Genomic DNA, 137328 nt, shown 5'->3' with positions numbered 1-137328 from the left:
CTGCCCCCCACTCCTAATCCTCTTGTAGGCTTCTTCCCAAGAGCCCAGGCACTTGGACACATTTCCAAAATTCTCAGGCCACTGCTGTTTCCTCCTCAAATTCCTGGCACCCCCCCCCCCCAAATCCCAGCCATGGGAAAAGGCCACTGCTGCCTTCGCATAGACAGCCTCTCCAGGCGAGGCTGCATCCAGCATAGGGTGGGCAGAGGAGCAGCTGGCTGTGCCTGGACAGCTGTGAGGTGCCAGAGAGAAAAGCCCCCATTACAGGAGTGTCGTGGGAAAGCCACAAAGAAGGCTACCCAGAGGCCTCTCCTTCTGGTGGCCCCATTCCACTGTGCCTGGGTGTCTGCTCTCCAAGTGCCCTGGAGAGAGGCAGATGGGAGGCCCAGCTGGGGCCACATGTGTTCTGTTGGCCACAGGCTATGCCAGTAATGCCCATCTTTTTGTTGGTATTAGCTGGCTCCAAGAGTGGGTACCAGGTCTAAGCTCACACATCACAAAGAATAGGGCCAGGCCACCCCTAGAGCTTCAGGCAGCCCAGATACCTTGCATGTACCCAGTCAAGGAAGGGCTCTTGACTGGGATAGGGTCTTCCCTGTTGGGTGGAAGGTTGGCTACCACCTGGCCATGAACTCTGAGGCATGAGTTGGCTCACAAGAAAGCTCAGTGTGCAACGTGGCCAAGCGGGCATGAGGGTTTGTGGGGTTGTGTGACTCCTAACCCAATACTCATGTGTCTGGGAATACCTAGAGATGGTTAAGCCCCGGGTTCAGTGAGAAGTGACCAAGGGGCCACGTGGTGACCGCCTGCAGGGCCAAGGCAGGTTTACTGAAGATAACAGGGGAGGGACCTCCCCACCCTGTGGGGAGGGGTAGGCAGAATCAGACCCTGGACCCCAGCCTCTCCTCGGCTCTCCCGAGCGGGCTGGCGTCTCTGGGGTCAGTCCCAGTTAGTCTGTAACTGTGTAACCAGTGTCTTATCACTGGATGGGGAAATGCTAGCAGTCTGGTGGGCTGCAGGGCTGGGCGTCCTCCCTCCCGCCCCACGTGTGATTATCGGCAAGTATTCAGGCGGTCTCGGCCTTTGTTCTTCCCACCATGGGCAGCCTGCTGGCCTTGATCCCTGGCCACCAGCCCCCCCCCCCCGCCCCACCACGCCTGCTTCCCGCCCTTTGCACCCAGTGCCCTGCAGCCCGATTGAACCGCCACTCTGCCCTTCCTCTCTCCGCCCTGCTGCAGCATCCAGCTTTGCTTTCTCCTCTCACAGCCCTTTCTTGCTTGCTGCAATGGGACCTTAAGCCATGTGGTCAAAATATCCTCTTGCTCTGAGACTACCATGAAATGGCTCGTTCGGCCACCCTCTCCCCTCAGTTGGCCCTTTTCATGTCGTTTTGAACTTGCTATCTCTAGACAAGGCCCTGTGAGGTCAACTGCCCTGCCCAGGCATTCCTATAGGAGGACTTGGTGCGTGCCTATGGTAGAGCCCACTGGATCTCTCAGAAGCGTTAGTCCCATGTGCTCAAGGGGTGCACGTGTGAATGGCTCTGGCACGCGGCATGGTCTCACGTCCTCCTGCGGTGGCCACTGTCGGCTTAGGCCAGGCTGGATGGCTTCCTTTGCTCAGGAAGCTGGAAGACTGGAGCTAGGGCACTGAGGGACACAGGGACTCTTAAAAGTTTGATTCTTTCCAGAGCCGAGTAGAGGGCCAAGAGCCGAACTCTGGGCCTCTGTGGACTCTGTCCTTTCTGTGGCGCTGCGAGCATTTTTATTTCATTCTGGTAAGCTGTAGCACAGACTCAGCCATCCAAAGGTGTGCCAGCACACAGCTCAGCGGCAGTAGACACACACACAAGGTGCTGAGCAGCCTCAGCACCCCCGCTTTCCGCTCTAAGGCAGATCAGATGCACCGGTGACTCTGTGTGGCAAAGAAACTGAAGCCTCATCTCTTTTCCCTAAGCACGCACACACTGAGGGCCCGGCCGGGTAGGGCACAGGCCTGCGTCCCACAGAACTGATCAAGCACCTAAAAGGCCTGTGCGCTCTCGGAGTGGAGCAGCAGCGTGGATCCTGCGGTCTGACCGGGCCCTGCCCTGTATCCCACCTGCCGGCAAGGGTTCCTCACAGCCCTGACAGCTGAGGAGTCACACCTTCCTGACTCTGGTTGTCATTAGCTGCTCCTAGCGGGAAGTGGAGAGGCGGAGGCTTGGCCCTGCAGCCAGCAAGGATCGAGACTCACGTGGGGCCACCTGGGCCTCATTATTCTTAAGTGGTCCAGTCTGAGTTCAGGAGAGAGAAGAGGAAGAACCGCCCTGCCCCCCATCCTCCCACCACTCCAGCCGCATGTTAGGGGCTTCAGCATGATGGAGAACTGATCCCAGAGGGGCTTCTGTGGTGGGCCCCAATAACACTGGACTGAAACATAGAGGGAGGGGTGAGGCCAAAGGAATTTGGAGCTCAGGAGGAGTCGGAGGTAAAACTTTGGTCTTTCTCTGTCACCTGGGGTTTACTCGTTCTTCCTGAAAGCAACCTGGAATATTTACAGATAAAGTACCATTGACATCCTGTTCCTAACAGATAGGAGGGGGTCCAAGTGTCTTTCCCACAGCCCCATGTAGGAAAGAACCCCCCCACCCCCAGCACCACCTCTCTCCAGCCCAGTGGCCTCCAGGAGACCTCCAGCCAATGATGGGAGTCAGGACAAGTGCTGAGGGGACCAGCAAAGAAGTGACATGTCACAGAAGCCAAGATCTTAGCTCTTCTGGTCATGCCCTGACTCAGTAATCTCCTCTAGGCACCCCGTTAGTATCCCTGAATATCCTTGGCCTACAAGGGGACATCCTGGGTCCCATGTGGGAAAAGTAAGCTTGGCTGCTGAAATGGGCCCAGATTGCAGCCACCTCCTTGACTGAGGAGAGGTTGGTACAAGGGAGTGGAGGGGCTGCCATTTTTCAGAACCCTTGGGTCTTAACCCAAGCTTGCTGTTCCCTCAAGACTAGCTTGGGCACCCATACAAAGGGGTCTCTATCTCCCTCCACGGATTCAGGAACCTGGACAAGTTCTCTGTCCTTTCCTAAGCAGCCGCATGAGTCTGCAAGATGGCTGCCACCCGGGGAGAGGCAGGCAAGGGTGCAGTGGGCAAGGACAGAGCGGGGCGGAGCTGGGCATCTGTGAGCCGCTGACCTGAGCAAGGGCAAGTTGGTAGACCTTTGGCATCCTCACCTCTGTGTTTTGACCCACTGGGTGAATATAACCTCAATGAGGCACAAATTAGCACAGCCAAGGGAGAGTCAATTGTGTTCTTTCTTCTTAATCCCTTTGGCTTAGGGTTTCCTGGGCCTGGACAGCCTGTCCTAGGGGAAGGCTGCCCAAGGGCAAACGGGCATCCGTCCGGGGACATTCAGGCAGTGACCAATCCCCGGCCGCCCTGCTATGTGCCCTGTACCTTGGGTCTTTTCCCAGATGACTGGTGGGGGAGCAGCCACTGTGGGTCCCTGAGTCTTAAAGAGATGATCAAGGATGGGTCTGGGATGGAGACTGGCATGCGCCAACGTTCATGGATGGAGGAGCATGAAGGCCGAGAAGAAGGACGTCTCTCAAAAACAGCCCTCTCCACCGAAACCCCGGGATCAAGCCAGACACCATTACGAGCCACAGGCTAGCATGAGCACCATCGCATCTTGGCCGACCAGCTCGGGACAGGTCAGTTCCAAGACGTTCAGGCTGGAGCCCTGGAGGCTGAAGACAGCAAGTCCTCGACAAGTCTTGGGGCTTGGTTCCAATGCTGGAGGACCAGGTGAGGGCACATTGAAATCCCTGAGCACTCTCTCAGGAGCCACCAAGGCTGAGCACCTCATGGAAGGCAATGGCACATAAGAGGCAGCTCCCAATGCCCAGTTCTGTGGACCTCAGGTACCAGCCACCTCGCCTTGGAGAGGGGCGCTCTCCCCACCAGCTCCCAGTGGGACCTGGCACTGGAGGGTCCTACCACACCCCAGGGCATAGGGCTCTACTCCTACTCATATCAGGACGTATTCCCAGTCCCATCTAATTCCATTCCTTTCCTCCTCTCCTGCCTTCCCAGGCAATGCAGAGCAGAAGGGCCTCTCCCAGCCCCTGAGTCTCAGCAAGGTGCCCCTCTGAGCAGATAAGCCTGCTTGTGCCTGGGGACAAGTGAGTCACCCCCACAGCTCAGCTCTGAAGACCATTTAGCCTTGGGATAAGCAGATTTCATCAGGAAAGAGCCCTGTGCCCCTTACTCTAATCCCCGGCCCCGGAGCCCAGCGGGCTGGGAGCTTTGACCTAAGCAAATAATTAGTCCAGGGAATGGAAGGCTAAAGGGGCTTGAAGTCAGGAATCTGATCTTTGTTCCCCTGCCTTCCTCCTGCCCTCACCACTTTGATCTTGAGATAACCGCAAGGTTTCACATTTTTCTGATGTTTTCTCCATATGTCCTCTAGCCAAAGTCGACAGAGATAGGTGATGGGTCAGCATCCCAACCCACAACAAGAACAACTCCCAGAAAACAGAGGGAGTTGTGGGCCCAGACGGTTGAGGCCAGTATGGGGGTCTTACCACCCAAGGGGGTGCTGGGACCACCCTGTGCATGTGGGGGAGCATGCAGGAACATGACAGGGATGCGGGATCTGTCCGGGTTCTTCTTGCTTGGACCCCATGACAGGAAGCCCACTTCATGTAACTAAGACTTCCAGCAGTTCCATCTAGCCATACCCAAACCATGATCCCCAGAACCCCTCTCTCGGCCAGTTCTGGAGACAACCCTCCTCAGGTCCAGGATTCCTCTCCCTCAATTCTTTAAGCTTCCTTGGTGGGACTGCCAGGAGAAGAGAGACGAACCCCAGGAACCCCAACTCATCTCCATTCTTCCCATCCACCCCCTCATCAGCACACGGCTCACCCTCTACCATCCCCAAGATGTAGAAATGTCTTTTCTCTCTGAAACTGTTTCTCTTATGAGTGCTGCAAGGCACCCGGGCTGCCCATGGCTCAGCAGTCCTGATCCCAGGGTGACTGAGGGTCCCCTGTCGCCCCCAGCCCTGGCTGGGAAAGGACTCTCTCCTTTGGCCAACAATGGCCTCTTTTCTCTCCAGCCTGCTGATTGATTTGCTATCTTTCCTTCTGCTAGAATGTCCCCCTCACCCACATCTGTCCCTTCTCCCCACCTGAATACCCTTCTTGGGCCCACTACTCCAGGTTCCCAGCCACGGCAGGAATGGCTCCACAGCCGCGAGCCTCCCTCTTCCTCTCATAATCTGGCCCTGTGTTTGCTCTCTCTCAAGTCCTTCTTGAAGTATCTCTGTTATTCCATGAAGCCTCTCTAGCCTCCCCAATTACTATTACCTGCTGGGTCAGCCCTGGCCCTATGTATCCCACAGCCCCTCTCTTCTGACCTCGACCTTCTACTTTTTTCTCCCTCGTCTCTCCTCACACAGAGGCAGAAGGATCAGGAGAGACTGTGGCCTCAGCGACTCTGGGCCAGAGTATCATGGCTTAGGAATCTCCCTGAGGAGATGAACATAGGGATAGGAACACAGGGTGTGTTGCAGTAGGAAAATCGGTATCTGGGGTGCTGGAACCCAAAGGCACTTGGGGAGGCCTTGCCTTGGAGCTGAGTAGGGTCCAAGTGCAGTTTCCCTAGGGGCTGAGCTCACTTGTGCCAAGAGGGAGAACCGTGTGTTCACCCTGATACCTGTTACCAGGAGCAGATGAGGTGTCTCCTCACCCTGGAGGCCACTATGTTGCAGTGGTGGGCAAACAATATCACTGCTCTCATCACAGTGTAGCCATGGGCTCCCCACTGTACCCTGAGGACCCCCCCAATAGACCTGAACTTTGGTGCAGCAGAAGAGGAGGATCTGGGGTCCACAACCAACCCATACCCCATATCAGGACTGCCAAGGTCTTACTTGTACAAGAGATTCTTATCCCAAAAGGTCCTGTGGCCAGGCTCCAGACCATGCCCTCTGAGGCTAGGGCCACCCCAGGAACTCCAGGTAGGTCTGGGGTGCCCTCCTCCCTGGGCTCGCCTGCTCCTGCTGGAACCTGCTAGAACCTGCTGAAAGAGGAAACGAACTGGTCCCGGACAGACAGTGCTCCAGTCATCTTGCCCTTACTGGCCTTCAGGGGGAAGAAGGGCAGGAGAGACAGGGGAGGTGGCAGGAGGTGTAGGAGTCTCAAAGAGGGGACAGAGAGCTGGTGACAAAATGGCAATGATCAGGCAGTGGGGAACATGGCTGTGCCTGGCACGGGAGGCCCGCTGGCCTTGGATGATTCTGCCTCCTGCCTGATGCGTGGGTTTGAAGAAAGTGCTGACTGGGCAAGCCCCATGGGTCAAACCAGGCTTCCAGGGACAGAAAGGAGCACAGAGCCCCTGTGTGCTGCCCAGCCTCGGGCACTGCTAACCCATCTCCCATTTCCAGGGCACCCGGGGACGGGCAAGGGCTGGATGAGCATCCGGGCTGCAGGCCCTCACCCAAGGAGGAGGTTAAATGTCCACTGTGCTCTTGGATGCCCCCACCCTGAGTGCTTACTCACCCATCGGAGCCTCCAAGGCCCCGGACGAGACATCTCTCTTGAGAACAGATGAAGCAAGCAAGCAGACGGAGCCACCAATCACGCCCAGCCCCTGCCTGACCCCAGGCTATCCCCAGTTCTTTCTTACGGAAGAAGGCTTGATTTTAGGAGCCATTATCTCCCGCTGATCCCCACTTCTTCTAGGAAAATGAGGGGTTGGGGGTTCATACTGGATTGCCCACCAGCTCTGGCAGGGGATGGGTGCTCTGAGGAAGCTGGGGCTCAGGAGACAGGCAGGTGACTGGGAAAGCCATGCTTGTGCCCTTGGTCGCCTGGAGGCTCACAGGTGGAGGTCACAGGTGTGACTAGGAGCCACAGGCAGAGAATAGTTTGGCTGAGCAGAGAGAGCTCTTAGAGACCCCTGTGGGGCAAAGGAGACACTGGGAAAGGAGAGGGGCCAGGGGCAGCCACGGTTCTGCTAGTTTGGGGCAGCGAAAAGCTGAGCCCAGGTGCCTTTCCCCAAGCCTGCACATCTACCCTAGTGGAGAGTACTGGTGGAGGGGGGGTGGCATGAGTCCAATAATCCCCCCCAAGGAAAGTGTGGTATGGAGAAAAGAGAGCGAGCCCCCTGACTACCCATTAAGATGCTGAAGGACGCCGGGAAACTGAACAGGAGACTGGATAACACGTCACCAGCAGCGTGGGTGGGGGCTGCAGGGAGGGTCCTCGGGGGCTTCACGAGGCCAGTGGGTACAGAGGTGCTGGTGAGGGGGGCTCTGAGAGAAAGCATCTTCGTCCCTCGCTCCACAAAGGTGGGGAGAATGGTAGAAGGGCAGAACCTCGGGAGGGGCTGGGGGAGGGCTGAGGTTCAAGAAAGGGCCTGGGAATTGGCCGTCCTAGCAGATGTCCAGAAGCCACATTGACAGGGCTAGTATGGTGGGCTATTCTCGGGGTGCTGAGATCAAGATCAGAGTACTCTGGGGTGTACTTTTTGGGTAGCATGGAGGCTGGGGAAGCCATTTTACCCCAGGGCACTTTGAACTGGTGTGAGCTGGGTCTGGTGTGCAGCCCCAGCCTGCGCCCCGCCCCCACATCCCAGCCTCCTGCCCGCCAGCCCGCACACCCGCCTGCTCGGGCCTTCTGGATTCCATCAGGTACCACAGCAATCTGGCTGTGACATAATGAGGCAGGCTAGGGTCGGTGGGGTGACCTCTCGTGGCCCCAATGTTTGGAAATCCCCAAATCAAAATGACCCAACAGACAAACTCGAGACTTGATTTTCCAAGTGGCCCCTTCAATTACCAAGAGAGGAAAACGGCAGGCCCCTTCCATGACCATTTTCCACACATGGGGCCACCTCAGGTCCAGAGGCGTCCCCAGCAGACGGCTCACTTCTCCTGAGGAAGGGGATGTAAGCCAGCTGGCCATACCCTGCTTCAGCTAAGGTGAGTCAGGCTGCCTAGAGCTGAGCTCTACACACCAAACAAAGAGCCAAAGGAAAAGAGTCTATGATCCAGGCATATAGGGCCCAAGCCAAGGCGCCGTGAGCCCCAGCACCCACCCCTAGGTCACAGCAGAGATGGACCTAGGTGCATGTAGGGGTCGTGAAAGCCCCGTGGCCAGAAGGGACAATTCACCATGGCACAGGGCAGGAGCCCTTGACGGCTGAGTGGGGAGGCCCTGTGGGACAGACACACCAGCCCGGAGTTTTGTGGTGAGCCAACATTCTTCCTTTGTGAACTCCTCTCCAGGTGTTATTTTAAAAAAAAGAAAGAAAGAAAGGAAGGAAGGAAAGAAAAAACCCCTCTTCAAACTAACTTCATGCAGAAAAATAATGTAGAAACCCTGTAATCTCTTTCCCAGAGATAAGACACGGCCAGGAAGGGGGAACATGATCCTGTAGTACAGAGAGCAGACAGAGAGGCTGTGCTCTGTAGCCAAAGCTACGGGGCTGAGTGAGGGGCCAGCAAGAGGACTGTTTTGGCAATCTTGGCAGGACAGCCACCTCAGGGGACATTTGCACCTTCTGGAAGGCCCATCTACCCTTCTCAGGACATAGACTCCTCTTCTTCAGTCTGGGCCCCTCTGCCCCAGGAGGCTTGGGTTTCCACAGTGACGCCATGGCCTCCTGACCAGCCACCTCAGAACCTAATTTAGGCTGCTGGAGGGTTCAGGTTAGGAACAGCTAAGCCACAAAAGACAGCAAGGCCAACACCACACATGACCTCTCGGTCCAGCATCCTGTTGCCTCCTGGTCAGCAGCGCCACCCTTGGATGAGACTTGGAGACGCCATGGTCACACGGTCCCCTGCCCCAACAAGGCTGCGGGTGTACACTGCCTTCACCCCCCAAAGGCTTAGGTTTGGGCGTGTGGGCTTACGAGCTGACCTGACCCTAGGCATAGGGCCTTCTCAGAAAGTGAACAAAGGACCTCAAACTCATGGCTCTTATCTCAGTCACCCAACTCCTGTGAAGCTAACAAAACTCATCTAGGTTGCCCTGAGCAGTCTTCACCCAGAAAATACTAGGAAACAAGTTAGAAGACTATTGGGCTTTAGACCTCCCTGCTGGGAAGGTGTGGAGTAGGTGTTATGTAGAACCAACTGGCCTGGCTTGGGGACAGGAGTCCACCCCCCACCCCCGCAGCAATGAGCCCAGCTAGGAATGAATGTTCTTCTACTGCCCCCTTCAGGTGGCCCAAAGCACAGGGCTAACTACCCTGGAGACCCTGCCTAGCACTCCCGAGGGAGCTGAAACCTAGCCAACCCAACAGGTGGGGTCCTGCATCTAACTGCAAGATAGGGAGATCTCCTTGAGGGGTCGGAGGTGCTGTCTCATGTACTAACGGCCCCCAAGTCCCCAGAACTCAGTAGGGTGGAAGCTTGAAGTTATCAGCAAAACTCCAAGGTCTCAGGAACCCCTGGCCTCCACCCTGGGGATGTGGCCACCCTCCCCCAAGCCCCCTCTCACTGTTCCCCACTGTAGCCCCACATGGCGTCCTGGCTTGGGTGGGTGGGACAGGGAAGGGCAGAGGGGCACACACAGCTAGTCGGAGTCGGCACAAGGCCAGTTTCTCCCAAACTTGGCCGTGTCTTTCTCACTATAGTAACTCCTTCAAGGAGACATCAGAAGGCATGGAACCACTGTTATCCTCTATTTGCCTGCCCCTCCCAGTGTTGCCAGGACGATGACACAGGGGCCCAGGAGGGAGTCATACATCAGAGTTGACCAAGTGGGGCTGGGGGCACTGTGCCAACCATTTGGCGCCCAGTGCCCACTCAGGACTCTCATACCCTGGCCCCAGCCCTCCTGGCCCCACTAAGAATATTCCATGAGCCCCATGTGCAAGCATGTGGCCCAGTGTCCCAGGCCAAGTGCGCCAGGCTGGCGCCTGCTCTCAAATCCCCTATCCCCCACCTGGTCACCTTGTCTCTCTTCGGGGCCCCTGTCCACATGATTCTCGGGTTCAAAATTCCCAGCTTCGGGAGTCCCTTCCTGTTTATCGTGCCTCTGCAATTTCCTGGGAGCTCTTTGGTACTGGCGCCCACTGTCTACATTGCCCTCTCCACAACCTAGGGTTCTCCCAGTCTTTGGTTCCCTAGTTCTCCATTGCAGATAGTAAGTGGGGATCCCAAGGTGTGGGGAGAAAAGCCTGTGACGAGGGAGCCACAAAAAGGAGGGGTGTACTCAATGGAAGCCCTACCGTGTGCCCTTCAGGGGTCATGGGTGAGGCAGCGGACCTGGAGAACTGGGGGTGGCCTTTCCCAAACCTTTTCCTGAGGGTCTTTGTAGCTTCCCTGGCCTGGGAACCTGGCGGGGGGGGGGGGGAGGTCTCCCAGTAACAGCCCCTGGAACTGCCCAAAGTCAGACAGTGAGAAACTGCTCTTCTGGCTGGGGCCATCTTGACAGACAGAGGCAACTGTGACCACTCCAGAGCCACTTCTGTTTGGGAGAGAATGGCCAGGGCAAGCTTCCCAGCATCTCGAGGGCCATCCGATATTTTCGGATAAAGGACATTCCTGGCATCCTTCATCACTCTCCTTGGGCAGCTGTTGGCTGCCTTTATCCTAGCACAAGTGGTCATGTCCTCCCCAAGCCCCAAAGGAGGCTTAGAACACATACTTTTCCAGTTATGTACCGGCCGAGGGGCCAGGGTGGATTTAGTCAGGGTGAGGCCCGGGGGCCTCGCGAGCAGGAGATGTTCCAGGAGGTGAGGACAGGCTTGGAGGGGAAGAACAGCTGCTCCTGACCCCAGAGGGTCCTTTGAGCCTTGAGCCTGGGATTTATTTTTAGGAATCCCTTTCCAGAGATTAGGTTGTTTCATCCCAAGGACACAGTGACAAGCTCAGAGCAGTCACGCACCAGGGTGTCCCCACATCTGGGGGTGTCCAATGGGCTCCCCAGTTCTCTGGTCTCTGGGGCGAGTGGCCCAAGTCCCTGAGTGCTGCCATCTGTGCATGGTTGCTCACAGCACATTCAGCCACAGCTGCATCCCAGCAGGAGCCCCAGTGTCCCCCAGACCCATAGCCCCTGACCTGGGCCAAACCTCTTGCCAGCGGCCCCTTCTCCCAGTGAAATATACATAACCCATTCACTCAGAGCTTCCCCAGCTGAGGGGTGGGGTGGGGTATCGTTCTTCTGAAGTCAAGGTCTTCATGTCTGCAGCAGTGGGACCTCTGGAAACTGAGGAGGGCATGTCAGCTAGGAACAAGCCAGGTCGTAGTAGAGTTTGTTTTCTTTTTTTTTTTAATTTTTTTTATTAACAACTTCCATGATTATAAAAAAAATACCCCATGGTAAAACCCTCCCTCCCCCCGAGTTTGTTTTCTTATGTGGAGAGAAAGACAGCGGCAGGGTGAGGCACTATGGTGAGTGGACCTCCTGGCAGGGGACCCTATAACCACAGAAGGGTCACCTCCATCCCCAGAGCAATGTCAAGTTATAAGAACATGGAGACCTCCAGGTTCCTCCTTACCAGGGACCAAGTGCCCCTGGGTCAAGTCCTGGGCCACGTCCTTAGAACTTGGGACCCTCCTTCAGGGCATTGGATTCCCAAGGGGTCTTAGTAGGTCCTACCCGAAGATTCCTCCAAAGATGTGGCCATCCTGGGAGTTCAGAGTCATTCCAACTGGCATGTCGGTTGGTGACTGGGCGGGTTGGCCGCGCCACCTCGTGGCCGGGGTCTGGGCAGGCACGAAGGGAGGTTCTGTTCCTGGGCCAGCAGAAGCGCCACCTCTAGGAACAGCAGGTCCACCAGGACTGGGCTTCTGGGCTCCTATGCCTGGCCACATTCTGCCACACCGTGGCTGTTGAGAGGAAGGGACAGGGACCAGGCTGGGCAGGGAAATGCCAAAGACTTGCCTAATGCTAGGACTGTACAGGGGCTGGGCATCAGGAAGACAGAGATCCTGAAAGCAAACCTGCCAATGCCAGTCCTCTGCCAACCTGGGCCTCACATGCCTGGCATTATCATGCCGCTTTTTTGCTTTGTTTTGGTGGTACTGGGGATTGGACCCACCACCCAATGTGGGCCTTGCACACACCGGGCAAGTGCTCTACCAGTCCACACCGCTTTTTGTTATTTTTTTTTTTTTATAATGAGAAATATTTACTGGACCTGGGGAGATGGCTCGGCAGTTAAAGACACTTGCTTGCAAAGCCTGCCTGCCTAGGTTCAATTCCCCAGCACCCATGTAAAGGGGCACAAAGTGGCACATGCGTCTGGAGTTCATTTGCAGCAGCAAGAGGTTCTGGCATTCATTCTCACTCTCTCTCCTCGCAAATAAATAAAAATAAAATAGTTATTTATTTGTGTGAGAGAGTGTGTCTTGCTACTGCAAACAAATACCATATGCATGTACCATGTTGCATTCAGCTTCATGTAGGTGCTGGAGAACTGAACCCTGGCTGCCATGTTTTGCAAACCTTTAACCACTGATGCATCTTTTTTTCTTCCTCCTCCTCCTTCTTTTGAGATAGTCTCATGTAGTCCACTCTGGTTTCCAATTCACTATGTAGCTGTAGCTAGCTGGCCTTGAACTCCTGATCTTCCTGTCTTCATTTCCCAAGTGCCAAGATTACAAGTGTGTACCACCACGCTCAGCTTTTTTTCTTCTGTTTTGTTTTCTTTATTTCTCTCTGTCTGTCTGCGAGAAAAAAAAGAGAGTGAGAATAAACACGAGGTCCTCTAGTCACTGCATACAAACTCCAGATACATGCACCATTTGGGGCTTTATGTGAGTACTGGGGAATCAAACCCAGGCCATTGGGCTTTGTAAGAAAGTGCCTTTAACTGCTGGGCCATCTCCCTAACCCCTTGGCTTTTTTGCTTTCTTTGCTGCTATCATTATTATCATTTGGGTGGGGGGCAGGGTCTCATGTAGTCCAGGCTGGCTTCAAACTTGCTAATGTGGCCAAGACTGGGCTTGAACTCCTGACCCTCCCACCTCCGCCTTGTTAGGATTATAGTTACAGGCACCACTCCTGGCCTTCATGCCACATTTTAAAATATTCAAAAAAAATTATTTGTCTATTTTTTATTTATTTATTTATGAGAGAGAGAAAATGGGCATGTCAGGGCTTGTAGCCACTGCAAACTCCAGACGCATGTACCACCATGCATATCTGGCTTACATGGGTTCTGGGGAATCAAACCTGGATCCTTAGACTTTGAAGACAGGCTCCTTAACTGCTAAGCCATCTCTCCAGCCTCTTGCCACATTTTAGACAAAGTTGCAACTAACGACTCCATGGTTATAAGGCCAGAGGCTCAGAGAGATCAGGCCCTTTCAGCCCAAGTGATACCCCACAACCAAAAGCTTCCACCCCACCCATTTCAGACTCCCAGTAGATCAGATGTGCCAGAGCAACGAGGGTTTCCTATCTTGGTTGTTGTCTGTTTTGTGGCCATTATTTTTTTAAGTATTTTAAAAAATTTCTATTTATTTGAGAAAGAGAGAAAGAAAGAGGCAGATAGACAAAGAGAATGGGCGTGCCAGAATCTCTAGCCACTGCAAATGAACTTCAGACACAGGCACCACCATGTGTATCTGGTTTACATGGGTACTGGGGAATCATACCTGGGTCCTTTGGCTTCACAGGCAAGCACCTTAACCCCTAGGCAATCTCTCTAACCCCCACCTTTCTGGGTTTTGTTTTGTTTTCCTTTTTGAGAATCTTACTATATAGCTCAGCCTGGCCCTGAACACACAATCCTCCTAAGTGCTGAGATTATAGGCTGTTGTCTGTCACCCATTAGGAGCGAGGGGGCAAGTGATGTGCCCCCCCATCCCTGCAAGCCCTCACACAAACACTTAGAGCCAGGGCCCCATGGACCTGTAGCCTCTCAGGAACTGCGAGATGACCCCTGAAGGCAGGGACGGTGGAAACAAGGAGGCTGACTTGAGCCTGCCCAGACCCCAGGCTGATCTGTAGCCCCAGGGAGCAGACCCAGCGGGGGCTGGGCTTTCTCATCCAGCAAAGGCAAAGTATATGAACTGCAGACCTGTCTGCCTGCGCCCGCCCAGACCGGGCGGCTCTGGCCAGCTTTCCTAATGAGCTGTTTCCAGGGCTCTTTGATCTATGGCTTTAATGACCACGACCACCCCCTGCCCAGGAGCCTCTCCTCCCTGCCTGCAGCCTGCAGGGCTTGTTATCCAGACCTACTGCCCAGCAGCCTGTGCTGGGCATTAAGGGCTCTAGTTCCCTCTTGGGGGAGGCATTTTCCTCTGGTCCCAGGAAATGTCCAGCTAAGCCAGGCTGTCCCCAGGGTCACTTGAGCGTCTCCATGACTGATGTTGAATCCCCTAATTAGTGCCTCTCTCTCTATCTCTTGTCACTTGGGGATTGCACAGAAAGAAACACATGACCCAGATCTGAGGGTGCTTCACCCATTCTTGCCAGGATGCTCCCATGGAGCCAGGAGGTGGGCGACACCACCTCCTCAACATCTTCTCAGACCAGCCCCTTGGGTTCCTGGGGACCATTTGGGATAACTGTCCACTTGGGAGGGGCTCATCCTCCACGTGTCCCCTTCCCAGGCAGCAGTCCCTTCGGTGGCTACTCTGACGTCCAAGGACATCTCAGCCTCTTCTAACCATGGCTGTGATTTGTGAAGCAGTAAGCTTCTCCAGGCTGGGTGAGACTCTAAGACTTAGGGGGAGGGGGATGCACAGCCGCCCTTGCTTGTGGGGAGGACGGGGCATGGGGCAAGGTTGGAGCTGCAGGGTCCTATTCTTTGGGGTAACCTCTCCCACCAGGGCATCCCCCAGTCACTCATGTATACACATACCGGCGGGAAACAAGGCCTCTGTGAGTGGGTCTCAGCCCTCCCCCCTCTCTGGCAGCAGGCATGGCGTTTTATGAGTGCTACAAATCAGATATCACACAGTTTGTGGCTGACATGGTTTTTATAAGAATTATTTAAGGTTCTAGCAGCCGCTAAAGTCCCAGGGAGAGCTGAGGTAGAGAGCAGCCAGCTGTTTAGGCCGTGGAATTCCAAACACTTCATAAACTGCAGGTAGAAAGCGGGGGGGGGGGGGGGGGGCAGCACCTTGCTTTGCTGAGCGGCAGTTCACCCCTGCCCCGGCCCAGAGGCTGCTGGGAAATCCCAGCCGTGGTGGGGTGGGGGAGGGTGGGAGAGGTTAGTGGGGTGCCTTGCAGCTGCGAGGGCCAAGCCAGTTCTGGTTCACTCCTTGAGGTTTGCCTTGGAGGCCATGGCCCTGGGCTTCTGCGAGAAGGTGAGAGGGAGTGGCTGTGACTTTCACCCCAATGATCTGCAACTCCCCCTGGAAGCACGGCCTGGAGCTCTTGAGCTCTGTGCCACAGAGGCCAATCTCATTCTGAAGCTCTTCCTGGTCTTTCAGTTTCCCCTGCCTAGTCCGTGCCTCCCGGGACCAGTGGGCAAATAAACCCCTGCAGGGCTGGTCGTGCTAGGGACTCAGGGGTGCATATCAGTTCCTATGGGATTGACCTGGCATCTACCAGGTCTCATGCCATGTCTGTGAGTGAACTAGCCAAGAACAGCCATGACGGGCCAGTCAAAGGTCCAGTGGCTGGTAGAGGGATGGAGAGATGGATGGCCCAGGGCACCAAAGCACATGTGCTCTGGGAGCTTAGGAAGTAGGCACACATCACTCCAGCAGCCATTCATGCCTAGAGTCATGCCCATGGTTCCTGGCATCTGAGCACGCTCCCCATGTATGTAAACCAAGATGACGCAGTGGTATTGGATGTACCGTTCCTTTCATGTCTAGCTCCAAAACCCAGTGGCCAAACATGGGCTCCCTATTCATTGGGACCAGGACCTTAGGAACATCTCCCTTGGCAGGCAGGGGGAGAAAGGTCTAGCTCAAGAATGAAAGCTGACGGAGCTTGAGGGCATCATGAGTGTAGGGACCTATGTTTCTCACTTGAATATACAGGCTACCCTTTGCCTGGACCGTGTCTAGGAAAAAGGAGAGGCCCTGCTCTGCCTCAAACCAAGACCCTGGCACAAACCAGACCCTGTCTCAAGGGAACTCTCAGGTGAGCTGGAGCAATGGTGAGCCCTGACTCCCTGGCCTCTTAGCAACACTGCATGGTACACGGGTCTAGCCAGGAAGAACTGGTCTAGATGAGAAGCAGGACTGAGCGTGCCCACCACCTTCCCAGCCTTTAGCTCCACAGAAAGGAGAAGTGGGCTCTACACCAGTCCCCAGCAAGGACCCTGGTTGTTGCAGAAGTGCCCGCTACAGGGGCTGGGAGCACGCACCGCTGGGACTCGGGCAAGGGGCCCCGCCTCACCATACTTCATGAACCGTGGGTAACGACGTTGAGGCAGCTGTGGACACTTTCGCCTTGTTTCTCAGGGAAGGGGAAGTGCTGGCTTGGTTCTGGGGATGGGGGCACCTCTGAAGGTCAGCACAAGTCTGTAGACATGACAGAGTGAGGATGGGGTGCAATTAGATCTGGGTGAAGTCCCTGGTACCCCACTCTGCAAAGGCAGACTCAAGGGCCTGCTTGCATAGTCAAGACAGGAAGGCAGAAGGTGTGTGTGGATGCTGGCCCAGAGCAGGGCGGGGGGTAGGGTCAGGGGCAGCTTTCCCTTATGGGTCATAACGTCAGGACTCCAGCGTCCACAGAGGACAGGGCCAATCAAAGCCAGATGGAGCAGCAGCAGCAGCAACAAAAAGATGCTTGAGTATTTTGACTAGAAAAGCTCTATTTACAAAGAAATAATGAAGTGATTTGAGGAGACTGGTGCTGGGCGATGAGCTCGGACAGGGGTGATAGATGCTGATGCTAAGCAGGTTTCCCGTGAGTGTGTGTGTGTGTGTGTGTGTGTATGTGTGTGTGCACGTGCGTGTGTGCACATGCGCGCGTTGTGTGGAGGGGAGGTGCTTCTGCAGGTTCCCAATGGCCTACCCTGCATGTGTGTGTTTATGCACGTTTGTGTGTGCACTGGGGTGCATGTGTGTATGGGTACATATGCACACACATATATAAACATGTGGAGACCAGCAGACAACCTCAGGTGCCACCCTCAGAAATGCTGAACACCTTTTTTAAATTTGTGTGTGTGCCGGGTGTGGTGGCACACACCTTTAATGCCAGCACTCGGGAGGCAGAGGTAGGAGGATTGCCATAAGTTCGAGGCTACCCAGAGGCTGAATACATAGTGAATTCCAGGTTGGCCTGGGGTAGAGTGAGACCTTACCTCACAAAAACAACCACAACAAAAACAAATAAGGGCTGGAGAAATGGCTTAGTGATTAAGGTGCTTGCCTGCAAGGCCAAAGGACCCAGGTTCAATTCCCCAGGACCCACGTTAGCCAGATGCACAAGGTGGTACGTGCATGTGGAGTTCATTTTCAGTGGCTGGAGGTCCTGGCACACCCATTCTCTCTCTATCTGCCTCTCTCTCCTTTCTCTCTCAAATAAATAAAATATTTTTTAAAAATTGTGTGTGTGGCGTTCCCGGGTCTCTTGCTGCTGCAAACACCAGATGCATATACCACTTTTGGATCTTGCTTTATATGGGTACTGGGGAATCGAACCCAGGGTGGGCAGGCTTTGTAAGCAAGTGCTTTTAATCACTGAGGTTATCTCTTCAGCACATCCACCTTTTTAGAGACAAGGTCTTTTACCTGCTCAGAGCTCACCAATTGCCGAGGCTGACTGGCCAGCAAGTACTAGGAATCTACCTGCCTCTGCCTCCATTGGGCCTGGTTATTTTGAATGTAGGCTTTGGGGATTGAACTCAGGTCCTCCTGCTTGCATGGCAAGCTCTTTACAAACTGAGCTGCCTCCCAAGCCTTCAGCAGCATAAATCTTTACAGTTGTCTGCAGGGAGCGGACAAGGACCCACATGCCCATCAGCTGCTCTGTGGGCTGCAGTCTTAGGTAGGAAGCAGAGCAGCCTCCAAGGCCTAGACGTGGAGTTTGGGAAAGGCTGTGGGCAAGCGGACAGACACTGAGAGGGGGGATGAGCCTGCTCACAGGATGTACGGCAGTCTTGAAAAGGAAGGAAACTCCATTGTCTACCACAGCGCAGCTGGACCTTGAGGACACTTCAGTGATACAAGCCAGGCATGGAAAGGACAGGTCCTGAGCAACATAGTTCATGGGATGTGCCTAGACCTGCCACATTCCACAGGCCAGGAGGGGAAGGTGGAATAGGTATACGAGGGCTGGGGAGGGCAAAGGGGAGCCACAGCAAAGGTTGTGTGAGGATGGAAGAAATATCCTAAAATCAGTGGCAGATACACACTGCACTGATGACAAGATGTGTAAACTGCATCTCCATAAAGCTGTTTAAAAATCAGCAATGAGCCCAGCGCTCAGGAGTCAGAGGTAGGAGGATCGCCTTGAGTTCGAGGCCACCCTGAGACTACATAGTGAATTCCAAGTCAGCCTGAGCTAGAGTGACACCCTACCCTCGAAAAACCAAAAAAAAAAAAAAAAGAAGAAAAAAGAAAAAAAGAAAAAGTCAGCAATGAGGGCTGGAGAGATGGCGTAGTGGTTAAGGTGCTTGCCAGCCTCAACTCCCCAGAACCCACATAAGCTAGATGCACATGCGTCTGGAGTTCCTCTGCAGTGTGGCTAGAGGCCCTGGTGCAATGAGGGCTCAGCGGCTAAAGTTTTTTTTTTTTTTTTGCTTTTGCAAAGCTGGGTGGGCTAAGTTTGAGTTCCCAGTGGCGCATGTGTCTGGAGTTCGTTTGCGATGGCTGGAGGCCCTGCCATGCCCTTTTTTTTCTTTCCTTCTCAAATAAAATATTTAAAAAATCAGCAATGAAAGAGACTGTCTTAGGTGGAGCTGCCTCAAATTGCAGGGAGGACTCGGGATTCTGTGAGGCTGTCCTTGAGTTGCTTAACTTCTCATATGCAACCCCAGTAATCTCACTGGTTCACTAAATTAAAAAAATAAAAAAGAGCCGGGTGTGGTGGCACACACTTTTAATCCTAGCACTCTTGAGGCAGAGGTGGGAGGATCACCGTGAGTTTGAGGCCACCCTGAGACTACACAGTGAGTGTGAAACCCTACCTTGAAAACAAAACAAAACGAAACAAAACAAAAAAAAAAAAAAAGGAATTAGTGTACCAAGACCAGCTCTCACTCGATCAAGATGATGAGAGCAAGATCGTGTCACCAGCCAACCAAGCAGTGGCCTCCTGTATTCATCCAGTTGGTAGTCCCAGATTGCGATCCAGACACACTAGTGGCTTTCTGTGCAAAACTCAGGCAGCTAGACTTGGGATCAGGAGCTGCTCAACTGTTGTCTGTGGTTCACAGGTAGAGGCCAAGAACACAATTTCTAAACCATGCGGCCATGGCTTTCTCCTTCCAGGGCAGTCCTCAGCTGGCTTGACAAGCACACGCTTACATTTTGGTCACCTCACCATGGGTACTCCTTTGGAACCTACGCTAACAGTGCTTGGAGGGACACAGAAGGGCCTTTTCAAAAGACTGCCCTCAGCCAGCTCCTCTCTGCGGTCGGCGGGCTTGTGTGCAGAGTAGAGACAGCAAGGAAGGGGTGTGCAGACTAAGGTGGGGCAGGCATCCCGGCACCGTGTCCACCCCTCACTCGCTCACAACACCCCACTCTAAGTTGCCTCACTGTGGCTGACTGTAAGCCCCAGACTGTTCACTGCACCCCAGGGTACCCTGCCCAGGAGCTAGCTACTCAGGGACTGGGAGGGTGGGGGAGCAGGCATCAGCAGCTAGAAGCCCCTGCCTCCTCCCCTGGCGGGAAAGACAAGCCGCAGCCTGGGCTTGTGGTGGTGGGGGGGGGCTGGGGCGAGACTAGAAGAGAAACTGGGGTTGGAGAGGCCCCAGTATGGCAGCCGGCAAGCCATGATGAAGGGTGACCTTGGCCCCAAGTGCTGCCTGTACCCTGTGGGGGCTGCTAACAGTCCCTGCATGCGGGCAGCCGTGAAGGATGAGATTCCCCCTCCCCCTCCTGAGTGAGGGGCCTCCAGCGCCCCGGGGCCCCATGAATTATTTCTCTAAGGAAAATACAGTTGACTCCATTTCTCCTGCCCCACTTCCTGCCCTTCCCCATCCTCTAAATCAACACTTGAAGGGTACATTGGCCGGTCTTCAGCCCCCAGCCAGCCTGTTCCCCCCACCACCGCCTGCATGCTTGGATGGGGGTGGGGCCGAGAGGAGAGCGCCCTGTCTGTCTCGGGGGCCGCCGTGCAAGGGAGGAACAGGCCCAGCACAGAGCTTTGTGGAGCCACGCTGCAGAGAGGGGTTCTCAGACCCAGGCCGACAGAGGGGAGGCAGCAGACCCGAAGGCTGGGGGTCAGATGCCACATGGTGATACGACCAGGCTCTCCACCTATGCTTTCATGTTTGCTCCCCAAATCTCTAGGGAACCTCCTCCTTAAAATCAAACCTCCACACCCAGACATACTACAGAAATGTGGAAACACTGAGAGACAAGCAGACATACTGACACCCAGACACATATAAGTAGAAACACACACACACACACACACATCCTCCATGGTCCCAGCTAATAAAGCAGAAGGTTACAGCCTTATGGGAGTGTCTGAGGCTACCTCTCGGCAAGCCAGGCTAACAATGGAAGAACAAGTTTCACGGGCCAGCCTACTACAAAGAAGTCCAACAAAGGGGCACTGTGAAACTTCAACTTGCTCTTGCAGAATCATCAGGGGCTCTGGCTGTCCAGGTTTGGGGGCAGAGCGGCAGACATCTGGGATACATTGACAGAGTGAGGCATGGAACCCAGCAAACTGCAGGTCTGCACTGAGCTGGATTTCTTCACACCCTGGAGCCTAAAACCCTGCTCTGACTTCCCAAACCCTCCCTGCTCACTCTCCTCTGCCAGTCCTTCCTGCCAAAGGTGCCACACCAAAATCTGTCTGGGGCTGGGGTGGAGGGTCTCACCTCTGCCTCTGTCCTGTGAGATACCAACCGGAGCTCACGTTCCCAGAAGAGCCTATGGCCTCACCCACTGCCAGGCCTCATGAAATACACCGGCAGAGACCTGAGGACCCCAGGACAGAAGGAAAGCAAGGCATCCAGTGCTTTCTCCACACAGGACTTTTATTTGGGTTTTCAAAACTCTGCCTGCTGGGTCTGTGGCCCTGTCCCTGCCTGTCACAGGTCACAGGCCAAACCAGGAGGGAACGCCACCACGCAGGGGGTCGCTGCTCTGCTTCTGCTGCTGTTCCTCCCCATAGGGGTCCGCAGAGGAACTTTGTTCTTTTTCTGGAAACAGGTCTGGGAAGGTGAAGGTCTGCCCATGGGCCTGGGGAGAGAAGCAGGGGTCAGAGCAGTGCTTCAAGGTCTGGACTTCTACCCTTTCTCCAAACATGATTCAATGGCTCAGGGACCAGTGACCTCTAGACCCTAGGACCCAGTAGCAGGAGGATAGAACGGGCCACCAGTGTCCCCAAGCAGGGTCCTAGCCTAAAAAACAAACACCTTCCCAGGCTTCAGGCCTCCCACCTTTATCTAGCAGCGGGAGGCCATTACTGGGACAATGCTCCTTTTCATAGACATTATCTCTTTACTGTGGGGTCTGCACCAGCCCCAAGCTCATTAAAAGCAACCCAGCAAAGGCCTATTCACCAGGCAGCAGCCAGTGGAACTGGGGGCAGGAACTAGGCGCAGAAAAACAGGACACAAATGACGTCTGGTGCCATGCTAAAACTTTTTCCATCCAAAATATCTAAAGGCCTTCAGCCACATTAAAGGCCGCCCTCCTCCAGGCTCCGAACTTGGCAAATAAAACGCATACAACGTACACAGAAACCCACATACCCAGCAGTCTATAAATCAAGACCAGCTCTGCAAATTACCTACTTTTACGTCTTTCACTAGAAGTTCAGAGTGTGTCAGCATGGCCACGTCCCAGTCCAGGCCCCAAGCACGTCGGCCTGCACCAGTGAGGGCCCTAGAAGGGGGAGGGAAGCCTGCTTCGCCAGCTCTAAGCAGATCTGCAAGGCAGGCAGGTTTACTTGCTACCATTGCTAAGAAGTTCCAAGATAAAGGGCGCAAAGGGGCCCCCACACCAAGGGCTGAGCCCTTCTGCCTCCAAACAGGCAGACAAGCATATAGGGTGCTGAATCTGGATGGCCCTCATAAGTAGAGTCAGTGGATATCTCAGTCCTCACAGACCCCTGCTTTGTAAGAAAATTTAGGTGGGAGGCCAGGTCTACCCTGAAGTCATTACAGGTCCTCTACCTCATTCTGGTCACAGGCTCAAGCCACAAGGGCTAGCTGGAATACCTGTAGCCAGCCTGTGAGTACCTAACAAGATTTGGGATGTTTTTCCTTTTTAAAACATCAAAAGGCAACAGGCAGAGCTGATTGTGTAACATCTTTGGTCTACTCTGCTGAAATTCAAAGTGACATTTTTTAAGGTATAGGGAAAAAAAAAAAAGATAGCCCGGACAGGAGGTTTGGGAAAGAGCAGAAGCGGCCAGTGCGGGAGCCGCCCTGCCATCTGTGGGTGCCGGCTGGCTTCCCTGAGGACTCCCCACTCTAGAAATATCACCTCATACTTTAAAAAATGCAACTCTCCACCCGCCAAGGAGGGAGAGCTGGTCGGGGGCCCAGAACAGGAAAGGAGAAAAAGGTCAGGAAGAAAAGTGGAAGAGCCAGCCCTGACTCCAGTAATCCTGGGGCCTCACGGGCCATTGTTGGGCTGGACTGTGCCTGCCCGCATTTGTTCTGAAGCCTAGGGCTCACCACGGCCTGTATGCACCACTCAGTCAAATTGGGCTCTGTGTAAGCACAGTCAATGCTCTTTTTGTTATTCGGGTGACTGAGGGCTTGCTAAGACTCCCTCCCCACCGGGCCAAAAAGATGTTTATCAGGTTGTCAGAAGAAAAATGTGGACGCCCACCCTGTGGAACGCGCCTTTCCCTTTCCAGGGCAGCCAGTGCACAATAAAACTCCCTGGTATAATTTGTCTCTGGTTGCCCCTTCCTGTGCCTCACGAAGTATTGTTCCCAGTACACCCCCTCCCATACACACACACCCAAAGGACACACTGGAAGGCAAAAACTATCTTTGCAGACGCAGTCTGAAAGCCCCACACATAGGCTGGGTGGACCTGCTGGTGCTGGGGGTGGGGTGGGAGGGGAGAAATCACGGCAAATCTTGGGGAGCCAAGCTCACAGGGACACACTGGGCCCCCACTTGCAGCATGCCTCTGGATTTCACAGAGGAAGATGGATGTGTTGGGCGGCAGCTGCAGACGCCAGATCTAAGCGCTGCTGAGTTCAACTTTCATGAGTGAGGTGGGGCCCAGGGAACAACGGAGGGGCTCAGATGACTCAAAAGCCACTTGTAACAATAGCTGTCTCTGAAGTGACTCGTGGCAAATGTGGACATATGGGATGTCGCCCTATGGGCTGACAAGAGACAGATGGGTGGATTTGATGTCCAGCACACACGGGCCATCACGGGTACCAGGCTAGCTCTCCCTACCTGCATTGTCTGAGTTTATGCACAGACAGTATTAGGCCAGTTTATTACAGGGCCCAGCGCAGATCAACAACTGTGATTCTTTTTTCGAAAAGCTGTCTTCCTCATCTTCCTCACTGTGTCTGTGAACAAAAGGCAGCCTTCTAATCTGGGGCTGAAGAAAGGACCCTTTCTCAATAGCCTGACTGCCATCTAGTGGCTGCCCATGCTGCCCGACTCCCTGGAGGGTTGTTTACACTGAAACTGGAGAAATTGGAGGAAGCCCCCCTGTGGGTTTCAAACAGTGGGGGGCTGGTTAATGGACCCTATGGGGCAGAGCCTTTCTTGCAAGCTTCCCACCGAGGCCACATGGTTCAAGACCATAGAGGTCAGAGTGGATTCTACCTGGAGACTGAGGGGTCCCCCAGGCACCACCGGCTGCTTTAAGTCTGGTCTCAAGGACATTCCAGGAGTGAGGAGAGAATGCATGCTTTGACCATGTGGGTCTCTCAGGGACAATCGAGTCTCAGTGAATAAATGCTCAGGTTGTGGGAACCTTTCCTGTCCCCCTTCCTGGCCAGAAGAGTCTCTTATGGGGAATGGCCGGCTAGAAGACTTTCTCAAAATGCCACCCCACCTGAGAAACGGACCTATTCCTCTTCCCAGAGGTGTTCTGCAGAGATGCCCTGGCCCCGGATCACAGTACAGGGAAAGTTCTGAGGGCCCACAGGACAATGAGCAGAGGCCGGGCTGTACCCTGCTCCCTCACCTCACTCACCAGCTGCACATAGGCCACTTTGTAGTCAGGCTTCTTGATCCTCACGTTCCTATGGTCCCTCTTCCTGTTGGAGCCTGTGGAGGGGGGGGGGCACAGCAGACCTTGACTTGGCCCCATGGCCCAGGGCCAGCCCCACAGTCCAGAAACCACCTTAATCCCAGGCCCCCATCACCAGGGGAGGGGCTTCATCAGAGTGGAGCACCAGGAGGGCTCGGGGGGGGGGGGGCACTAAAACCAGTCTCTGTTTAGGTTAAAAAAAAAAAAACCTTGGAAAACATAAATAACAAAGATTTGACAAGGATAAAAGAGAAGGGATCTTTTTGTTTGCTGTATGTTGAGATCTGCAAATATCTCTAGGAGAGTGATAGGATGGTGGCACTGATGGTGGGCTGACGGGTCTCTGAGGACAAGAGGGACCCTGGGTACCTAGCAGGAATACCAGCCAAGGCCCAAAGAAGTGGTTCGAGGGAGCAGAGAGCCTTGTGGAGTCCGTGTCCAGGACCTGCAACAGAGGCAGGCTAGGGGCAGGCCTTGTAGTGGCTCATGGTGTCAGCTCCACGGTGGGGCCCCACGTGACCCTGACAAGTCACTCAAACCCCTCGTGCCTCAGCGAGTGGCACTATGTGAGCACCCCACGGTCTGGAGGATGGCCACCCTGCATGAGCACTCACCGTGCTGCACCCGTGTGCGGACGGCAGCGACGGGCACGTTGTAAATGCGTTCAAGATAATTCCTCAGGTCCACCCGGGTCATCCTGGGTGAGGGAGAAAGAAAAGCCAGTCAGAGCCAAGGGAAAAGAAAGGGAGCTAGGCAGAAACGCATCCCAGCACGAGGATGAGCGCCTCCGAGCAGACCGCAGCCCCCAGTGCTGGTTCTCCCTCCAGACACTAGGACTGAGTGACAGCAAGACAAGGCAGAGGCACCGTGAGCTTGGTCTACTTGATCTCCCTTCCCACAAGGGTTTTTGTTATCACCAGGGCCTAGCAAGACTGGGACGGGGAAGCTGAGCACTCCCGGACTTCAGGGTGCCGGCCTGTCCCCTAGCCTGTACTACTGCCCGCAGCCAGCGACTATCACAGCCTATCAGACACTTGTGAGAAAGCCCTGTTTGGGATTTAGGAGGTGAAATTCACATTTGGTTTTTAGCAGAACTGTAAGAGCCACTGCGTGTTCAGCTCTAAGGCCTCTTCTGCAGACGTGGTTGGGAACTGCGCAACCCCCCCACCCCAAGGAGAAGTTGCACATGGAACGCAGTCGGCAATGAGGCGAGGAACTCAAGACTAACATTCTGGAAGCTCTGCGAATCTCAGCATGCTCCCAGCCCAGCCTCCAGGGATGTCTTTCCTGGGAAGAGGATTGAGGCAAGAATTCAACAAATCTTGGGCTTTCACTTAAGCTTTCCCCAGGTGGAGGGCGAGCCAGGAAGCTGGCCAAGAGCACGCTCGCTCCCTCACTCCCCGAGGCTCTGCAAACACCAGGCCCCTCCACCATCCACGCAGACCCGCCCAAGGTCTTTCCATGGCAGGAAGAACACGACCCTGGGGAGGTGAGCTAAGAAACATGCCAGGACCCACATCCCCCGAGGGTGCGCCCCAGCCCAAATTCCTTTGGGGCTTACTCCATGGGGATCCGGAACTGCACCGTGTCCTCAGGCTGGGCCGTGCCTGGCCGCACTAACTTGATGAAGAAGTTGGTTCGGAACACGCGGAGTTGGGGGCCACCCAGTTGGTACAGAGGGTACCTGCTCAGGAAAGATGGAGGTCCATAACACATACTCAGTGGTGCAGACCCACGTGTCCACTCCCTTCAACAGGGCTGGGGCAGGCAGGAAGCAGTACTCGCTTCTCAGCCTTTTGTCTAAGATCAAGTGTAGGAGGCAGTTACATACAGGGCATAAACCCGAACACAGAAAGCCACCTGCTGTGACTAGTGTGAGTGACCAGCACTTTCCCTGTCCTTAGCATCACCTCGGGGGTACTAGGGCTGGAGAACCTATAGCCAGCCCGCAGAAGGGGCCAAGAAAATAACCACAGAAACAGGAGCCGGTGTTCAGGGCTCAGTGTGGCATGGGGGCAGACCACTGAGCTCCAACCCCAGCACTGGAAGGAGAGCAGGCCCACAAACAGGCCGATGTTGGGACTCAACTTAGAGGTGCTAATCTCCTCCCAAGAAGTGCAAACCCAAACCTCACTTCCGGGTGTGTGTTCATGGTCCCGCAGAGGGTCCTACAATGACTCACAGAAGAAGAGCCTTGATTCCTGAGAAAGCATGTCTACAGAGGACAAGGACAGCACTTTCAACACATGGTGCTACACAGAAGCAGAGGGATTAGGGAGACAATGGCCTCTCACCAACACGAGGCCTGCAGACAAGCAAGCAGAACCTCTGTGAGGTGGTCTCCTGGGCCTGCCCCCAGGCCCAGCTGGGTGGACATGCAGGAGCGGAGCTCACACTGAAGAAAATGGGAGTCTAAGGTCTGAGGGCTCTCTCTGGGTGACAGGTCTATGGTATCCAGGAGGAAAGGGAGGTGCACAGGACTTTCCAGTGTCTCACTCTTAGCCCTGGGACAAATCTGAGGTGTAGCATGTGAGCTAAATGTGGGAGCACTCAGCCTGACTTTAGGGGAGATTCTGTGAAGCCAACAACGCTTACCCGTCATTGGGGGAAGCACATACTGGCTCTCCAAATGCAGGGGGCCTCGGAGGTGGGCTTCCATGGGCAAACACATGCTTAATGGTCCATGATATCGACCCAGTAACCAAGTCCACCACTGTGGCTGCACCAGTGGGCCAGGCCTTCATCATAGAGCATGCCACTGATACTCGGGCAGAGCCTCTTGGCAGTTCTTCAGGCTCTGAAGGGGGACAAGGGTCCTGCTCTGATTCCCTACAGGTTCAGGCAAACTGTGGTAACCAAGGGGCCCACATATTCCCTATAGTTCCCAACTATGGCACAACAGGAGGCAGAGTTGGGGACCGTGTACTCAGTGGTGGAGAGGAGTTCAGGCATTGACGGAGCCCCCAATCTGACTCTCCTGGATTGGGACCAGAGGGTGGAGGCCCCAAGAGTTCTGAATGGTCTACACAGGGCCCCATTACCCTAGACTTCCCCTGTGAAGACCCTCCACACTGGCGACCAGGTCCTATCCCAAGCCTGGGCACCAGCCTTGAAACCCTACTGCCCCCCCTCCCCCTCCCCCCCCCCCCCCCGCTCCTCTGGTCCTTCTGGTCCTATGTCTCTCCGAGGCCTGGTTCTCTCACCAGCATTCCCAAGATGGCACAAGCACCTCAAACTTAGTATACCTTAAATGGAACCTGGATGCCGAGTCACCAGCCTTGCCTCTGGGGCCCCAGGGAGAAGTATCTATGATCCCACCCTATCAATTCCCACTCCACGTCACATCTTCTAGTGGGTCCCACTAGCTGCTTGGAAAGCTGGGGGAAGTGGGGAGAGAATGTACATGTCAGCTGATTCAGCGTGCCCTTTATTTTGGTTCTGGGGTTCCAAATGTCTGCAGAAGGAAGCCACATGGGTGTCCCCTCCCCAGCTGTGTGTGCATGGCCCACAGACACTCCCCCCAAATTCTGTCACAACGAAGACCCTCAAACACCATTCCTGCGCCCCAAGGCCAATCTGGGGCCAGCTTTCCAGCCCTAGAGAGTCACGTGTTCACCGCGCGCGCGTTTCCGGCCTAGACGGCGGGGCCGGCCTGCCACGTGGGAGTGTGGCCCGGGGACCCCCGCGGCCAGCGGCCGTCCAGGCCCGACTTGGGGTCCTGCAACGCGGCCGGGGCTGCGGGCGGAGACAGGCGGGGCCCGGGGGGGGGTGGTCACCCGTTCCGGCACCTGCTCATCTCGGCTCCCCCTTCCCCTCCGCCCCGAGCGGCGCGGCCCTGGGGCGACACTACTCACAACACATTCCGCGCCATGGCGGCCGCACCTCGCCGGCAGGAAGGAGCAGCACCCGCCCCGCACGGCGCCCGCGCTGGCACAGCGCCCCCTCGCTTCCGGAGGACCGCGCCGCCCTCGCGCCCCACCCGCGCCCCGCACGCCGCCCGGCCCGCGCTCTGCCGCGGGCCCCGTCCCCGCCCCGCGCCCGTTCACCGCAGGGCTCCGCGCGCGCCCGGCATCTGTGTGTCCCGCACCACCACCCCCCCTCCGCGTGCACCGTGCCGTGCGCAAGGCACCGCCCTCGCCCTGCACCGCAAGTACCCCCCAAGCACTCTGCATCCCCGTGTCCCCTACCCCACCCACGCATGCACCCCAGTATGCCCAGTGAGCAGCCTGCACCTCAGCACTGCCCGCACCGCCTTTGCACCTCTTTGTCCCCTACACTGCCCCCAACCATGCATTGTCCTGCACCAAACCGTACACCCTCATCTATTCGACAACAGTATACACCCTTGCCACACATAGGCTGCCCTCCTGGTTGGCAAGACCCCACGGGGTGACCCAGCACTTACTCCCCTTGCACTCGCCCTGCACCTCGTTCACTCCTGTCCACCACACAAGGCCCACCAGCACCCCGTTGTCTAGGCCCCCCCGCCCACATTCTACCCAGAATATCCACCCGTGTACCACAGTCTGCCACAGCCATCCACAATTTCTCCTCTCTTCCTCTATGCCCAGCATTCTGACTCCCCTCACACCCAGCACAGAAGAGCACCCCCCTCCCAGCCTCCAGCCCCAGGCAGTGGGGTACGGAAATGGGGCAAGGGCTGGACTTGGGGTCTAGTGTCTGACGCCTTTCTCCCCACCCGGCTCCATCTTTTCCCTCTCTTCCTGGGTTGCTGGTGGCTTCACGGCCCCTGGCCACACCTCCTGCAAGAGGCCACTGGCCTCCCCGGGCCTTTCTGAGCTTCCACCCTGCAATCCAAGGGCTCTCCAGCCGCTGGCACAGCCTGACCCTGACACAGGGGCCTCGGTTCCTGACTTCGTGTTGCTGCCCCAGAAAAGGCTGCAACCCTTTCCTGCCTGTGGGCCTCATGCTCTTGCTACTGCTCTGTATCGGCTTCCAGCCATTGTTCAGTCCTGCGTGCACATCTGTCTCCCATGTCCACTGCCTGCTTTCTACTCATGGCACCTTAGATGTCCTTCTAGGATTGTTTTTTTTTGGGGGGGGGCATGGATGAAGATGCTAGCAAGCTCTGAGGATTGCAGTGGACCTCCAGGAAGCAGGGGAGGGCTCTGTTTCCCAAGACAGGTAGGGACACCAGGCCTCCAGGTCTATCTGGGTAGGGTAAGGCTGACCCTGCGGGGAGGGGCCGGGGAGCATCTGGACTCTCCCCCTTCCCCATTACCCCATTTCATGATGGAATCCATTGGCAGGTTTAGCTGGGTTGAAGTGGAAGGCGAGGAACAGAGAGAGTTAGCTATGGCAGTAGGGTGGGAACAACAGCGAGCAGAAAGATCATCCCCCACCCTTGTCCAGGTCCCCATGTTGGGATATATGCCAAGCATGGAGCTGATGCCAGGGCCAAGCGGCAGACAGCCTTGTCCTAGCACAGGGTCTGAGGCCCCTCTCCCCCCCCCCCACCGTTGGGGTAGTAGACTTCCAGACTCCCTTCCCCCTCTTCTCCTTTCTTTTGCTGTCTCCCCGACCAGCCTTGCACACTCCCTATTCCATACCTCCTCCAAGAGGCCACTGGCTGGAAGAGGGGCCCAAGGGGCCCAGAGATCCAGGGTTGGCATGACATTCTTCTAAAGCCCTGACTGTTGTTGGTGGTCATATCCTAACCCAAAGATGTGATGGGCTCAGAGACACGGCCAAAAGTTGGGTTCTTCTCTGCATGCCAAGCAGGAAACGAGCATTGGTGGATGCAGCCATGGGGTTTGGCTGTGATGGTAAGATCAGTGGCACAGACGTCCCTCCACACTTGGTTCCTGCTTCTCTTCAGAGCTCCTGACCACGGGATCTTCATCACAAGGGCTGAACCTTCTGCGCATGGAAGCAGGCCTCTCTCTGACAGACCTAGAGGTCCAGCAGCCATACTCCACCTCCTTCCCTCCCTCTGTTAGTATGCACAGATGCTGATATTCTTTGCTACTCCCATTTTCTGGGCCACATGAAATATAGTTAAATCTGAGCTTGGGCTTGACAGCTAATAGTTTTTTTTTTTCTTATTTTAAAGTAGGGCTGGAGAGATGGCCTAGAGGTTAAAGCACTTGCCTGGAAAGCCAAAGGATCCAGGTTCAATGACCCAGGATTCCTATAAGCCAGATGCACAAAGTGGCACATGCATCTGGAGTTCATTTCCAGCTGGAGGCACCAGTGCACCCATTTTCTCTCCCCGCCCTCCTCTGACTCTTTCTCTTTCTCAAATAAATATATGAAAATAAAATTTAAAAAAAGTAGACTTTATAGTCTGGTGTGGTAACTCAAGATTATAATCAAGGCTGAAGTAGGAGGATTACCATGAGTTCAAGGCTAGCCTAGGCTACAGTATAAAACTGTCTCAAAAGGCCAAACAAGGGCTGGAGAGATGGCTTAGTGGTTAAGCGCTTGCCTGTGAAGCCTAAGGACCCCGGTTCGAGGCTCGGTTCCCCAGGTCCCACGTTAGCCAGATGCACAAGGGGGCGCACACGTCTGGAGTTCGTTTGCAGAGGCTGGAAGCCCTGGCGCGCCCATTCTCTCTCTCTCCCTCTATCTGTCTTTCTCTCTGTGTCTGTCGCTCTCAAATAAAAAAAAAAAAATTAAAAAAACCTTTAAAAAAAAAAAAGGCCAAACAATGAATGAATGCAAATAAATGAAAAAATAGACTATTTATTAGAGCAATTGTGGATTGGAAGAAAAGTTGTGCAGAAATCTGACTTTCCATAGGCCATTCCTACTGGTATAATTAATATACTGTACTAGTGTGCCTGTTTGTTTTAGTTTATAAATAATGCTAGTACATTCCTATTCACTGATGCTCAGAGCTCACGGTCCCACAATGCCCCCTACCACCATTAAGGTCATGTGAACCAGGATCATTGCCCTAACATCTCGCTAGGTCCATCCTCTCCTCCCTCCCTACCCACAGGCCTTGGCAGTTCATGACTTTCTCACTACCCAAATGTCCTGTCCTTAAGTCCTCAGCCTGCAGACTTAGCTTCCTTCCTGTCTCTTCACAGTGCCATAGTGTGTGTATGTATATATGTATATGTATATATATATATTAGGGATGAATGGTGTGGATGTGCCTCAGTTTACCCAGTTGCCTGCTAAAAGACCTTTATCTCACTCTTAGGTTTTACTTTTTTTTGACGGGGGTGGGGGTTTCAAGGTAGGGTCTCACTCTAGCCCAGGTTGACCTGGAATTCACTGTGTAGTCTCAGGCTGGCCTTGAACTCACAGTGATCCTCCTACCTCTGCCTCCCCAGTGCTGGGATCAAAGGTGTATACCACCATGCCCAGCTCTTAGTTTGTTTGTTTGTTTTTGACAGGGTCTTACTATGTAGCCCAGGTTTGCCTGGTACTTGCTTCAATCCTTCTACTTTTGCCTTCTGGGTGCTGGGATTACGAGAACCACCATTCCTAGCTTGTAGGACCTCTTTACTGTTTCCAAAATTTAGAACCTAGGGGTAAGAAGGTGGTCACCCTTTTTCTCCCATCCCAGGGGTCACCATCATTGGAACAAATGGCAAGATAAGCCCTGGAGCCTTCAGAAACCAAGAAATTGAGGCCCAAGGAAACTGAACAGCTTGGTGACTAGCCATGTATGTGACAGGATCAAGGTTTGACCTCATGGCAATCTCTTTGGTCTCAAGGTGTGTCCCATGTTTTTTGTGACTTTTACCTGACAGACCTATACATACATACATACATACATACATACATACATACATATATATATATATATATATATATATATATATAAAACAGTGGACAGTTGGATGGAAGGGGGTACTATGGCTAGCTACCTGTGATGACACCTATCTGGAGAAAGTGATTCCCAAAGTGTCCTGTAGCTTTACGGCCCATGGGAATAAACTCCCAATTTCCAGCCAGCTTCCCCCACAGCACAGCTCTTCAGAAGTTTGCCACCATGGTGGGCACCTTGCCAGTCAATGTTTGCTCTGATGATCTTTTTTTGTTTTGTTTTGTTTTTAAAAGCCACAATTTTAAAGTGTACTTAGTTATTTGCAAGCAGAGAGAGAGAGAGAGAGAGGGAGAGAGAAGAGAGACAGACAGAATGGGTGCACCGGGAGCTGCAGCCACTGCAAACGAACTCCAGACGCATGCACTGCCCTGTGCATCTGTCTTTATGTGGGCACAGGAAAATCAAACCTGGGTCATTAGGCTTTGCAGGCAAATGCCTTAACCACTCAGCAATCTCTCCAGCCCTCTGATGATCTTTTAATGTTAGCCTACCGTGTGGGTGCATGGTGCTGTGCAGGGGCCTCATCTGTATCTCTCCAACACATGCTAACACCCAGCTTTCATGTATTCTACTGGATGGAGTGTCTGCTCAAATCTTAGCCCATCACTTTTTCAGTCAGGGTGTCTGTTTTTCATTGCCAACTTCTGAGAGTTACTTAAATATTCCTTATCAGAGCCCTGTGAGGCACATACCATGCTGCAATTTCTTCTCAGTCCCTGGCTTGTCTTCTTGTCCATTCTAGAGTCATTTGAAGAAACACACTTTTTAAAAATAATTTCTGGTAAACTCCAATGTGTCTTTGTTTTTCTGTTTTTGAGGCAATATTTTACTCTAGCCTAGGCTAACCTGGCACTTTCTATAGTCCAGCCTGGCCTTAAACTCAGTGATCCTCCTACCTTAGGCCCCTGAGTGTTGTGGTTACAGGCATGAGCCACCATGCCCAGCCCCACAATTTGTCCATTTGTTCTTCTAGGGATCCTGCTTGTACTATTGTGGCTATTAATTCTTTGCATAATCCCAAATCACAAAGATTTTCTCTCTGCTTTTTTTGTTTTTGCATTCCTAGTGCTCCTTTTGGGATATGTTTTTATATATGGTATGAGGTATGAACTCAAGTTGTTGGTTCTGTTTTTTTTTATTGCAAATATCACCTTGTTTCAGCACAATTTCTCAGAAAAGCAAACATCTCTGTACTGAGTTAGTTGCCTTCTCCACCAATGTCAAAAGTCAGTTCTGCCTACGTGTGGATTCCCTTCTGAACCATCTTGTTCTTTGATCTATTTACACCAATATCCCCTTGTTTGGATTCTTTCAGCCTTATCCTAACAGTTCTTAGAATGTGAGCGCTTTGATTTTCTTTTGTTGTTGTTCTTGTTCAAGGCTGTTTGGGCTGTTCTAGGCCATTGGCTATATTCTGTCCACAAAAAATAACAGTCAGAGAGCTTCTCCAAAGCAAATGATATTTATTGGGGATTAGCAGAGCATTATGATGGAAATGCTGGTGCCACAGTAAAGCAAGAGGGTGTTCAAAGAGTCTGGTCAAGGGGAAGCTTTAAAGAGCAAAAGAAGGAGGAAATTTACGTAAGCTTTCTGGGTACAAAGATTACTGATGAGTCTTGGAGATCCAGGGCCAGTGTTGGCGCCACCTCCTTGGTAAGAGATACCTCGGCAGGCATGCGTTCTATCCTGAGCATCTTGGAGGCATTGCTGCAGTCTTCAAGAATGTTAAAGATAAACTTTGCTACAGAAGTGTGTGCATACGTGCAGAGCCGGGTTGGGGGGTGGTGGTTGTGGAATGAGAAGGAATCTCTGGTGGGACTTAAAAAGTGTCTGAGAAAATAGTTATCTCGGCCAGCCAGGCAGGACTTCTTTATTGCTTCCCGGCTCTCATTTTGTTTGAGTCTGACAAGAACAATTTTATCTCAGCATCAGCAAGTCTCACAACCCATATAAATTTTACAATTGGCCTGTTACTTTTTACAAATTTAGAGAGAATGGGGACATCTTATCGCCATGGAGCCTCATCCTTCCCCACCTCCCCGCCCAGAGCCCGGCACAAGATCTCCTTCAACTTGGGTGTTGTGTATTTTCAGCGTGTGGGTATCTCACAACTTTCATCAGATCTGTCACTAATTCTGATATATTTTTCAAACCCTTAAGAAGGGATATCTTGAAAATGTCAATGCCAGACAGTTTTGTAGAAATAAACTTGACCTTGTGTATTGATCTTGTCTCCTGCAACCTTGCTAATCCTAGTCTTGCATTTTTTCTGTAGATTCCATCCGATTAGATGACTGCGTTCTCTGTAAACAGCTTTACTTCTTATCTGCTGTGCTCTCTCATTCCTTCTTACCAGATAGCCCTAGGGAGAACTCCTGCCAGGGAGATGCAAGAGGGCTCAGCAGGGGCGTGGGGACAGGCTATCCAGGCCTTCCTCAGCTCCCAGCAGGGTGGTTAGTCTCTCAGCCTGAGCTGAGAACTGTCTGGGACATCCTTGAGAAGGCTGAGGGAGTTGCCCTCCATTCTACTTTGCAGAGAACTTCTCTGTTTTCTTAAGTCAGGGGTAGATGGTGGTCTTCTGCACTTAGGAAGGTGATCCTGCCAGCTGGGTGTTAGTGGCATGCTTATAATCCCAACATTCAGGAGGTCGAGGTAGGAGGATCAGGAGTTTGAGGCTAGCTGGAGCTATATGCTGAGTTCTGGAGGGCAGCCTGAGCTACATAAGACCCTGTCTCACACAACCACACAAATGGAAACAGAGACTCTCTTGTGTTTTGCCTTCCTTGCTCAGTTGTGCATCTTGTGGACCTCTTTGATTTTCAAATGCCATAATGACCGTTCATTCCTGAGGTAAACCTCAGTGGCTGATCATGCATTATCTTTATATATGGTTAGATTCTACTAGCTAACATTTCAGTTTTCATTTCTGTTTGTGATGGTGTATTGGAGTAATTGTGACCTTGTTGGATGAGCTGGAAAGTACTCTTTTCCTCTTCACTTATTTACTTAAGGAGCTGTATATAATGACTATTATTGCTTCTTTAAATATCTGGTCAGATCTGCTGCAGAAGCCATGTGGCCTGGGGTCTGGGTGGGAAGGTTTGGGGCTATGAGTACTTGCAGGGCTCTACTTCCTGACAGCTCTGGTATTTTGAGTTTTTCAAGAAATGTGTCCACTTCAACTAACTTGTCAAATTTATTACCAGAAAGCTGTTCAAAATATTTCCTTAAGAACCTGCGATGGTATCACCTCCCTCATTCCTCGTGGTGGTGGGTTCAATTCTGTTCTCCCCCGACCCTCTCACACTGGCCACAAGTTGATTGATTTTACTGGTATCCTCTAGGATACCAGACTTTGGGTTTCTTGATCTTTTTCTGTTTTTGACTGCATTAGCTTCCTCTTAGGCTCCACTCTTCTCCTTTCTTCTGCTTCCTCTGTCTCCCTGGCTTTTCTTTCTTTGTCTTTCTTGCTGTGAGAGCTGAGATCCCTGGGTCAAGCCCTTTCTCACTTTCTCACACAGGCTCTCAGTTACATGAATTTCCCCTCAGTGCCTCCCGAGTGCTGCGTGTTCATTTTCATTCTGTGGAGAAGACGTCCTGATTTCCTTTTGGTTTTTCCTATTTAAAAGCGTGTTATTGAGTTTCCAAATACTTGGGAATTTTCCAAGGATCTTTCTGTTATTGATTTATAATTTAATTCCATTATGGTCAAAGCACATAATTCATACGAATTGAATCCCTCTCAACCCATTAAGACTTATGTGAGGGCTCAGAACTTGGCCTGTGCTGGAGAGTGTTCCCTGCACACTTGGAAGGGCATGCCTTGGTGGGGATGCCCCATGAATGCCAATCAAGTCACACTGGGTGACAGTATTGTCAGGTCTACCCTATGCTTGCTAATTTTCTGCTTACATGTGCTATTAATTATTGCAAGAAAGTCATTAAAATGTCAGGCTACCATTGCGCATTTTCCTCTCCCCCTCACTCTTCCCCCCTTCCTTTCTTTTCCTTTCCTTCCCTTTTCTTTTGCTCTCTTTCTTTCTTGCATACTTTCTTTCTGAAACAAGATTTTACTATGTAGCCCAGTCTTCCCTCAACCCCCCAATCCTCTTGCCTCAGTCCCCTGAGTGCTGGGAGTCATGTGCCACCACACCCAGCTCACTGTGGGCTGTCTGTTCCTCCTTTCAGTTCTGTGTACTCTTCATGTATTTTTGAAGCTTTTCTATTTCTTTTAAAAAATATTTAATTATTTATTTATTTAAGAGAGAGAGAGAGAGAGAAAATGGGCATGGCAGGGCCTCTAGCCACTGCAAACGAACACCAGATGCATGCGCCACCTTGTGCATCTGGTTTTACACGGCTGTTAGGGAATTGAACCTGAGTAGTCAGGCTTTGCAGGCAAGTGCCTTCTTGGCTGAAGAGCACTGAGTTGTCTCTTCGACCCTTGAATTTCTTTTAACTCATTTGTGTCAGCATTTAAGGCATGTTTCAGTTTTTGTTGTTGGCTGCCCAGAGGTCGTACTTGTGCATGCTCGTGTGCACATGCACACAGGTGAGTGTACTTGGAAATCAGATGGCAACCCTGGTGTCATCACTTAGGTACCTTGCACTTGGTTTTTGTTTTTTTTGAGGTAGGGTCTTGCTCTAGCCCAGGCTGACCTGGAATTCACTGTGTAGTCTCTGGATGACCTCGAACTCACGGTGATCCTCCCACCTCTGCCTCCCAAATGCTGGGATTACAGGCGTGCGCCACCACACCCAGCTTCCATACACATTTTGTTTTGAGAGGGGGGTCTCTCACCGGCCTGGAACTCAGCAAGTAGGCTTTACTGGTGAGCCAGTGAGCTCCAGGGAGCCTCTGTCTCTGCCTCCCCAGCTCTGTAATTATAAGCACATACCACTACATGTGGCTTTTTACATGGGTTCTGGGGATTTAACTCAGTTTCTTGTGCAGCAGTGACTACTCCAGCGACTGAGCAATAGTCTAGGCCTTGCCTTTGAAAAACCTCCAACCTCGGCTGGCGATTTGGCTCAGCGGTTAAAAGTGCTTAATGACCAGGATTCAATTCCCCAATGCCCATTTAAACCCATATGCACAAAGTAGCACATGCGCCTGCAGTTAGTTTGTAGTAGCAAGATGCCTTGGTGTACCCATTCCTTCTTTCTCTCTACTTGCAAATAAAAATGAAAAGAAAAAACTCTAACTTGGCGAGTACCAGTCTCCTCCATGCCCCTTCCTCCTTTTCTTCTTTGGTAGGGCTCTCAAACATGCTTTGTAGCTGAGGCTAGAGGCTGACCTTGAATTCCTCCTCCTACTTCTGCCTCCTCAGTGCTGGGATTTCAGCTGTGCTCTGCTCTGCTGGGTTTGCATGGTGCTAAGGATTGCTTTATGCCTGCTAGACAAGCACCCTACCAGCTAAGCCGGTCCCAGCCAAGCCTGCCAAACGCCTTAATTGAGATCATTTACCTTTTTGTTACTTTTGGATGTTGGCGATAAAAGGAAGACAAGGCTTCTTGCCTGCTAGGCACACGCTGGACCATTGAGCTACTCCAGAGCCCAGGAGCTACTTCCCCAGTGAAGCACTTGCTGGCCCATGACCTGTATGGCTGTCTTCCATTTGTCGTCTTTTCCCCCTTCTCCTTTCTCTGCTCTACTTGGCATTGATCTGATGTTCTCTGTGGCCTTCTAGCTGTGCCCTGCAGTGTCTTACTGGGAGCCTTCAGACTACTTAGGATAGCTTCACTTTAACTGATTTTGGGGGCTATACCCTTTTCCACTTCTTTTTTTTTTAAATAATTAATTTAGTTATTTGAGAGGCAGGGGGCTCTAGTCATTGCAAACAAACCCCAGATTCATGGTCCTCCTTGTGCATCTGGCTTTACATGGGTACTGGAGAATCAAACCCAAATCCTTGGGCTTTGCAGGCAAGCGCCTTAACTGCTGAGCCATCTCTCCAGTCCCTTTCCCCACTTCTTTATCTGCTTGTTGGTTTTTGCTCTTCTATAGCACAGGCTGGCCTTGACCTCCTGATCCTCCTGCCTCTGCCTGCCGGGTGCTGGGATTGTAGCGCTATGTCACTGTGTCTTTAAGGAACACTGGGCATGTTCAGTTTTGCTCCAGTGGGTGTCAGACATTTTTCCATTTCAGTGACTATTTTTGAGCATTATTGTGGGATGTAGTTGCTACTCTTGTTTTTGTGACTTGTCAGGCAGGTCTAGAAGAATGTCCAGCCCAAGGCCAAGGATCTCTACACAACTGGGGCCACCACAGATGCCCATGAGCCTGCAGCCTGGCTGGTGAGAACAGCCGCCAGTCCTGGTTCCAGTAGGAGCTTCCATGTCCAGAGATTGTTTCTCAGGCTTGGGTCAGGCCCCAGCACAGCCTACCATGCTCCCTGACGGCCTGAGGGGCTATTGTAGGACTTCAGTTCTCTCTCCATACAGCACTGCCTTGACCCCCTATGGTTCTCTTTTGACCTTCAGTTGCCTCAGCCCCTCCTCAGCTCATCCACTCAAGGAGCCTCCACCTCACTCCCTTCCTGCCCAAGGCCTGGGAATTCTCTCAGGGAAGGGAACAGGGCAGCAAGAGGCCCCTGGACATTTCCCGTTGCGCAGAGGTCATTGTCTTTGCGGGCTGATGTGCAGAGCCCTAGACACCATTGTTCCATAGATTTGTGTCTTGTTTTGCTTTGTTTTGTTGGCTGCTACAGGCAAGCGGATAAATCCGGTCTCCGTTATTCCTTCTTGGCCAGAAGTGGAAACTTGCTTTTCATTTTGATGGACAACTTTTTATGTACAGAAATTTAAAATTTCCCAGCACTAAGGAGGTAGAGACAAAGGCTCAGTAGTTAAAGGACATGCTATCTATATGGCAAGATCAATGCTAATTTGGGTTACATGAAACTGTCTGAAATTTTTTTTTGACTTATAAGTGGTGGAATTTATTAATCTTTCTCTTTGCTTCCATAATACTTCTGTTTTCTAAATTGTTCCCTACCAACAAAGCAGTGCTGAGCACTCCTCTGTCACTTCTTAGCACTATGGTGCCTTCTACGTCATCTCAGAGGTCACAACCTTCTAAAAAGAGAAGCTTCTCTAACCAAAAGTGAGAGTAGCATTAATATATGGGTATGAACATTAAGAAAAGTGCTTGTTGAGCAGTTTGGTGAGCATAATATACACATTTAGCCAGATACCAGCAGGAGTTACACCCCTAGGGCTCATGACTTCCCCAGTCTAGGTTTTCAGTATCAGGTATCTATTCCCTTGTGTGAAGCAAGCCTCCAGTCCAATTAGAGAGGGGTTGCTTTCCCCCATAACAGATATGCCATGCTTGCACCCATTGGTTCATTTGGCCTGGCTGGCCCAACTTAAGGCTTACAGTGTCCACTGTTGTTTATCACCACTGATGATTTCTCTCTCTCCCATGAAGCTGCGTACAGCATAGCTTTTTTCAGCTTTTTGTTAGCTGGTCTACCAGGCAGAGAGTTTCAACTTAGTTACCCCCACCTCCCGCCGCTGCCCTTTTAAAAATATTTGTTTATTTATTTGAGAGAGAGAGAGAGAGAGAGAGTGGGGGAGAGAGAGGCAGATAAAGGGGATGGACACATCAGGGCCTCTAGCCCTTGCAAACAAACTCTAGACAAATGAACCACCTTGCACATCTGGCTTTATGTGGGTCCTGGGAAACTGAACCTGGGTCCTTTGGCTTTGCAGGTGAACACCTTAACCACTAAGCTATCTCTCTATCCCTTTCATTTCCCTTTTACCTCCTAAATTTGTATTTGATTTATCCTAATCCTGTCTGTTAAACACATCCCCCCACTCTGGTCGGGATGCTACCCGAGTCTTAGGTACATACCTCATGGTAATAACTACTGTAGAAACAGGAGATATTGGGCTGGAGAGATGGCTTAGCCATTAAGTGCTTGCCTGTGAAGCCTGAAGACCCCGGTTTGAGGCTCGACTCCCCAGGACCCACGTTAGCCAGATGCACAAGGGGGTGCATGTGTCTGGAGTTTGTTTGCAGTGGCTGGAAGCCCTGGTGCTCCCATTCTCTCTCTCTGCCTCTTTCTCTCTCTGTCTGTCGCTCTCAAATAAATAAATAAAAATAAACAAAAAAATTTTGAAAAAGAAACAGGAGATGTTGATAGTCCCCAAAGGCCCAGGGTGTAGAAGACACTGTGATGGTGTCCACAGTGAGTGGGTTGTGTGGTGTTGGAATGATTTGGTCACTTTGTGGGACTTGGCCAGAGCTGCTGCCATGGCCTCTTTTGGAAAACCCAAGTGGCAGGAGTCTGCTTCCTCCTGAATGGTGAAGGCTACAGGGCGAAGCCCAGACTTGCTCTGTCTAGAGACAGGCTGCAAGGGGTACTCCATCTTAACATGTTTCTTAGCTGTGTCTGCCTACTTCTTCCCTCTAAGGTTTAGATTTGTCATGACAAAGACCCCTGTGCTCCTTGCCCAGGCTTTACTTTCAAACAAATTCTATTAAAGTTTTGGTTGTTCCTGGACACAGGGGCAAGAAAGCAGTTCAGGGCTAGCCTTAGCTATGTGGCAAGCTTGAATTCAAGGCCAGTCTGATCTACATGAGACTATTAAAAAAAAAAAAAAACCCTAAAAAATTAAAAAAAAAAACAAATTTTGGTTGAAAAAACTGATTAGTATGAGTCAAACTTTATATCAAAAGCATGACATGTTAGATGTATCAATAACCTGTTGTTCTCTTCCCACAGACCTCCTCAGCTCTTAACAGGGTGGTTGCTAAATACTTTTAAGTTTGCTATTGTTTTTGGGTTTATGTGATTTTTTTTTGAGATGGAAACTTTTTCACTGTACTGTATCTTCTGGTGTTGGTGGAAAATAATAAAAGATATTGATTTACAAGATGCGCTTTGCATCTGACTGCTCTCTGAACCCCTTCTTCATCCTGAGAACTCTTCCGCCAGCTCTCTGGGGGCCTTAGGAATGTGGTATTTTGGTCCCCTCCTTTCCAGAAGTTATACATCTGATTTCCTTTGACCATCTCTCTCATTGTCTTTGGTTTCCAGACCCGGGCAGAGCAGTAATGGCAAAAGCAGGCATCCGTGTGTGGTTCCTGCCCGGGCTGGGGGGTTCAGGGATCTGCGGGCAGGAGAGGTAAAGACAGCACTTATTTATAGTCAGTGTGCTTATCGCAGCTTTTGTTCTTGTTCGCTTTGGGACGTAAAGACTGGCTTTTTTTTTTGTGATGCCCTTCCCGCCATGGTTAATAGTTCAGAACTATTTGAGATCTACCAGAAGGCATAAATAAAAACAGGAAGAGCTACCACCACCCATCCACCGCTGGCTCAAGAAACGGAACGTGAGGAATGTGTCCCCAGGCTCTGTGTGGCCCCTTGACCATCACATTTCCTGCCCTACAGAGCTCAGGGGACTCTTCGTCTGAATATCATGTTCTTCAAGCCCAGACATAACATTATATGTGTATGTGTATATATATATATATATATATATATATATATATATATATATATATATGTTTATTTTTATTTTTGAGGTTCCAGGGATTGAACCCAGGACATTATGTATACCAGGCAAACACTCTAACACTGTCTTATATATCCAGCCTGATATATTTTTTCAATATGAAAATAGTTTTAAGTTGTATGTAAGTAATAAAAGTCTGCACTTTTTCTTTTGTACATAGCTCCTTGCCACCTAGCAGGCATCTTCTGGGTTTTGCCTGTGGGTCACTTGCTTGCGTGGTATGAAGTTATCATGGCTAAACCACACAGCTCCACAACTGACCTGCTTGTTCTCCCCTTGGTGGAGGGTCACACATTTACTTATTTATTTATGTTCTTGTTGTACAGCCCAGGCTGGCCTTGAACTCACTATGTTGCCCAGGTTGGCCTTCAATTTGTAATCCATCTGCCTCTGTCTCCCAAGTGCTAGAATTATAAGCATGCACCACCACGCCTAACCCTAACCCAGCCCCAGAATACTTTTTAAGTTTTGTGCAGTTGCCACTTTTTATGTTGTCTGTAGGTATTAAATGCTGACTCTTTTTAATATTTATTTATTTATTTGGGGTCTGACATTTCAGAGCCTCGAATCTTCTTTTTCTTGGAGATGATTTTGCAGTGGTGGATGGTGACAGTTGGTTTTCCCCCGTCTCTCAGACCCTTTTATAAAAAGCCCTTTGTCTTGGGTTAAGTTCTGACTAGGATACTTGATCTGTTTGAAGCATAAGTTGTCTGACTTTCCTCTTTCCTTCCCTCCCTCCTTCCTTCCCTTTCTTCCCTTCTTCCTTCCTTTCTTTTCTTCCCTCCTACCTTTCTTTTCTTTCTCTCCTTTTCTTTTCTTTTTTATTTTATTTTAATTTATTTATTGATTTGACAGAGAAAGAGGGAGAGAGAGAGACTGGGAGCGCCAGGGCTTCCAGCCACTGCAAACAAACTCCAGATGCATGTAGCTCCTTGTGCATTTGGCTGACATGGATCCTGGGGAATCGAACCTGGGTCCTTTGGCTTTGCAGGCAAATGCTTTAACCACTCAGCAATCCCTCCAGCCCATTTCTTCTTTTCTTTACCCCCCCCCCCAACAGCCCTCCTTTGTGCCCAGGCTACCCTAGAACTCACTTTGTATTAAAAGATGCACTTGAACTCCTGATTTTTCTGTCTCCACCTACTGAGGGCTGGAGTTATTGGCATGAACCACCACACACAGTTTATGTTGTATCGGAAACCTAACCCAAGGCCTCATGCATGCTAGGCAAAGGCTAAACAAACTGACCTATAATCCCTAGCCACTCTTTTTTTTTTAATTTGTTTTTTTTTTTTTATTTATTTGAGAGAGACAGACACCGAGAGAAAGACAGATAGAGGGAGAGAGAGAGAATGGGCACGCCAGGGCTTCCAGCCACTGCAAACGAACTCCAGACGCGTGCGCCCCCTTGTGTATCTGGCTAACGTGGGACCTGGGGAACCAAGCCTCGAACCGGGGTCCTTAGGCTTCACAGGCAAGCGCTTAACCGCTAAGCCATCTCTCCAGCCCCCTAGCCACTCTTTTTATTTGTATTTTAAAATTTTATTTATTTATTTATTTATTTGAGAGAGAGAGAGTGACATAAAGAGAGAGAGAATGGGCACCTCAGGGACTCTTGTCACTGCAAACAAACTCCAGATACATGCACCACCTTGTGCATCTGGCTTACATGAGTACTAGGGAATTGAACCTGGGCCCTTAGGCTTCACAGGCAAATGCCTTAAATGCTAAGCCATCTTACCAGTCTTGATTGTTATTTTTTGAGATAGACCTTCACTCTAACCAAGGCTAGAAATCAATATGTAGTCCAGGATATCTTTAAACTCATAGCAACCCTCCTGCCTTAGTCTCACGAGTACTGGGATTCCATGTGTGTGCCACTATGTTGGGCTGTTGCCTAATTTTTTTTAATCATAAAAGAAATATTCTAGCCATACATTGTCCAGAATGAAGATTTTGTAGGTTTGTGAAAGATACCCTCTTTGGCTTTTCTTCAATGTATTTTCAAAAGCTTTTTAAAAAAATATATTTTATTTACTTATTTGAGAGAGAAAGAGAGAGAGAGAGAGACAGGGAGGGAGAGAAAGGGAGAGAATGGGTGCACCAGGGCCTCCAGCCACCGTAAATGAACTCCCGATACATGTGCCCCCTTTTGCATCTGGCTTAAGGTGGGTTTGGGGGAGTAGAACCAGGATCTTTTGGTTTTTGCAGGCAAAAGCCTTAACAACTCAGCCATCTCTCCAGCCCCTTCAAAAACTTTTTTGATTTTTGCAATTGAGGGTCTCATGAATGCTAGGCCAGTGCTGCACTCCTGCCCTCATCATTTTTTTAAAATTTCTTGTAGTCTTAGTTTACATTCTTGGTCTTGCGAACTTGAACCATACCATTTAGCTTTCTGATGTAAAGCTGCTGTGGTGACTGAGCGAACCACTGGTTCAGTGCCTTCAAAATGAATCGGCTATTCAAGATTTGACTTCACCATTTTACCCAGAATGCAGATAAATCACAGCAATGTATTTACAACCTTCTTTTAGGAAAATTAGAGTCTTGGACCTCTCTGTGGTTATGGCCCCTTTTTCTGGCCTATCCCGGCCTGTGCCTGAGCCCTGGCCACTTAATTCTCCATCAGTGGTTAGCTGTGCTCTCATCATCTCACAGAGCCCAACCAGGGCTTTACCTGTGGATCTTCCCCACTCACATGGGCTTCTGTTTTATTTACTTCTTCTGTTTCCCATCGGCTCTCTGCTTCTCTGTTTCTTGGCTTTTTTTTTTTTTTTTTTTGCTTGTTTGTTACTTTCTTGAATTCTACGTGTAACTCCTGTAACTTACTGATGTCTGAGGCCAGTTCCTTCTGCTCATGTAAGCATGGGGCCTCACGATTTCCCTGGGGTCCGTCCTGTTCCCGGGCACCATGATCCATTATCCTTCAGCCCTAAGTGCTTCCTGCCTTCCTCTATGACTTCCCCTCTGATGCAGAACTATTCAGCCTGTTTCCATATTTCTAAACATATGCTAAAACAGTCACCTCCAGGCTGACTTCTTCACTTTGTCTGGGAGGGATTCCTGTCCTGCCTCGGTTGGAATGCAGTCCCAGGCTGAGGTCCACCCATGAGAGTTTCACATGCATTCCTGGCCTGGAGGGTGTGGGGGGGACAGTGTTCCATCCCATCCTCTTGTTTTCACCCAGTCTCACACGTACCCCCATCTCACGCATAGCCGTCAATTCGCCATTGTTGCAAGACGCACACTCAGAGTCCAGGTATGCTGGGTTCCCAGCCAGGTCCCCCTCGTTCTGCTCTGAATTGCCACCAGCTCTCGGTGCAAGGGGCCTTCTGCCTGGGGTGGTGGCCGGACCTATCCCCAGCACAGTTGCCCCATGGGCAGCTCTGGACTGTTCAGTTGTTTTTCAGAACTAGGCCGAGACAGGAGATTGGCCATATGCACCAATGTGTCTCAGTATTTCTCACTTGTGTTGCTGGAAAAAAGTGTGCCTGTTCACGCTTGGTGTATTTAAACCTACACGTATAAGAGGGCACGGGCGGGCTGCATGTGCACGTGCGTGAAGGAGTGAGGGTATATGCTGGACTGTGTCTGCATGTGTAGGGATCTATTTGTGAGAACCGTCAACGTGTGTGTGTGTGTGTGTGTGTGTGTGTGTGTGTGTGTTGTGGGCCTATGCTGGTGCATGCTGGGTGTAAACAAAGGCTCTCTGTTCGGCCATACTGCAGCCAGGCCCCTGCGTTTCCTTTTGGGTCCTTCCTGAGCTTCCTCATACAAGCCAAGTTAGCAAAGAGCCCTGCTGAGTCTGGTCAGTGAGCCCCTCCCATCCTGATACCTGAGCACCCCCATGTCTAGTCAGGGTGATCCCCAGCCTCAGACAATGTCTGATCCCCTGGCCTGCCTTCAGTAACAACCTAGTAGGTTGACCTAGCCAGCCTTCCTTGCCCTGGCGTCTCCTCCTAGCCACGGTCCGTCTACCGCCCCTCTGCGCTGAGTCCCACAGTCCCCCCCCCCCCAATGGGGTTGAGCCTGAGACACAGGGTCCTTGCAACTGACTTGGTGGTCACAGAGCCTTCCTTCCCTGGACTTCAGCCAGGGTCATGGGATATATTTTTTCTTCAGTACAGGGCACACAACTGGACACAGTGTTCAGATATATTGCTGTAACATTTACAGCGCTGCTAGTACAAACGTCTGTGTGTGCGCTCTGGGGCTCACATGTGGGGGCCACATTGCTATGTGCATCGGAGTCCACCACATGGGGGCTACACAGCTGTGTGTGTTGGGGCACTCACGTGGGGGCTACCCTTACACATGTTGAAGTGCACACACCAGCTACACTATGGTGGGGTGGGGGCTGCATATTATATGTCCAGTGTCCTGACCGGGGGTGACTGCGGCTTGAGGGGTCCTGCTTGCAGGGTGCTGGCAGGAGCCCGCCCTGGCCTCCCCCCAGCCTTCCCGGAGGTGTTTGTGCACAAGCCCCTGTCTCTCTATGAATACCTCGCTGTGCAGGGCTCCGCGTCTTGATCCAATTTCTGTGATTTATATTTTCCATAATTCTATTTGGTCAGGACTTTCAAATTTATTGCACAGTTGTGTTCTGTGTTCTCCTATAATATAGGAAAAGGCTGTTCGCCGTGCTTGCTCCCTCGTGGGAAACGTGCTTTCCTGCATTCCTTTCCCCCCTTGATGTGTAAGTTCCAGGAGGGGCCCCTCGCCTTCCCCTTTTGGGGTGTCTGCAACTTCTCCAGGCGGCCAGCCTTCCTTCCTGACCCTCCCAAGGCCCAGCTCTTCTTTCCCAAACAGGGCTGCCCAAGTGGGGGGCTGCCTGAGGTAGACAAAGCCTTCATGGAGGGATCTGAGGCAGAGGGCAGAGGGGATGCCCTAGGAGAAGCTGCTGAGTTCTAGAGGTACCCGTGGGCACTGGGCACTCGGGCCGCAGCTGCTAATCCTGTGTGGAGGGCGCCCTGTACACTCCAGGGCTGTTTTGAATCGGGTACCCACGGGTGCTTTTGCCCTTGGGCTCTGTTTCCTGGCTTCCCTATACCCCTAGGCAGAGCAGCACACACACCCAATAGAAGGGGGTCTGATAACTTTATTCCCAGACCCCAGGGGGTGGGGGCGTTGTGGCAGGATGGGTCCTGAGCCCCAGAAGGGGCCTGGGCATGATGAGGGTTGGAGGACCCAGAGCTGAAGAAACAGGCCCTGGCAGGAATCAGGGCGGAGGGTCTCTGCCACCACACACCTCTCGGCTCCTTTACTTCCAGCGCCCACCGACTTTGCCTTTGGCCGTGGCACCGGCCTTCTTGCTGCTGCAAATGGGAAGCGAGTTGTCCTTGAGGCTCAGGGCTTCTGGTTGAGCCCAGGGAGGGGAGGCCTTGCAAGGCCAAGCCCCAGCCCCAGACTTTATTGTTTGCTTACCCCCACCCCCCAACACACACATCCCAAGATAGGGTCTCACTCCAGCCCAGGCTGACCTGGAACTCACTCTGTAGTCGCAAACAGGTTTCAAACTCACAGAAATCCTCCTACCTGTCTCCTGAGAGCTGGGATTAAAGGTGTGCGCCACCACGCCCAGCTCCAGCCCTTATTTCCAGCCAGGCAGGGGGGACCTTCAGCTCTGATATCCCATGTTGTCCCCACCCTCTTTTGGCACACACACTTCACTCCAGCCCCAGCAGTGTTGGCTGACTCACCTGCAGTGGGCCCAGCAGGGCCTGGGCACTTAGCGTGGTTAGCATGGGGTTAGCTGACTCAGGCCCACCCGCTAGCCTCCTGTCTTGCCTTAGGGGCACGATGGTGGACAGACTCTCCCAACTGGGGTTGATTTTTCTGGTAGAGAACTGCCATCATTTTCCTGAAATGTCTGGGCTCTTCTGGCTGGCTGCTGAGGATGGTGGGCCCCAGGACTGGGACTGTTACTTGAGGCCCTCTATTTCCCAGCAAGCCATGAGCCCCGAGGCCACACAAGGCTCTCTGGTGGGCAAACAGGAGGATGAGTGTGTGAATACCACAGCCAGTCCATCAGCCATCTACACCCGCGTGCGCATACACCCACACAGAATACCCATGTTCACAGAACCAGTCCGTAACGACCCCCTGACCGTTCCATGAGGGAACATGGAGGCCATGGCTCTGTACAAAGAAGGCCCAAGTGGCACACCTTCCCAGAACTCCCAAGAAGGAGCCAGAGGACATCAGCTCCCTCTGAGGAGACAATCCCATCTGCTTGAGTAACAAGGAGGCCCTGGGAGGAGGGAGAGAAATCCCAGGAAACACAAGTACTGCTTTCCTCAGAGTGAGATAGCCCTGTGGCCAGACTCAGTGACACTGTGCATAGGGCCCAGGATGGGAGTTGGCTGCTGCAATAGGTCCTGGAGTTCATGGGACCTGATTCTTTTGGGTGGAGAGAGGGTCACCCTCCCAAGAAGTTCTCTCTCATCTTTTTTTTTTGTGTGTGTTGTTTTTCTCATGTAACTCAGGCTCACCTCCAACTTGCTATGTAGCTAAGAATGACCTTGAATTCCTGATCTTTCTGCCTCTACCTCCTGAGTTCTGGGATTGGAGGAACGTACCAGCACACCTGGTTTACGCTATGCTGGAGATGAAACCCAGGGCTTCATGCATGTTAGGCAAGCACTCTGCCAACTGAGCTATATCCCCCCACCCTCTCCTTTTTCTTAATATGAAATAGGGACTCATGTAGCCCAGGCTGGCCTGGAACTCCTGACCCTGCATCTACGTCCAGAGGAGCGCTGGGATTACAGGTGTTCACCATGCCTAGCTATGAGTCAGTTCTCTTGCTCAGGATTGGGGCCCTGGCTTCCAGGTCGCCCATCTTATGCCACTTTTGAGGCTGAAACACGGAGAAACAGCCATATTGGCTGTGCCAGTTTACTCAGAGACCACCCTGGGGCCTTGCGACTATACTGTCCCCATTGGTCAGCATAGGGCAGGGTTGGGGGCATCACCAGCAAGCTCCATCTGGAACCCCCTACATGCAGGTAAGGAAGGAGCCCCCGGGTCCTGGGGCACAGAGCCCGCTCATGCTGCTTGAGGGGCCTGGCCAGTTAGTCTTGTTACTGCTTTGCCAAGGGCCAGCCCCCAGAGGTGCTCACTCAGGGAATGGCTAAAAAGGAGAGATGAGAGGCTAGCCCCAGGGGTGCTGAGGCCAGCACAGTACAAGGGTGAGCCAGGTTACTTACTGCTTCTGGGCCTGGTCGATACGGCTTCTGAGGGTGGTGATCTGTAACAATATAGGCCACTTACTGTGATGGGGACCCAGGAAGCCCAGCCAGGCGCTGGCCAGGGGACTTGTGTCTTTATCACAGAGTAGGTAGGTGTCTCCACTGCAGGGACACAGCCTCCACTGCCAGCTTCCTTACTGTCTCTTGGCTCCTTGTTTCACTGTCTCCGTCGCCCTCAGATTGTGCCTCAATTAGATCTCACCGACCACTCCACACAGCAGCTCTTGAGCTGGCCACTTACCTTGCGGCCATGGCAGGACACAGTGCAGGGTAAGGGGACAGGGTGGAGATGTGGTCTACAAACCCCTTCTTCCAGCCCTGACTCCCCCTGACCCAGACTTTCCTGCCGCTTGGCCCGCGGCCCCTGCTCCTGACTCAGTGGCTGAGGGGGGTCTGGCTCCAGGTGGAGCTCTGGAGAGGTAAGGTCCTTCCTTCTCCACTTGCCAACAAGGGCACCAGGCCAGCCTCGAAGCCATCGAGTGGGAGCAGGAGGGAGGAGCTGGGGCAGTAAGGCAAAGACCTTCTGCCGCCAGTATCCTCAGCGACCCGAGATCTTTGCCATGCGAGAGGCACCACCGTGCATTGCATACCACGAGCCTGGCCTGTGGCAGGCCCCGCCTACTACTCACAACTTGGCCAGCATCTCCACTCTGGCCCGGACAGTCATGATCTAGAAAGACCGACAGGGTTACCAGATTGAGTGAGTGACTGGGGCTTCGAGACCCTGCTGTGTGCCCGGCTAGTATCTTGATGCCTGTTCAAGTTCTCCAAGCCCATAGAACCCAATGTGGGCAGAGTGTAGCCCAAGGCCCTGGGTCTGACTCAGCTATGGATTGCCGAGAAGAGGGGTCCTGGACCCCGCCTAATAAAGTCATCTCTGGGCCTGGGTCATCCCCTCGAACAGCCTTGAGGCTGAGAGGTGAGGTTTCTGCTAGGGACGAGCAGTGAGGGAACATGGAGGCCATGGCTCTGTACAAACAAGGCCCAAGTGGCACACCTTCCCAGAACTCCCAAGAAGGAGCCAGGACTCGTAGGCTGTCTTAGTGGCAGTGGGAGAAGCTCACGTGTGCTTTTCCCCCGGGGATGCTGGAGGAGTCACAGGGGGACAGCAGCACTGTTTTGCTGGCGAAGCGCAAAGTATCTGTGTTTGCACTGAGCGTGGCGGTCCCTGGGAAGGGTGGCCCACTCTTATCTCCGTGGATGTTCAGAGCTTGGCTTCTATCCCAGCCCCTGATTCCGTCCTCACCCTTGCAGCCCACCTCCCTCTGCAACTTTGCCCTCGGTGCCAGTGTCTGCGTGGGGAGGTGGCTCTGTGTTGCGAGCATCACCCCCTCCAGGCTGCCAATCCCCTAGAGGGGGTACAGGCCCAGTTACAGGTAGAGTGTGTGTCACCCTGTCTGCTCGAGGAGGAAAGCAGACATCTTAAAGGACTCATGATAGCTCCTGCCACAGCATTGGTCACTGCACCCAGAAGGCCCAGGCTAATGGCTCAGCACACCAAAAATGCCTGCCCCGGAGAACAATCTTCAGTAATGAGCCCAGCCAGGTTCAAATCCCAGGTTCCCAAGGCAAGGGGCAGAACCAGAGGGATGACAGGATCACATGGAGGCAGCGACCCCCATTGGAAGATGAGACTCTGTGGGCCCTGGACTCACATCATATTTCTGGCGTTTCAGCTTCTCTCCAAATTCGAACTTGTCAGTCTCAAGTTGGTAAAGGGTGTCCCAGAGCTCCTTGGCCTTGTCTCTGGAAGGTGGAAAAGGTGAGGCTTGGTGGATGCCCAAGTTTCCACATCCTCCTCCGGCCACCAGAGAGATCTGGGATTCGGAGCTTTCGTGGAAGGTCTGGCATTGCCGTTAGGGACAACCTGCACCCTCCAGCCCTCACCTCAGCTTGTCATCACTAAGATGGTCAATGTTCAGGGGCTTGCGTCTTTCTGCAAGAATCTTCTTTTTCATCTCCCGGGCCGTTTGCTTCTTGCCTCTCTTCTGGTCAGCCTGATGAGGAGCAGAGTGAAAAGTTGGTCTCAGGAAGGGCACAGCCCGAGCACCAGCCCATCCTGAAAGCTTCCACCAAGGTCGGGAGCACACGCCTCACCTTGGCCAGGTAGCTGCTGTAGTTGGCTCCCATGGAGGACAGTGCCTTCTTCTTCTTCAGGTCATCTTCAGCTCTTCTCTTGGCATCCTCCTCCTCTCTTCTGGCCTTCTCCTCCTGTGGAGACCCCCATCCCCAACATCCTTAGAGGTGGGGCTGTGGCTGTGTTCTGGGAAGACTTTTAAGATTAGTCCTCGACTTAAAAACCTTCTGACAGCAAGCTCCCAAGGACAGGGACCGTCCTCTTTTGGAGTGTCTATAGGGCAAGGGGCAGTGGCCAGTAAGTTCTGATCATTGCCCACACGGTGGGGACCTCAGGAGAAAGAAGGCTCGAGACTCTGCACTTCTCTGGGCTCATGGGTGGGGGGTTGAGGTGTGGATGCCACCCTTACCGCCAGTCTATTCTGGCGCTCTCGTTCCTTCTCGGCGCGGATCCTCTGCTGCTCGGCCCTCTCTGCACGCCTCTTCTCCTGCAACCAAGAGAAGTGGGGTGAGCCCAGCTCCACCACACCCAGCCCTTTCCAGAAAAGCCAGACTCACAATTCTCTCCTTGAGAGCAATCAGCTCCTCTTCCTCCTTCTTCCTGGCCTCGAAGTGGCTGTCAATGAGGGCCTGCAGCTCCATAAGGTCCTTGTTCTGACGCTTCTTCTGGATGTCCTGGGGTCAGGAGAGGCCCTCAGTCCCCATCTACTTCTCCAGCCCAGGACCCGCCCGCAGCACGTGGCACCTTCTTGTGCCTTACAGAGACAGGCCCTGCCTCCTCTGACCAGACCCCCACAGCTATGGCCTTCCCACGACCCAAGGCGGCCTGATCCCCATCTCCCTGGGTCAGGACAGTGCCCTTTGGGTGAAGCAGCCCAGGACCTGGCTCAGATTTGGCTCTGCCATTCTCAAGGACACCTGCGAGGTCATGGGTCGGGAGGAGACTACGGAAACCCTTCCGCATAAGCAGGTGGACAGACATGGCGGAATGATGGATGAGGAGCCAGAAGGATGAGCAGATGGATGACTAGAGAAACGGATGGACGGATAGATGCGCAGGCAGGTAGAGAGGGAATGGGTAGACAGAAGGCTACATGATGGCTGTGTGGATGGGTGAATGTAGATGTGTGGGTGGATGGATGGATGGATGGATAAGTGGATGGGTGCAAGGACAGAGGGAGGAGATTGGAAGAAGAGCCTATTTCTGAAGAAGTTCCTGCATGTCTGGGAATGAACTATGAAAGCACTGCCTGGAGTAAGGTGGCCTGAGTCTGGCTGGTTGAGTAGAGATGACCTTTTGGGTCCTAGGGCTCAAACTTGAAGGTGATCCGGGTCCCATCAACTTACATCGAAATCTACTTTCTCCCCTTCTGGGATCTTAGGAGCCGTGAGTCTAAGGAGGAGAGAGAGATTGTTTCATAAGCAGAGGAGACTGCTTTCAGCCCGGCCCAGGCCGATCCTCATCCACTTGCATCCTGGCACCAGGCAGAGGGCTCCCGGCCTAACAGTGGGTTTGTCTAGCTTTGATCTTCCGAGAATTAAAACCCGCATCCCAAGAGTGGCCTGATCCTTCCACGGAGCTGCCAGCCTTTCTTGTGCCCTCCTGCCTAGATAGCTTCTTCACCCCACCTCTCTGGAACTGGCACCTTGGTTTCTTCCTGAACACACACAAAAAAAAAACCAAATGTGGCCAGGTCCCATAGGAAGGCAAGGCTGCCATCACAGACCCTCCAGGGGCAGTGGCTGGTGTCGGCCTCTGGGGTGAGGACCAACTGTTGAGACCTGTCAAACGGGGTCTGGTCACCCTTTCTTTCTGGGAGCCTAAAGGAAGGAGGATTGGGGGCTCTTGAGGAGGAAAGGAGCCCCTGGCCATGCGACCCCCTCCTTCCACCAACACGTTCCAGATGGAGTGGCGAGCTCAGACAACTGGGGCTTTTAGAAACAAGCCGCAGAAGAAAGGGGAGCTGAACACGCTGAAAACCTGGGGCGGGAAGGGATTTTTCTAAGCTCCGAAGCCCCAAAGTTCCCTCCAAAGGAAAGCCGTACAGATGACGCCGTACAAATGAAAAACTTATGTATGTGGAGGGGAAAAGGCAAAAAATCAAAATGTAGGGGGAAAAAAAACAGACTAAAAAAATAATATTTTCAGCAAATACAGAGAAGACTTATATCCTTGAGTAAACTGAGGATTAAGCAAACACAGAGACGTGTCGACCGTGAGATAAATGAGCAGAGGGCACAAGCCACGGGCTCTCCAAGTATGACAACCCCTTCGCAAACATGGACAGTTGGTCCTTGTGCCATCCGGGGAATGTGGATGCAAACAACCGTGAGATGCCCTTGGCTATCCATCAATGGGTGAGGGGCCGAGGCGCGGAGGGTGTGGGACACAGGCGGCTCACAGCCCACATAGGAGGCCGCCTTGGCCCAGATCTGGTGGAAAGCAATTTGGCAGAGAATGTCAGAGTCTTCATAACGTTCGTCCTCTTTGACCCAGTAATTCCAGTTCTGGGAATGGGGCCTAGGGAAACAGCCTTAAAGACGGAAAATGCTCTCCGCCCGGCGTTATTTATGATAGTAAAATATTGGGGGAAGCCTGCGATAGGGGAATGGTTAGGAAAATTATGGTTTGTCCAATTGATGGAATATTATGTGGCCATTCAAAATATTTAAGAAGACTATGTAAAAACATGGAAAAACACTTATGAATAGTGCTAAATTTAAAAAAAAAAGTAAAATTCAAGGCTGTATAGACAGTCTGGTGTTTGAAAAAACAGCAGAGTGGAGATCTTTTTTTTTTTTTTTTTTTTCCGAGGCTTTTGCATGGAAAAAGAGTAGGAAGAAATAAGGACATTTTTCTTTCAGCTCCTTTCCACAGTCTGGCTAGTGGGTGGGTGGGAGAAATATGGATGAATTCTTTTTTTTCTCTTCGTTTGACTTTTACATATTTTCCGAATTTTCCTAAGGAGGTGTTTTATTTTCATAATGAAAATGCAAATATTATTTTCTAAAATGAGACACTATCTCAAGATCAGGCATTACTTTCTGTAAAATTCTGAAAAATAAAAGTGTAGAAAGGGGCATGGGCTATCCATGGCCCCTCACCTATCGTCAAACAAACCTTTACCTGGTACAGAAAGCAGGCCAGGTAGGAGGGCCCAGAGAGACAAGAGCTGGCTGAGTACAGAGGGCTGTGGGCTTCCAAGTCAAAGGGGCTTGTTTAAACGACCCTTGAGGTTCTCACAGTGAAGGAGATGAGGACAAGAACTTCCCTCCAAAAGAGTGGATCCCAGAGGGCTCAGTACCCTGAGTTGTGGGCTTGTTTGGGCCTGGTCCACCCAAAGTGGGTTTCCATCCTAGAACCCACTTTTCATATCTAGGGGCTCTGAGAGAGCCCTCCAAGTTCAGCTGGGCATGGTATGGTTCAGAGACGGTAGACTAGCGTGCTAGATATCCTGAGGCCCACTCCCTGGCTCCCACCCCCAGTTTTCCCTACTGACCTTTCCTTCCTTGGCCAGTGGCCTCCTCCTGGATAGTCACACCCTACTGTCCTATTCATTTCCATGGTGACCACCGTCCCCATCATCTTCCTTGGCTTAGTCTTTACCTCCCAAACAGACCTGGGCCTCCCACTCTGCCCATCAGTGACTCCCCCCTCGCTCCCCCCCCACAGCCCTGCCTAAACCCACACTCACTTGGGTCTTGGTTTCTCCTCTGGTCACATCCGGGCCAGCATGGGGAGAGGGAGGAAGAGAGGCCAGGTGAGACAGATGGTCCCTCTTACCATGGGCACCACCGGGCTGGTGGTTTCCATCTAAACCCATCCTCACCCGCCTATCCCTCCAGAAGCAAGAAGGCCTGGACCCCATTCCATGCCTGTGAAAGCCACTGGGAGGTCTCTGAGAAGGATTTAGGGTGTGAGGGCGACAAGAGGAAAGGGAGAAGCCACAAGTAGAAGTGCATGTCTTCCAAGGGCCAGGAGGGGAGAAAGACGGGAGAATTGGAGTCGCCTAGGGTCTGGGGGCTGCTGGGCTGCAGGACTGTATGCTGGCTTGTTCTCACTGACTAGCTCCCCACCTCTGGTGGGCAGAAACTCGGCCCCGGCCCTGGCATGGCAAATGTATGCAAAGCCAATGACACCTTGCCATCGAACCCCACACCAGATTAAAAAATAAAAAAAGGACAGACAGACAGACAGACAGACGGGTAGGAAGAGGGAACAGTCTGGAGAGCCAGCGACACAGACACCAGGCAAGTGGTTCTTCTCCGTCTCTGGTGGGCAGAGCAGAGCCGGCCAAAGCCAGGGTTCTGTGGTCAGCAGTGGGCTGGGGGGGAGTGGGGATGGGTGGGAGGGCGGTGGCTGCACGCAGCTGGCGGGCCTCACCTTCCTCGTCCTCCTCCCGCTCCTCCTCCATGACATCTTCACGGCGTGGGCACAAGCGCACATGCAAGAGAAAAGCCGCGCGGCTGCAGGAGCGCAGCAGCCACACCGCAGCAGCGGCCACGCGAGCAGCAGAGGCAGGCAGCACAGGGCCGCGGGGCCGCGGGGGGCCGGGCGGGGAGCACGCCTTCCCAAGGGCCTAGGCTGCCTCCCTCCCCCCATGAGGACCCTGAGCTAGAAAAGGGCTTTTTATTTTGTTTAAGTTTTGGAAATAAGGTCTCACGTAGTGCTGGCTGGCCTTGAGCTCACTCAAGTAGCCAAGGATGACTTTGAACTTGTGATCCTCCTGTTTCCATCTGAGTGCTGGACATGTGCCACCACGCCCAACTTGTGTGTTGTGGAGGATGGAACCTAGGCTGTCTTACACGCTAAGTGAATACTCTACCAAACTGAGCTGCTGCATCCCTAGCCCTGGAACCAGTCGGCATCTCTCTGTCTGGGGTTGTTGGAATGAACGGGGCGGTCTGGCTGTAAGTGGAGGGTGTTGGGCTGCGAATATGTGAACATGGGGGCTTAAGCCAGGTTGGGAGAAGCCGCTTTGCCTCGGGTGGATGGATCCTCAGGTCCTGCCCTTGGTCTTCAAGCTCGCTTTCGTAAATGTTATCCCTGGGTGCCTATACTGGCCTCTACAGTTATTTGATACAATCTCTGCAGACTTGGCCCATGGAGCCTGTCTGAGGCCTGGATGTCCATCTTGGCTCATCAATGGCCATGAACTTTGGTGGGTTTGGCCCTGAGGGTAAGTAAGGGCTTCTACCTCTGGGAGCCTGCCGTCACACCCCTACGAGCATTCTTGGCTGCACAGCTGAGAGGCCAAGCTTCCTGTGCACCCTGTCTCTGCTGTCCTGTCTGTGTATCTGTCCATCCCTTAACTTCACTTCTGGTCCCAGAGTGGCCTGATGAACCAGTGGTTTCTTCAAGCTGCACAAACTGAGAGTTCTCCGGAGTCCCTCTCCAGTGTCTGTCTAGATGGCTCATCTGTGTCCAGGCTCGGGCCCAGCTGGGAGGTCCCTGCAGCCTCACAAAGGCACTGTGTGAATGGAGCCAAAAGGAGCTCCCTGACTGCAGAGAGGGTAAATCCCCAGGCCTCCTTGCCACTGCTGGGTGTGTCTGGCTCATGCCCAGCACTAGGTGGGATGCTGTCACCTGACTGATGGCTCTCGAGCATGCATAGCCCTTGGCTGTTCCAGGTCCCTGACATCCCCACCTTGGACCTCAGCCTGACTTTCTGCTTCACCACACTTACCCTTCCACCCTTCTTTCAGCCTTACCTCTCCCTACTTTCCTCCCTGAGGCTTAGTATCTGGGATAGGGTGGAGGCTACCTACTCTGCCATTTCTTTTCTGTTCGGGGGTCCCAAAGGGTCACAATGAACCCCTCCACACCAACTTCCCAAGGCCTGCTCTGTGGGCCCAGGACAGCCCACACTTTACACTTTTTTGCCGGTAGCTCAGGAAGAGCTTCATTGCTCCCTGCCTGTCATTGCTGTGAATAGGAGGGGGCAGCCCCTCTTAGCTGCCTGGGCCAGCAGTACAGGCTAACTTCCCAACTGTTTAGTTCCCAGTCCAGAGGCCAGGGTGGCTCAGTCCATGGAGAGATCATCAAAAAGGGGAAGTGAGAGACAAACAGGAAGAGAAAGGGAAAGGAAGGAGGGGAAGGTTCCAGGTGGTGGTTTGCACAGTGGACCTGGACCTACCTTCTTGGACTTCTTCTGTGGACCAGCACCAGGTGGGGAGAAAGGGAGGGAGGAGAGAGAATGAGTGAGTGGAGGGCAATGTGGGGGGGGGAGGAGAGGGGCAGCAGAGATTGGGAATGAGTGGGTTACATGGCCCCTCTTGTTCCTTCTTGGCCTGGCTCCTGCACACACCCCCACATGGCCGCATGTGTCACGTGGTATTGAAGTCATGTCACATACCTGGTTCGGGGGCTAAGGAGGGCCAGCCATGGAACAAGAGGCAAAACCACGGGTCAGAGGTCAGAGGAGAAGGGATCCGAGGTTAAAAGGAAACAGCCCGTTGCCACTCGAGGTGAAGGGGCGGGGCGCGTGCGAGAGGCGAGCAAGATACGGTCAGAATAAGCCAGGGTGCTTCCACCCCAGACCACGGGCCCTAAACCCTAGGGACCACTCAGAACTCGGGCGCAGGAGGTGCTAAGGAGAACTGGGCCCACCCTCAACCTGTCCGCCCTCACAGGTGGGGAAACTGAGGCTGGGAGTTGGGACGCTGGATCTTGCTTTTGTGGTGGTCATTCACCAAGGTTGCTTCTCTACCCCACTATCTGTCCCCCCTCAGTGCCCGCTACTCCACCGGTTTCCCGACTCCTGGCTGGGCAGCTGGGCCCTTGCCTAGGGCCACAGCCCGGTTGAAGACTCCAGGCTGTGAACAGGACTGGACCTCAGTGGAACTGGGCCAAAGCCTACCTAGGGCATCACAACTCCCGCCACCCCAGAGACAGGTACGACAAGCCTGGCGCAGACCCTGAGGAGAGTTGGCGCAGAATCCATGCTGGGACTGATAGGGAACACAGGGGCCAGGGAGACTGACTGGGTGGTCTTAACCTTCTGGTCTTCAGCCCAAGCCTGACAGCAGGGGTGCTGGCTTCTCTTGCTTCTCTCCCTAATTCCCTTCAAGCATCTAGCCTTTGAGATCCTGGCCTGGCCAAGGTGGCGGTTGCCACCATTGGCTCTCAGTCTCTCCTTCTGCTCTTGCGCCAGACTGCCGGTCTCACCGAGTGGGGGCCCTGGGTGCCTACTAGCTACTCTGCTCTGAGGGGTGCCTGGTGTCCTCACCCTCTTTGATCAAGCATCGGCCATGGTTAGTGGGTTATAGGGGACCACATGGGGGGCCCCTTGGCTGGCTGGCGCCTCCCTGCTTCCACGCCCACTCCCCAACACCATACGGCTCCAGCCAGACCCCGGGCTCCACATGGGGATCAGAAGTCCTGTGTCCTCATACCTTCCTCTTGGACTTCTGCGACTGAGGAATGCCAGGGAGTGTAGTAGGGTGGTAGGGAAGAGAGAGGAAAGGATTAGACAGGAACACATAGCAGGTCCTCAGAGGCAGGGCTGGGGTCACAGCCCCATGGAGGGGAGGTCATGCACAGTCGCCGTGAGGGCGAAAATGTATGGGGCAATAAGGCTGGGAGGTGGTGGGGAAGGTTCTGGAACTACTCACCTTCCTCCTGAGCTTCCTCTGAGGGTAACAATGGTAGTAGAGAGATAGCAAGAGGGAGGGAGAAGGGAAAAAGAGAGATTGTTAGAAACAGGAACTCTCATGAGTGTGCCTCAGGGTAGACAAGCAGACCCTCATGCCTAGCCCACATCAATAGGGGCTCCTGGACACCAGCCACCCCAAGGCCACACGCTACTGTCCACGCTGGAGAACTAAGCCTGTGTGTTCCTCCACCTCCTCAGGTCTGTCCCCCTATACCTTACATCCCACACCTAGGTGGTTATAATCCAATTCTAAGGTGAGGACCAGGGACACAGCCCCTGTGCGATGGGAAAACTCTGTGTGTTTGGCCCATTTCTGATCCAGCAGGCCCCATCTAGCTGTCAGGAAGCAAGGTCAGTATCAGGGGGCTTCCAGGAAACAAGACCCTCCTGGCTAACATGGGGAAAAGGTGGCCTCCAGAGTCATAATTCCTGCTCAGAAACCAACCTTTCCACCTTCTGGCCTAAAAAAAACGTTTGCTCGTGTTGTTAAGGTAGCAAGTACTTTCAAAACACTTTCAAAACGTAGCAGCCAGCAGCCCTCATAGGATGGCCTGCCTCGTGAGCTGCATGGAGCCTTCCCAGGCCGAGCGGAGGCAATGGTTTGAGAGCGCTGTCAGGCCTGAGGACGGCCACGCTGCCCAGCTCCCAGGTGCGCCTGCTCTCAGTGCTCTGCCCGCCCACACCTGCCCAGGCATGACAAATCCAGGGAGGGTCTCCAAGTATGCCCAAGATTATAGAGAAGACTTGTTGAGTGAGCTAAAGGGACAGAGACACGGAGACAGATTCAGAAACATTCTATCCCTGCAGAGGCAGAGATAGAATGACAGAGACAGAGATAGGTGACGAGATAAGAGATAGAAACAGAGAGACAGAATGACACACAGAGAGACAGAGAAACAGAAAGACAGGTAGAGAAAGAAATAGGGAAAGAGACAGAGAAAGAGACTGGGACAGGCACAGACAGGGACAGAAACAGATATAGAAACAGAGATGAGGATGGGGAGATAGAAGGATGGAATGACAAGAGATGGCCATAGTGACTGGCTGAGAAAGTGTTGGGAAACACAGACAGAGACATGCTCAGAGAGATGCTGAGAGACACAGTGAGATGGAGATGCAGAGACTCTGAGAGACAGCAGTGTGTCAAAGACCCTTAATATTAATGAGTGAGAGTTTTAATGGCCAGACTCCATCTGTCACACAGCATGGACATGGTGACCACAGAGCATTTGTGAGTGATTAATGGGTGTCTATTAATGTATTGAAGAGATGGGAGGTTAATGACCTAATTAATGATTAAACCATTGATCACTAGTTAAGTGATCACATGATTAATCATTAACAGAGTTAATGATTAATGGGGACAGTTAATGGTGCATTAATGATGAGGAAAGTAGATAGTTAATTGTCAGCCCAGGGAGGACCCAAAGGGCCTTCACCAAGTGTGCCCAGCTGAGGGGCCTCCGGGGCCACCTGAGTTACCTTCCTCTTCGTAATGTTCTGCATGAGAATAGAACAAGAGAGAAGTGGTGTTAGCAAGAAAGCCAGGGGCCAGCCTGCACCGGCTCTGGACAGCCCCAGGGCTTCTACTGGTGCGGGCCAGGGGCCAAGGATCTTCAGCCCAGTGAGGTTGTGTGGCCCTGGAGGAGGAGGTGGCAGGCCCGTGAGGAAGACACCAGGTGTCTGGCTGCCATGCTCTGCTCACTCCACTCTGGTTATGAGAGTGGCCCCAGGTGATAGGAAGAGGGAGGCTGCCCAGATGCTTGCACTGCTTGAGGCCCTAGCACCCCCCAATCGGCATGCGGGATTGGCAGGTTCAGTGTGATCGCCTTGGAGGAAAAGAGGAGACTAGAGGTACAGGCCGGCGTTGGGCACAGGGTGTCTCCAAAGCCTACTGGCTGATCTAGCTGGTCTGGGACTCTACTCTCCACAGTCAGAGCCCCTTCCTGATGGTAATTGTTTTGTCTAGAGATGGAAGCAAAGAGAAAAGAAAATAGCGGAGACACTCACCCTCAACTTGCTCACTGCCAGGATGGTAGGCGGAGAGAGAGAGGGCGGGTAGGGGGGGAGAAAGAGAGAAGTAATGAGCTTGGCTTGTGATGTGACAGCCATCCTCTGTACTCAAGCCAGGGGCTCAGTCCAACCAGCAGGGGAGGTGGCCACACAGGAAAGGTGGCCACACAGGAAGGGTACTCACACTTCCTCGTCAGACATGGCGGCGGTGGGCTGTTTCTGGAGAGAGGTGGGGAGAGAAGGGGGCACTTAGTCCTTGCCTTGGTTGAGAAGCACCAGAAGGGGGAGGGTTGCCAGAGCTGGGGGTTGAGAGGCAACGTCCATGTACTGAGGTGGAGGGCCAACTCTTGCTGCTCCTCACTGGCCCCCCTTCCAGCCCTCCTCCCCAGGAGTTAGACTACGGCCCTGGCTCCAGCCTGGAGCTTGGACTCCTGGAGCCGATGGTATGTTGGAAGGTTGTGGTGTCCGCCCCACCCTGGGCAGACATCCTCTCCATAGTGTGTATCATGGAGAGTCACCCAGAACGCAGAGGCTTGTCCAGATCAGGGAGGCTTTGATGCCGGGGAACCCTGCTGGTCTTAGCTGATGGCCTTTGGCCAGGGAACCACCCCAAGATGGCTAAGCCCAGTTCCTCCAAGGCAAATACACACCTCAGCCAGCTGGCCCTGCAGCCCACCCAGTGTGAACCCCTCTTCCCTGCTGGGCTTCATGGTTTTCCTGAAGGCCTAAAATCTCTTATGAAGTACCCCAAAGCCTCTTTTGTGACCCCTACAATCCTCTGGCAACCCATACTTCAAATCACAGGAGCACACAAGCTATTTAATCTCTTTGTCTCCTTTAGTTCCTACCAAACATCAAGATCCTGAGCTCCTCGGGGCAGATTTGAGCAACTTCTCTGAGGGTTGCCTGAGTCTGGCACAAGTGTGCTGAGTGGAGCTGAGCCAACAGCACCCCAGATTTCTCAGCACTGTGCCTGGGATTAGACATAGGCATCTAGGTATGGTGACTATAGGGCCAGCGAGGCCTTCCGTGAGCTGGCCACTCCACAAGCTTGCAGTGGCCAGGGCCTGGGATCACCCTAGCAGCTGTATCAGAATGTTGGCTCAGGGTGTAAAAAACAAAGTTCGTGACATGTTACAGATAATTTGAAAACAATGGTTGAGGTTCCCCCCCCACCAACCCCCAGGGAGGTGTGTATAAGAAAACAGCCCTCATCAGCTAAAAACCGCTCTGCAGCCTGGTGCTGAGGTGGGAGCTACTTCCAAGCTCTGTTGATAACATTATTTTCCCAGAGCAATTCAAGCTTTGTGTAAAATTAACCCACGGATATGTGAAAGTCCCTCAGCCAGGCACCAGGCACCAGGCACAGCCCTGCTATCTCTCCCAGAGCCCCTGTGTGGGACTCTGCTGGCCACAGCCAGAATTACCCACTTGCCCTTCCTTGGTCTCCACCAATCCCTCTACCCCCCAACTTCTCTCTTAGATACTACTTTCTCTTTAATTAAAAATAATTTTTTTGAGGCCAGGTCTCACTCTAGCCTAGGCTAACCTGGAACTCACTATGTAAGCCTAGGCTTGCCAGGAACTCATGTAGATCTTCCTACCTCAACCTCCATGTGGTGGACACATCTATCTATCTATCTATCTATCTATCTATCTATCTATCTATCTATCTATCTAATTTGTTTGAGAGAAAAAGAGGGGGAAAGAGAGAGAGAATGGGCTTGCCAGGGCCTTCAGCCACTGCAAAGGAACTCCAGATACATGCGTTCCCCCCTTGTGCATCTGGCTTACGTTGGTCCTGGAGAATCAAACCGTGATTCTTTGGCTTTGCAGACAAATGCCTTAACTGCTAAGCCGTCTCTCCAGCCCAGATACCACTTTTTTGTAGGTTGTGTGCAGGCCCTGGACCTCCTCAGAGCCCCTCCCCAGGGTACCCTCTGTGGGGTGGGAGAGTTAATGAGGAAGGGGTGATGGAGTCATAGCCCCACCCTACTTTGTGCATCTCTGGTTTCTGCAGGCTCCACACCTGTCAGTTACCAAGGAAGGGGACAGAGTGACCCATGTGGTGTGTGTTGGGGTGGGGGGGGGGAGAAAGATATATAAGGGACCAGTGGCAGCTGAGATATCCAGAAATAGGCAAGATGCCTTTGTCAAGAAACCCAAGACAGCGTGTGTGGTGGTGTGGGGCGGGGGAGAAGGTGATGAGAGTAATTCAGCCACTCTTGGCTCCCCTCCTGAGTCCTGCAGGTCCCCAGAGAAGCCTCCTATACCCTTCCAAGGTGAGACAGCAAGGACCTCCCTCCCCCTTACAGATAGGGAAACTGAGACTCCAGCACCTCCAGAGAGCTCCTGCAATCTCACCAGACCTGCTGTGCCCTCGCCCCTCTCGGTGTGCTCTGGGTCACTGTCCCTGTTGGTCTGGGAAGGATGGGGCAGGGACAGCAAGTCAACAGCTGAGAAGGAAACCAGTTGTCGACGATAAGGCTGTGTCCTCAGAGGAGGAGTATGAAAATAGCCCGTGAGGTCAGGTTCCTTAGGGACACACACCATCCTTCTTTCCTTCAAAGGTGACAAGGCTCAAGAGGGGGGAGTTGGGGGAGGGAGAAATAAGCAGAAGGCCCTGCCACTCACTTGCTGTGAAACCCTGACCACGCCCTCCTCGGGCTTGGTTTCTTCTGGCCAACTTTTCCCAGCCCCATCTCTTCCCAGAATTCCGAGGACCTCCAGAAAGCTTGGGGAACTCTGGTGGGTAAGGGTGCCCAGCCTGGGTGCTCCAGAAAGTCTGGGACAAGGAAGGGTGAGGCAAGGCCACTTGGGAGCTCCTGTCCCTCCCCAGCCACAAGCAAGGTGGGAAGCAACCTTCCGAGGAAGGCCCAAACTCTCCTCTTCCCTCTGTCCTGCCCCAGCCTGGTCTGTGTCCACTCTTGACTTGGACCTCGGGGAGCTGCCATAAAAAGCTATCTGGGGCCTAGGCATCTCTCCTTCTGGGGCGACCCGAGATACGCCAACATCTCTACACAATGGCAAGGGAGCCCCAAGTTCCTAGAAAGAGCTACAACCCCTCCCTACTTCCTTCAGGGCACCTGCACAGAACCCTAGGGGGTTCCCCATACAGCCTGACCATAGCAGGAAGCCCTCAAAGCTTTGAGCAAGTTGCCTGCATGGGCCCTTTGCCTCCTGCTCCACACTTCTCTCTAGCTCCTGCCTTAGAGGGGGTTCCACAATCCCTCGCCTCGCGGCTTCCATGCGTTTCATTCGGGTTGGGAGTGAGGTCTTCTGAGTCATCCCAAGGCTGAGACAATACCGTGGCTCCATGTCAGAAATCCTAACTTGGACCCCGAGCAGCTGCCTTGCTGCAAAACCACCATGCTTCCAGTCGAGGTGCTAGATAGCATATGGAACCTCAGCCTCCACAATGCCCCTCAGATGCTGGGCAGCTCAGCCCTGACACAGTCACCCACCCTGGGCAGACTGTGCCCATTGTACCCACCTCTGGTTGAGTCTGAGAAGGGCTGGGGGGCTCCCTGTGGACAGGACCAGCTGCAGACACTGTCCTCTGGCCTCACAGCCTCGTGTTATAGTGACATTTGATCTTCCTGAGCTGCCCATTGGCCAGTGGCTGGGTAGCCAGGGCATGGGGTAAGGGGGAGGGGTGAGGGTGTGCCCACACAGGCCCCTGACCAAGTATAGGAATGGCCAGAGGAGGAGGCTGAGGGAGGCAAGGATGAAGGAGACGTGCTTGGAGGAGGAGGCAAGGTCCCCGCCTCCCCCAGAAAGGTGTCAGCTGCTATTTTTACCACCCCCCCCCCCAGCAGCGGGTACATTCTTGATGGACTAAGGAAGGGAGGAGGGAGGGATTGGATAGCTCTGGGATGGGACCAAGGTCTGTTCTTGGTTCCGGCTGATGTAGGGGTTCCAGGATCCTGGGACTCAAGTTCCCTGGCCCCCTGATCCTCTGCCCAAGGTGCTCTGTGGAAACAGACACTTTGCTCAGGACGGGGGTCTACCTCCACTTGACCCCTCACCCTACTTTCTCCATTGGAGCAACAAGCCTAGAGACCCACAGAGCGAAAAACACCGTGTCCTTGTCCCTCACTTCACCCAAGACTAGGTCATGCCTCTGTTGCTAGACTGTGGGCTCCCTATTAAGGGATGAAGATCTAGAGGCATCTCTCTGCCCAGGGGCCTGTTCCCTGCTAGGCTCTGAGCAATCCAGGTCATATACCTTTGAGGCTGCTTTTCTTTCCTCAGGACTCCAGGGGCTACCATCCAACCACAGATGCCTCTTTTGGGCCTTTGGTGGTACCCATGCACCTGAATGGGATGAGAGACCAGCCTGGCACCATTGATACCACTCCCTCAATCCCGGACTCAATGGGATGGACATGGATGTGAGGTCCATGGATCTGCCCAATATAATGCAAAACTCAATGTCAGATGTGAGCCAGAGCTCAGGACCAGATAAATCTCAAGATACACAAAGAGTGTTCTTGTTTTCTACCATCCTTGGGGTTAGAAACATTAGGATAACTTTCAGGAGGCTCACAATGTCCCTGTCCTCTCATGCTTTCTAAAAGGCCGCGATTGAGCCGTCCCTACATCAAAGGCTAGCCCCATATGTTAGAGATGGGACCACAAAGGCCAGAGGTACACAGGGCTTAGCCTGGGGTCCTAGGGTGTGGGAGTAGCTTTCCAGACTACTCCTTACCAGGACACAGCCCCGCCTCTGCCTTCCTATGCCCCAAGTCTTGAAAGAACCTTGAAGCTGGAACTGCTAGGCCACTCTGTGCCTCTTCCCATACCTGTCCATGGCCTCAGATGGGAATGGGCTCTTGCTGGTTCTCTGCCTATGGGTGTCTATGGAGTCTGCAAAGGCCCCAAGTTGGCACCTGTGGACCTCTAAGTCTCTCCTGTGGTGGGGCTGACCTCCCATCTCAGACCTGCTTCTCTGGTTCCACTGAACAAGGTTGAAACCCTCTCAGAAGGGATGCATGGAGACCATAGGCATTGTGTGTGTGTGTGTGGGGGGGGTCCTTGGTCTGTAGGCCTTGTTGGATCCTGGCCTGGAAACCCCTGCATCCAGCAGTCTTTGCCCAGGAGGAGCGGGAGTTCTTAGAGCTTCATAGAAGGGCGGGCCACCTGCTCTGCAGTGGTTCTGCTTGGCCAGCAGGGGAGGATGGCTGCCTGCTTTGAGAGCCTTTGGCAGGTATTCTTGGTGAGGTCAGAGGGACAGAGTAGGTCTTATTTTGGGTAACAGCCACATCCTCCTCAGGGCACCAGGCCCAAGGTGGAGCAAGACAGCATAGAGTGGGCACCGCTGGACCAGCAGCAGCCGGCCACCAAGGACCTGTGCAGGTAATCCACACCAGGTCTCACCTGGTCTGGCTGGAAATGGGTGGGAGAGGAAATAGGGTAGAAAGCTGCTTGAGGAACTGTGAGGAGTCTGGGAGACTCTGGTGGGGGCAGAGGGAAAGTCTGTTGGGTGGTGGACTGGTTTCCACACCAAGGGAGATGGAGGACATGGTGTGCAGCCCGATGGTGGTGGTGGTAGTGGTAGGATTCCTCAAAGTTGGTTAATGTTGTTGCCCTGAGCTCAGGGACCAGAGGAGGCTGAGAGAAATGCCCAATCCATTCTCCTAGAGTTTTGGCACCAGTGGCCTGTGTAGGGGACACCCAGTACGGTGAGGTGGGCATAGGCTCTCAGTCTAGGTTCTGGCTCCAGCACCCATGACTGGAAGTAGAGGAGCCTCTGGACTTTGGAGCCTTACCCAGGGCCCCTGACTGACCCACTACAGCTGGTTCTGCCAGATCAAGGACAGGAGCAGCTGACATGGCACTTGGGACGCAGCCACCTCGATCTAGGCAGCAGCTGCCCCATGCCTGACAGCCACTCCTGCCTCTAAAGTCGCGGTGATTGGTTCTGTAGGTATCGGGGGCCCTCCCGTGTGAGGCTTCAAGGCGTGCCTGGAGGAGGAGATGGTAGTTCTTTACCCCTCGGGCAGGCAGGAAGATGGCAGTGACCCTGGCCAGGGCCCTTCCCCTGTGTTCCACATCAGGGTGGGCAGTGCTGCACCCATGAGGGCCGAGTGAGGCTGAGCAGAGCATTACTGAGCGTAGACCCGGAATCCTCCTCCTGAGAATGAAATGAGAGGCTGCGCAGGTCTGAGGAGCACGGCGTGACGGGCGCCCTGCTGCTTGGTATGCCCAACTCTGGTCCTGTGCTCGGTTCCCTTTTCTGCTGGGAACCTTGGAGCAGCCTATGCCTGCTGCCCTCCGTCATGGTCCCATCTTGGCGGAGTCGGAAAGGCAGGAGTGTCCTGTGCTCCAGAAATGGTCCTTGTTGGCCCGAATAGGGTCCTGAGTGAGGCTGTAGGTGGGAGGGATGGGGCTATCTCCTCCCTATCTTAGCAGCTGTGTCTGCTGATCTCGAAGTTTCCATCTGTGCTCATAGGGCAGGCAGAGTTTGAAGCCTTCAGAAAGCCAAGGCTGTGAGTGTTTGAGCTGCTGAGTATTCAAGGTCAATCTTAGATCAACAACTGGACAAAGAGATCCAGAAGCTAGAGGCAACAGGGCTCAGTGTCAAGCCCAGGTGTAGACCTGACAAGAGGAAGGATCCCCTGGGGAGGAGATCTCCTAGACTCCCTGACTCCCATTCGCACATGTGTTCAGCCACTAATCATTTATTCTCATGCAGCAATTCTCATATCCACTACTTCTCTTCCTTCCTTTCCTCTTCTCTCTTTTTTGCCCCATCTGCTCATCCACTCACCCATCTGTTTACCCATTCACCCATCCGTTCATCCATCCACTTGATGCATCCATCCAACTATCCACTCACCATCCAAACATCAATCTATCTACTCATTCATCCATATTCCATTTACCTGTCCATCCATCAATCCACCCAGCTACCCACATGTGTAGCCATTCACCCTCCAACTCACTTACCCATTCATTTTTCCAGCCATTCACCCATAGACTTATTACTCTGTTTGTCCTTTTACCTACCTATATATATATATATATATAATACACCCACTTATACATTCATAATGTACCCATCAACACGTTTATCCACCACTGATCACGTATGCAGCAGCCCATCTGCCCACCCATTGATCATCCATCCATCCATGCATGCATTTGCCCGCTATCTAACTGCTCATCCAGTATTCATCCGCCCGTCCATCAGCTACCTCTCCATCCATCTGTTCATCACCAAACTCCTCACTAAGCACTGTGTGAGTGCTGAGAAGGGGGGGGTGTGCCCGCAGTAGCACTTGTCCTCAGTGGGCACTTATAGGCATAGATTGAAGTGCCCTTATCACCTACCAGTTAGTTACTAAGGGCTGAGCAAGAGGTTTTCCCTGAAGCTAGACCTCCAGGGAAGAAAGAGGTGTCATCAATGTTCTGGAAGGGAAATGCGAATCGCCCTCTTTGGTGGTAGCCTGACTTGAGACACCCCACATCCCAGACCCTGGGGTCCAACACTCTGCAGTACCATGGTTCAGGACAGGATGACTGCCTGTGTGGCAGGGCCAGTATGCACTCAGCTGGCCCACCGATGAAGTCCTTCTGACCTGACCTCCCTTACCCCTCCCTGGTTAGCAAGCATAGGACAGCCGGTGTGCAAGGGGCATTTGAGGAGCTTTATTACACAAAACGAGAGTTCTGCAAGCAGGGCAGGAGGGAATGCTGACTCGTGTGTTCAGCCCAGGATGGGCGGTTTTCAGATTTGGCTGGGTGGCCTGCCCTCTCTCATTTTCCAGCCTTCTTTGGGAGCCCTTGACCCTCTAGGGGGTGGTCCCTTTAACTGAGATAAAGAGACAGAGCTGGAAGGACAGCTGGAAGGGATGGGATAGAGGCTGGAGGGTCCAGGAGCAAAAGAAGGCAGTGACAGCAGGATGGCTGGAGGAACAGGAACAGGCCAGGCTGGCAACAGGAAGCGACTTCTTGGCCAGGGCTATAGGTGGCATCTAGCTGTAGTCTTCCCTGGCAATGTAGTGGGCACCGTTCACCTTTACCTGTTGAAATACACACAGGCCAAAGCATGGGGTGCATTAGGCTGGAAATGGAGAAGAAGCCGACACCTTCCCCTGCGCAGTCGCCTCCCTCCTCTGCCGCCTTCCCCACACCATCTTCCTAGTGACCACCAGGCCCTGCCGCACCCTTTCCTACCATCAGAAGAAACTCATGCTTGTAGCAACCATCTGGGAGACCTGCTTCCCAGTGTGAACTTAAGTGTCCTGGGCCTGGCCTGACTCAGGCCAGTCTCATGGTGGGAGGAATGCTGCTATTCACCATTGCAGCCCTAATGCCTTCATCCTAGCTCCCTCTCTCCAAGCAGCCAGCAGCTGGGAGCAAGCCAAGGCAGACCTCCCCCTCCTAAGCCCCTTTTCCAGGGATCCAACCCCCATCGCAGCAGCCCCAGGTCTCCTTCCTCCCACAAACCAGAATGCTTCAGCTCGGCCCAAATACCATTTGTCAATGTCCTTGCAAACACGTGGCGCCCAGAAACCATGGCCGGCCACTTGGCCAAGACCACCCTGAGCAGAGGGGCTGCGGGAATATCCCATTCAGCACAGCTCAGCAAAAACTGCTCCCATTTTCCGGCCAACCCACCACTGGCAATGAAGCCTCGGCTTTTTTTTCAGAACCTTTTGGCCGCCACCCCTCACCACAGGTTCCCAATGGACGGAAGAGCTTGTGGCTGGGCCAGTGACCGCACGGCGCCCCTCACTCGTCTGTGGGAAGTCTGCTCTTTCCACCTTTGGCTACAGCTGTAACTGATAGCTGGGCCAGGCACAGGCATCCAGCCTGTAGGTCGCCGGCGGGTCTCTCCCTGCCTCCTGCCCCACACTATGGCTTGCCCCGGCCTGTGCTCACAGGTGGGTCAGCTTTGTGAGGCTCGTGCTGGAAGCAGATATAGCCCGGAGACAGGTCCCAGCCTTTGTCCTCTACCAATTACTGGGAGCTGAGCAAGGGCTCTCCCCTGGAGCTAGGCCTCCATACCCTCACCTCCTACAACAAGAGATTGTGTGCTTAGGCCTACCTGTGGGCAGGGGAGGAAGGCTGGCCTGATTGCTATCTGTCTCTCCCTCATCCCAAGGCCAGAAATGCTCATCTCAGTTTCATCGATGCCCCTGGAGGCAGGTGGCCCAAGACCTGAAGGACCCCCTGGGCCTCCGCCTCCCCTGTTACCCAAACCAGGAAAGGACAACCAGCGTCTCCAGAAGCTGCTGAGAAGAGCCGCTCGGAAGAAGGTGACAGGGGTGGCCCTCAACCCAGCCAGCGCCTTCCGTGCTTCCCTGTCTCCTGTGAGCGAGGCTAGCCATGATGTGGAGACCACCCCGCAAGCTGCCGAGGCTCCACAAGCGGTGGCTTCCCTGCTCCGTTCCCCCCACACCCCTGTCATCCATCACGTGGCCTCACCCCTGCAGAGGTCCACATTCTCCTTCAGCCTCACCCAGCGTACAGCCCTGGCCACTCACTTCAAGGCTTCCCCAAGACTCGAAACTCCAGCCCCAGAACCTGCCCGACCCCCGGGTGGCTACGCTCATGTCTCAGCTCCTGCAGCAGGAGGCACCCACATCACCCAGGTCCATATCCAGCTGTCACCATCCCCACATGCCGGGAGCCCTGACTCCCCAAGGACGGCTGTGGATGGTGATACAGGCCTGGATCCCCCCTGCACCCAAACTCTGATCCCAGTGGCCCACATCCGTCCTTTGCCTGCAGGAGACCAGGCAACCAGTCCTGGGCCTGAGGAGCTTCCTGTAACAAGGCCGTTGCCCAGTTTCCAGGCCTCGGTGTCCAGGGAGGCTGGTACCAGGGTCGTGGTGCCCATAGCTCCCACCTACCGCTCACCTGGACCCTTGCCTTACAGTCCAGCCCCTGTAGTCCCTGAAGCAGGGTGCCTGGAAGAGCCATCTATGGCTGGCTCTTCTGTAGAGGTCAAGAGGGTGTCCAGCCCCCCAGGAGCCCCGTTTCAGGATGCACCATCAGGTCCCCACCCATGCCCTCTTCCCAAAGTTGCACCCAAGCCCCGGCTCAGTGGCTGGACGCGTTTGAAGAAGCAGCTGATGGAGGAGGCAGAGGAGCCCCAGTTCCCTGGGCCTGAGCCGAGCCTGGAGGCCAAGCAGCAAGAGGCGTCTGCCCCAGCTGGTCCTCGGCCGCCTGCCTCCCGGGCCTCGAGGATGTGGGACGCGGTGCTATACCGCATGTCATTGGCCGAGTCCCGCAGCAGTGAGCGTCCCGTGGGGGCCAGGGACGGGGAGCACCCCCTGTCTGGCCGTGGCTGCTTACCCTTTCTGTACCGGCCTCGATTCAACGCCCGGAAGCTTCAGGAGGCTGCCCGGCCACCTCCCAGCCTCCGCTCTACCCTAGAGCTGAGCCCCCAGCCCAAGAACTTCAACCGGACAGCCATGGGCTGGAGGCTCCAATGAAGTGGCCCAAGTGGCCTCTGGGGCCTGGGACTGGAGGGTGGACAGAGACTGGCTGAGGCTCTGATGGGAAGGCCATGGCTCTCACAAGTTAAAGTACAGTGGATCGCGGGGGCAGAAGTTGTGACCGCAGCAGCTGGGCAATGGATGCCGGGTGGTGCAAGAAGTCTGTCGTGTGAATGTAGGCCAGGTGGCAGGATCAGGAAGGGCAAGTGGAAGAGGTTGGCAAAGTCAGGAGCATGTGGCCGGGGGGAAGGAGTCGGTTTTGGGGTGTGGGGGGGTGGGGAAGAGAGGACAGAAAGAAGATGTCAGCACTGAGCAAGAGAGCACAGTGTGAGCGTGTGTGTGGTGAGGCAGGGCATGGGCCCATTGAATGGCTCTAGCTACCTCACTGCCAGGCTGGCATTTCCTCTCCCTTTTGCTATCAGAACCTGAAGTGCAAAACTCCCCTTGTGCTTGGGATGGGTTCATTGGCCAGCCATGGTGACCAATGCTGCCTGCAAGAGGTCTGGTGGACACATCGTTGTAGAAAGGGAAGACCAGGCCCAGTTGGACCTGATCCCAATGTGAGGTGCCCAGAGGAAGGTAGGATGGGCCGTGGAAGGGGAACTGGCCATGACCTCATCCACAGCCCCTCTGCTTCCCTGTCAGCTGGGGTTTGCTGAGGGGAGTGGAGGGCAGCGGTCAGTGTGAGTCACGGCCAGACTTTAATTAGCTGGGTAGGGGGAGATAGCGTCAACACTGGGCTAGGAGAATAGCCAAGCCAGAGGGCAACGGAGAAGTTGGTATCAGGCACTAGAGAGACCTCATTGATGTGATCTGCCACTCTGATGTGCCATCAGCCATGAGGAGAGGAACCCACAGGGGCCAGGAGAGGCTTCTAACCATAGCAGGACTCTGCCGAAGAAGGAAGCGGAGGTCAGCCTGGCCATCCCACCTGGGATGTGCTGGGTGCTGTGGATGGAGCCACAAATAAATGTGTGTGTGCCCATGCAAGTATCACCTCTGTGTTCTTCATGGGATGGGGAGGGAAGCAGAACATTCCAGTGGCTCTCAGCTGGGCAGGAGGGCGAGGCCAAGGTCCTATTCCCTTCATAGACTCTTGTCTCTCCTGACGTGTGGGAACCCACACTCCCAGGGGCTGAATCCCATCTACCTCCTCTGACCCCATCCCTGCAATGCCCAGATAGACCTTGCTTCCATGACAAGCCCCTCTGGATGTGGTGGGAGTTCCCTCAGAGAACTCTGAGCCTCCTAGGAGTGGCAGATGGAAGAGCGTGACCCTAGTGAAGAGGACAGAGTCCCAAGTTGCCTGTAGCCAGGAAGATGGAGTGGGTCTGCCATGTGGCCAGCTCTAAGACCAGGTCTTCAGCCCTCCAGGCACAAGTAGGACATGTTGGTTCTGTCTGTGCCAACATGTTCCCAAGATGGTCAGTTCTGTTGTGGTCTGGTCACTGCCCTGAACTCACCGAGATGCGTGGTCTAAGGTGTTGAGCCCTCATCCACAAGCACCTTCTCATACTTCCCATGCCCTGTTGCCACATACTTGAACTTCTTCCCAGATGGGGTGCTCTGATGGGGAACAATGAGCGTCAAGGACACAGTTATAGAAGGGAGATGCCACAGCCTTCAGGAAGCTCTCTGGGACTCAGGGGAAGCCACCCTCACCCACCCCAGCCTGTGTCTAGCATGTGGGGATCTACCTTGATTGTGGGTGAAGCCTTGGCGTCTCCTCTCTGCTCCCACAGGCTTTTTTTGCTCATGTCTCCAGCTACAATATCCTGGGGGTTGAAGTGGATGCCGTTATGTGGTAAATCATGGCCAAGGGGCTGGAAACTCTGAGCTCTTCTCTTCTGCCTGGCTTTTTTTTCCTAGCCAGGTGGTGATGAACCTTCCCAATTTGCCTTCAACAGGGATCCTGCCTGTTCACCAAGCCGGCATGGCCTTCCTCATGAGCCATCCACAGTGGCCCCTCCACTCTGTCAACTCATGTGTTACCCTGAATGTCCCACAACAAGAGGCTCTACGAACCCATAGTTCACCCTGAATGCCCCACAATGGCTAATCTCCTACACTTTGACTTCCCAGTGCAGCCTGCCTGGGGAGGGACCCTACCTTGCAGGAGGGCGTCTTGGCAGCAGACTGAGTCTGTACCTCTCCTGTTTCCCACAGACTCTTGGTACTGGCCACGGCCATGCTGGGCAGTTCTATGGAGGCCTGGCGGGATAGCTTGGGGGTCCGACCAGCAGACTGCAAAGAAGACAGAATACCAGGATAGTTTTAGTGGACAGTCATCATGGTGGACATTAGAGCGTCTCCCTAGATTCCATGTACATCTTTGTGAGGGTTTTTTTTTTTTTTGTGGTGGGGGGAGGCTTTCCTGAAGCAGGGTTGGGACCAGACATTCTCATTTGGGAAGCCACTCCTGGTTCTGAAGACCATAGGGGACACAATGTCATGTGGAAGTGTTTATGCCACACAGCACAGGACTGAAAGGAGACGGAGCATGAGGGTTAGACGGAGAAGCAGTGCTGGTGAGGTGGAAAAGCACTGGATGTGAGGGTGTCAGTTGGGTAGAGGGATGTGGGTGAGATTAGGGAGGGTCTGTGGGAATGGAGGGTTCAGTGGATAGAGGAGTGCTGACTGAAAGGGAAAAGTGTTGGTTGCAATGAGAGGTGTGGGCTCGAGAGAGGAGGTGTGCTACTCGGATGAAAGAGCATTGCTGGGCACCGAGGAGTGCTGGTTGGATGGAAGGATGTCGGTAAAGTAAGTGGTCTGTGGTCAAAATAAAGGCATGTGGGTTGCATGGAGGCATGGTGTGTGGGAAGAGGGGCACTGGTGAGCAGGGCATGTGATGGTACACGGGCATGCCTGTTGGAATGAGAGAATTATGGAAGGTCATTGGTTGAATGGGAGTGCGCCGAGGTAAAGGAAGTGCTGCTTACATAGAAAGAGGAGGGAGGGAGGACTGCTGTGGAGGAGCTGGGCACCCTCACCTCAGTGGCCTGGGTGTATTGCTGCAGGCGCTCATCGATGGTGGAGATGGGCAAGGCTGGTTGGGATTTCTTCACACTGTTGCTGAAGATCGAAGATGGTGTAAGCCCATTGCTGCCTCCCATTACAACCCTCACCCCTTCAGTAAATATCCCCCATGTTCACTGTTCCTCCATCCCACCCTCTCAGCCCACCTTCAGCTTTTTTGGAAGCTCTGTGGACCACCACCCCCCCCCCCCATCTCTACCCTCAGTGGCTCTTCAACCCACTCTTGGAGAATGCTGGCAAGCAGCGAGACCCACCTCTTCTTTATGGAGCGGTTCAAGGACTCAGTCCTGTCGGCCAGCTGTGGAGGGTGTACATGGGAATGGGCCTCGCACAGCCAGAGCAAGACCCACGGTCCCTGCCCCAACGAGCCCGCCCACTGACCAAGCCACACTTCCATGTTACCAGGGTTTACAACGTACTAGTATGGTGGGTCGGGAAACAAACAGAAAACAGTGGATATGAGCTGGGAGAGGGAAGAATGGCTTCAGGCTTAACTTACTTTTGTGGTGGGGCTCAAGGGAGGTGAGCTCAGGTCAGCAGTTCCCTCCAAGGCCACAGGGCTGGGGGCCCTGGCGTGTTGACTTGTTTGGTACTAGGACAGGAAACCCAGGCTGCTCAGGTGACCCCTCCCTGTACCCCTCCTGCCCCACCCAGGGCCTGTTGGAGCAGAGGTCTTTCCTTCCCTGAGCCTCAGGTCCTGTCTGGCTTTGACATGGTGCAGTTGTGGAATTCCCAGCTGCAGGGAAGTGTCTCCTGGTAATGCAGAAGGAACTTGCCCAGAGGGTCACCAAGTGTCACCACCCTCCAAGAATGTGGCCTGGGAAGTCTCAAGTTGAGGTTCTGGGGATGTTAAGTCCAGGAGGCCCCACAGAGTATTGCAGACCCATCTCCACTGTGGCCCCTCACCTCTTCCTCTGCCTCCTCAGGGCCCTCATTGGCATCCTCCGGGCCAGGCTTTCCCTGACTCAGGCACAACCCCTCCAGGTGGACACCAGTTTGGTGTAGACTGTTTTCATGGGCCTGATTTTCATAGACATTCTGGAAAGGCCTGTGGGGGTGGTAAAGTAGGTAAAGCGTATCACTCAAAGATCATTTGATCACTTGGTTCCGAGCCTCAGTTTCCTCATCTGTAAAATGGAGAGAGTCGGAGGAGGTAAGTTGACACCCAGGACAAGTAACACCCCAGCTTCTTTGAAGAGGAGATCCCAAGGGCTTCGGAACTAGCCCTGTCTCCTAGAGCATCTGTATGGAAGGCCAAGCCCCCCTTGAAGACAGCAGCCACTGCCTGGTCCCCACTGTGCAAGGCCACCCAGGCACTGAAGTTAGACTCCCCCCCCCCCACACACACATTCAGGCTAGCCTTCTAGAGCTCTGGTTCTGCTCAGCCTGTGGGCAAGGGAATCAGCAGAACAGCATGTTAAGGGGGGACAGGAGAAGACCCTGGGTGTTTGGGGGCCTGGGTCAGCTGGTAGAGAAGATCAGGAAAGGCACTGTGTTACTGAGGAGAGGGCCTTGGGAAGGGGTGGCCAGCTAGTGGGTGGCAGAATGTGAGTCTGCATTTGAGCCATGCTGAACCTGGTGGAGAAGATGGTAAATTCTTATATTTTCCATGATTTCAAGGCCCTCAGATTATGTGCCAGCCAAGACCCAGACCCACCGCCCAAGGTGGGCCAGGGTCCGAGCCAGCGGCAACCACACAGAAGGACCATTCAGGAGCTGGCCGCCAGGCAGCTATGCAGCCAGGCAGGTTTGGGGGTGGGGAGGAGACTGCTGGGACTACTGGAAGAGCAAAAGCGCCCCCTGCTGTTGAGCAGCGGAAGAAAGTCTGTAGCAGGCTGGGCCGCCGCTGCCCACTTTAGACTGACAGAGTGCAGGACATCCACAGGCACAAAGGAGAAACTGAGACTGGCAGGCCAGGACCAGGGCCTTAGACAGGCTACTGGGGTACAGGAGCTGCTTGTGGGTGGAAAGGAAAGGTCATGAACTGGGAGAAAACTGAGCAGGCACTCTCTGGCGCAGGGGCCTCTGAGGGGCCAGTAGGAGCTGGATCAGGGAGGGCAATGGGCCCTGACCCCTAAGCCTGGAGCTCCTGAGCAGGGCTGGGGTCGACACTACCCAGGCCTGATGCGCCCTGGCCTTGACCTGGTGGAAAAATCTACAGGCAGTTCCCCCACTTTCCCCGTTCACCGGACCATGGGGGGCTTTGGGCCCCCATCCACTCCAACTCAGAAAGGCACACACGTTCTCACATCTGGAAAGTGTGTCCCCTGGGCTGCCTCGCAGGCGCACATCTGGAAATACCTGCTCCCCTTCGTGGGAATGGAGCTTGGCCAGCCTGGGGAGGGCGGGCGGCCGCGGGCTGCAGCGCCTGCATTACGTAAGTGGGCCGCAGCTGTGTGCTGATGTGGCGGCCCCCCCAGCTGGCCACAGCTGGTCGGGATGGGGCCCATGGCCCCAGGGAGCCCAGGAATGCAATGTCCTCACCACTCTCTCCCTGCAGCCCATCACAGGCCACCCTGCCATCCAGCTCCATTTGTCTTTTCCTCCCTTTCACAGCCTCTGGGCATTTTGGGGGGCTGGTGGGTGAGGGAAAGCAGAGGCTATTGCTCAGACTCAGGCTATGGCTCAGGGAGAGCCAGAGTCCTGTGCAGCAGCCTGACCTCCAGGTCTGACCCTCACTTGCCTGTTCTCTGCCTGGTCCCCCTCTGCACTGTTGCTGTGAGGGAGGTCACTGCCACCCGTGGTCCCCTCAGCCATCCCACGCTGCTGCTGCTCTGGCTTCTGGGACCAGTCGCCAAAACCCTCATCTTCATCAAGTTCAGGGGCCTCAGAGGGCTTCAGGCTGAGGCTGGAAGGAAAAGAGAAGGAGGAGGAGAGACAGGTTAATACTAGCTCCCGTGTCTCCTTCCTTACCTGAGTCCCTTAGACCCTAGCTCCAAGTGTGGGACCCCTTATCTGCCTCAAAGGGGGCTACCCATGGCTAGGTTTTGGTCTCCCCATGGTCAGACAATCCCTGAAGGCAAAGCTGTGTCTTTCCAGTCAGTCAGGGGTTCCCTGGGGGCAGAGCTATGCCTCCCCTATTACTGAGGGCCTTCCCAATGCCAGGGCTAGACCCCCCCATCAATCTGGGGGCTTCCCAAGTACAGGGTTATGACTCTCGCATCAATCAGGGGCTCCCCCAAGATAGGACTGTGACTCTTCATTAGTTTGGGGTACCCTGAGGACAGAGTTTTGCCTCCCCCGTCAGTCTGGGACTCCTCTAGGACAGGGCTCTGCCTCCTGTATCAGCCTGGTGCTGCTTGAAAAGAGAACTATGCCTCCCCCATCAGTCTGGGGCTCCCCAAAGCTGCTCTCCCCACAAGTTGCTTCTCACAGGCTTTTCAGGTCGGCAGGGTGGGCTACTCCACAAAAGGGGCTGGGGGCAAGGAAGAGCCCAGTGACTGAGGACCTGACTGAGAGGCCATGACCCCTACGGCACCCCACCCCGCCCAAAGCTGCTGACTCGGAGAAAATGGAACAAAACAGGGCCAGGAGGAAGGGGAACGTTATTGGAAAAACAGCCCAGCCCAGCCGCGGAGGCCTCCTGGGCCCGAGGAGGAAACGAGCCGGCCCGTGGCCGCCAACTTGGATGTGGCCTCCATGAGTCACCGGCAGCGCAGAGCTTGGGCGGGGGGCTCGGGGGCCCTGGGCCTCATGGCTGGGGTCAGCATCGGTCCAAGCCAGGGCTGGGGCCAGGCAGGGTGTCCAGAGCCTGAGTCAGAGCCTTTGGTGGCTGGCTGGGAGGGGGTTACCTCACATGGCTCTGTGGCCCCTCTGACTCGTCCCTGTCCTATAGACAAGGCTCATCAGAGGCTATCTGCAAGAGTTTGCTCCTCTCTCCCAACGCCTGCACTGTGCCCTACAAACTCAGGACCTGACCCCTAGCGTGTACCCTACCTAGGCCCCAGGCAGGAAAGAGGGGTCCAGGACCTGGTTCCCTACCGTGCCTCTTGCCCCAGCAGCTCTGGGGAATGACCACCTTCATCCTGGTCCTGGACCTGGTCCCTCAGCTGCCTCTCTCGCTCTTGCCGGCGCTGCTCACGAGCCGCCTCCTCTGAGTCTTCTACTCTCCACTGAGTGGTGAGCCTGAAGGGCATGGGGACAGTCACAAAGAGACAACCATAACATGGCTGAGAGGGTGCACACAGTGAGGATGGTGGATAGGCCCTCCTGCCGCTGGCTAGCGAGGGCCAGTCCCTGGGCCAGTTCTTCAGGACTCAGTTTACTGTCGACTAGAGGTCACACAGAGCAGCTGTAGAGCTGACCGGTGAGTCCCACAGTTTTCCTGCACACATCCAAGCGTCCATGCGGCCATCAGTGTTCACATAGGCCTCAAGCAACCCAAGTTTGGGGCTGGCGACCAATGTCCCCTCCTTTCTGGCCACCTCCCTGGACCTACCCTAGGCCCTAAGTTGGAGTATCGACACTTGGCTCCAGGTGGGGACCCAGGAAGACTTGGAAAATGCAAAGACAGCATAGTCCGTAGTCACTAGTCTGGTAGCTGCTGGCGTGTCACCCATCTGGGACCCTCCTGAGAAGCTGGAAGAAGCGTAGCCACCACACAAGGTCCAAGGGCTAAAAGGCCTGTCTCTGGCAAGCCGAGCTAGATACTCCCTGTCCTCAACCAGTCTCTTCCTCCTTCCAGCTTGCACCCGGCCAGCCCACAGCTGAGGGGCTCTGCAGAACATTCCACCTTCATCTTGGCGTCCTCTGAAGGGTATCTCTGGGCTGTTTTAAAGGTGGGGAAACTGAAGCAGGCGATAGGTGCTATTTTCAGAGTGCTCTGACACCCACACCAGGAGAAGTTCTTAGGAAGACAAAGGGACTGGCCTGGGCCTGGGGATCAGAGCCCCCACCCAGCAGACCTTTGGGCTACTGCTATCCAGCAGGCACTGAAGGCCTAGCACACATGCCCCCCCCCCCCAGCTCACTGGAACTGAGGGGGGGGGGCTAGGGGCTCTGTGTCTACAGGACTCAACTGCCCTAGGTCCAGGGTGCTTGAGTTACTCAGGGCTGGGTCTCCCTGCCGGGGTCTCCATGTTTCCCAAGGAATGTCCGCTGAGTGACCCCACAGACCATTCCCCTCTGGGCCTCAGTCCCCTGGCCAGGAGGCCCTGCCAGCACATGATCTAATCTCTCCAGGTCTCCCCTAAGCCTCTCAGACGAAAGCCAGGCCTCTCCGCAGGCTCCAGGAGGAGGCCCACAACCCCCCGCCCCAGGGCAGCCACATGGGACTCTAGCCACGTAAGCTGTCTGCCTGCTCGCTCCTGCCTTGCAACCCCCCACCCCCGCGCCCCCGCCAGCCGAGCTGCCTGCCTCAGCCTCGAAAGGGCCTTCAACTCCGAGCCTCAGCAAGCCCTTTAATTCCCCACACCTGGCTCCCATCACCAGCAGATACCGAGGGCCTCCTGACTCCCTCACTGGCCTGAGGGGGGAGAGGTAGGGGGGTGCATGCTCCTCAACTTCTACTCTACCTGGTAAAGTTCAGTTCTGGGAGCTGTGGTTCTCTCCCTGCACTCACACAAACCAGTAACTCCCCCAAAAGAATGTTAGGGTAGAGTGGATTGGGAAAAGGTACCCCTGCATGCCTCTGGGGCACGTTGCGGGGAGAGAACCTCTGGCTGTGGATTTGTTCCCATTTCTGAATCTGTATGTATGGATTTGGTGTGCATGTGTCAGTCTTGTGTGTGTGTGTGTGTGTGTGTGCACTCAAGTGGCTATGTAAGACTGAGATGGGCTCAGCAACTCCTTGGGTCTGAACCCCTGGCAAGGGTCTCACTGTGACCACGACCTTGCTCCCGCTCCGTGAAGAAGAAGAGGGGCAGCCTTCACAAGCCTGTGTGTACACACGGCTGCCTGTTCTTGAGACAGAGAATATACGTCACTACAGCCTGCCAGTGGTGGGCAAAGCCATCTGAGCAGGCAGCTAGGCTTGTACAGGGGCACGCACACAGCTCATACCTGGACAAGGCGGACACATCTGCATGTGTCCACGTGGGCACTCACATGATGCCCTCGCCCACACGTGCTCACACACGTGCACAGGCTATCATCCTCAAGCATGTGAGGACAAGGATCAGGAACAGAGGATGACAGAGTATGATCCTACCCCTCCTAGGCTCCTCTGGGGCTGCCCCTGCCTCACTATTTACTGTTTTCCTCAACATCACCCGGACAACGCGGTGCCGGGGCCTGGGCCTGGCTGGAGGCCAAGGTGTGTTTTCTGGAAACGTATTCCCTGTGGGTTCTGCTCCCCTCTAGACCAGTCCTACTTAGCCGTCTCTGGACGAGGGCTTGGGAACGGTGTGGGTGCAGAGTAGGGGTCTGCAGGCTTCTCTTCCTCAAGCCCCACGTTAGGGGGGAGAGACCCTGGAGGCACCTAGTTACTGACCCAGCTGCTGAGGCCAAAGAGGCCTCTGGGCCCCTTTCCTTAGCCTCCTCCCTCCTCGCCGGCCCCAGGATGTGAGTGAGGGGCCTCCTCCCCATGACCTCACCCCCTCACTATTCCACAGCTGGGCCCCGTTCTGGGAACTGAAAGGGGGCGGCTCTCCTGGGGTAGGGTGGGGTGGGGGCCTCTGGCCTGGGAAAGGCACCCCCCTCCCCCGGCCAGCAGCCCAGACCCCTTGGCAGGCTCCTCTGAGCTGTCAAGACTCTGGCGATGGCCGACCCGCCCGTGGCCCTGGCCCCACCGAGCTGCAGCTGCAAGGGATTTGGTGTTCCTGTGCAAATCAGGCCATTTCCTGCGTGTGTTCTGGCTCGGGGGCCCAGGGCTCAGCCTGAGGGCCAAGGAGTGGGGCCCTGTCTCCCCTGTACTGCCTGTACTATCCCAGGGTTCATCACGAACTTGGATCCGCACCCGGGAGCACTATCGTGTCCAGACCCCAAACCGAGTCCCACTCTGAGCCGTGCTCCTGCCGCCTCCTGCCACGTCGCGCAGCCCCACTTCTTCCTTTGCCGTCTTTGCTTATGCTACCCAGACCCCGCGAAATCCCCCCAACACGGTTCTTCGTGGGCCCAACACTCCCAGCCACCCACCCTCTCCGTCCTCGCACAGAGAGAAGTTTCAGGTCCGTAGGCCTCAGTCCCTGTCCCAATTCTGCCCCCTGCAGGTAGCCCACATAACTGCCCCTTCCAGCCTGCTGAAGCCTACAGGTCAGTACAGGCTCAGTTCCCAGGCCCACAGGAGAGCTCAAGAGGGCTTCGAAACTGGGACCCTAGTGAGGGTGGCCAGGGATATCCTGTAATTCAGGCCACAGGGGACACTCCCAGTTCAGTTTCCTGGGCAACACAAGGCTAGGAGTGGATGGTGAGGAGTCTGGAGCTAGGGAGCTCCCCATAGGAACAAGGTGCCCGGTTTCACCAGAACACCAAGGTCTCTCTTGCCCTCCCCAGGGTCTCACCACCTGGCTACCCACCAGGGAGGACACTTGCTTCTCACATGACTACACAGCCCTTGGGGAAAGGGCCAGGGCAAGGAGAGGCAGGCTTCCTGGGCGCCGGTTGCCAGGGGACAGGGGGGTAGTCAGTGCCTCTGAAGGCAGAAGTCACAGACTGCCCTGTATCCCAGCCCCATTCCTTGAGGTGCCAATCTCGGAGGCTGACCTCTACTGGGGTCTCTTTCCCCATGGACAGGCCAGGGATGGGTGCGGATGTGACACTGCCCAGCTGTCACTCATCTCGAGAGAGGTAGCTGAGGCAGGAAGATTGGTGCTGGGAGGGGCAGGTGGGAGATGAGAGCCTGCCTCCCTCCCCCCCGCCCAGGTGCCTGGCCCGGGTCCAGCTCACCCTCTGAGCTGGGCTTTCCCTCTCTCCTGAGTGTGTCTGTGCCCTATTAGGCACGGGTAGGGTGGTGGTGATGGTGGTGATTCCTTTCCTGTCATCAGGGAGCAGTGATTGAAGGGGACAGTGTACTCGGCAAGACTTGCAGAAGCACTATGCTAAGCCAGCTAAGGTGACCTTGAATGTAAGTGTGAAAAATGAGCAAGGTTCTTGGCCAGAGAGATTCATGTGCATGGTCCATTGAAGAGCCTTCAGACCTCAGAGGGCTCTTCATGACTCACCGGGGGGCCTCTTGGTGTGGTGGGCGCTACTGGAGTTGCATTCTATCACCCAGGAAGCTCTGGCCACTGTGAGGAGCCAGTGAGGAAAGACAAGGAGGAGGGATGAGGGCCAGAGAGCTCAGGACTGAGAAGCCGTGGTTTGAAACAGTGGCCTCCAGGATGGCAAAGTGTCCACGTAGTGTGAGGGGGGATCTGGGGTTCAGTTGGGGGGAGCCACTGAGCAGAGCCTGGGTGCGCAGCATAGGGTGAGAGGGGCAGAAACTGTCAGCACACAGTCACTGCTTCAGGAGCCCCCAGTCCTGGGGTAGAGACCTCAGAGAGGCCCCAAGGCAGGGGCCTAAAAGGTCTGATGCGACTGAGTGGGAGGGTGAGCTAGAAAGCGTGGGGAGAGCTGGGGTGCTACGTCCCCTGGCTGTCTGGGTTATAGGTCTCCCCAAGTCAGGGCACTGCTTGGGTTGCTGGTTCCATGTATACCCAGAAAGGAAGGATAACATAGGAGTTAGAGGTAGGGTCCAGCCCAGACAGCTTATGTCCCCAGCCTGCCACACATAGTCACAAGTGCCCCGGACAGCCAAATAGTCCCTACGGTCTCAGTGGCCCACCCCCAACCCTCACACAAAAAAGAATCAGTCTTATCTGTATCCAGTGCTCAGCCTGGCCTGCCATAGAATGCACAAGGGGCCCAATGTCATTTGGACTTTGTTAGCCTTGCAAGGGATGGTCCTGGGGCCAGGTCTGGGGATGATCATGAGGTATCGAGCTCCCGGCTGGGGCTATGGGAGTCGAAGGAGGTTCTGGGCAGGGAGAGGAAATTCTCAGAGAAATACAGAGGGCAAAAAGCAGATGGTGGCACTTGTGTGTACAAGTGAGCAGGGTATGCTGCTGCCCTTTGGGTGCCCCAGCATAGAGCCGTGAGGTGGGAGTGTCCTGTGGAAGAAGCTGTAGTCAGTTTGGACATGCCCATCTCCTGCCCTGGGGACAAGGAGAGAGCAGGCCAGTAGATGGAAGGCAGCAGAGAAGCTAGAGAGTAGGGATACACGCTTTCCCTGAGGAGCGGGGACAGTGACTGGGAGGGGCCTGGCTCTGGGGGAGGCATGAGCAGAGGCCTTGGCCTACCTGCCTCCTCTTGCCAGTGCTGTGACTCCCAGAGTAGCATTGCACTGGTGTCTCAGGACCCCAACACCTCAGCAGTGACAGCAGATGCCTTCTCTGAGCTATGCAGGCAAGGCATCCAAGGACCCCACACCCTCATCCATGGCGTAGGTGGACCTCCCTGGCTCCTGCCATGGCTTCCCTACTGCCTTGGTGGATGGGTTAGGGGCGGGAGGAAACCCCCTTCTCATGACCTCCGTGTTCTCAAGACCCTAGGGCCTGGGCCACATTGGGGTCTGGGAGAGGTTGGGGCCTAGGCATCCTTCAGGGGGTCCCAGAGGAGACTGTGGACTTTGGCTCTCTCCCTCCCACCAGAAGGAGGCGCTGCTGTGTGTCGTGGGCTAACAGGTACACCTCTCTGTATCCTTGGAATGGGAAATGGAGGGATGGGTACTATCTACACAAACAGCACCACTAGCCCAGATCTGCCTCTTCCCCAGGGGCAGCTGTGGCCACTTAACTCCTGCATGGCCTGTGTGGTTCCCACAAAGCACCTTGTTTCCCCTTTTCTTTTTCTCATGCGGCACATGTGGCATTCGGGGACCTCCTAGCTGCCTCCACCCAGAACCCCCCGGGTGGATGAGATTGCTATGCACTGTGCGGTCAGTTAGAGGTCACTACCTCTAACTCAAGTCAAGCAGTAGTCCCTTGGGAGTTTTTTTTTTTTCTGATAAGCCTGGACCCTCTTTTCAGCCTTGGACACACCCAACTTCTCCCAGCTGCTGACTTCAGACCCAGCCAGGGTCACCCTGCTTTCAGAAGTTAGCTCAGACCATAGACAGGCTGTGCCTCCATTTCTGCAGCTGAGTGGAGGCTGGAGAGGAGAAACTGGGCTTGCTGTCTCTCTACCAGCACTGGAGGAGTCAGAGAGACCAAAGCCCCAGAACCGCACCCTGCCACTGTCTCCTGGTGACTTGCTCCCCCTCTGTGACACCCCACTATCCCTCCCACCCACCGCTCTGCAGCTCCTACACAGGCTCTGGCTGCACCCAGCCCCCAGGCACCATTCCTTCCTCTACAGCCACTTCCTGCCCCTTCCTTCTCCAGCATCTTCTTTCCCCAAGCTGTCAGTGCAGTGAGCTCTCCACTGCCCCTGTGAATGAATCTTGGCCTGAGAGGTCAGCCCTGACCCTGGTGTGGACCGAGGAAGCCCCAAGCTCTCTCTGTGTGTGGAGAGCTGGCACAGTGATCTCAAGGGCAGGTGTCATTGCCCACACTGCCTGAGGCGGGGGACGGGGGACAGAGTGGTGGGGAAGAGCCACTGTGGCATGGACAGGGCAGTGAAGAGACACACAGACAGGTGTCAAACATCCCTGGGTGGGCCATTGTTTAAGAGATCTGGAGGTGGGGCAGAAAACCTGCGGAAAACCTGGCTTTCCACTAGGGTGTTCCCATTTATTTTCATCTTCCCAAACACAGAGGCACAGCCTCCTGCCTCCATGACCCTTGGTCTAGGCTGCTCCCACTTTGCACTTGGTCAGGGATCCAAGGTTCCCTGGCCTCTGAGGGGGTCATATAGGGCAGGGGTGTTCCTCCTACATATGACTCCCACCCATCCAATCCCAAAGCTGCTTACTCTCCACACTGGAACTGCCCACCCAGCCACCTCTAGCTGCCCATTCCTTCCTTTGGGTGAAGCAGGCATCATCTACCCTCTACGTTAAGGAATAAACACCCTTGGCACTGTACCCCAGGGAGATGATGTGGTGACCTATCTGGGGACTTCAAAACCTTTTGGAGGAAGCTGACTATGAGTCAGATGTGAGGCCACAGACCATACCTGCCCATCATACCACCTATACCTGCCAGGTAGACCTCAGCTCTTTCCAAACATTCTTGGGAAAGGTGCCAGATGGGACAAAACCTCAATTTACAGGTGTCTGGGCCTCAGGAGCCGTTCACAGAGAAGCCTACAGCTGGGCTATGCAGATGTTTGCCTCAAATACCACCGGGCCTGAAGTGGAGGTGTCCCTGGCTCCTCTATCTTATGCTTTCCTCAAGGCCAGGGTTCTGCCTTCAGAGTGGGGCCCAGAACCAAACTGGCTGTCCCAATAATAAGCCCATCACCATCCTAGGCTTGGGAGCCCTACCTCTTGTGATGCGCTCCCAGGTCAGCACAATGTCTTCAGCCTCCTCATTCTGGACCCTAACTCATACATCTCTGGCCTGGATCTGTTCAGTCCAGCTTGACTCTCGGGGTCTGGGGTCGGAGGTCAGGGCCTAGACTTCCTCACAGCGTCTGTCACACCCTGTGTGCCTGTGGCTTGCACTGGCCCGAGCTTGCTCCTCCTCCCTCCTCTGGCTCTGCACAGCATCCAGGGCCTTTTTGTTGTCCGTGTCACTAACCACAATGCCGCAGGGGCCAGGGCCAAGCGCACAGCAGCCCTGTAGACCTTCCTGGCATCCGTGCCCTGCCGTCACTGCCTCAGAGGTGTCTCCAGGCTAACCCGCTCAGTGCCAAGTTCCCCTGGGGGAGGTGGAGGGTTCAAGGCTTCAGAGAGCCCAGTGGCTCCGAGTGACTGGCTGCCCTGGCAGAGCATTCACAGTACTCACGAGGCAAGGCTCTGGCACGCTCCCTGACACGCGACAGCAGCTGGCACTGGCTCTGGCTCAAGACACTGCCATTCCTTCCTTTCTCCTCCCTGGCCTGCCTGGCCCAGATCACCTCACCCCAACGGCCTTGTTCACGGTTCTGTCCAAATGCCCCCATCGTCCACCTGCTCCAGGTTCACTGGTTGCTCACCTTGGCTGCCCGCCTAGGTAGGAGGGCAGCAGTGACAGCCTGTAGCCAAGTCAACCTGCCCCGCACCACTGTCCAGCTCCTGGACCCAAAGCCCACAAGTGCCCTGATTTTCCTGCCTCCAGCTCCGAGCGGCTCAGATGCCTCCAACATTGTGTCTGCGCGTTGGCTGAGGTGCCTTGCCTGGCCCCATGGCCATCTCTGAGGTCTTGGTGCTGGGTGCTGTCCAGTTCCTCAGGGGTTGCTTATTCCTGGAGGGTCATGAGAGGCTGGCCCACCCCCACGCTGGGCCGCCTCAGCTTCTAACCCGAGATTTCCCATGCAGGTTCTCGAGGCTGCATCCCAGGCCTCAGTGTTCTGAGCTGCACGGGACAGGGTGGGGGGTGCTGCCTACGTGGACTATGGGAGACTTGTATGTATCTTAGGGGTGTCACAGCACATGAAATCAGCAGTACTTGACCCCCGAGATCCCAGCCGAGACTTAGGGCTTTCTGAACAGCCATATTTGCAGGGGGTGAAGCAGTTATTGAGATTCCCCACAATGTCCTGACCACAGACCTGCATGCTAAGGCTCAGAGAACAGCACTACTGAACCTGGGGGCCGTGGGTGGTCAACGCGTGACGAGGTGACCCCTTGGCCCCTGAGAATCAAGGCAGCAATAGGAACTGGGGGATAGGGCCCAGGGCCCAGGGTCTCAATCCAGGGAGAAACTGGCTCCTTCCTTCCTTTCTGTTTCCTCCATCCCCAGGTCTTCTCCTCCTATGAACCCTTCGTTCTCTCCCTGGCTCTAGACTCTTCTCCATTGTCCCCTGAGCTGACTCTCCCGCCACCCTCCACCCCCTGGCCTCTGTTGCCATCTGCTAAGTGGGAACAGCAGAGGAAGCGCCCAATCCCATCCCCTTTCACATTGGCATGAGGCCCTCTCGCCCATCGTGTTCATCTCCCCTCTTCTCTTGTTTTCTTCCCCGTATCTGGCGGACATTGTCACTGGGGACTCTTCCCTGCCCTCTGGGGTCCCTGAGCTCCGTGCCACCCCCATCCTACAATACTAGCTTCCCTAGGCCAGGCCCTGGCCCTCCTCATCTCCTCAAGTGCCACTACAAGTGCCTCAGCACGTCCCCTGCTCTGGGTTGGTGGCAACTGACCCTCATGGCCACATTCCTGCCCTCCTCCCCGGCCCTGGACAGCAGACTGCACCGCCAGCCCCGAGGGCCGAGGGTAGAGATCTGGTCCCACTTGGCACTGTGACCTGATCCGTAGACTTCCCCTTCTTTACCCAGGGACCACCCAAGGGTTTACTACACACACCCCCCGGCTCCCACCTGTAGCCCCTGTGCCCACCTGCCCTCCAGAGACCTTGATGGTCCATCCTGGCACTGTCCTCTGGTGAGCTGCTCTGAGCCTGCAGCATTGTCCCAGGGGGCTGTGCCCCTCCAGGCACCCTGAAGGTCCTGAGAGGCTCAAGTCATCCTCTCCAGGCACTGGCAGCAGCACAGGGCCTCTAGGTGCCCTGGCATCCTGGGTTTTGCTTGCTGCCCAATCTGTCCAGTTCTGATGCACCGGCTGGGACTGGAAAGGGAACCTCAGTCCTCTGGGCTCTGGCCCTGACACCCTGCCCAGGGGGCTGGGCCACTCGGTCCCTATACCCCCTGCTGCCGGCTCGGCCAGGCTCCGGGCAGGATGGGCTCTGGCAGACAGACCACCCGGCCCGCGGGGGTGCCTCCCACCGAATGCAGGCCCTGCCAGGGCGGGGCCACCCCACCCTCGGGATCTTGCCTCAGATGGGCCCGTGGAGCCACGCCTCCTTGGACGCTGTGGTTTGGAGGCCTGGCTTCCCCACCCCTTAGGGCCACCCAGAAGACTGCCAGTCTCATCTGTTACCCTACTGCCACACTGGGGTCCCCAAAAGCCCCCCCAGACCATGAGATGGCATGGGGACCTGTCTGAAGGACCTTAGATCCCAGAAAACCCATTGGCAGGGGTGCCTCATCTGCTGGCTGATGGGTGCTGGGACTAACGGGACATGGGCTCATGTCACCCAAGCAGCCTGGGCTAGGGGTGGCTGCCAGGGTGAGCCCTGCTCAGCTTCTCTGTTCAGTACCAGCCAGGAGGTACTCCTAACCCTCCTAGCCAAGCCCCAGAGTGCTGAAGGGCCAGGTGATCATCCCTAGACCTAGTCTGGCCTGTGGTGGGCTGCAAAGGGCCCTGGCATCCCTGGGGGCAGGCACAGAGGCTGTAGGATTGGGGTGCTTTCAGATCCTTGGTACACAGGAAACAAAGAGTCCATCAGGTCAGGGCCACCTCATGTTGCGTCCCCAGTGCACGCCCAGGTTCAGATAAGGCAAGTGGGGGAGACACGACCCATTTTTCCCTCTGGGTTTCAATCTGCCCTGACCTTGTTAGTTCTTAGGGGCCCCTCCAGAGTTTGTCACAGGGCTGAAAGGTGAGACCCTGCTGCAAGGTGTAATGGGAGGGCCCTGATTACTGGGAAAGACTCAACTATGAAAGTGGTGGACAGACACGGGGGACAGGCTTGCCACTCTCTGCCGCGTGACCTTGAGCCAGTCACTTGACTTCTCTCAACCTACTTTCCTCATCTGACCAAACGTGGTCAAGATGGAGATCTGTCTCTCAGGGCTGGGTGACATGGACAGTATTGGATGATGCAAACAGATACACAAAGGGTGGTCGTGACGGTGTGCACTGGGGGCAGCACGCATGCAAGTGTGCTTTTGCACGCAGGGTCAAGTCCCCGAGGATGCCCATGTTAGCATAAGTGCACCCTGAGCACCGCCACATGCCACCCACTGGCTCAGCATGGGTGGACAGGCAGATCTCTTCGACAAGGGCCTCTCTCCTATGCCACCCTGCCCTCCCATCTGGGTGGATTTTCCTGGGAGCTCCCAGAGACAGGTCCTCCTGTCCTTCCCACTGACTGCAGGTCATGGCTTCTGGGCCCCCTCCCCAACCCGTGTCCTGTCCAGGACCCCCTGTCCAGAGCTGTGCCAAATCTTAGCCCTATCCAAAACCATGCTGGGTTCAAAGCTCCCATGGTTCATCCCTTGGTCCCTTGATTAATGGGGGCATCAGTCCGGTGCCTGGTGTGGTCATTGGAGAACACACAGCCAGGTCCTGTGGCTCTTCTTGTCCCCCAGGTGCTGTGCTACTTGCTCCCCAGCCTCAGTTTCCTCATTTGTTGAGCAGTGTTGACGAGCCAAAGGGACTGACTGAAGGCATCTCTGAATTCTCAGGCCACAGGGCATCTTGGGAAAGGGGGGACAATAGGGGTCCTTAGGAGACACATCCTAGCTGGGTAGCAGGGAGGTCTGTCTAGAGTCAGGCAGCCAGGCACTCGGGCCTTGGGAAGCGTGGCAGAGCGGAAGGACAGGCGTGAGGTGCAGAAGTGGTCTCGGCTGGGATCGGGGCGTGGAGCGGCGCTTCCATGCAGCATGCTAGCAGGGCCGGCTCAGATCCCGGTACCGGTCCTGACCATGAGGCCACGACAAGGCTGGGACCTGGAAAGGGCCACCTCTTGATGTAGGCTGAGCAGCCCACCCATCTGTGCCCCTGTCCCCCACCACCAAGAACAAGGGTTAGAGAGCATGGTGGTGCTAAGCAGTGCTGAGTCACTCTCAGGAACCTGGGGGTCTAAGCAGTGAGCTCACAGAGGAGCAGTGCCCTCCCAATTAGGAAGACCATGGCAAGCTTCCTGGAGGAGGTAGCATTTCGGTAGAGCCTTGGAGATGAAAGGGTTCAAAAGAAGGAAGGGCATTGCAGGTGGCTCAGGGGTGGCCATGAGTGACCAACCTCAGACAGTGCTGAGGTCTGAAGGCCCTTTGCTATCTGTTCTCTTAACCGTGACCCCACCAGGCAGATGCGCCACGCACTTTACAAATGAGCAAATCAAGGCTGAGCCCAAGGCTTTGTGTGCTAGAAAGCCAGGATTCCCTGTGGCCCTCCAGAGCCACCTGGGCATGTGGCTGCAGGCTCAATCTCTCATCATCCATCAAGTGGGGAGCGACTGGGAATAGCCATACCATAGGCAGGGGGGCTTGCCAGCCGCTCTGAGGAAGTACTCTCGGTGGGTCCTGGGTTCTTAGGGAAGGTGGAGGAGGGAGTGTGGCTGCCAGGCTAAAGGAGGCGACGGGCCTCGTGCTGGACTTCATCAACATCTCCCCGTGCACGTGAACGCACGACTTGGCACAGCTTCTGGGGGGGGGGGCATATCTGTTGACCTGGGCACGAGGGTGCCACTGTTGGAGGGGGGAGGAAGGGTGCAGTGGGCACCGTGCCTGGGCCAGGAGGGACCTACCTCAACAGCTTCTCCAGGCCCAGTTTGCTAGAATTCCTCCTCAGAAGTGCAGGGCCGCTCATGCTGCTGGCCTGTCGGTTGCTGCCAGCGACCTGGCCTGACCCCGGCCCTGGGGATGCAGCCCGCCTCTTCAAAGGCTCCTGGCTCGTGGCTGCTGGCACTGTGGCCCAGCAGCTCTGCCCTGCTTCCTCTCCTTTTCTCCTTCTCTTTCCTTCCCTTTTTTCTTTCCCTTCACACTCTTCTCTTTTCTTTTCTTTGCCTCTCCTCTCCTCTTTTCTCCTCTCCTCTCTTCTCTTCTCCTTTCCTCTCCCCTGTTCCTTCCTTTCTCCTGTCCCTCTCACTGTGTCCTTTTCTCTTGTCCCTGCCCACCGCCCAGTCTGTCTGGTCTCTTTGGCTCAGACGCCCCCTCTTTGTCTGGTTGTCTGATGGATGCCTATCTGTCTCGGCCCCTCTGGTCTCTGGGGGTGGAGGTCTGGGGTTGGCTCCCAGCTGGCGGCCCCTAGGTCTGTCCACTGTCCCTGGGCCCTGTCTCTATGGGTCTCTCTCCCCTCTCCTTCCTCAGGACGCTTCACAGCTGCCTCTCTTTTGTCCCCCAGCCCCCCTTCTCCGCCCCCTCGGTCTCCTCCACCACCTCCTCCTCCTTCCGAGACTAGTAAAAATGTCAGAGAGAAACTCTCCCAGCCTAGCAGCATGGGGACCTCGCCGGACCACGGCACCAACTCATGGGCAGCGTGAAGGCATCCCTACCTTGGGTCACCTTGGTAGCTTCTGCTGCCTCTCACCTCTCTGCCGCCACCTCTCTGCCGCCCGCTCCAGCCCGGATACCTAGCCCCAGGCTGCCTACCCGGCTTCAGAAACGGGTCTTCTCCCGCCTCCCGGGCCCTGCCCTGCGGCCAGCTCTACCTGACCCCTGCCTCTCTCCAGAGTCCCGGCCTCGGCTGCTCCGCCCTGCCCCAGCTCCCCTTCCTTGCCCTCTCCTTCCCCTCTGGCGTTTCGGTTCCTATTATTCCCCCTTCCTCCCTCCTCTTTCTCCCTCTGGGTGTCCATTTTTGTTCCCTTTATTCCCAGTCCTCTGCTTTCGTATCACATCTAAGGCGAGGCAGCCACCTCAGGAGTCCCGTTTGGTCCCCAGTGGGGAGGCTGCTGCCTTCCCCAGCCTCCCAGGCTGTACTTGGAGTCCGAGGCCCTTGGTAGCCCAGACACCACACACAGTGCCTCCCTTGGTGTGAGGATCATTGGTGCCCAGAGTGGCATGGGCACCGGGTGGTCGGTGCCCTCACCAGCCAGCCTTCTGCCCTGTCCTCTGGCCCAGACCCAGGAGCAAACAGCCCAGCCCATTGTTTTTCTGGTTGGGCTCAGTCACTGTGACTCACTTGAGAACACTGGAGGCTAGTGGCTGGACACGGGGAGGAACCGGCCTCACATTAGTGGAAAGTCAATGTGGGCTAGCTCTGAGTGAGCAGGCTTACATCAGCCATACTCACAGCCGCTGGGAAACAATGCCACTGGATCATGAGCCTGATGGGAACACTGAGGCGAGCCAGAGGCACTGGGTCCCAGACCACAGAGCCAGGGTCTGGCAGACCCAGGATCACAGTAGTGCCATCCCAGCATGGCCTCACTGCATCTCCATCTGCAGAGCTGGTCCTCCCCCAGCTGTCCATAGCCTATCCCCATACTGGGAGAACAGGCACATCCCAGATATCATGACCTCTGACTGGGATGGGAAGTCAGGGCGTGGAACACATGGGGAGTACTCAGAGGCCTGAGGTGGAGGTTAGGGTCAGATAAGCATCATGGGGGGGGGGCGCATCAAGGGTCACCGTAAGAAGGAGGCATGCCCTGAGTGAGGGACACCGAGGAGATGCCATGAGGGTCCACAGCACGTGGTCTGCAGCATGGATCCACATAACTGAGAGAACAGTGGGGAGCACAGAAACCTTAGGGTTCTGAGGGAATAAGGATAGGGAAGGAGAAGGGCTGAGCACACCTCAACTCACTCCCAGCTCCTCACATCTGCTCTCAGTCCCAGCCTTGGGGCGCAGGAATGAAATAGGGCCAGGGCAATTTCATTTCACTTGATCTTAGCCAAAAGGCTAAGAAGCGATGGCAATTTCATTTCAAAATGAGGAGGATGTTTTCAAGAGGAGAAGGCTGCCTTGGGGAGTTCTCTGTCACTAGATAATGCCCCCATCAGAAATGGGGACAGTTGAGGGCTGAAGAGATGGCATAGCAGTTCAGGCTCTTGCCTGCAAAGCCAAAGGATCCTGGTTCAATTCTACAGGACCCACGTAAGCCAGATGCACAAAGGGGTCCATGTGTCTGGAGTTTGTTTGTGGAGGTTGGAGGTCCTGGCATGCCCATTCTCTCTCTTTCTGCCTCTTTCTCTCTCTCAAAAAAATAAATAAAAATATATTAAAAAAAAGAAATGGCGACAGGAGAGAGTGGCCACAATAGCAATTTGAATTGTGAATGAAGTTATGATTCTACAGCCATGACACATCCTTGTATGACAACAGGACAGAACATTGAGTATTATTTGTCCACCCACCTGCTTGCCCATCCATCCATCCATCCATCCATCCTTCCACCCATTGAAGTCTCCTTCTATCCACTTATCTACTCTTTCCCTCTCTCCATCCATCCTTTCTTTTTTAAAAAATATTTTTACTTATTCATCTGCAAGCACACACACACAAAGAGAGAGAGAGCAAGAGAGAGAGAGAGAGAATGGGCATAGTAGGGCTTTTAGCCACTGCAAATGAACTCTCAGTTGCATGTGCCACTTTGTACATCTGGCTTTACGTGGGTACTGGGTAACCAAACATGGGTCATGAGGCTTTGTAGGCAAGTGCCTTAACCTCTGAGGCATCTCTCCAGCCCTCCACCCATCCTTTCTCAATGATGTCTATCTTTCACCAATCCATCTTAATCATACCTCTCCAGCCAGGCATGGTTGTGCACACCTTTAATCCTAGCATTCAGGAGGCAGAGTAGGAGGATTGCTGTGAGTTTGAGGCCAGCCTGAGACTACAGAATGAGTCCCAGGTCAGCTTGGGCTAGAGTGAGACCCTACCTCAAAAAACAAAACAAAACAAAAACAGAACCCCCAAAACATACCTCTTCATCCCTATCTATATAAACACAATGCACCCTCTCATTCAATCAGTTCAAGTATCCATCATCCATATATATCCATGTCCATCTGTCCTTCATTACATTTCTCCATTGGGCAAGTATCTGTCAGTTCATTCTTGCTACCCATCCACTCATCCATTCATTTACCCATGCATTCAACCATACACACATTCTCATGTATTCACTCATTCATCCATTCACCATCCATGCATCCACTCATTCTTTCTATCCATCCATACATGCAGCATCCACCTGTTCATCCCTCTATCTTTGCATGGATCCATGTAGTCATCACCTGTACATGCATATATCCATCTGTCTGCCCATCCATTCATCCACCAATCATCCATTCATGTACTTATCTACTTAATTAAATGTCCTTTAAAAATATGTACATATTTATTTGCAAGCTGAGAGAGAGAGAGAAGAGAGGCAGCAAGATAGACAGGATGGCTGTGCCAGGACCTCCAGCTGCTGCAAATGAACTCTCTCAAATAAATAAATAAAAACACATGTGCATATGGCTTTATGTGGGTACTGGGGAATCAAATTCCAGTTGTTAGGCTTTGCAGGCAAGTGCCTTAGCCACTGAGCCATCTCTCAAGCCCTTAGATGTCTTAATACACATCAAACACTTAGAACAAGCATTGAGCAACCATTTATCTGTTTGGAACACAATAACCACCTCTTACATGCTAATTCCTACTATTGATGCACTCACCCATCAATTTGCATGTCCACTTACCTAACTAGGGTGATATCGTTTTTTTAATGTACTTTTATCTCCAAATATTCCTTTGCTATTATTTTAATTCACCTGTGCAAATTTCTACTTTTTCCTTACACCATTTACATAGCCATTCACAAATCTATCTATCTGTCACTTTCTCATCTAGCAACCCACACATCTGTGTGTGTCCATCTGTATACAGGGTCATTGTCACAGTTAGCTTTTCATTGCTGGGACAAAACACCCAACCCAAAGCATCTTATGGAAAGAAAGAATTGATTTCTGGCTCACAGTTTTGAGGGGAAGCTTTGTCATGGAGGAGGGAGCTGGCTCACTTCATCACCCAGCAGCAGTGGAGGGAGAACAGCAGCAAGAGCTCATGGCTCTCAGCACACAGCAAGCTAGACTCCTCAATCCCAAGCTCTGCCCACGGCAGTATGCTCCTACAGCAAAAATTCACCTCTCAGAGACTCCACCATGTGAGGGCTAAACAGGAAGCTCAGCCACAGACAACTGAGACCATGGGGACATTTGCACTCAAACCACCACTATGGTCATCTTAATAAATTCACTCAAAAGTTACTGAAAAACAGCCGGGCGTGGTGACTCATGCCTTTAATCCCAGCACTCGGGAGGCAGAGGTAGGAGGATCACTGAGAGTTCAAGGCCACCCTGAGACTACATAGTGAATTCCAGGCAGCCTGAGCTAGCCTGAGACCCTATCTCAGGGAAAAAAAAAAAATTACTGAAAAACAGTCCTCATCTCCCAGCTATCCATTCCCTCATCCTATAAGCCATTCCTCCATTTGTATAGTTTAGGTATCTGTGTATTTGCCCTATATCTATCCATCAAAACAGCATGGAATCCCAAGCCCCTTGAACCCATGGGGATACACCCTTAAGAAGTTCCCGCTTGAGTGATGCTGACACTTTAGTGGGAATAAGCAAATATGGAAACATATACTACAATTTCTCAGATGGTGATAAATGCTGTGAAAATTTGAATCAGGGGAAGGAACACAGAGCCATGGGGATTGATATTTTGTGTGTAACAGTCAAGGAAAGCCTCATAGGAAGGAACAAGAATTTCCAGAGAAGAGGGAGGATTAATTCTCCCACTGGGAGAAAATATTCCAGAACAATAGTACCGAATTTTTTCTTTTCTCTTTTCCTTCCTTCCTTCCTTCCTTCCTTCCTTCCTTCCTTCCTTCCTTCCTTCCTTCCTTCTCCCCCCCCTTCTTTATTTATATTTGTTACAAAGTAGGGTCTTATTCTAGCTCAGGCTGACCTGGAATTCACTATGCAGTCTCAGGGTGGCCTCCAACTCATGGCAATCCTCCTACCTCTGCTTCCCAAGTGCTGAGATTAAAGGTGTGTGCCACCACATTGGGCAAAAGTGCCAGATTCTTGATGGAGAGATGTCTAGTCACACATTTATGCTCTCAGCAGTTGATTCAGCACCAATTCATATCCTTACTGATTTTGTATCTGTTCATTTGTGATTTTTTTGCTCTCCCATATATTATTGTATTGACCATTTGCGTATCTATCTTGATATTTTTCTATTTGTCTACATCCCATCCATCTACTCATCTACCTATCTATTCTTCCTTCCTATCTTCCAACATATCAATTTACCCATTCCTGTACGTTTTCACCCATCATCCATCCATCCACTCACTCATTCATACCATCTATCTGGTGTGTTTGTTAGGTCCTTTATCCAGAACTTATCATCAGCTGACACAGCCATAGCGCAGTTCAACGTATGATAATTATCTAGTCAATGAATTAAAGCTGCCACTCATTAACATTTGTGCCATATTCTTTGCTAAATATTTGAAGTATTTATCTACATTTTATACATCTATCCATCACAAAATTCTTTATTTGTTTTCCTATTTATACATCAATCTGTCAACTCATTCATCCATCCACGCATCCATCCATCCACTCATCCATGCATGCATCTTTCCACCTTTCGCCTGCCCTTCTTCACCCACCTCTCTATTTATACCTTTCTTCATTATTGAGTCTCCTTTTTATTTTATTTCTTTTCTTCTGTGACTAAGGCATGACCAAGGTCCAAAAATAAAGCCCCAGCAGATCCAGTCCCACAACATACATTGAACAGTGCCTAGAAGCATAAATCTCCCTCCCCCTCCCCCCTGGTCCACACATCATCATCACCCCCAGAAGACAGATGCCAACAGACACACTCATGTACAGTCCCAGATAAAGGCTCCATGAGTGGTGGGAGCCCTCAGGTGGGGTGGTTAGAGCTAGTGGGCTCATGGTTCCTGAAACTTCTCATAGCAACATGGCTGTGGATTACAGACAGGACAGCCTCAAAATGCTTCTGACACACGTCAGCTCCAACGTCCCCCATCCAAGCTAGCTTAGGTGGGCCAGAGCCAAGAATGGGGCTGGGTGCTGAGGGTGGTGATGAAACAGCCTGTGAGTGGGGCTGGGGCTAGGAGAAAGCATAACGGTTTCTTTACAGATTTCTCTGGAATGAACTGTCTAGATCTATCTGTCTCCAATCCCATTGCTCTCCTTTTTTGAGAGAGAAAGAGAGAGAGCAAGGAGAGAGAGAGAGAGAGAGAGAGAGAGAGAGAGAGGAGAGAGAGAGAATTGGTGTGCCAGGGCCTCAGTCACTGCAGTCGAACTCCAGATGCTTGCACCACGTAGTGGGCATGTGCGACCTTTTGCTTTCATCGCCTGTGTGTACGGCTTACGTGGGACCTCGAGAGATTGAACATGGGTCCTTAGATTTCACAGGCAAGTACCTTAACCATTAAGCCATCTCTCCAGCCCCCCCATTTCTTGTTTGAGGAGAGGTCCCTGGGACAGGAGGAGGGGAGAGAGAGGGAAAGGTAAGAAAAGGAGAGATTCTCCTGGACCCACTTAAGTCAGATGTACAAGGGGCCACATGCATCTGGAGTTCTTTTGCAGTGGCTGCAGGCCCTGGTGTGCCCATTCTCTCTCCCTCTTTCTCATAAATAAATAAACAAACAAATAAATAAATAAATTTAAAAATAAAGAAAAGGAGAGAGACAGGAGGAGGGAAGAGAGGAGAAGAGGGAAGAAGGAGAGGAGAAAGAGGAAGAAGAAAAGAGGTAAGATAAGGTAGGAAAGAGGAGGAGGGACAGAAGGAGGGAAGAGGAGAGAAGAGGAGGGGCAAGAGCTCTGTACTGAACTAGACATACCTGCCAAGGCTCAGGGGCTGTTGCAGAAGAGGGGGTGGAAAGACTCTAAAAGCCATAGGATGGGAAGGAGTATCCTGAGGCGTCGTCCTCATCTCCACATAGAGACTGCCTGATGCATTTACCAATACCCCCCTGAGGAGGGCCCTCAGTGGAATAGGTAGCAGGGGAAAGGGGGTATAAGAGTATAACTTAGGGATGGCCTAGCAGTTAAGGCACTTGCCTAAAAAGCCAAAGGACCCAGGTTCAATTACCCAGTACCCACGTAAGCCAGATACACAAGGTAGTACACGTGTGTGGAGTTCATCTGAAGTGGCTAGAGGCCCTGGCCTGCCTGTTCACTCTCATTCTCTCTGTCTCTCCACCTTTCTCAAAGAAATCAATAAAATCAAAATATTTTCAAAAAATTAAAAAAGAGTATAACCAGATGGGCCTATGACCAATATACGATTTGTTCATGCAGTAAATTTCATAATTTAAGAAAAATAAAAAGGAGGAGAGCAAAGAAGTGCACGGAGGAGAAAGACCAGCACCTCAGAAGCTAACCATCTAAAGAATCAGTTGAGGGCTGGAGAGATGGCTTAGCAGTTAAGGCGCTTGCCTGCGAAGCCTAAGGATCCAGGTTCGATTCTCCAGACCCCATGTAAGTCAGGTGCACATGGTGGCACCTGTGTGTGGTGTTCATTTGCAGTGGCTAGAGGCCCTGGTGTGCCCATCCTTACTCTCTCTCTTTCTCTCTCTTTCACTGTCTCTAATAAATAAATTAATTAAATCTTAAAAAAAAGAAACAGTTGTCCCCAGGCCCACTCGCCAGAGACAACATCCCTGTCCTCATCTTCAGGAGCTGGAGGAGCTGAGGCTCTGGAAGGGGAGCTGGGTATAGGACTCAGCTCATCCACGATAGTCTCCTGGACATCCTAGACAGCCTGCCCATGAGGGGATGGGGCAGGGGGGCTCCTTCACAAGCATCCAGGCAGTCTGTGAGAGGAGGCTAACCCTGGGCATGCACCCCACAGACCTTTCCTGCTCACCTCTGAGGGGTCCGTTCTGTGGGGATGGAGCGCAGAAGGGGACAAATCACTTTGGGTTCCCACCCAGCTCCTCCCTGTCAGACAGCAGGGTCCAAAAGTCCCCCTTCGATGCCAACTCACAACTTCTCGACCAGTTAGCAAATTGGGCCTGAACAGGAATTAGTTGGCCCCAAGAAAGGGCCAGGGGCATTCCTGCCCCACCCACCACCCCTGGGCCTAGCTGGGAGGCCTTTGATCACCATGTCTGCCCTGCCGCAGTCAAAACCTACACAGCCCCTTAGCTCTGCAGGCCTCCAGGTGGGAAGCAGGGGCGGCTGGCCGGGAGGCCCAGTGCTGGGAAAGGGCTTGAGCCGTCCTGGGCCAGTTCCTCCATGCAGGGGGTTCCCTGCAAGTCTGCCACCCACAGACAGACCTTGATGCCTCAGGGCCAACTGGAAACCCCCTGAGGGTGACCGTGTGGCTCTGGACCCATCTCCCAGAAAGTTTCTGATACCAAAGCTCTGGGTCATGAGGGAAGCCTCGAGGATGAGGAAACCCAGCTCCACTGTGCCAGGGCCCAGTGCTGCCCATGCAGAGGCGCCTGGGCCCACTGGCCAGAACTAAGCATGGAGCACCCTCATGGTGGGCACCATGCCATACAGAGCACCCCTGCACCCTTGGAAATCTTCTTTGCAGAGCTGAGAGACACTCTTAGGGCCTGTCATGGGAGAACCCTGGAGGGACAGCTTGGTGCCACCCTGAGCCCACAGCGGACATAGCTAGCCACACGAAGCCAGCTGTGGGAAGGCCACCTGCAGGTGGACAGTGCATGTGTTCTGTGTATGTGGGAGGAATGAAGTGAGAGCCCTGGTTAGAAAAGCTTGGGGGGGGGGAATAAATAAATAGATATTTTTTTAAAGGATCTGGAGAACATTTTTTAAAGTTTTTTTAAAATATATTTTACTTATTTATTTATTTGAGAGAGAGAGAAAGAGCTAAAAAGAAGCCGGGGTGTGGGGGGAATGGGCACACCAGGGCTTCCAGTCACTGCAAACGAACTCCAGAAGCATGTGTCCCCTTGTGAATCTGGCTTATGTGGATCCTGGAGAATCGAACCAGGATCCTTTGGGTTTGCAGGCAAACACCTTAACCGCTAAGCCATCTCTCCAGCCCCTGGAGCACATCTTTAATCCTAGCGCTTTGGAGGCCAAGGTAGGAGGGTGTTGGGAGTTTGAGGCCAATTTGAGACTGCATAATGAATTCTAACTCAGCCTGGGCTTCAACAGGACTCTACCTAGACCCCCCCTCACATACACACGGGGGGGGGGAGCTCTGGAGAGACAGCTGAGTGGATAAAGTGCTTGCTGTACAAGCATGAGGACCAGAGCTCAGATCCCAACACCCATAGAAATGCCATGGCTGCCTATATTCTCAGAGCAGAGGAGGCAGAAACAAGGAGCCCTTAGGGTTAACTAGCTAGATGAGCCGAATCTGGGGGTTCTGGGCTCAAGTGACAGACCCTGCCACAGAAACATAAGAAGGGAGTAACACAGGGCACACACATATACACACACACTCACACGCACTCACACGTGTCCTGTCCACATGCATACGCTCAAACTGCACACACATACACATACAAAAAATAAGCTTAGCCGGGCATAGTGGCACACACATTTAATCCCAGAACTTGGGAGGCTGAGGTAGGAGAATCACTATGAGTTCTAGGCCAGCCTGAGACTAAATCCTGGTCAGCCTGGGCTAGAGCAAGACCTTACCTCAAAGAAACAAAATAAATAAATAAGTAAATAAGGTTGGTGAAGCACCAAAGGGTGGGCTTCTGCCTCCCCCCCCCCCACTGGAAGTAGCGCCTCAAAGCTGCTTTCCTCACAGCCTGGGATCTTCGAAGGAAAGGCCATGCCCCTTCTCCTGGGTCCCCTCCCATGCCAAGATGTCACCTCCCTAGGGCTCCCTTGATGCCCTCTTAGTGAGACAAAGGCAGAAGCAGCCACTGTGAGGTGACAGAGGAAAGACTGGCTGCTGTGCAGACCCATGATGCCACCAGGCAGGGCCATCCTGTCCTAGGCCATCTGGACCCTGGATGCCCCCAGCACTGCCTCTAGCAGGCAGACAAGGCCAGACAGCGACAGGGTGCAGGGCAGACTTTCTGATTCTAGAATCAGCAGAAGTGGGGCCTGTGATGATCCCAAATGTACCAGGCAGCCGGGCGTGGTGGCGCACGCCTTGCATCCCAGCACTTGAGAGGCAGAGGTAGGAGGATTGCCATGAGTTCAAGGCCACCCTGAGACTACATAGTGGATTCCAGATCAGCCTGGACTAGAGTGAGACTCTACCTCAAAAAAAAAAAAAAAAAAAAAAAAAAAAAAAAGCACCAGGCATCTGGTCTGCCCCTCCCCAACCAAAGATGGAGCTATGGAGTCCACGGAGAAGACAGGAGAAAACCTGAGACCCACTAGAAGGAAGACACCCAGTGTCTGAGATGGGCTTGGCTCCAGTCTGTTCTGGGTGGTGGTGGGGCAGACTGGGACAGGCTATGCTGACTACTGGGGAACAAACCCTAGGGCTCAGTCCTGAGGAGAGGTGGGTGAGGGTATCTCCTGTGGGCTCCCGACCCTCAGATGAAGTTAGGGGCAAGTGGCCCAACAAAGCACCTGCCTAGGTGAGTCTCTTGCCTACCCTGTTTGAAAAGATAAAGGAGGCACCAGGGGGCAGACAGAGACTCGCGGTGGGCAGGGTTCATGATAGGGTCCCATGCAAGGCAGGAATAGATGCTTCTGGAATCAGGTGGCATCAACCTCAAGGGGCCAGGTGAGGTAAGAGCCAGACAGGGAAAGATGGCCAGGTGTAGTCGGATGCCTGTGCAAAGGCCCTGGTCTCTGGCCCCAGTGAGGGATGACCTATTCCCCTGTGTTGTTGGAGTTCTAAGACCTGGACAGGGTATTGAATCCAAGGCCCCCAAGGACATGCTGTTCCACCTGTGAACCAGGTGACTTCCCTGTACCTTCTGGGGGCTCTGAGTCCTCTAGCTCCTCAGGCACTTCACAGTACGGGGGTGAGCACTATTCTTGGGGTCACAGGGAGACCCCGAGACAAAGCATTCTCTTAGTGTCACCCAGGAGCCTCAGCAGAGCCACTTGCAGCTCTGTGGAGATGCCTGTCACACAGAGACCAGGACAAACTAATGACCCTGTAGCCAGACAGGGAGACAGCCCTACTCCTAACAAGGACAAATCACACTGCTACAGCAATGGTAAGGGACATGGGAGGAAGGGATAGGTCCATCTGGACTATCTGAAGGCCCCATGGCATTCATTCTTTTCTGACCCTGGTGTGCACATGTGTCCTGAAACTCTCTGTCTTCTGCTCTACTCCAGCCCTGTGACCTTCCAGCCCTGATCATTCTGGGTCCTCTTGGGACTTGGGGAGTTTCCCAAGCCACACATTTCTCTTTAGTGCTGGGGACTTCTTGCCACCTTAGACAAGAGAATTCCCTGTCCCAGAGTCATCCTGTTAAAGGAAAGCCCCACACTGCTCTGGGTTGCGATTTCATTCTCAAAGGTCAGCATGGGGCTGGGAGACGGCTCTTTGGTAAAGTACTTCCTCATAAGTATAAAGACCCAAGTTTAATCCCAAGCACCCATGTAAAAATGCCAGGCATGGGCTGGAGAAATTGCCCAGTGGTTAAAGGCACTTGCTTGCAAAGCCTGGTGGCCCAAGTTTGATTGTCCAGTACCCACGTAATGCCAAATGCACAAAGTGGCACATGTATCTGGAGTTCATTTGCAGTGGCTAGAGGCCCTAGTGCATCCATTCTCTGTCTGTCTGCCTCTCTTCTCTCCCTGCTTGCAAATAAATAAATAAATACATTAAAAAAAATATTTATTTACTTGAGAGAGAGATTGGGCATGCCTGGGCCTCTAGGCACTGCAAATGGACTCCAGACACATGTGCTACCTTGTTTGTGCATCTGGTTTACATGGGTCCTGGGGAATTGAACCTGTGTCCCTTAGCTTTGCAGGCAAACGCCTAAACCACTAAGCCATCTCTCCAGCCCTAAATAAAAATATACTTTTTAAAATGCCAGGCATGATGGCGTGAATCTATTATCCCAGGAGACGGGAGGATCCCTGGTGCTTGCAAGCCAGCAAGTCTAGCCTACTTGGTGAGCCCCAGACCAGTGAGAGAAAGTGTTTCAAGCACAGATAGCATTCCTGAGGACGACGCCTGAGTTTGGAAAGGAATAGGGACTCTGGGCCAACAAGGACTGATGAGCACTTTTTTGTTGTTTATTTATTAGAGACACAGGGAGGAGAGAGATCGATAGAGAGAGAGAGAGAGAGAGAGAGAGAGAGAGAGAATGGGTGCGCCAGGGCCCCTAGCCACTGCAAACGAACTCCAGGTGCATGTGCCACCTGTGCATCTGGCTTACATGGGACCTAGAGAATCGAACCTGGGTCCTTAGGCTTTGCAGGCAAGTGCCTTAACCACTAAGCCATCCCGTGGCCTTCACATACATGCACATATATGTGCACATGCACACCCATGAACATGCATATCTAAATACATAAGTTAAAAACTAAGTGAGTGAGTTAGTTAAAGGTCAGCATAGGCCGGCTTCTGGACATAGTTTAAAGGATACCTGTGGTGGAGTTCTAGGCCCTTGGGGCCTGAGGAGTATCAAGTAGGAGCTCCTGACAGACTGGCACAGGTGCAGCCCAAGCCCAGACCTCCGCTAAGATGCCTAGGGAGTCACCGCCCCTGCCAGGCCTGTACGCAGCCTTGACTATGCTGCCCAGACCTGTGGCATTTGAGACAGCTGGGAGAGGGGGGGGCCAAGGAAGGGCTGAGGAGGAGGATGGGGGCCAGCCTGGCTGCTTGCACCATGCCCTTCTATGGACATGAGGTGGCAGGGGCACTGACGTGCGAACATTTCTGAGCAGGGTCACAGCTGTCGCCTGATCTCTGTGCCCTGCACACCCAGCCGCTGTGTCCTCACAGGGCACCCAACCTGGGCAGCACGTCCTCTGAGCGCTCTTTGGCCCCCTCATGTTGTGTGTTCTGTCCCTGGGGATGGTCTCTATGCAGCCGCTCTGAGGGCAGTGTGGTCCTGAGGGCTTTGGACTGACCACACACGCTGACCCCACCCAAGCCAGCCTCTGCTTAGTCTCAGACACCCTTCCTGACCTTAGGATCCCCGTGGCAGCCGCTAAACCATTGCCTCAAAGGGAACCCGCAATGGGAAGGCTAAGGTGGAGCTGGCCCTTTGACCCCCCACGCAGCCCTCATGAAGAGCCCTCTAGTGCCCATTGTCACTAATGAAGGCGGAGGCATCTCTACTTCCGGCCCCTGCCCAGAAGCTGGAGTCAGTTCCCATTTCGCACAGCAGCCTAGGAGCCCTCCTGGCTGAGCCCTGAGAGTCATGCCCTTCAACAGTTCTGGAGCTGCCAGGGTCTTGCCCCCTCCTGGCCTAGACTCATCCTCTTCCTTTTTTTTTTTTTTTTTTTTTTTCCACATCTAAGCCGCAGCCCTCACATCCGCCTCTACCATGGGCTCAGACTACAAAATGTCCCCAAAGCAACTGAGACTCTTTTGACCTGTACCCAGGACAGGGCATGATCTAACTGGGCCACCATACCTGCCTGCCAACGGCCTCTCTCCCTAGGGCCCCAGGCCTGTGACCCAATACAGGGTAGAGCTAAGTGGTTACTCCAAACACAGTTGCTTCCTAAGCAGCTCACCGCCCCGGGACCCCTCTGCTCAGCCCCGGCATGGCAGGATAGTAGCCTGCTTTGCTAGGAACCTCGCTGCATTTATCCAAGGTTCCCCACCCACCTGCCCACCTAACCCACCACACCCAACATCAGCTCCTGGCCCTCAGGACAGGCTCTGCCTATGTTCTCAGCCTTCTCCATCCTCGTGGGGCAGGGCCAGTTTGGGGGACCCCTGAGGCCTAGCCACCTCTGAGGGTAGTTCCCCCCGCCCCAGATGAGACTGCAGGTAGGAGAGACACCACGCTCCCTCCCCACACAGCTGCTGTCTTATCATGTGTCCAGGCCACGTCCTGACATCACCACTCCCTGTCACTCCCTGTCTACACCCCCTACCCTGGGTCCAGGCTTTGGATCTTAACAAGCTCATGGGAGACCCAGCCTCACCCAGTCAGGCGGAGGAGCTACACAGCTCCATACTAAGAAAGACCCCTGAGTTTCCCTGTGTGTGTGGGGGGGGGGGTCACAGGGCCTGATCTGGGGAACCATTATCCAGCACTTTATACCCTCAGAACAAGACTTAAAGCAGGCGTGGTGGCCATCCATGCTTACCCTGAGCTGTCTTCCATGAGCAGTTCTTCCTGCTCCTCCATGATGGGATCCCTCGCAGCCTCTGCCATGGGCCTTGTGTTTGTCCGCCTCTGGGGTGGCACACACGGCCGCTCTGGCTCCTTCTCCGCCGCTGGGCGGGCGGGCGGTGGCCTGAAGCCCCCACCCCAGCTGCTTTCACTTCCCCCTTCCTGCTGCAGGTTGAGGTTTGGAACCTATGGGGCTTGGGCTAGGGGGTGGTGTTTCTGTTGTTTTTTTTTTTTAAATCTGTTGCTACAAGAGAAGAAAAAAAAAAAAAACCACCAAGCCACCCACCAGGAAGTGTTGAGCAAGCAGCAGATGCCTGAGGTGACAAAGACCAGAGGTTGAGGGCAGAGGTGGCATCAGGAGGCTTCTCACACCTTGGGACACCTTCTGCATCTCCAGGGTCCCCACTAGCTCTCCTGTAAGTAGACTACTTAACGTGGGTGGTTCTGCCACGGTCCCTTCAGCATCCATGGAATCCTTTGGCCTCTTGGATGGAAATCTTCCTGGACCTGTGCTTCCGAGTGTACCCACAGAACTTGGGAGAACCTGTTGTGGATGTCGTGAATGTGGGCATCCCCGCTAGTTTTGGTTTTTCTGGCCGTCTCAGGAAGCCCTGTGACGTCCTCAAGCCCTCTTGGATCTTGACTGACATCGTCCTGTCGCTTCTGAGCAGTTGGGCCGCCATGTTGCTCCTCTGCTGTCTCTTCCTCTCCGGCCACTACCCTGCCTCTCATTTTTTGTGCTCTGGACACTTGGAACTGACTATGGGTCAGTGTCCCCAGCTTTGAGTAGGGGGCTCGGAGGCTGTCAAGGGCAGGACCATGAGCATGGACTGAGGAACTTGGAAAGGAATAGGGACTCTGGGCCAACAAGGACTGATGAGCACTTTTTTGTTGTTTATTTATTAGAGACACAGGGAGGAGAGAGATCGATAGAGAGAGAGAGAGAGAGAGAGAGAGAGAGAGAGAGAGAGAATGGGTGCGCCAGGGCCCCTAGCCACTGCAAACGAACTCCAGGTGCATGTGCCACCTGTGCATCTGGCTTACATGGGACCTAGAGAATCGAACCTGGGTCCTTAGGCTTTGCAGGCAAGTGCCTTAACCACTAAGCCATCCCTCCAGCCCATGATGAGCACTTTCTTCACTCACACCATGCAAGGGCTGGCCATGTCTGGCCATCTCCATCCCAGCCCCCCAAGAGGCACTGAGAAGACCCATGTCAACCATACTCAGCACATGAGCTCAGGACCCCTACTTTCCTCCCTTCCAGTCTCCTCCCTTGAGGCTTCCTGCGTCTTGCTTCCTTGGGGCCTCTCAAGTCCTCCATTGATGTGTGTGACTGGGCACTCACATGACATGTGACTGAGCCCAGGGGGCTCTTCCTGGCTGTGCCACCTCCAACCTCAGACCTCCTAAGAGGTTCCCATGTTCCAAGGTCTGTCACATGAGTCCTCCGACTCACCTACCCGGTCTAGGTGCTACGGCAATGAGTTGGTGCCCAGTCTACCATCCTCTAGGACCCTCCTCTGCTTGCTGTTCTCATGGTATAGGTAGAGGCTGGGCAGGTGGAGGCTAGTATGCACCCCTACCAACCATTGCCACAGGCTAAACTGGCCCCTTCATTGCCAGGTCCAGAGTGCAGTGGGAATGCAGGGCCTTGGCTCCAGCAGCTCCCAGCTCTCAGAGGGAGATGTAGAGTTCAAAACCAGGCAGGGCTTCTGCGGGCCGCCGAGCTAGCTCCACCTCAGAGGAAGTCCCGGTCAGGTACTGTGCTCCAAATGGGTCTCTAAAAGTTAAAGTGTAGGTAGTCCAGCCTATAGTTTAATAGTTGAGGAGTGAGACCTCTGAGAGTTGATGGGTCCCTGAGATCTGAGCATGTTGTGGGAGTGGATTTGTTGTAAGAGCAATCTCTTATTTTGCTTTTCGAGGTAGGGTTTTACTATAGCCCGGGCTGACCTGGAATTCACTATGTAGTCTCAGGGTGGCCTCGAACTCATAACAGTTCTACCTCTGCCTCCCGAGTGCTGGGATTAGAGGCGTGCGCCACCACGCCCAGGCTGCAATGTCTTTCTGTAAGGCTTGCTGTCTTGTCACGTGGTAGTGTTGTCGTGTCAAGGAGGCCTTGCCAGAGGCCAGCACTGTGCTCTTGGACTAACAGCCTCCAGAACAGAACAACCTCTACTCTTTGTAAGTCGCCTGGCTTCAGGGCTCTGTTACAGCAGCAGTAAGTAAAGCAAGATGCCCCCCACCCCCGCCGTGACCTGCCTCATCCACTGTCTCAGTCTCATCTGAGATGTTTTGTTTTGTTTTTAATTTATTTTTGAGAGTCTGTGTGGGCATGCCAGGGCTCTTGCCACTACAAACAAACTCTAGATATATGTACCACTTTGTGCACCTGGGTTTACAGAGTGCTGAGGAACAACACCCAGGCCACCAAGCTTTGCCAACAAGTGCCTTTAACCGCTGAGCCATCCGCCCGTCCCCTGAGGAGGGTTTTTACCACCTCTGAGCTTCAGCCAGGCCTCAGATCTCAAGGTGGGTGGGGGTGGGGGTGGGGAGGGAACTTCCTTTCTTTGTCTCTCCTCATCCCCCCCAGGCAGGTGCAGAGCCTGACTGAACTGCATTTTCCAAAATGCATATGTTGAGTTTCCAAACCCTGGACCTCAGAATGTGACCTTATTTGGAAATAGGTTTGCTGTAGATGTGGCTACTTAGGGGGAAGGCCTTGCTTCAATATGACTCATGTCCTTGTATAAAAAGAGGAAACATGGGACAAAGGAGATGACTCAGAGGGGACAGAGCTTGGTGTGCAAGCATGAGGACCTGAGTTCGGATCCCCAGCACCCACATGAAAAGCCAGACCAGCAATCCCAGTGCTTGCTGGCTAGCTGTCTTAGCCAAATCGGTGAGCTCTAGGTTCAGCGAGAGACACTGTCTCAAAGAAGAAGGAAGAAAGAGACTAAGGAAAAGGAAGGCATCTAGTGTCAACCTCTGGCCTCCACACACATATAAACATACATACATACACAACACATGTGGAGATCAAGCTAATTGGCAGAAGGTTAATGTTTGCACAGGCTAAGCCTAGGGACATGGAAGACTATGCCCCTTGGGTGGAGCTTCTTGAAGACAGGAAACTCACAGTTTTCCCAAAGATTTCCTGACAAATATAAACAACTCGTGACCTGATCTGATGGGAACTGGTCATCTATCTATCTTATGCTCAGACTCCCCATAGCTTTGACTGCCTGAATCTAAATAAATGCTGCAAGTACAGTCAGTGGGGGAAGCACTCCGATCCATCTCCCTGACGCTCCATTTAAATCACAGTTTGCCTGGTGTGTGCTCATTTCACGGTTATCCAAACACCATTGGATGGTGTCCACAACCACATATGCATAGACACAAAAAAATTACATAAACAAAGAAATTTGGGGCACAGCACACAGAGGAAGGATGCTGGTGGTGATGTAGAAATCAGTGATGCTGCTACGAAACAAGGGTGGCTGGTAGTCACAGAAGCTGGCCCAGGCTGGACTGCTCCCTCCCAGCCTGGGAGGGCTCCTGCCTCCAGACTGACAGAGACCAAAGTCTATGGCAGTTGCGTTGAATTTGTAACGTCCCCCACAGGCTTATGTTTTGAATGCTTGGTCCCCAGATCATGACATTATTTTTTTGTTTATTGACTTTTTTATGACCATTTTCATACATAAAGATAGTGTAGGGTTGGGAAAATGGCTCGGCGGTTAAAGGCACTTGCTTGCAAAGCCTGTGGCCCAAGTTCAATTCCCCAGTACCCACGTAAAGCCAGCTACACAATGCAGTGAGTGAGTCTGGAATTTGTTTGCAGTGGCAGGAGGCTCTGGAGAACCTATACTTTCTCCTGCCTCCTATCTCTCTTTGATTTTCTCAAATAAATAGATAAAAAATTAAATTTAAATTTAACAAGATAATGTATTTTGATCATAATTACTTATTGATTTTTTTTTGTGGCGCTTGGGATTGAACCCAAGACTTACACATCTAGGCAACTGTTCTCCTGAGCTACACCCTCCCCCCTTTGTTGTAATATTTTTGAGGATGGTATACAGGCTGGGCATACAACTCAGGGATAGGTAGAGCACTTGCTCAGCATACACAAGGCCCTATGGGTTCTATCCCCAGCAAAACACACACACACAGTTGAGGAACCTTTAAGAGGTAGGGTAGAGCTGCCAGAGTAGGTCACGAGGTGCAGATTTGTTTGTTTGTTTGTTTGTTTTTGAGGGAGGGTCTCACTCTAACCCAGGCTGACCAGGAACTCACTATGTAATCTCAGGATGGCCTTGAACTCATGATGATCCTCCTACCTCTGCCTCCCAGGTGCTGGGAATAAAGGCATGAGCCACCACGCCTGGCTCAGATGCCGGGCATTTTAAGGTTACATCCTCGTCTGTTTCTAGGCTATTTTCTCTGAGGAGCCTCCACTCTCACTCTTCCACTGCTACAAGGGTCATCACTCCGCCCTACCTTCCCCGCTGTGGTGAGATGAAGATCCCTTGCAATCGTGAATCAAAATAAGCCTTTCCTCCCTGTGGTGCTCTGAATCAGATGTCCCCCATAGACTCGTGCGCTCTGAATGCTTATTCCGCAGCTGGGAGGCGGAGCCCTGCTGGAGGAGGCGTGCTGTTGGGGGTGGAGCTTCAGGTTTAGGAGTTACTAACCCCAGCTTGCCAGTGTTAGTTGGCTTCCTTGCCTGCTGCTGTTTTCCACTTGCTGTGGCAGAGCTGATGTCCATCCTGTGTTCATGCCATGCCTCCGCCCATCATCATGCAGCTTCCACTCGAGAATGGAAGCCAAACTTAAAAAAACAAAATAAAATAAAAACAAAGCTTTCCTCCCATCAACTGCTTTTGATCAGGTGCCTTATCCCAGCAGTGAGAAGTTAAATACAACACTCCTTTAGGTTGTTTCTGTCAGGTATTTGGTCACAACAATGCCAAGGTCTCCAGACCGTTGGGTACTCACTCATACGCACTTCAACGTGTCCTTCAAACAGGCCTACCCACTGCCAGGCTTGCAGAACTAGAGGACTGACTCTGTCATCCGGGTCCACAGGCCACATCAGGATGCTCTGGAACATTCTACAGGGTGCCATGGAGCTAGGTGAACCCACCCCTGCCTTGTACTCCTGCCCTCCTCCTTCTGCTTGTTGGGAACATTAAAGCCAGGACATATCCTCGTGTGCTGTCCCTGATTCCTATGTCCATTTTCTAGTCCTTTTCTCATCCTGGAGCAAGTGAGCTCCTGCTGGCCTCAGTGCTCCTGGGCCCTGGGCTGTAGCCATTTCATGTTCCAGAGGGAAAACATGTTCCAATACAAAACATGTCTACTGCCATCCTCCATGACCACTCCTCTTCCCCCAGCCCTTCTCTTTTTTTTATTTAAATATTTTATTTTTAATTACTTATTTGAGAGGGAGAGAGATACAGAAATAGGCAGGTAGAGAGAGAATGGGCACGCCAGGGCCTCCAGCCCTGTAACGAACTCCAGATGCATGTGCCCCCTTGTGCATCTGGCTTACGTGGGTTCTGAGGAATCAAACCAAGGTCCTTTGGCTTTGCAGGCAACTGTCTTAACCACTAAGCCATATCTCCAGCACCCCCCCCCCCCGCAGCCCTTCTGAATGGACCTGCGTCTCTCTTCTCAACTTCCACCCCACCTGGACCAGCAGGTGTGCTGATGCCAAGTGCCCCTGGTGGGAACCCGCTGACTAGGTAGTCACTCATCAGGGCATGCTGTCTGAGCCCCACAAGCTCCCTACACAAGGCAGGCACAACAGGCTCGAAGACACAGGCCTGTCAGTTGAGCATCACCCCAGAGTTCAGACACAAACATTTGTTCACTTGGAATGATTAACTCCTCAAGCTCCAAGGGCCACCACAGCAGGGGGTTGGGTAGGACCTCCTCCTGACCCCTCAGCTGGTGCAGGATCCAGCAAACAGAACTGGGGCAAGGGACTGACTGAGAGAGGGAGGAGACCATCTTGCCTGAGTAGCCACCAGAAAGGCAGTGGCCTGGAGGCCAGTAGAACTGGGTGGGACTCAAAGGCTACCTGGAGAAGTCTGCTGAGGGTTATGGCAGGAGTGAGGCCTGGGCCCAAGTCCACAGTGTGGTGCTGTCCCCGATGAATGAGGACAGAATGCAGGCAGTGAACGTGGCCTCGGGAGGGAAGGGATATGGGGCAGAGAGGAGAGGGTTCCAGGAGGGAAGGGAAGTAGGGTGGAGAGGAGAGGGCTGCAGGAGGCATTGGGGAGATAGAGTGGTCCCACTGTGCGGGTGAGGAGATGACGGAGGTAGAGTGACACCCAGGTCCTGGCTGCCGAGGCTGGGTGAAGCGTTCACAGAGAGAAAGGTAAGGGGTGCTGAGGGTTGAGCATATGTGTCCCCCACATTAAGATACTGTTGGGACCAAGAAGCACTGAGTACAAGGTGAGGCTCCATCTGGGAGGCGCCATTCCCAAGCTCCATCCTTCAGGATTGTTATCAGAGGCATCAAAGGGCTCAAAGGGGACTAACTGGGTCTCATAACTTTCTACTGCACGAACAGGAAGGGTGACAAGGCATCCTCTTTTTTTTTTTTTTTTTTTTTCGAGGTAGGGTCTCACTCTGGTCCAGGCTGACCTGGAATTAACTCTGTCATCTCAGGGTGGCCTTGAATTCATGGCAATCCTCCTACCTCTGCCTCCCGAGTGCTGGGATTAAAGGCATGCGCCACCACGCCCGGCAGCATCCTCTTTTTTAAAAAAATATTTATTTGTTTGCAAGCAGAGAGAAACAGACAGACACAGAGAGAGAGAGAGAGAGAGAGAGAGAGAGAGAGAATGGGCACACCAGAGCCTCTAGCTGCAGCAAAAGAACTCTGGGCACATGTACCACTCTATGTATTTGTCTTTACGTGGGCACTGGAGAATCAAATCCAGGTTGTTAGGCTTTGCAAGCAAGTACCTTTACCACTGAGCCATCTGTCCAGCCTCAAGGAATCCTCTTTAAAACAGAGCCCTTAATAGATACAAACTCTACTTTGGTCTTGATCTTGGACTTCCTAGCTTCCAGAGCTGAGAGAAAATAAATTTTTATTTTTCCTAAATGATCCAGCCTCAAGTGTTTTGTTATGGCTGCAAGAGAGGGCTAAGATAATGTTAGGGGTTAGGATTCTAATTAGAGGACTAAACCCATACCTCTTTCTTAGGAATAAGGAGTTTATTTTATCAGCAACTCAGAGTGGGAGTTTTAGGAAAACGGGGAGTGGCCAAGAACTGGGAGAATAGATGGTGAGGGGCAGAGAGGAAAGGAGCATGTGTAAAAAGGAAAGCAGATGAGTGGCCGAGGCAGAGACAGAGAGGTACAGTCAGAGATGGAGAAGCAGAGAACATGCATCATACTTCAGGGAAGGAGGGCAGAAGAGAATGGTAGAAGGGCTTTTATGCCCATGCCATTGGGGTGCGGTGACTTGCCCAGTGGCAGGAGGAGGCTTGGGTGTATGGCCCTTCTCATAGCCAGGCAGTAGGGGAGAGAGGGAGGAAGGGTAGAGCTCCTCCTGGGTATTGAGCCTCAATGGTAACAGACAAGAAACCAGCCTAGGACTGGTGATGCAGGCCTCTACAGTCCCAGGTACTTGGAAGGACAAGGCAGGAGATTCACTGCAAGCTCAAAGTCATCCTGGGCTATGGTGAGTTCAAGGTCAGTTTGGGCAACCTAGTGGCCCTGTCTTAAGCAACTCCCAAAGGCTTTGGGCCGAGCACTGTGGGAAGCTCAATTCCCAGCACAGCAAACATTAGAGATATGGAGCTAGGCCCCTTCTGACGGCTTCAGCTCCACCCAGGGACACAGAGAGAGCCTGTTCATTGTCTGTTGGGCCCATTGACAGAGTTTCTTGGGGTGGGTGACCAGATAGTAGACAATGGGTGAGGTGAGGGAGGGAGGAGTAGAGTCTGAGGTGTGCAGACAAGGTTACAGGTACAGACAAGCCAAGCCAGGGACAGACAAAACATGTCTCACTGGTGGCTTTGGTTAATCAGCAGAGACAGGACCATGCGGTATAGAACAAGGAGGTGAGGTCACCTGTGTCAAATAACCAGGCATCAGGGGAAATGCTTATCCCGAGGGCAGTGTGACAAGTCAAGGAGTAGGCAGGACCCCACCTGAAGGTAGGGAAGCCACATCCCAGGCCAGGCCTGTTTCAGAGCCAAGCCCTGGAAAGATCCAAGGAAGGCAATTTGGAGGCTGCAAATAAGTCCCTGTGGATGGGAAGATGGGTGGGCAGGAGGCAGAAAGGTACACACAAGGCCTGGACGACAGGCAGGAAGCCAAGGGTCTAAGGTCAGATCACTGTGGGACCGGGAAGCACAATGGCCCTAGAGACTATAGTGGCTTTTTTGTTGTTGTTTTTGTTTGTTTGTTTGGTTGTTTTTTGTTTTTCGAGGTAGGGTCTCACTGTAGCTCAGGCTGACTGGAATTCACTGTGTAGTCTCAGGGTGGCCTCCAACTCACGGCGATCCTCTCATCCCTGCTTCCTGAGGTCTGGGATTAAAGGCATGTGCCACCATACCTGGCTATAGCGGCTTTTTGTGTCTCCTAAAATTTCACATGGTGAAGCCTTAACTCCTAGTCTGAACACCTCTCAGATGAGGTCTTAAAAAATGATTAAGGGGGCCGGGTATGGTGGTGCACGCCTTTAACCCCAGCACTCGGGAGGCAGAGGTAGGAAGATCGCTGTGAGTTCAAGGCCACCCTGAGACTACAGAGTGAATTCCAGGTCAGCCTGGGCTAGAGTGAGACCCTACCTCGAAAAAAAAAAAAAAAAAAAAAAAGGTTAAGGGGCAAGGGAGAATCATTTCCATGGCACATGTGCGTGCTGGGCAAGTCTGGCAAGGCTGTGGGGTGAGGCATACTGTAGAGGGAACTGGTACCCATTCTCCCCTACCCTACATCAACCATGAGTGAGCCGGGGAACGCACCCAGGCCCCGCTCCCCAGTGAGTGAAAAGAGGAGCACAGACAGGAGAGGTGAGAGCAGTGGGGGAACATCTTCAAGGGGGAAGGTGGCCCACAGGTCAGAGGGATGCTAGGCGGGGGCACACCTCAGGAAGACAGCTGAGAGTACCCAAGCCAGGAAGTCAGTGAGGTGCAAGCTGAGAGGTGGCAGGTGGATGTGGGGGCCGGGAGAGAGGGGGGACAAGTGAGAGAGGAAGAGATATTTCAAGGGACTGCAGCTAAGAAGAGCCAGGCTCTGGAAAGAGTCAACTTGGACAATTGAGTGAAACCCTGTTCAGGCTGCCCTTGAGCTTGAAATCCCCCTGCCTCGGCCTCCTAAGTAGTTAGGACTACAGAGATTAATTTTCTGTCAGCTTTAAGGTGTAGAAAGTCCAAGATAAGGCTATAGGTTTCAAGACAGAGATGGACTGAGGGCACATGGCCACCTAGGGACAAGAAAGCCTGGTATGTTTCTTTTCTCTTTGGTGCAACAGAGTGACTAGGCATGGAGGAACTGCAGGGGACCCAGCGGGGCGGTGTGTGGCTTAAGCTCCATGACATTGACACTGTGATCACAGGACACATGGCCCCCAAGAAACATGGGCAGCGTGTGAGAAAGAGAGGCCTCCTTGGGTTCTCTACACAGGCCTCTGGATTGGGATGAGACAGCAGGTTATATGCTGTCAGGGAAGAGACCCAAGGAGCTGAGGGGAAGGGGAAGATCTCACCGTGGGGCCTGGGCTGGGCTCCTGTCAGCCAACTCCTGGGGTGCCTGCGCCCGACCCCCCCACCCGCAGTCAACAGAGCAGGTTGAGAAGCTGCACCTGGAGTTAGAGGGACACCTGGATGGATAGAGGAGAGGACAGAAGTCGGGGCGGCGGGACGGGGGGCTTTGGGCTGACCTTGGTAGATGCAGAGGTGGATGTTTCAAGATGACATGGTCTAGAGGGAGAAGCTAAAGCTGTCTCCGAGGATGGTGGCAGGACACAGCCAGCGTGGCTGTAAGATGGGGCAGACTTTGTGATGATTGATGCACAGGATTAGGAAGAAGGGTGACAGGGACGAGGCGAGGGAGATGCCATGTAGCCCAAGGGTGGCTGCCCAGGGACTGAGTGCTAGAAAGCAGGATGTAACTGGGGAGCAAGGAGCTGCCCAGGGTGGCTCTGCAAACAGGAGGCCTTGCTAGAGGACCACAGTACGGTCACCCACCCTGAGGTGCTGTGGGCACAGTGGACAACGGACATGCAAAGACACCTGCACCTCAAGGCTTTACACCTTTGTGTGCTGTGTAACAGTGCTGAAAATCGGATCCTGGATGTGAGAACTTGGGAAAGTCCTGATCCGTCCTCTTTCAAGGATGTAACAGCAGCATGTAAATCCTCACGTTCATGGTGCCTACCCACCAGGGTGAAGGGGAGACAGACTTAAACAATATGAAGCAAGTTAATGGTCACTTTAAAACTATGACAGTTGGGCTGGAGAGATGGCTTAGCAGTTAAGGCATTTGCCTACAAAGCCAAAGGACCCAGGTCCAATTCTCCAGGACCCACGTAAGCCACATGTACAAAGGTGGAGTTTGTTTGCAGTGGCTGAAGGCCCTGGCGTGCCCATTCTCTCTCGCTCTCTCCCCCACTTTCTCTGTCAAATAAATAAAAATAAAATAAAATATTTAAAAAAACCTATGACGGTTAATATTATCAGCTTGGTAGCGTGTATGTCTGTAAGTGAGTTTCTAGATTAGATTAACAGCGACTACAGGCAGCGTCCTTTCCTGAGCTGGGAAAGCCAGCTGAGCACCAGCCTTCATCTGTCTCTGCTTCCTGACTGCAGATGTCCCACGACCAGCCCCTTCATGCTCCTGCCATGCCTTCCCTTCCATGACTGGATCCCCTGGAACTGCAAACAAACCTTTCCTTGTTGTATAGCCAATTCCTCCAAGTCAAAAATATCTCCTTCTGGAGGAAGGAGGAAGATCCATCAGGTCAAGCCTGGGAGAGCTAAAACTTGAAAGCTGGAAAAAGCTGCACTGCATGCAGTCTTATGGGAGACAGAAGTCATCAGCGGTAAAAACAGTGGACACTGGAAGCCTCAAGTTTGGCCAAACAGGCCAAATGACTGAACGAGTGCAACAGTGACATGTCTGCTCTGGGGGAAACCAACTGCTCTCTAATTGGACTGAAGGGCCACGCTATGGGAGGGAACACATGCCTGGTACTGAGAACCTAATCAAAAGCCTATGGCAGGGAGGTCATGAGTCTAAGGGGTATAAAGCCTGCTCTTGTCTGGATAAATCAATATATTACTCTCACCAAGTTGCCCTGAAAGCATTACCTTTAATGTTCATATTCATATATTAATGCTAATCTTACTTCTGGTTAGAGAACCTTCTCTTTTCAGATGGCAGTGACCACTGGGATGACCGAAAAGGCAACATAGCACTGAGAAGAAGGGACAGAGGAGTGTCCAGCATAGAAACATCTCACACCCTCCAAGGCTCAGGGTCCATTGTGGAAGACGTGGCAGAAAGAATGTAAGAGCCAAAGGAAGAGTACCTTACATACAACTTTCCGGACAGAAATTGGCCTTGATATCCAAGACCTCACAGTGCCTAGCAATACCTACACAAGACCCTCATAATAGGAGAAAAAGATGATGAGATCAAATTAAAAGAGAGACTAAAGAAGAGAGGGAGGGGATATGACAGAAAGCAGAGTTATGAAGGGGAAAGTGGGGAATGGGAGGGAAAGACCATGGTTTGTTGTCTGTAAGTATAGAAGTTGTCAATAATATATATATATTATATATTATATATATATAACAATAATATATATTATATAGTATATATATATAACAATAATATATATATTATATATGTATATATACTACATATACATATATAATATATATATACATACATATATATAAAGATCCCAAGACCACTCCCATGCCCTGAGGTTATGGGAGTGATAAACAACTCCGGCCAGTGTTGTGTGAGCTGTCCTCTGAGACAAATACCTAGCAAGCACTTAATAGAGTGTTTCATGTTACTTTTTCTCCCCGGAGAAATAAGGAAAGTAACTAATACAGAACCTAACTGGGAGAAGTGGTAGAGACTTCAAGGCTGAGGGATCATGAGAAGGGCCAGCCGTGGCTCCTGGAAGGCTTCTTGGAGGAGGTGACTTCTCAGAACAGTCCCAAGGAGCTTCCAGACTCTGGACAGAGGCAGGCTGGCTGCCTTGGGACTGGGCTGTGTAAACTTTCCCTGGGGCCTAAACAACCATCTGCTTCCCCCAGGTAGGGGGCACCAAAGACAGCCCAAAGTAATGACGCCACCAAAGCCCAACTTAGTGAACCAGCGAATGTGTGAAGCGTACCTTTACAGGAGTGTGGGTGACCCCCAAACAACCACTTCATTTGTTGTGGTTTGAATGTAAAATACACCCCCACCCCTGCTCATGTGCTTGGCCCCTGCTGGGGACACTGTTTGGGAAGGCTGTAGAACCTATAGGAGGTATAATGTCACTGGAGGAAGAGGGTCACTGGGAGGCCAGCCTCGAGGTTTGTAGCCTGACTCCCACTTCCTGTTTTCTCTGTACCTTCTGCCTGCTGATGTGATGGCTCTCCACGCCTTCCTGTCATGTTTTCCCTGCCACGATGGACTCTGCCTTCCCTCTGGAACTGCAAACCAGAATAAACTCTTTCCTTCCTGAAGTTGCTTCGGCTCAGGCATTTGCTCACAACAATGTGAAGATAACCGGTACAGAAAGTTGGCACTGGGTGGAGGAGCCATCTGCTGTGATAAACCCGACTCTGCGGTTCATAAGTCTTTGAAAGTCTGGTTTATGGGAGGAATGTAGAAAAGTTTGGAAGTGTGGACTAGAGAAGTCTTACAGTGCTGTATATCAGAGCGTAGTGGGCCATTTTGGGTGGAAGTTTGGAAGATGAGAAAGCCAAGAAGAATGTGGTATATGGAGGCTGGGCTCAAGAGGTTTCAGAAGGGAACAAGGACTGTTGGGAATGAGGCTTGAGGCCATTCACATGATATTGTGGCAAAGAAACTGGTTACATTCTGCTCTGTCCTAAGAACCTGACTGAGGTTGATCTTAAAGGTAGTGGATTAAGGAGTTTGGCAGAGGAAATCGAGGCACAAACCATTGAATCTGTGGCACGGGTTATCTTAGGTGCTCTGATTCCGATCTACAGTGGAAGAGCAAAAGGTAGGGCAGAAAGAGGAACCATGTGAAATGTAGCAAGGGGAAAATCATGTGAACAAGTTTAGAATTCCAGGTAAGGACATTACAGCCAGAAAAGTGGCTGCAATGGTTAGGAGATTAGCACCATTAAAGAAAAGCCTACTACTGTGCACTGGACGATAGGAAATATGCCCCAAGGGCAAAATGCCACCTATGTAAAGCTCTAGCTTATAAGAATGGACTTGAAAGGAGGAAGTCTGGAAGGTGCATTTAGGAGTTCCCTGCTCCTCAAGGTCAGCATATAGAGGCTGCCAGGACTCCTCACACACACACCACCCAGCTACTGGACATGGAGCTGCCAGATTTGATATTTTCCTTGTTAGGCTTTAGTCTCCCATTGCTCCAGTCTTCCCTTGCTGTGTTCCCATTCCTCCTTCTTGGAATGGGCACATTTATTCTGTACCATTATATGTTGGAAGTATGTGACTTGTGTTTTGATTTTACAAAGCTCACAATTAAGATATTGCCTTGAGTACCAGATGAGACTTTGGACTTTTGAATAAGGTTGGAGTGGTCAAAAACTATGAGGACTTTTACATTTGGGCTGAATACATTTTACATCATGGTATGGCCATGAGTCTATGGGGGGGGGCAGGGGAAGAGTATTGTAGCTTGCATATAAATTTCTCTCCAGAGGCTCATGTGTTTGAATACTTGGTTCTTAGCTGGTGGCACCGTTTGGGAAGGTGAGAAGTGTCACAGTTACTTTTGCATTGCTGGGACAAAGCACCTAACCAAAAACGACTGATGGGAGGAAATAATTTATTTTTGATTTATAGTCTCACTGCTCCACAATGACGGGGGAAAGATGGCATGAGCTGAGGCTGGACATGGTCACTGCTTTGCCAACATGACGTGGACAATAGCAGCAGGAGAGTGAACCAAATTCTAGCAAAGGGAAGCTGGCTATAAAACCTATAAGCCTGCCCACCCCCTCCCCCAAAACACACCTCCTTCAGCAAGGCTCCACTTCTCAAATGTCCATCACTTGGGAATCAGACATTCAGAATACGTGGGTTTATGATGGGCACCTAATTCAAATCACCACAGGGAGCCATTAGGGGATGCATCCTTGTTGGAGGAACTGGGTCCCTGGGAGAGGCCCCTGAATTCTGCTAGACTGGCCCCACTTCCTGTTCCTTCTCTGATTCCTGACTATGCTACAGTGTGGCCCTACCTCCCCACTTCTGCCTGTCATGCCTTCCTCACCATGATGGACTCTTTTCTCTGGAACTGTAAGCCAAGATAAGCTCTTTCCTACCCCAAGACGCTTATAGACAGTTATTTGTTCACAGCAGTGAGACGGTAACTGATACATCTCTGAAAAATTCACCCCAGCATGATGATAGATCCCCCATAGGGTACCCCCTTCAGCTAACCTTCCACACACTAGGTACCAGCACCTCCTGAGACAATGAAACCATATGTAGCTTTGGCAGAATTACACATAGCTGGCAGGGAGGTGCAGGAGAGACTGGCTGAGATCTCAAGGGAGGGTCTAATGATGTCTGCCCCTTCCTTGAATGAGGGAGCATCAGCAGGTCCTTAAATGGCTTTTTTCACAGATACTCTTTTGTTTATTTTTATTTATTTGAGAGCAATAGACAGAGAGAAAAAGAGGCAGAGACAGAGAGAGAGAATGGGTGCACCAGGGCCTCCAGCCACTGCAAACAAACTCCCCTTGTGCAGCTGGCTAACGTGGGTCCTGGGGAATCAAGCCTTGAACTGGGATCCTTAGGCTTCACAGGCAAGTGCTTAACCGCTTAGCCATCTCTCTAGGCCCACAGAGCTCGTTAGGAGAATCGAATAGCTGCTGTTCCCACAGGACAGCATTCTACAGCAGGCTAAGTAATCAAAGAGCCAGCATCAGGCTTTCCTAGGGCGGTGGCAGACTGACCACAGACAGAGCCAAGTGGAGTAAGGGATGGGAAGTACCTGGTGTGCTCCTTTCTCCATGCCTGTTGGATGATTGGGTAACTGAGGCCGAGCATCAAAGCAGAGTGGGGCTGGCTCATACATGCCAGCTGTATCCTTCAGACTCCAGCCTCCTGGGCCACAGGAAGGGAACCAACGTAGTGGGGTGGGAGTGAGAATCTGGGAGGTGTCTGTCTGAGAGATGGGCTACAGGACCAAAGGAGACCTGGAATTAGACAGGTCCCTGGAGTGAATCTGGCCAGGTCCTGGTGCCCTATGGTGGAAGGGCATTTCAGGGGGCCCTAGAGTAGCCCAGGATAGTGGAGATGCCCAGAAGGTTGGTGTCTTAAAGCAGCTTCCCTTTGGCTAAGTGAGGAATCCAGTCCCTACCTTAGAGAGGGCGGTCTGTGGGTACACCTACATCATAGTCCCGCCAACTCTCCAAAGGTCACTGCTGCCCCCCACTCTGTCCTGTGTCCAGCTTTGCTGTCCTTGATGGTGACGACTGCCGTGCCACATATCCTTGGTCAATTCTGAAGAACGCTCTCCCTTTCTGGACCTTCTAGAACTCTCAGGGCCTCTGCCTGCCCACCACTGCCACAGCTCCCCTGGGCCCTCGGGCTCTAGAGCCCTACTCTTTATACTTATTTATTCATTTATTCATTGATTTTTAACTTTTTGCTTTTTATTTTTATTTATTTATTTGAGAGTGACAGACAGAAAGAAAGAGGCAGATAGAGAGAGAGAAAGAATGGACATGCCAGGGCCTCCAGCCACTACAGACGAACTCCAGACGCGTGCGCCCCTTGTGCATCTGGCTAACGTGGGACCTGGGGAATCGAGCCTCGAACTGGGACCTTAGGCTTCACAGGCAAGCGCCTAACCACTAAGCCATCTCTCCAGCCCTATTTATTCATTTTTAAATATTTTATTTATTGTTTTATTTGACAGTGAGAAAGAGAGAGGGAGACATAGAGAGAGAGAGAGAGAGAGAGAGAATGGGCACACCAGGACCTCCAGCCACTGCAAATGAACTCCAGACACGTGTGCCCCCTTGTGCATCTGGCTTACATGGGTCCTGGGGAATCGAACCTGGGTCCTTTGGCTTTGCAGGCAATTGCCTTAACCTCTAAGCCATCTCTCCAGCCCCCAAGCTCTACTCTTTAGATCCTGCCACTCACACTTCGGTCTTAGATGTACTACCCACTTGATGTGTTGACCTTTTGCTTTACTTGTTTTGAAAATTTTACTGAGGAAGCATCTGAAGAAAATTTTGACTTTTTTGAGAAATGATCTCAAGCTTATAGAAAAGTTTCAATAGTAAGAGTGGAGCCAGGGGGCTAGGGAGGTGACTCAGTGGATAAAAGCACTTGCCACACAAGCAGGAGAACGAGAGTTCATTTCCCCAGCACCCATATAAATGCTGGTGAGAGTGGCGGCCTGATTGTAATACCAGTGCTCAGAAGGCAGAGACGGGGGATTCCCCCCTGCCAAGCTAGCTAGCTAGATGCGGTGATTTGAGTCAGATGTCCCCATGAACTCATGGGCTCTGAATGCTTGATCTTCAACACATAGCAAGTTCGGAGGTAGAGCTTGCTGGACGAGGTGTGTTGTAGGGGGCAGGTTTTGAGCACCCCCTTGCCAGAGCTTGGCTCGCTCTCTTGCTGCTGTTTTCCACCCTCCGTGGGAGGTTGTGATGCCCAGCCTCCGCTCATGCCATGCTCTCCCTGCCTTCATGAAGCTTCCTCGAGACTGAAAAGCAAAAGAAAAGCTTCATCCCGCCAACTGCTTTTGGACAGCTGCTTTATCCCAGCGACGAGAAGGTAAGTGCAACAGTAGACTGGCCAAGCTGATGAGCTCTGGGTTCATGTGAAAGACCCTGCCTCAGGCTGGAGAGACGGCTTAGTGGTTAAGGCACTTGCCTGTGAAGTCTAAGGACTCAGATCAATTCCCCAGAACCCACATAAGCCAGACGCACAAGGTCACACATGCATGCATGGACACAAGGTGGTTCACGCATCTGGAGTTCAATTGCAGTGGCTAGAGACCCTGGTGTGCCAATTCTCTCTTTCTCTCTCTCATAAAATAAAATAAAAAAAAATTTTAAAAAGATCTTGCCTCAGTAAATAAAGTGGCAAGTGATCAAGAAAGATACCTGATGTCAACCTCTGGCCTCCACATATGTGCATGCGTGTGCGTATACACATACACACACATGTACACGTGAACACGCATACACATGCCACACACATAACAAAGAATGGAACAAGGAACAGTTTCGCCCTCACTTGTGTCTCTCTCCCTGTCGCCTCCCCTCTCTCAGTCCTAGAGACGTTACAGCTTTACAGTCCTTCCTGACAAGAAGCCCGTCCGCATGCTACCAGTGGTCCAGTGATCAAAATAGCAGCTTTTATCTAGCTTACCAGTGTTTGTCCTGTGAGGAATTTTCCTCTTTTAAAAATTTTGTTTGGGGGAGGGACGGAGAGATAGCTTAGTGGTTAGTGGTTAAGACGTTTGCCTGCAAAGCCAAAGGACCTTGGTTTGATTCCCTAGGACCCACGTAAGCCAGATGCACAAGGTGGCACATGCATCTGGAGTTCGTTTGCAGTGGCTGGAAGCCCTGGCCTGCTATTTCTCTCTCTCTCTCTCTCTCTCTCTCTCTCTCTCTCTCTCTCTCCCTCTTTCCTCCTGTCAAATAAATAAATAAATAAATAAATAAAAATATTTAAAATTTTTTTGTTTGGATCACTTGATGACTTTCTAGGTGACAAGCTATTCCAGTCGCTCATGTGTCCCCTGTCTCACCCTGCCATGGTGTACAGCCAAGTCCTTGGTGCTTCTGGCTCCTGGTGCCCCAAGGAAGTACCTGCATGTCAGACCCACAGCCTGGCACCACTCACCCTCATGCCTGCCCACTCAAGCCCTCCTTCCCTTGACCCCTGGAAGCCAATTGCAAAAGCAAGGTCTTGAGGCTGGGGAGATAGCCATACAAACATGAGGTCCTGAGTTCAGACCCCCAAAGGCCACATAAAAATGCAGGCGTGGTAGTGTGGGCCTGTAACTCCAATGCTGGGAAGTCGGCGGTAAGTAGATCTCTAGGGCTCATTGGCTAGCTCGTCTAGACAAATCTGTGAGGCCCAGGTTCAGTGACAGATCCTGTCTCAAAAAATTAGGTGGAAAGAGATTGAAGAAGACATCGGTGTCGCGTCCTGGCCTTCACAAGTGCATACGCGCAAGCATGCGCACACACACGTGCCCACACGTATGCACACACCCACATGCTTAAATGTACCCACACACATATGAACACGCAAATACACTTCCATAGAAAGGAAGCTCTTGTTTTCCTTTTCCACTTCTTCCCTTCCTGGGCCATCACGCACACAGGTCACTTTAGATGTCCGCAGTTGCACTCCTCACACTGGGTAGACATCTTTCAACCCTCTCATCTCTACAGCTTCCTGCTCCCCTTCTTTGGTCCCAGCCCATCTTCCCAGCTTATGTCCAAAGGCACCCTGATCTGCATCTCAAGTCCAAATCTCGCTTCTAGTTATTCCTTTGGGGAATGCCTACAGCCCCCTCCCCCCTAAGCCCCGTAGCCCACATCCACTTTCTGCCTCCTCTTGGACCCTGGAGAACGACCTGCACCAGGCACCCTGGCTCTCTTGGCCACCAAATCCTGGGGGTCCTACCTGATCAATATGTAAACTGGATTCTCCCGACCAAGAAATTGTGTTGGCTTTCATATTCCATGCCTCACCTTGCCTCCTTCTACCCATCAGCTTTCCACCTGCCCAGTGACCTTCCCAGAATGCAGAGCAGCAAGGACAGACATGCGCTTCCCAGGAGAGGACCCATTTACTCTTCCTGCCTTGTAGTTACAGGGCCTTCCCACTGGGACACCCAGAATCACTCCACGGAGCACAGGTTAGCATAAGGCAGAGAGGTGGACCTGGGCTCACAGCTGACACAGGTCACTGGCTACAGTTGGTTTGGCTTGTAGGGATCTCTTGCCCTTCATCCATTCACTGAAAACATAACAAGTGCCCATAAACCTGCCACCCACCAAGATCTGTAACATGTACAACCTTATACCCTCTAAGGGCTCCTTCCATGACATCTGATCCCTGCCCTGCCCCCACCACATCCAAACTAAATAACAAAAGTCTGAATTTTTGTATCTGATGTTTACTTGTTTTACAAAATTAGGGGGTTGGGGGAGGATCATTTCCTATCCAGCATATCCTTATGGCACTGAGCCCTGTGTGCCCAGAGTAGGCCCCCCCATGTTAGGCCTGCCTTCCCCCTCTGTAGATAACAGGTGCCCTGTGTGCTGGGATGTAAATGTTGTGTCCCTGATATATAGTCCCCTGAAAATCCCAGGTTCACTTTGCCTTCAGGCCCAGCGCTTGAGCCACAGTCTGCTCCTTATAATCACTGTCCATGTGCCCGCTTGGCTCTGGCCAGGACAGATCCAACCTGGAGCACCATGGCCCCCGACACTGAAGTGTCCTGAAGGCGCTGGAGCCTGGACACACGACTTGACACGTAACCCCAGCACAGGGCTCTGTCTTGTTACCCTCCTGGCTCTGAGCTGCCCTGCCCAGAGCTCCATGGCGAGGAAGGGCTGTCCCTGGCCTTCTCTTGCGGCAGGCAATCTGGGTATTAAGCAGGAGGTACAGTTCAGGTCCCTGGCTGGAAAGGCCGCCTGGAACTATCCAAGGGAGCATAGTGGGGCTGGAGTGATGGCTCGGTGCTTAAGACTCTTGCCTGCAAAATCTAACAACTGGGGTTTGAGTCCCCAGTACCCAGATAGAGCTGGATATAAAAAATGGCACATGTATCTGGAGTTCATTTGCAGTTTCTAGCAGGCCTGGTGTGCCCTGTCTCCTTACAAATAAAAAACAAGGGCTGGAGACATGGCTTCGAGGCTTGCCTGTGAAGCCTAAGGACCTCAGTTCGAGGCTCAATTCCCCAGGACCCATGTTAGCTGGATGCACAAGGGGGTGTATGTGTCTGGAGTTTGTTTGCGGTAGCTGGAGGTTCTGGCATGCCCATTCTCTCTCTGTCTATCTGCCTCTTTTGCTCTCTGTCACTCTCAAATAAATAAACAACAACAAATAAAAAACAAGTATTTCTCTATTTTAATTTTTTTATGAGAAAGCATGATAGAAAGAGAGAGAGAGAGAGAATTGACCTGTCAGGGCCTTAGCCACTACAAATGAATTCCAAATGTGTGCACCACCCATATACATATGTCGCCTTGTACATCTGGCTTATATGGGCTCTGGGGAGTTGAACCTGGGTCCTTAGGCTTCCCAGGCAAGAGCCTTAACTGCTAATCCACCTCTCCAGCCCACATATGTGTGTGTATGTCTGTGTGTGTGTGTATGAGGTGTTCTGAAGCGCATACACACACACACACACACACACACACACACATATATGAAGTGTTCTGAAGTGTGTATATGTATATATATGAACGGAGCATAGATTTTAGGGCTGGAGTGAGGGTGAAGGAGATATCCTTGTGAAAGCCACTCTGGGCGTCTGTGGGCACCCTGCAGCCATGGCTGGCCTTGCAGTGCTCTGGTAACCCCAGTGTGGGGAACTACAGGCAAAGACAAAGCACTGTAGAAGCTTGCTCTGGGGTCCCTACTACAGACCCAGCCCAGGGACCTCTGAAGGCCCTGATGGCACCCCACACAAGGAAAGCCTGGCTACACAGCTGCGCGGTGACTGTTCTTATTAGTAGAGCCTGCTGGGGACCCTATAATTCTGTCGGAGAAGATCCTGGGCCTGAGCAGAAACAAGAGTCCCTGGTGGGACCAGGTCGAGCCTGCTACCAGCCTTAGCCCAGGGACAGACATTCAGGCCTCACTAGATGGACACAGGCTTCTCCTGGTGGTGCACTAACTGAGGCCAGTCCTTGTGCATCTCTGTGGGAGGGCCTGGAGCTGATTGCCCAGCTTTGCAAACAAGTGCTAAACCAGTCCAGGTTCTATGTCGCTCACTGGGGTGCAGGATGACATTGCTGGTCTTGTGGGGTGGCAGTGAGGCATCAAGACAAACTGTAGACTGAGCCCTGCCTTCATCTCTCTGTTCAGGGCAGACACTGGGTACAGTGTGTGTGTGTGTGTGTGTGTGTGTGTGTGTGTGTGTGTGTGTGTGTTGGGGTTACCTACCCCACAGTCATGTGGTTAGAGCTCTATGGGTAGAGACTCAGGGTCTGCCATCTAGAAGTCCCGGGGAGGGGTTCCCAGTTTCCTGCCCCAGATAGAACCCTGAGGAGGGGCAGACTTACAGGAATGTGGACTGCCCCTGCCCTGGGGAAATGGCTCCCACCACCACTGAGACTGTCTTTGAGTGTGACTGCGGCAAGGGACAAAGAAGTTCATCTTAGACACTCCTGCTCAGTGATGGTGGCTATCTTTCTCCAGGCCCTGTGGAGTTGAGTGTGCTCAGAGTGAACTCAAGATACACCTGGAGGCCCATGGTGGTGTCCACTCAGGGGCTTGCTTTGAAATCTCTCTGAGCCCCGTGGGGCCTCCACACCTCCAGGACTTCCCTCCCATGCTGCTGCTGCTGTTGCAAATCCCTGCTGATGCCCCAGAGTGGGCCGGAACAGAACCAGCTCAGACAGCCATGGGGATACGAATCCTTTATTGACCACTGGAGTGAGGCCAGGTGCCCCCGGCCCGTTGTCAAGGGCTCCCCAGTGTTCTGCTGGGTGCTGGATGCTCAGGGCAGGGGCGGGGAGGGGGCGCATGCGCAGTCTAGGACTCAGTCTCAAACATCTTCTTCCGGCCCTCCATACCGGACTTCTCCTCGATATTCTTCCTCCAGTCACCCACATCGCGCAGGTCCCGCTCCTGGGGGCAGGACCAGAGAGGCATGAGACCCCACAGGCACCCGCCCACAGAGCGCCCCGAGCCTTGGTTCTCCACCCACCCCCACCTGTCAGAAAGGGGAGAGCAGAGTCTTCCGCAGGCCCAGCCTACCTTCTCCGTGTCCTCCTTCTTGACCTGCTTCAGGTTGGCTCTCAAGTCCATGCACACCTTGTGCTTGGAGCCCAGCAGTGCCTTCAGCATGGCGTCGGCCGACATGCGCACCCGCCGCAGTGGAGGCCTCTTAAACTTGCCTCTCAGGTCAAACAGCTTCTGGTTCATGTCTTCCAGCTGGGAGGAAGGAGGAGGTGTATAGACCAGGAGCCTGGCAGCTTCCAGGTCCCTGGCCTTGCCCTGTGCCCTGTGCCCTGGCCCTTACCTTCATGTCTCTTTGCCCCACTCACCCACATGTCAGCTGGCTCCGTCCCCACATTACCTGACCTGCCAATATCTCCCATATTCATTTTATCCCTGTATCACTGGTCCCACCCCCATGTCCCTGGTTTTACTGTGTCCATCTTCTATGGCTCTGGCCCCTCCTTCACGTCTCAAGTCCCATCTCCATATGGACTGGCCCATCATGGTCCTACCCCACACTGCTGCCTCTTCCTTCATGCCCCTGGCTCCACGCCCCATGTGCGTGTTTTTGTCCTATGTCCATGCTCCATGACCCTGGCCACCCCCTGACCCCCGCCAGGCCCTCCACAGTCCACGGCCCCGCCCCCACGCTACTGGCTCCACCCCCTTGTCTCTATCTTCCTTCTGCTCTACGCTCGCTGGCCCCGCCCCCATGTCATCTGTCCCCGCCCCCTGCTCGTGGCCCCGCCCACACGCCCCAGCCCTGCCCCTCACCTCCTTGCTGCTCTTCTGCACCTTCACCTCCATGTCATACTTCTCCTCCTCGGCGGCATCGATCTTGGCGTGAAGTTGTTTGCACAGCTCCTGGGTGAGCGAGGGCCCGGTGAATGGCTACCCTGACATCGGAGAGCGCCCCGTGCCCCCTGGCCCCGACCGCTCTGGCTGGCCCTCTGAGGGCTGGAGGCGAGGGCAGCCGGCCGCAGAGAGAGAGAGGGTCCTACCTGCACTTCGGCCATGGAGCCCGGGATGTGCAGTGGTGGGCAGTGCTCGGACAGGTAGTTCTGCTTCTCGGATTCGCGGCGGCTCTCCTCCTTCTCCAGCTCCGTGGCCGCAATTTGGAGCATCACACTCTGCGGGGTCGGGGGCACCCGGTGTGAGGGCTCGTGGCAACCTCACTCCCCCCCAACCGTCCAGCCCCCAGCCGCTGCGGCAGCCTGTCCCCTACCTTCAGGTGCTGTCTCCGGGCCGTGATGGCCCTGTTGCGTTTCTGCGGGACAGGGCAAGGGGACCCGGAGTCAGTAAATCAGTCTGCTGGGGGCCCCCCAACTGCCTTTCAGGGGATGACCAAGCCAGGGGCTGTTGCCTTGGCAGTTGGACCTGGGGCTTCTGAGGGGGCCATGGGAACCCCCCTACCTATTATCCCATTCATTACCCTCCCGTCCCAGGCCTGCTTCAGGGCCCGGTGCTCGTGAACCCGACACTTTGATGGCACATGGGGTTGGAGGGGAAAATGAGGCTGGGGGCTGAGTGTGGAGGAAGGGGGTGTGGCTGGGCCTCAGGGCCCATGGGGAAGCTGCCACCAAGGTGAGTGGGAGCAGAAATCAGAAAGCAGAAGTGATTTCCCTGTGAGCCAGCCCCACCCGCACTTCCCCTATCCCATCAGACACTGGTCAGCCACTTCCTCTCTCTTAGGGGTGTCTCAGTGGGTGGGGCACTTAGAGGGTGGGAGAATCTTTCCTGAGCTTTAGGGCCTTAAGCTCTGCCCTATCCTCAGGGGCCTTCAGTCACCCCCAAGTATACTTACCTCCTCACTGTCCCAGGAGGAAGGTGGCGGTAGGGTAGGGAGAAAAAAGAAAAAGGTTAGACCATGGTGGTGGCAGCCCTGGAGCCCTAGGTGAGATGGGGTGAAGGGGTGAGTGGTGGTCAGGGAGGACAGGGAGCTAGGGGACCCATGCCCTAGTGAGGGGACAATGGGGGGATGGCACAATGGGCGCCACTTACTCTCCCATCTTGAGGTCTTGTGTTTAGAGCCTGTGGGGAGAGAAAGGCAAAGATGTCAGGGCCTGTCCAGCAGGAGATTGTGCCCAGCAGCCATAGAGGACTTCTCACTCACCAGTCCCACTTCTGCCCTGCCCCCAACTCCGACCTCCTTAGAGTGTAAGGTCTTGGATGGCACCCGCCCCCTCTCCCCCAGGGTGAGAAGTACGAGGAGAAAGTGATCCCACAATGTCCCAGGCAGGGCCAGAGGAGCTGCAGCTGTCCCTGAGGGAGTGGTGGGGGACTGACCAGCACAGGTGGTGCCAAAGACTGTTATTTTTAACTCTTGGTCCTGTGATGGAAGAAAGTGCTCCCTGATGTGGCCTGGGGGGCTTAGGTCCCCATTTGCTTGACCCCTAAACTCTCTGGTCTGCACGTACTCAGAGCCGAAGCCCACTCGTCAGGGGCATGGCCAAAACCTCCACCCATCCCAGTCGCTCCCTTCAACATGTACTGCTTCTCACGACCAGCTCTGTGGAAGCCCCCTGAAAGAGCTGCTGAAGCAGCCCCCGAACCCTGTGGCCCTCCCAAGCCCCTTCCCCAGGAAGTGTTCCTGCAAGCCAGTTTAAGTATGGCCCTGTCCTCTGGCCTAAAGAGGCTAGGCCAGGCCTCACCTAACGTCAGGGCAGCAGCTCTGGGAGCGAGGTCAGGTCTACAGCAGCGAGCTGGGCTGGTGGGCCAGGGGGAGGGGTATAAATGGCTTCCCCCAGGCCGGGCCCCTGCTCAGAAAGGGCATGGAGTCTCCTTAGACCAATGGGGGCACAGAGAACCGGAGAGACTCCCCACCTGCCCAGCCGCCTGGCCGGCCAGCCCGAGCACTGGCCTGTCCAAGAAGTCTTGGGTGGGGGAGCTGGTTTGCTCTATTTATGGCTCAGTGACGAGTTCAAGATGCCACCCTTGTTCTTGCAAGGAGCCCAAGGACAGCGAGTGTGGCTGTTGTGTGTCGGCGCCTGGGGCACCCAGCACAGGCATCCACCAGTTTCCCTCCCACGGGGACCTGACCCCTCCACCTGCCTGCTGGCACAGCGTCTTCATCAGGTGTCCCTCCTGGTGTGAGCCCGTGGCTCACCGCCCACCCAGCACCTACCCCCGCTGCCTGCTGGGTGTCTACTCCCTGCTTGGACCCCTTCGTTGACTGTTCCCAATTCAGCCCTCCTACAAGCCCAAAGGGTCAGGACTCGCACAGTCAGTCCCTAAGGCCCTAAGTGTGGTAGTTGCGGTCCAGGGAAGGGGGCTCTCACCCCTCCACATGAACCTGCCTTCCCACTCTGCGAGAGGGGGATAGCACGGGTCCTCAGGCCAGCAGTTTGTTCCCCTCCCAGCTTGCCACATGCCCTGCCTGTGAGTGCCTTTTGCACAGGCAACTTAGAACATGTCCTTCTACCCCTTAGAGAGTGGTGCCACCGCCCTAGGAACCTCTCTCTGACCCACGGAGATTTGCCCCCACCGCCTCCCCATCCCCGGCTGCCTGGGCAGACCACACATTGCCCTGCTTCCCCAGGCTGGAGCCATTGCTCCTCGCCTGCCTTCGGGGGCCCCGCCCTGCAGAAGCACCCAGCTTATGGCTTGGCCCCAGCCCTGCTGCTCTTGGGCCCCTGGGGATCAGAAGAAAGTTGGAGTCACTAAAGCCAGCCAGATGTGCCAGGATTAGGAGGCGCTTCTCAGGTCATGGCTGCACCCCCAAAGATTTCAGAGCAGCTTCCAAAGGCAGCTACTGCCCCCTGCTGCTCACACAGGGGATGCCCCGTTCCATCGGTGCCAGACGGTGTCTGGGGTCTTCTGAGACTATCCTCACCCACAGGGCCTCCCAGTTGCCTCATGTGTTTGCACAGGACCAACTCCAGCTCCTTCCTTTTCTGCCATCCCCAACTGGTAGAGAGGAGAGTGCCTATCTCTTGGAGTCAGGCCTTGGACAGAAGCTCAGGTGAGTAACCCTGTGGTATCTTTGGCAGGGTCTGTGGGTGCTGAAGGTGGAGCTAGCTTCGCATTTCACAGTCCCTTCTTACGGAGCTCCGTCAGGACACAGGCGTGGTGGGGGGGAAAGAAAGTGTTTATTACAAAATGTTCTCTTGGACGGTCTGGGTCAATGCGCATGGCTCCACTCAGGGAAACTGAGGCCCAGGATGATTTCAGGAACGGGGCCTGGGCAGGCGCCGTTGGGGATGCAGACCCAGGGCTCGGTCCACCTCCCTGGGGGGCTGCAGGTGATGCCACTGGGCAATGGGCCGACGCGCATGCGCCAGCATATCGGCCCAGTGCTGTAAGGGCTGACCTGAGGCCCTGGGGCCCAGCCACACCTTGCCCACAGGCTCAGCCCGGAATTGTAGTCTGTGGGCCCAGATGGCCAGCACCAAGTCCACACTCTGCAGAGACGGAGAGAAAACATGGCGAGTTAGGCCTGGCACAAGGTTTCATCCCACTTTTGCCCTTCCTCCCAGCCGCCCACCTGGAGCTGACTGAAAGGGACCAGGAAGGTAAAGGCCTCGTTGAAGTAGGGGGTGGTTGTGCCCTTTTTAGTGGATGTCTTCTTCCTCCTCCATTTCCTCTGGTTCAGGATGAGCTGAACCTTCACATAGGTCTCTGTGCAGAGAAGGGGAGTCAGAAGTGCATCCCTCCACAGGCAGGTCAAACCGGGGCCCTGGTCTTCTGTCTCCCCCCACCCCCCACCCCCGAGGAAGCAAGTGCAGACTCACCTGCCAACCCCGTACTCAGGCCTCGGGCCTCCAGCACAACCACCGTCAGGCGGCCGGAGCCGGGCACGTAGCGCAGCGAGAAGCATAGCTCACCGATCTGCTTGGGCTGCCGGCAAAACGGGGCTTGAGCTGGAAAGGTTATTGTTCCCTGGGGGCGTTGGGGCCCTGCAGCTGAGCCCCCCGGGCCTTGGCCTCCCCTACAGCACAGACAGAGCTGCCGCCCCTGACAGCCTTGGCTCACCTCAGCAGTGCCTGGTGGGCCCAGCTGGTACCAGCGTTCTAGGACATGCTGTGGGTCCACCGTGTCCAAAGGCAGGTGGAGCTCCCCCAGAGCCTCATGCTCTGAGAAACGCTTGAAGTCCAGCAGCCGCACCTGCAGGGTGGTCCTGGACAGCTCTGCTTGGGGGACCTGTAGGCGGGACTGTGAGCTGGGCCCCCGGTGCCCTTGCCCTGGCCTTCCCCACCCTCCCGGCCCAAACTCACGGGGAAGCAGCAGGTCTCTTCGAACATGGGGCAGAGTGTGCCCCGGTGCACCTTCGTCTCATGTCTGTGCCCAGCCTGGGGGGAGACACTGACACGGGCGTAGGGGTCTGCGGTGCCCTCGGCCTTCAGGTCTGTGGCCTGTCGCAGGCCTACCCTGATCTGGGGGGGTGGGGGGCGCAGGTAAGATCAGCACAGAGCTTCTCTCCCAGGTTCCCCCCCCGCCCCACCAACCCAGTGCTTCACTGATCACATTCTCCACCAACGGCAGAGTCCATGGGCCCTCTGGGCGCTCCTCACCTCCTGGCTTCCAAAGTCATATTCCAGTGAGAGCAGCAGACGCCCCCACTTACGAGCTCCCTCGGAGCTGGATTCCAGGATGTCCACATCTGGCTGGACCTGGGTTGGATAAGCAAGGCAGACAGATGTGGCTGAAACCTAGCCCTGTGCCCCTAGCCCCCGCCCCATGCACATACCCAGAGTCCCGGGCTCCCAGGAGACTGTTCTATTCCGTTATCCCGGTGAAGCCACCGCCTCCAGGCCAGCCCACCACAAGGGCCTCCATCCTCAGCTCGGCTCCGTGAGACTACCGGATGTACCCCAACGTGGCGTGTGTGGCATTACTGCTTCCCTCAAGATCTGCTGTGACCCACAGACCAGCAGCTGTCTGCTTCTGTAATACCACCTCCTTCCTCCATGTCAGGAAGGCCTGCCCAGGCTGCTCCGAGCTCCCCAGCTCGGACCTTGCACTGCCCTCTCTGCAGTGAGCCGTCACGGGTCCCTGCCCCTCACCAGGTGGGCGGTGGTACTGCTCCGGGCGCTTTGCAGGCCCACGGCCTCCTTGTCTTTGGGTTGTTTTCTTGGGCGCTGGTGGCGGCGGTGGCAGCAGCAGGCGACACAGAGCAGACAGGAGATGATGAGGGCGCCGGCGGCAAGAGCGGTGATAATGAAGACCCAGCGTGGCCCTGGGCCGGAAGCACGAGCAGCTGAGATGCCGCTGTAGAGAACCTGGGCCCCCCAACCAGGCCCGGCCATCCCCATACCACCCTTGGGGTTCACACCACTCACAGGGGATCCTGGGAACGAGGTCTGGAATGAGACCTGGCACAGCAGTGGTACCAGCCGGAGCTGAGGTGCTCAGGGGCTCTGGGGCATGCCCCATCATCCTGCCCTGCTGGCTTAAAGAAGGTGACCATGAAAACCAGGTCACCAGACGGTGGATCTTCGACCCTTATCCACTGTCCCATCACCTGCAGCAGGCAGTGCTGGGTCTGCCTGGGTAACGAGGCAGCTTGGGGTGGCAAGAGTCAAGGGCGCTGGGCTCGGGAAGCGAGGCAGAGGGAGGCTCTGACTCCTACCTGAAGCACTGGCTTAGCTGCCACAAACCTGGCTTCCTAGCCACTGTTCCCAGCCCCCAGCTTCAACCAAAGAGGCCAGGCCTGGGCAGGTCGGTCACTGCCTTTACTGGCCCTTGCCCAGTGAGTGCCCCTTCTCCCATTGCAGGAAGCTCTCCTGTCCTTGACCCTTGGTCTTGGGACCAAAGACTCTTCCTCATTTCCTAGCTGGGGTAGGGGGGCAATCACACTCTCAGCACCCCAAGTCCTATTCATTGTGGCCCTAGTCTCAGGAGTGGCTTGAACCACGTGGATGGGGTTCTGTGAGGTTGTGGGGGAGGGCACTGGAGGTCCAGGGCATGGGGCCGCCGGCAGGTGGGTGCAGGTTTGAGCAAGCCTGGACTGAAGAAGCTTTGCTGGCATGGGCGCCAGGCCAGCAGTGCCTGGGGATGAGGGCGAGGTGGGGGCAGGCAGGGGCAGGGCATAGCTGGGAGGGCCTGAACATTCCTCTGCGCTGACTCAGTGCCTGCCTGGACTCGCCTACCTGCCTACATGGCCGTCCTGGACATGTGGGTGCAAATGAGGCGGCCACACGGCTGCCACGGCCTCTGCACTCCACCTGCCCTGGGGCCCAGGAGGGTGTTCACCTGGCAAGGCTCGTTCCTCCCTCCATGAGCAGGGTTGGTGAGGTTCCCAGCTTGGGTTGGGAAGGGGGCACTGTGACCCCAGGTCCAAGGGAGACTTCCTGACTTGTCTCTTCCTCTAGGTTACCCAGGACCTCTGCTGGCCAGAAATTAGTTCCTACAACTTGGTGAGGGTTGTCACAAGCGCCTACCACCCTTCCTGCTATGGCCAAGTCCAGACTGGCCGTAGGTTACCATAATGGATCACCCCCCCACCCCCACCCCCGTCCAGGAATGAACAGCGGTTGGGCTGAATTTGCTCAGGGTCGGCTCCATCTGATTCCGGCAGCAGCGTACCACGGCATCAGAATCTCACCTTCTGACAGGCTGGGGAGAGGCAATCCTGGCCCAGAACCACCCACCCCTCAAAAATCTGAGAGAGATGCAGCTAGGGAGGGACTTTCCTCATTTGCCTTTCTTCGATCTTTGCACACATAGACCTGGGAGGTCCCCAGGGGTGGCCTGAGGCAGGAACCCCAGCTATGTGTCCCTGAGGCCAGCATAGCCTTGGAGCAGAGCGGGGGGACTGTTACAGAAACTCATCACAGATGTGGAGGGTGGGAAGGACCTGAGCACAGACCCCCCCCTCCTGAGAGGAACACTATGCTAGGCTCAATGCCGTCATTGCCTCTTAGAATTCCTCCATATTGAAAAAGCGGTGGCATGATTTTATTCAGCCCCCTATCCCATAAATGCATGCAGCCGCTCCAGTCTGCAGTTTGTCTGGTGGGCCCCTTGGTGAAGCCCGGGAAGTAGAAGGGTGAACTGCAGGCCTTGACAGCCCCCTGTCTCCTCCCCTCCCTCCTGTGCTTCTGCGGGATCCTCCCAGGTGGACCCCGGAAGCTCACAGGAGATTGTGGCAGTAGGTGGGGTGGGCTGGAAGGAGTATCTGAGGGCTCCCGGGGTTCTTAAGGGCAAGAGGATCAGGCCAGGCTCAAACAGGTCTTGTTTCCCCAAGTGTAACTCAATGCCACATTTCTGTTCGGAAATGTTGGAACTTGCATGCGTGCCGGGAATCGAGTAACATCGAGGCTTGCAGTTGTGAATTGAGGAAAGGTTGTGAAAGTCTCTGCTTTGTGTGCACGTGTGTTTGCACTTAAGGTCCCCCCCCCCCCCAGCCCTTGTCTGACTGGGCTTCTCCCTCCCTCAGTCTGAGAACAGAGCCCACTGAGGACCCTGAAACAGTGAATTTTCCACTGCTCACCGGGCAGCATTTCTGGGCAGCCTGGTGACACACATCCACAAAGGAGCATAGGATGGCTGGAAGCTGGCCCCGAAGGGCCCTGGGATCCTGGGAACCCCAGTTGCGGCTAGTACTGGAAGATTCCAAAGGTCTAGAGAGCTCAGGGTCCCTTTGGCTCCCCGGGTCCTTGTGGTGGTAAAGGTGCGGGTCAGAATACAGCCACCAGGTGGCGCTGTGCATTCCCCCCACTGGTTCGCACCAAGCAACAGCTTTCATCCACTTAGCCTGAGCAGGACAGTTGCAGGAGAGACTTTCTGGCTCCCACTCCTTAACCTAGGGATCTTTGCTGGGATAGCCTCGGGTGGTGCCCACCCGTGGGAGGCAGGCAGGCCTTTCTGCTAGCTTCCGTCCATCTTTCCTGGTGGTGCTGGGGAAATACCCTCTTTAGGGCCAGCACTGATGGGCCAGGAAAGAGACCGGTGCCCCAGCCCGGCCGCCAGGCTCCCTGGCAGTGACCCTGCAGATCTGATTCTGCTTTCCATTGCGTGCAGGGCAGCTGGCTCACTCCTTGGATTGCGGCCTGCCCTCATTGTCGTGACCCCATCTCATCTGGCTCATCCTTCAAGCCCTGCTAGAACCTTATCTCCTTCCCAGTGCTAAGGTCCCTTCAGGCCACCTTATCATGTACCAGATGCCACCCAGTGGTCTTGCCCAGACAAAAGACCAGCACAGTGGCCCTGAGACCCTACAATCCCCCGCAAGCCCAGGACTGGACATTCATCCCTTGTGAGTTCGGTTTGCTACCCATTCCCCTCACCGAAAGTCCAACCAGACCTGTTCATACATCAGTGCGAGCAGGTTTCTGTGGGCCCCTCCCCTGGAAGAGCAAGAGCGCCCAAGTGTGGGGTTGCCCCTCTCACCTGACACCCATGGCTGGTTTGGCTAGCTGGCCTCGGGCCTTCCGCTCAGACCTTGGCCATCGTTAGGCTGGTCTGCTCTTGGGTGGCACTTGGGGCCCACAGCAGAGCCAGTGTCTGCTCTGATGCCAGTGATTGGAGGAGTCTGGGGGGAGGGGAAGGAGGGGAGAGGCAGGGCCTCGGGGAGCCCCACCTCATGACCGGAACTGCTGGTCCTCAGAGGCCAGGGAAACTCCCTTGGGAAGGAAGGTCTCCCCCCCACCCCATCCAAAGTTCTGGGACCAGGTTTCTGGGCTCTGGGCTGTCTCCAGGGGTCCATCAAGCTTTGCAAGAGGGGGTGACAGGGCTACCAGGCTGACCTCTGAGGGTGGACTTGGTCGGAGCAGGCCCTCACACCAAGGAGATCTCTGAGTCACAGGCTGCCAGGTGGAAAGAGAGTGCCTCCTGCCAGCGCCTGCATTGGGAACCACACAAAAGGACGGTGGGGCTGGGCAGGGGACTTGCGGGCTGTTGCAGGGCAGTACTGCGTAGTCTCTCCTGAGATCATGGGTACCTATATGGTCCTGCTGCTACCCTAGAAAGCATGCTTGAGGTTATCCCACCAGCTGAGCACGCTCCTTTGAGTTCTTGGTCTCCCACGGGGCCAGCCCTCACCTAGGTGGCCAAAGTCCTTCCTGTGGTCTAATCTCAGTGCTTGTTTTCACTGGGCCCAACCAGGCTTTGTCATCCGAGCTTCCCATTGTGCTCCAGCTAGCTGGTCTGGTCTGGTGACTCTAGGACCCAGTCAAGATATCTCACTAGCCCTTATCTGTGGCAGCAGTCAGAGGCTGGGTTGGTTAATGGTTAACAAGACCTGTCTCACTAGCATACAAGCTGGTTGGACAGGACTTACTGAGGGAACCCCAGCTGGAGGATGCTCTGGGGTCACAGCAGGTGACATGTGGGCACATGTGATCCTCACAATTGGCTCTGGGCACATGATCATGGACATCTACCTGTGGGGA

General features: G+C 53.7%; 6 protein-coding genes across 27 annotated transcripts; 1 reads left to right on the top strand and 5 right to left on the bottom strand.

The window, feature by feature from the left end:
- Positions 1 to 21060: 21060 nt before the first annotated feature.
- On the bottom strand, positions 21061 to 28221 carry Mrpl23 (mitochondrial ribosomal protein L23). Of its 7 annotated transcripts, none has more exons than XM_045141779.1 (6): positions 26882 to 27374; positions 25848 to 25970; positions 24901 to 24983; positions 24221 to 24303; positions 21844 to 21977; positions 21061 to 21286 (listed from the first exon to the last, which is right to left on the bottom strand). In XM_045141779.1, exons 1-5 carry the CDS (start codon positions 27031 to 27033, stop codon positions 21876 to 21878), a joined length of 543 nt encoding a protein of 180 aa, XP_044997714.1. In that variant the 5' UTR covers positions 27034 to 27374; the 3' UTR covers positions 21061 to 21286; positions 21844 to 21875. The 7 variants fall into 7 exon arrangements, with proteins under 7 accessions (XP_044997714.1, XP_044997715.1, XP_044997716.1 ...); XM_045141780.1 differs by having other exon boundaries at positions 24230 to 24303; positions 26882 to 27373; XM_045141781.1 differs by lacking the exons at positions 21844 to 21977; positions 26882 to 27374 and adding an exon at positions 28141 to 28221.
- Positions 28222 to 46698: 18477 nt separating this feature from the next.
- On the bottom strand, positions 46699 to 61060 carry Tnnt3 (troponin T3, fast skeletal type). Of its 5 annotated transcripts, XM_045145231.1 has the most exons (11): positions 57082 to 57197; positions 55329 to 55364; positions 54640 to 54658; positions 52292 to 52337; positions 51503 to 51619; positions 51355 to 51432; positions 50966 to 51079; positions 50756 to 50865; positions 50524 to 50614; positions 48827 to 48867; positions 46699 to 46933 (listed from the first exon to the last, which is right to left on the bottom strand). In XM_045145231.1, the coding sequence occupies exons 2-11, from the start codon at positions 55357 to 55359 to the stop codon at positions 46879 to 46881; spliced, it is 702 nt and encodes a 233-aa protein (XP_045001166.1). In that variant the 5' UTR covers positions 55360 to 55364; positions 57082 to 57197; the 3' UTR covers positions 46699 to 46878. The 5 variants fall into 5 exon arrangements, with proteins under 5 accessions (XP_045001166.1, XP_045001168.1, XP_045001174.1 ...); XM_045145233.1 differs by lacking the exons at positions 55329 to 55364; positions 57082 to 57197 and adding an exon at positions 60797 to 61060; XM_045145239.1 differs by lacking the exons at positions 55329 to 55364; positions 57082 to 57197 and adding an exon at positions 58559 to 58572.
- Positions 56630 to 71300, top strand: LOC101598657 (proline-rich protein 33-like). Of its 2 annotated transcripts, XM_045145204.1 has the most exons (3): positions 56630 to 57113; positions 57677 to 57839; positions 69725 to 71300. In XM_045145204.1, the coding sequence occupies exon 3, from the start codon at positions 69732 to 69734 to the stop codon at positions 71058 to 71060; it is 1329 nt and encodes a 442-aa protein (XP_045001139.1). In that variant the 5' UTR covers positions 56630 to 57113; positions 57677 to 57839; positions 69725 to 69731; the 3' UTR covers positions 71061 to 71300. The 2 variants fall into 2 exon arrangements, with proteins under 2 accessions (XP_045001139.1, XP_004653965.2); XM_004653908.2 differs by lacking the exons at positions 56630 to 57113; positions 57677 to 57839 and adding an exon at positions 65923 to 65970.
- Positions 68244 to 104971, bottom strand: Lsp1 (lymphocyte specific protein 1). 3 transcript variants are annotated; one of them, XM_045145220.1, is made up of 11 exons: positions 104829 to 104971; positions 78081 to 78224; positions 76783 to 76947; positions 75006 to 75147; positions 74599 to 74691; positions 74354 to 74397; positions 74054 to 74135; positions 73173 to 73307; positions 72761 to 72838; positions 72527 to 72629; positions 68244 to 68639 (listed from the first exon to the last, which is right to left on the bottom strand). In XM_045145220.1, the coding sequence occupies exons 1-10, from the start codon at positions 104894 to 104896 to the stop codon at positions 72540 to 72542; spliced, it is 1041 nt and encodes a 346-aa protein (XP_045001155.1). In that variant the 5' UTR covers positions 104897 to 104971; the 3' UTR covers positions 68244 to 68639; positions 72527 to 72539. The 3 variants fall into 3 exon arrangements, with proteins under 3 accessions (XP_045001155.1, XP_045001158.1, XP_045001164.1); XM_045145223.1 differs by lacking the exon at positions 104829 to 104971 and adding an exon at positions 90404 to 90968; XM_045145229.1 differs by lacking the exon at positions 78081 to 78224 and having other exon boundaries at positions 104829 to 104921.
- A 21715-nt stretch (positions 104972 to 126686) lies between these two features.
- Positions 126687 to 131518, bottom strand: Tnni2 (troponin I2, fast skeletal type). 4 transcript variants are annotated; one of them, XM_045141766.1, is made up of 9 exons: positions 131481 to 131518; positions 131332 to 131397; positions 128999 to 129028; positions 128802 to 128808; positions 128223 to 128264; positions 127999 to 128127; positions 127772 to 127861; positions 127034 to 127210; positions 126687 to 126904 (listed from the first exon to the last, which is right to left on the bottom strand). In XM_045141766.1, the coding sequence occupies exons 3-9, from the start codon at positions 129004 to 129006 to the stop codon at positions 126809 to 126811; spliced, it is 549 nt and encodes a 182-aa protein (XP_044997701.1). In that variant the 5' UTR covers positions 129007 to 129028; positions 131332 to 131397; positions 131481 to 131518; the 3' UTR covers positions 126687 to 126808. The 4 variants fall into 4 exon arrangements, with proteins under 4 accessions (XP_044997701.1, XP_044997700.1, XP_044997702.1 ...); XM_045141765.1 differs by lacking the exons at positions 131332 to 131397; positions 131481 to 131518 and adding an exon at positions 130767 to 131037; XM_045141767.1 differs by lacking the exons at positions 131332 to 131397; positions 131481 to 131518 and adding an exon at positions 130830 to 130928.
- On the bottom strand, positions 131064 to 137017 carry Syt8 (synaptotagmin 8). 6 transcript variants are annotated; one of them, XM_045141761.1, is made up of 11 exons: positions 136979 to 137017; positions 136684 to 136778; positions 136328 to 136469; positions 133276 to 133385; positions 133000 to 133172; positions 132508 to 132606; positions 132211 to 132369; positions 131969 to 132136; positions 131728 to 131833; positions 131481 to 131614; positions 131064 to 131397 (listed from the first exon to the last, which is right to left on the bottom strand). In XM_045141761.1, the coding sequence occupies exons 3-11, from the start codon at positions 136336 to 136338 to the stop codon at positions 131164 to 131166; spliced, it is 1194 nt and encodes a 397-aa protein (XP_044997696.1). In that variant the 5' UTR covers positions 136339 to 136469; positions 136684 to 136778; positions 136979 to 137017; the 3' UTR covers positions 131064 to 131163. The 6 variants fall into 6 exon arrangements, with proteins under 6 accessions (XP_044997696.1, XP_044997697.1, XP_044997695.1 ...); XM_045141762.1 differs by having other exon boundaries at positions 133276 to 133381; positions 136979 to 137016; XM_045141760.1 differs by lacking the exons at positions 136328 to 136469; positions 136684 to 136778; positions 136979 to 137017 and adding an exon at positions 134189 to 134205.
- Between the last annotated feature and the right edge of the window lie 311 nt (positions 137018 to 137328).

The sequence above is a fragment of the Jaculus jaculus genome, chromosome 1 (assembly GCF_020740685.1).
Source record: "Jaculus jaculus isolate mJacJac1 chromosome 1, mJacJac1.mat.Y.cur, whole genome shotgun sequence".
NCBI classification, from domain to species: domain Eukaryota; kingdom Metazoa; phylum Chordata; class Mammalia; order Rodentia; family Dipodidae; genus Jaculus; species Jaculus jaculus.
This window is presented reverse-complemented; position numbering and strand designations above follow the sequence as displayed.

What these genes read in the sequence shown, in the direction of transcription:
- Mrpl23 (XM_045141777.1), bottom strand. Translation starts at nt 27,033, where the DNA reads ATGATGAAGGCCTGGCCCACTGGTGCAGCCACAGTGGTGGACTTGGTT. An exon ending in TGTGCTTCCCCCAATGACGG is followed by an intron (nt 25,971 to 26,881) that starts GTAAGCGTTGTT and finishes TTTCCTGAGCAG; the next exon opens with GTACCCTCTGTACCAACTGG. An exon ending in ATGTGCAGCTGGTGAGTGAG is followed by an intron (nt 21,287 to 24,220) that starts GTGAGGGAGCAG and finishes TTCTCTCCCCAG; the next exon opens with GCCCATGGGCAGACCTTCAC.
- Tnnt3 (XM_045145231.1), bottom strand. Translation starts at nt 55,359, where the DNA reads ATGGAGGAGGAGCGGGAGGAGGACGAGGAAG. An exon ending in ACAGCAGCTACCTGGCCAAG is followed by an intron (nt 50,866 to 50,965) that starts GTGAGGCGTGTG and finishes GCTCCTCATCAG; the next exon opens with GCTGACCAGAAGAGAGGCAA. An exon ending in TGAAACGCCAGAAATATGAT is followed by an intron (nt 48,868 to 50,523) that starts GTGAGTCCAGGG and finishes ATATTGTTACAG; the next exon opens with ATCACCACCCTCAGAAGCCG.
- LOC101598657 (XM_045145204.1), top strand. Translation starts at nt 69,732, where the DNA reads ATGCTCATCTCAGTTTCATCGATGCCCCTGGAGGCAGGTGGCCCAAGA.
- Lsp1 (XM_045145220.1), bottom strand. Translation starts at nt 104,896, where the DNA reads ATGGCAGAGGCTGCGAGGGATCCCATCATGGAGGAGCAGGAAGAACTG. An exon ending in CTGAGGAGGCAGAGGAAGAG is followed by an intron (nt 74,692 to 75,005) that starts GTGAGGGGCCAC and finishes TTCCTGTCCTAG; the next exon opens with TACCAAACAAGTCAACACGC. An exon ending in AACCGCTCCATAAAGAAGAG is followed by an intron (nt 74,136 to 74,353) that starts GTGGGTCTCGCT and finishes TTCGATCTTCAG; the next exon opens with CAACAGTGTGAAGAAATCCC.
- Tnni2 (XM_045141766.1), bottom strand. An exon ending in CCCGGAGACAGCACCTGAAG is followed by an intron (nt 128,128 to 128,222) that starts GTAGGGGACAGG and finishes CCGACCCCGCAG; the next exon opens with AGTGTGATGCTCCAAATTGC. An exon ending in TGCAGAAGAGCAGCAAGGAG is followed by an intron (nt 127,211 to 127,771) that starts GTGAGGGGCAGG and finishes CCTTCCTCCCAG; the next exon opens with CTGGAAGACATGAACCAGAA.
- Syt8 (XM_045141761.1), bottom strand. An exon ending in CCTCGTTCCCAGGATCCCCT is followed by an intron (nt 133,173 to 133,275) that starts GTGAGTGGTGTG and finishes CTTCCGGCCCAG; the next exon opens with GGCCACGCTGGGTCTTCATT. An exon ending in GCAGTACCACCGCCCACCTG is followed by an intron (nt 132,607 to 132,999) that starts GTGAGGGGCAGG and finishes TATCCAACCCAG; the next exon opens with GTCCAGCCAGATGTGGACAT.